This window comes from Saimiri boliviensis, chromosome 11, assembly GCF_048565385.1.
Source record: "Saimiri boliviensis isolate mSaiBol1 chromosome 11, mSaiBol1.pri, whole genome shotgun sequence".
Taxonomy (NCBI): domain Eukaryota; kingdom Metazoa; phylum Chordata; class Mammalia; order Primates; family Cebidae; genus Saimiri; species Saimiri boliviensis.
This window is the reverse complement of record NC_133459.1, coordinates 76,045,279-76,189,457: the sequence shown is the minus strand read 5'-3', so window position 1 is coordinate 76,189,457 and position 144,179 is coordinate 76,045,279. Positions and strand designations below refer to the sequence as shown.

Here is a 144,179-nt window from a genome sequence, read left to right as displayed (position 1 = left end):
TCTGGATCAGGTCTATATAATTATTCTTTCAGAAATTTCTATCCTATGAGAAAAGCCACAAATGGCAAATACTCAGAGAATAAGTAACTAGGGTACTTAAAGGGACATTTGAATGCATGGGCAAAGCAGTTAAGTGGTTGGAGCCACCTCTCCTTATGTGGTTGTAATTATACACAGAATGGGGCATGGAGATGCCACCACTTCACTTTTCACAAGGGAAAAAAAATGTATCGGAGAGAAATATTAGCAGCCACCTCAAGCCTTGCAATTTTCTCCGTTGTAGGTTTACTGTTTTTTAACTTGAGAAATATTTTTCAAATACCTACTGCACATGAGATGTGTTTCCTGTCTTTAATGGCTTATGGTATAAAAGAGAAATAACAGTTTCAATACAGTGACCTAGCATATGAGGTATAAGAATCATAAGCACAATAAGAAATGTTAGTTAAGTTCAGACACTCTGAATGTTCTGATCTTGGAAGCTAAGCAGGGTCAGACCTGGTTAGTACTTGGGTGGGGGAAATGTCAGTTAAATTACCATGGGAATTTTGAGGAACACAATTCCTGTTGCGAAATACTTCCCAGAGACACTTTTTCCAAACTCTATATAGTTTTGTCATTGGTAAATATCTGTGTTCCTTAGTAGACAGAAGCTCCTAACGGGCTACAGTGTGCCTTTCTTATGTTTGTGTTTGTGCTCCCCTTTGATGCCCAGCACAAAATCTTATCACAATACCCATCATAGCCTCTTAGTAAACACTGTAGATTTGATCTCACCAGAAACAAGATATGTTGTGCTGAATGTTGCTATTATCTGTGATTCCACAGAGTGGAAGCTTGCTGACCCTTGCTTTTTACCTGGCCTTGGAGTTCCCATGGTCCATCAGAGCAATGAAGGACACAATCCCCAACAATTCTATGTAGAAGGGAGCATGGTTGCCCTACACCTCTAACACTCCATGAAACTTTTTCTACCTTTCTCCCCTTTACTCACTTCTCCTCAGGAGATGTGGAAGAGCTTATCCAACTGATGGATTTGGTAATAATTGGGCATTCTCTCCATTTTCTTCTTCTCAGGAGCTAGTTGTTGGCATAGGTCTGTTCCGACGTAAGGAGGCCTGTCTTAGCCCAGCGTTACTGGGGAATAGATGGGAAAGTCTGATAAATCCAGAGATTCAATTTAAAGAGAATCTGAGTCTCACACTGACCTATTTCTTCCAACTAACCTTTGTTATTAATAAAGGTCATTCTTTGTATTCTATCTAATCTTAATAGAATTTAAATACCACATAACCAGGAATTTATGTCTGTTTTGCTCAATGATTATATCCCAGCTTCTAAAATAGTGTCTGCCGTATAATACACAGTTAATAAATATTTGATGATTTATTGAACAAATTTGTTCAGAACCTGGTCAAGAAAGAGGGTAATATTTATTGGTCTCCATCAGAAACTCCAAAACTAACTCAAATAGATGTATAATAAATGTTTACTAAGTGGGTGAATAAATGAATGATTCCCTCAGCCCAGTCACAACTTCTATATATTTTTCAAACTCTTATTGTGCTCATGATATTTGAAAAGATATGTGGGTTAAAAAAATACATTTTTTCTAGATTTTAACTCAGTTTTATTTAGCTAGAGAGAATGCTGAACTTTGCCTATTACAGTAAGTTCCTGTACAAGTGCTCAGTGCTAAATCTCTAATTAGCATTCAGGCCCAGATCCAATCTTTGATGTGTGGAATAGATTTTGCCACAGAATGTTGTTCTCCTGTTCAGCCAATCAACTGTATCTTCATGTGCTGCCAGAGTATAAGCTGTCCAGAGAAAAATAATGCATGTTTTTAAGTAATAGGGATCTTAAATCTATTAGGAGATTCTAATCTAAGGATTTCATTTTGAACATAGTAACAAGAAGACAGGAACGTGTACTTCTCGGACCTTCAGCAAAATAATGATGTAAAACAACCTTATTATCTTGCTATCTTTTTTCTTTTGTGTAACTTGTCATTTAAGGGGAAAAATGAGGAAAACAGAGAGAGAAAGAACATTATTCTTTCTTCTTTGGAAATGAATCATAAAATCTTTTTGATAAATTAAGACTGAAATAAGTATCAAAAAATGTACACATTATCAATGAAAAACCTCAAGATAATTAGTGTTTCAAAGGTTTTCTTAATATCTAGACTAACTGAAGATCAATTATCCTAATTTGATGTTAAGAGTAATTTAAGACCTCTATCCACATGCAATTAACTATCAATTAACTTTCATGTTCGTTAACATCTTCATAAATTTAAAACTGACAAAATATTCTAAGATGCAGATAAACAGCTGAAAGTATGTTTACTGTATCTAACTATTACAGTAGTATCAGGTTACCTGATAAAATAAATGATTTTAACAAGAACTGCTTTGGGCTCAAAGTGATAAGGTATTTCCATTTGGTTTTACCGTATAATAAAGCATTTGAAATCAACCATGTGTCTTCTCAATATGTTATTTGAGAATCAAATTAGGTAGCCAAAAATTTTCATCACATCTGTAATCTATTTAAATTACAGAGAAGTAGGTATAAGATAAGATAAAGAAAGAAAGGATACAGTTCACCATTTGGAATAAATGAACTGAGAAAATACAATACTCTGTTTAAGAAATGAGCACAGAGCAATAAATATAAGGGGACAAAATCAGAGTAGTAAATTGGATGGAACAAAATGGGATTCTAGAATTATCCCAAGAAAAAAGCACAGAAAGTTAAAAAAAAAAAAAAAGACAACTTCTAGTATAATGAGTCCACTAAAATTGACCTGACAAAAAAATTTACCATCATTTACATCTGCCTGTATATGCTTGTGATATGGTTTGGCTGTGCCCCCACCCAAATCTCATGTCAAACTGCCATTCCCAATGTTGGAGAAGTGCCCTCGTGGGACATATTGGATCATGCTGCTCCTGTAATAGTGAGTGAGATCTTATGAGATTTGACGGTTTAAAAGTGTGTGGCACTTCCCTCATCACGCTCTTTCTCTCCCTCCTTCTCTACCATGGTAAGATGTGGTTGCTTCTCCTTCACTTCCACCATGATTGTAAGTTTCCTGAGGCCTCCCAAGCCATGCTTCCTACTGTACAGCCTGTGGAACTGTGAGTCAATTAAACCTCTTTTCTTCATAAATTACCCAGGCTCAGGTAGGTTTTGGTTTTTGTTGATTGTTTTTTTGTTTTTTGCTTTCCAGATCCAAGCAATTCTCCTGCCTCAGGCTCCCGGGTAGCTGGAATTACAGGCACATACCACCACACCTAGCTAATTTTTGTATTTTTAGTAGAGACAAGGTTTCACCACGTTGTCCAGGCCAGTTTCAAACTCCTCACCTCAGGTGATCTGTCTGCCTCAGCCTCCCAAAGTGCTGAGATTACAGGCATGAGACACGGCACCTGGCCAGGTAGTTCTTTTTAGTGGTATGCAAACAGACTAATATACCCTGCAACCGCAGAAGTATTAGCATTCTTCGGGATGGGTAGAACTAATCAAACTGCAACAAAATCATTTATGGGAGCTGTAGGCTACGGTATCTGGGTTTATCCATCTAGCTCCTCTGTTTCTTAATGTGATATTCCTCTTCCTCTATATTTGGCCCCCATACTCTCATTGTGCTTAATAATGACAGAAATAGGCTTGAGCTTTGGCCTTGGCAGCAGATTAAAAATGTTCACAGTCTTTCAGATTCCTCCCATAGAGGTGAGGTCTATTGAATGCAGGTGAACTCTGTGTCTGCTTTGGCTGATAGATTATGGAAGTAATGCTATGACAGTTTCTAAGGTTGGTCTTAATGGACTGGCATGGTTTTCTGTTTTTTGTTTTTGTTTTTGTTTTCTAGCTCTTGGAATACTTGCTCTTGGAACTGAGTGACCATGTTTTGAGAAAACCCAAGCATTGTAATGGAGAGGCCCAAGTATCCTGATGGACAGCTCAAGGTCTCCAGCCTTATTTCCCAGCTGAGCTACCAGCAAACCATCAACACCAACTTGTTAGCCGTTGAACAAGCCATCTCAGAAGTGGATCCACCAACCACAGTCAAAGTGCCCCAACTGAAATCACATGAAAAAGAAAACAGTTGCCCCCACCAAACCTTGCTCAAATTGCAGATTTATAAGCAGAATGAACAATGTTATTTTAAGCCACTAAGTTTTCGTGTGGTTTATTACACAGTGATAAATAACCAGAACAGCCCTCTAGCAAAATGAGCACATTTCATGTTAGGAAAGAACTTCTGAAAGTAAGTAAATGCTGAAGGAGGAAGGAACTTTTAGCCTCTAGAAATTCTGTCTACTTTCAACCCAGAATTTTACATCCAGCCAAACTAAGATTCAAAAGTGAAGGAAAAATAAAATCTTTTGTGAACAAGCAAGCACTCAGAGATTTCATCACCACCAGGACTGCTTTATAAGAGCTTCTGAAAGAGGCACTACACATAGAAAGGAACAACCAGTATCAGCCTTTCTTAAAAATACCAAAAAATAAAGAGCATCAACATAATCAAGAATTTACATCAACTAATGGGCAAAACAGCCAGCTAACATTAAATACCAGTATCAAACTCATATATATTATTATTAATTCTAAATTTAAATTGACTAAATTCCCCAATCCAAAGACACAGACAGGCAAAAAAAGCCAAGACTCATCGGTATGCTGCATCCAGACCCATCTCACATGCAAAGATACACAAAGACTCAAAACATAGGGATGGAGAAAGATTTACCAATCAAATGGAGAGCAAAAATAAATAAAGAGAAAGCAGGAGTTGCAATTTTTGCTGATAAAATAGACTTTAAAGCAACAAAGATCAAGAGACGCAAAGAAGGATATTACATAATGATAAAAGGATCAATGTAACAAGAAGAGCTAAAGATCCTAAATATATACTCACCCAACACAGGAATACCCAGCTATATAAGACTTATAAAGAGACTTAGACTCCCACACAATAATAGTGGGAGACTTCAGCATCAATATTAGACAGATCAATGAGACAGAAAGTTAATAACTCAGATCTGGAATAAGTAGACTTAATTAACATTTATAGAACTCTCCACTTTAAATACACAAAATATACACTCTTATCACATCACACCTATTTACAGGTTTACTGGTTGGCTGCTTGTTATTTTTTTCCCTCATTTTTTTTATGTCTCTATTTTTCAGCAAATTATAGGCATACTCATTTTTAGACTGCATTCTAGCCCAGGCAATAAAGCAATACCCCCATTCTCTCTCCCTCTTCCTCTTCCTCTTTCTTCCTCTCCTTCATTCTTTTTTTTTATTCTTTTTTTCTTTCTCTCTTCTTTTAAAAAAAAAATTCTGTCTATCTATCTGTCTATCTATCTATCTATCTATTTGTCTCTGATCTTTAAGGTTCTGTCCTTCAATCTTTTGTTTTAATATTGTGAGAGAAAAGAAAACAAAATAGCCTTCAGCCAGAACCTTCTGTTCTTCGTTATATGTGGTTTGTTGACTCACATGGTTCTTTGAGACCACAAAACATTAGAAATAATGACTAAGCTAAGTAACTGAAGAGATGCTCACATGTACCAATCAGTTTATTCCCAGGATGCCTGTTTGCCATTTGTAGCTGAAGCCTTCTGAAAAGTCTTACCAACAGAGGTGTTTCCAGAGGATGTTTAAACTGACCTGATGTAATCTAGCTAATCAAAGACATTTGTATGAACAACTTCCTAGATGTTTGTGTATGGACCAGTTAGCTTCCTTTATTATTCATTTGAAAATGAATGACAAGATGACAAGAATCAAGCAAATCTGGTAAATTTATTCAGCAGCTTGTTTGGCTTGTGGCTGTAGAAACACTTGCCTCTCTGTCCCGCAGGCTTCCTCTCATGGCATTTCCTACACTGCCTGTGACTTGTAGATTTCTGTTTCCTGTACTGGTATGCCCATGCCTGAAAAGAACGGATCAGGTCTCTTAGTCTCTGTAGCCCAGTTCTTAACAGCGCTTGACATATCACAAGTGCTCAGTCAGAGCTTGTAGGTAAACTACTTAGAAAAAGGAATAATATGCATATTTCAACATAGCTTTACATTGTCCCCAGATGAGGAACAGACCCCTGGAGGAGAAATAGGAAAGTGGCTTTTTTATCAAAACTTTTCCATTGACTTTTTCTAAACACAAACATGAATTCTATCAATTAAGGTTGTGATTATGACCCAAGCAAGTATTTATTCTGAGTGATATTTAATTTTTTAAAAATTGGGGTCACTTCATTCCAACCAAATTGAGAGAATAAATTAGACACGTGAGAAGAAGTTTAGACAAGCGATCTGCATTTAATCGGTTCTTGGCTTCTGTTTAGATTACATCTTTTATAGATAATGTTTATTGACCAAAGTATGGGGATATTAAAACTTTAGAATACTTTTCAATTGAAGAAAATTTGTTTTCTCCTTGTGGAAACCAGTATGATAATTCCTCAAAGAGCTAAAAACTGAACTACCATTTGACCCAGCAATCCCATTGTTGGGTATATACCCAGAGGAATATAAATCATTCTACCATAAAAACACTCACACATGTATGTTCATTGCAGCACTATTCATGATAGCAAAGACATGGAGTCAATCTAAATGCCCATTAGTGACAGATTAAATAAAGAAAATGCAGTACATATACATCTTGGAATACTATGCAACCAGGAAAAAAGAACAAGATCCCATCATCTTTTGAGGAAACACGGATGGAGCTGGAGGCCGTTATTCTTGGCAAAGTAACTCTTAAGTAGAAAGCCAGATACCACATGTTCTTGCTTATAAGTGGAAGACAAATGATGATAATTTATGAACACAAAGAAGGGAACAGCAGACACTGGGGCCTACTTGAGGGCAAAGGGAGAGAGGAAGGAGAGGAGTAGAAAAAAATAACTACTGGGTACTAGACTTAGTACCTGGGTGACAAAATAATATGTACAACAGCCTCTGTGAAATGAGTTTACCTATATAAAAACCTGCACTCATGCCCCTGAACCTAAAAGTTAAAAAAAAAGAAAATTTGGTTTCTAAAAAGTTATTCCACCTTCTTTTTAAAATAGAAGTCTGAATTTTTAGACGTAATTTCCATGAAGTCTGAAAAACATTTCAAAAGACCAACCTTAGGTTCTGCAATAGTGATGTTATCTATAGGAGCAATTGGAAAAGTCACAAATTTTATTACCTCTGGCTACATAACTCCTAAGCAGTAAGAAATTATAGAAACTACACCTACATCTTAGCAGAATTCAGGCCCCTCTCATAATCCTAACTTTGTGAACTTTCATTAGTTTTACAAAGGTAGTTTAGTTTTGGCCAGGGCTATTATCATCCTTGTTTTAAGGTCAAACTATAAATTCCTCCCAAAGTTAGCGTGTCCTGTGCCCAGGAATGACCAAAGACAGCTTGGAGGCTAGAAGCAAGATGGAGTCAACTTTGGCAGATTTCTTCTACTGTCATAATTTTGGAAAGGTAGTCTCATCATCATTATCAATAACTTAGTTGCCACTGTATTGCATGTAATGAAATGTTTAAAAATACCTGTATAAAACACACTTGTAAAAGTACTCCTTGCCACATTGAACACTGTGTTATTTTAGTCAATGGATGTGATAAAAGAAAGGAAAAGAGGGGAGGGGAGGGAGAGGGAAGGGGATAGAGGGGGGAAGGGAGGAAGGAACAAAGGCAGGCCAGAAAGGAAGGAAGGGCAGGAGGGAGGGGAGGGAGGGAGGGAGGGAGGGAGGGAGGGAGGAAGGAAAGAAGGAAGGAAGGAAGGAAGGAAGGAAGGAAGGAAGGAAGGAAGGAAGGAAGGAAGAAAGGAAGGAAGGAAGGATGGGAGGGAGGAAGGAAAGGAGGGAGGGAGGGAGGGAGGAGGGGAGGAGGGAAGGAGGGAAGGAGAGTAGGAGGGAGGGAGGAAGGAAGGAAGGAGGGAGGGAGGGAAGGAAGGAGAGGGAAAGAAAAATGTACTGAACTACTGAGGTTCAGCAGCTAAGTTATTAATCAATACTTCATTATAAATTCTCTTTGAAAAATTAGACCAGTTAAGTATCTGTTTGTCACTTAAACAAGAACTTTTCATGGTATGACCACCTATTATATCCCTCTCTCATCCTGTAATTGTTTTATAGAGCTTTTTTCACATTGCTTTTAACATATAAAGTTATTTTCACGGTTGTTAATTAATTGCATTTATTCTCTGTTTTTAAGAAAATGTTATTCTCACTCTTGATTCTGGTATCCTATATTCTTTCTCTGGCTTCACTTTTCTATTAGTTAAGGTGTAAACAGTTTCCTTCATGACTGTGTGGGGGTAATACACATTCCTACATTGTCTTCACCCTCAAGGATAACTATGTCAGTATAAAATCCAGGTAGGCAGTTATTTTTTCTCACTTCCTTAGCGCTATTACTCCGTTGTCATCTAGAAATCTACTGTTGCTGAGGAGAAATCTTCCACTGAGTTACTTGCTGTTTTTTCTAAGTGTCCTTTCTCTTTGATGATTCTGACAGTTTTCTCTGTGTACTTAATGTTCTGCAGTTTCATCACAATACTTCCAAAAGTGAATTTATTCCTATTATCCAGTTTATTACTCAGAGTGCCATTTCAGTGTAAAGATTAGTATCTTTCTTCAAATCTCACAAATTTGTATTCATTATTTTTCTAATTTATGCTTTTCCACCATTCACTTTGTAATCTTTTGATTGTATGCTGAAGCCAGAAATCTAACTCTCATTTATCTTAAACTATTTCACATTTTTTAATGCATTGTTCTCTTTAATTCATCATTCCAGTTGAATTCCTTACTTTTGTATCCCAATAAACTGCTTTTTAACTAAGCCAATGTAGACATTATGTTTTCTATAGTTTTTAATTCAATAACTCCATGTTTTATTTTTGAGATTTCTAATTGTTTCTTTTTTATGTTTATATAGCCTATTTCTCATTACTGCCTGTTTTGTTTCAAAGTATCTTTTTAACACATTAATCCTATTTCCTCTATCTTTGTTATGTATTTGAAAGAAAGTCAAACTTCAAAGAACAAACTCAAAACACCATCTTGACCAAAAATCTAAAATAAGTCAAAGTACAAAGTATAAACAAAGTCAATCCAGAATGATTATATTCAAATAAATCCATTTGAATAATGATTCAAACACAATGTAAGGTTGTTTTTGCTTCTTGTTTGTTTTCTCATTCAAATTTAGAATGGACAGGTTGGCAGGGATCAGGGTGGTAAGTCTTCACCACCCAGTTATTCTGGGACCAAGGCTGCCAGATGCACTGGTATTTTCAACATAAGGTTTCCATAGTCATTCTGGATGTCCCCATGGGAAAAGCCACATGAAAGGTTCCACAGGCCCAGTCTGGAAGTATGACACCTTATTTCCTCTCATATCCCATTGAAGACAACATGATCATAGGATCATACCCAACCACAGACTGAAAAGGATGCTGGAAAACACAGGGTAGCTGTGCAATTCTGTCTTGGAATAGCTTTTGGTAGGCATTTAGTAATTTCTTCTATAGTAATTAAAGAGCCACTCCATTGAAAATTGTGCCAACTATTACAATGATGTCTTCTAACACTCCTCAGGACCTTAAAATATCAATAGTACCAAATATCTTTTTGTTTATACTGTGTTTTTATATTATCACATTTATATATACAGCTTCTCTACTTCTTTGAGAGTAAGAGAAGCATCCCTTCATGTCATTTTGTGCTCATTCTTCTGATCATGAGATGATTTATATCAAACCAGACGTGTTAGTGATATTGCCTAATTTTACCCTAATGTCGTTTTTCTAATACTTCCTCTATCAACCTTCGAATGTGATCCAGAAGAGTTATTCTAAAAGAAAGGCTCACTAAGGTACACGTTTTGAATTGAGGTCTCCTATTTATTTGCTTCTATATAGGTATTCACTATATGTTACCACTAGACTGATTTATAAAATCTTTTATTCCACTTGTGGTCTAATAGTCCCATTTTCTTTTGACTCCAAGGAAGAACTTCACTAGGAACTCATTTGAAATATAGTAATAATGCAACAATTTGTTAGGTGCCCATTATGGAGCAGGTTCAGCTGTGCTAAGAGCTATCACAGTCATTTTCTCATTGAATTCTCTCAACAATCCTGAAGATGTTCATTTTTATGTTCGTTGTGTACATTAAGAAACTAAGGCTCAGAGCGTTTAGGTAATTTTTTAATGTCCTGATTGTACTGTGACTGAATTGTAACTCCACATCAGGACTGAATAAATCTTGCACTTCTACTTTACAAACTGCTCAGGGATGTTCTAGGTAAATGTATGCCTATTTCAGCCAAGGTTTCAACTCCAAGTTTCTGTCAGCTCCTTTTCTTTAGTGAGCTAATCTGTGTCTTGCAAGCTTCAAGGACCCTCTGGCTCATTTAGCATAATAAGATCTAGACTAAACACAGGCCTTTAAATCCCTCATCTGCAAACCCTGTACCGTTAGCCATCTACTGTTAGTTCTTGAGTGTCAGGATCTTTCCATTCCGATGTTAAGAAAAGAATGAAAAAGAGAGACTATTCTTGTTCCTAAGGCTTCACTCTGATCATCCCAAGCAGGAGAAATACATAGACTCCCTAAACTCGAGGAACATGGAAAAGAAGAAAGGGAACAGAGTAATGCATGAAAAGAGGAAACTTTCACTCCACTGTATTGTACTGCCTTGTATTAAAAATGCATTCGTGACCCTGATGACTGCATTTTCTGCTTGACTAGACCAGAGCTTCTCCTTCTTGAGGGGTTGGGGTGGCTTTGAAGTGAAGGCAGGGAAAGAATACCTTACACTTCCCCTAGAGCAGAGCTGACTAAACGTTTTTGCCTCCAGCTCCAGAGGTTGGGTCATTGCCCCTCTCAGGAAAGAGTGTCCCAGTAGAGAATCACTGTGGCTTCTCTGTGTCCCTACCAATCAAGATGCTGTTGGATTTTATTTCTTTGGTATTTGTGTTATTAAATCAACAGGTTTCCTTTTCATCTTCGGTTATAAACTTATTTGATAATACTGAATGTATTTTTTCAATCAATGCATGTATTTGATATTATTTCTCCATAGTTGGGAATCACTGCTCAGAAAGGTAGAGTGAAGAATCAGCTGTTGTGCCTTTCAAGCATACTACTCTATGAATTTGCCAAAAAGTTGTAGAAATATGAGACTATAAAACAAAGTTGTGTAGAAAGTTTAGATTTTTCTCTAACCTGAAAATGGCCAAAACTACTATTGTTTACATGGGATCTAAGATCAAAGTATTGACTAAATAAACAAACCAAAAAAAGATAAAATTCTACTGTCAAAAACAGTATGCAGGCCGGGCACAGTGGCTCACACTTTGGGAGGCCAAGGCGGGAAGATCACAAGGACAGGAGATCAAGGCCATCCTGGCTAACATGGTGAAACCCCATCTCTGCTAAAACTTAGCTGGGTATGGTGATGCATGCCTGTAGTTTCAGCTACTCAGGAGGCTGAGGCAGAAGAATTGCTTGAACCCAGGAGGCAGAGGTTGCAGTGAGCTGAGATCACGCCACTGCACTCCAGCCTGGCAACAGAGCAAGACTCTGTCTAAAAAAAAAAAAGTATGTTCAAGGAAATAGATATTCCTGATAAATTCGTCAAGTTTATGATAAAACAACCACAGAGAAGATCACTATAGAAAACCAGAAACTAAAAATGCAAGAAATAAAGTGGTTTCACTTGCAGTTAGATATCAGTTGAAAACCATAATGTGAGATGAGCAGGTCTTCAATCTCCAAAGGGACACTCCAAAAAACTTTTCCTAAGCCTTCCTAAATTTTGGCAAACACACACATGAAGACCATATCCATTTGCACATCGAAAAACAACTATTTTTCAAACATAATGTTTCTCCTTACTTTCATAAAGAGCAGTTTCTAATCATCAGCTTATGTTGACAACAGCAATCATTAAGACAATGGGAAGGCACAGCAATTTTTTGTGTTACATATTTTCACATGAGAGTACTTTTTAATGTACTGGCTTTTTTTTTTTTACAATAGTCAAATATGTGTTTGAAAAAGATAATGAGCCTATAAAAATGTTTTAAGGTTATTTTTGTATATGGGGTCAGCCCTCCATAACCATAGATTCCACATCTGCAGATTCAACCAATGATGAATTTAAAATATCCCTCCCCTCAAAAAAATATTGTGTCTGTGATGGAATATATACAGATTTTTTCTTATAATTATTCTCTAAACAATAAAGTGTAATGACTCTTTATATAGCATTTACATTGTGTTAGGTATTATAAGTAATCTAGAGATGACTTAAAGTATCCAAGAGGACCTGTGTAAGTTATATGCAAGTACTATACCATTTTACATCAGGGACTTGAGTAACCTTGGATTCTTACATCCACAGGAGGTCCTGGAACCAATCGCCCACAGATACTGAGGAACAACTATATGTGCATTTGCATGTACGTGGGTGTGCATGTGTGTATTTAGGAGAAGAATCTTTGAATATAACTTTATTAGAAAGTGAATAGAGAATTAAAATGACTTGAGAACCACTGACTTATTCCTAAAGGAAAACTTCTCGGGAGTGAACAATTTAATTTAATGTAAAAGCTTTTGCAATGCTAACTTTAAAAAAAGAAAAACGTTTAGTGTAACAACTCACACAGTCTTTCTGATCCACAAAGAGGCAAAACAGCCTAGTGGGTGCCGTCAAGAACTGTGGAGCCTGCCTGGGCTCAAATTCTGGTGTCACCATTTATGGTCCCTAAGACGTTGGGCAAATTATTCAACCTCTCAAATCCTCAGTTCCATTATTCTTAAAACACAGTTTATATGTTATCTAGACATCAGATTCCATGGTTAAACGAAGCATTTGTATAGTGCCAAACTCATAACAAGTCCTCAATAAATTTTGTTATATTTCTTTGTTTTTTATCATTAAGAAAAGGCTGCATATCAGCCTACTTTGAAAATTTTATTATTTATAAAAGGAAATGATACATTTAAGAACATAAAAAATCAACTTCAGATCAATGAAAGTTAGACTGAGTGGCTTCAACATACATCCAATGGAAGTTTCAGAAGATAATATGGTGAATGGCAGAAAGGCATTAATTAGAAAAACTGTGTTTAAAAATGTTTGAGATTTGAAGGAAGACATGAGTCTTCACACTAAAAAGGCACAGATATGTCATCTCTGTGACTATCTGTGTCCAAACTTTCTAATTCCTATAAGGATATCAATCAGATTGGATTAGGACCCACCCCAATCTAGTATGACCTCATCTTTACCTGATGATATCTGTGAAGACCCTATTTCCAAATAAGGTCACATTCACAGGTACCAGGAGTTAAGACTTCAAATATCTTTGGGGGAAACATAACTTAGCCCGTAACGCTACCTCTTTCTCTATTTACATTTTTAAGGTAAACGTCACTGCATGAAAAATGCAAACAGCAAAGAAAGGGTTATTCTGTAATCAAGTTTAGGGAATCACCCATATGTCATCAGTGTATACAGCTTGCCTGTCTACTACCCTAGACTATAAGCTGCTAAAGGGTAGAGACTGGAAGAATTGAGGTGGAGGACTAATGGGAATTCATGAATCCTAACAGGACAACTGCCCCCAACTCTTTAGAAAATTAGTCAAGCTAGAGCTCTAATCTAGCCACTTTGTCTTATCTGAATAAGAATTTTTTTCCCCAAGCAGCTAAGTCATCCTAAGAGGCTGTGATCCCATACCATCAGGATAGAGAGTGACAATCATAATTCCAATTACAATCATTATTTTCTGAATGTTTACAATGTGACAAGCAATTAAATTTTATATGATCTACGTTATTTCATTCAATAATCCCAAATTATTCTTAGCCCTCAAGTTGTAATGACTCCTACCATTCCATCCTGAACAAAAACAGGAAAAAAAAATACACAGTTTGGGTGTTTTTCCTTCCCATACACAGTGATGTTGTCATCTTCTGTCCCCACTTCCCCCCCCACACACACACACACAATGGTGCCTGTATATGGGAAATAACCAAGAGAGACATGCCATGTTCCATCCAGCCTTCCCCACTGAGTACTCTTAGGAGGCCAATATGAACAAGCCACGACCTTCCTCATTCATTATGGATGCAGTTTTTAAAACGGAGGGCACCAAAGCAGATGATTTGGGGTTCATAAACTAAGTTTAATCAAAGGATTAAACAGATTAAATGCTAAAACTGTGGTAACAGAAATTAAGATTGTTTCAGGCTGCAGTTAATCCAAGTATTTCAGGATAAAAATTTATTACCTGGAGTTATTTTTCCAAACTTGTCATACTTGTTATACTTACCATATTCGCAAGGTTTGGCTTCTACTGGTCATATTTTCAAATGACTGTGGTTACAGAATCAGCAACAAAAAGCTAACGTTTATCTTGTGACCCAGAGATCTGGGCAGACTGGGCTGGTTCCAGGGACAGGTTTTGAATAGTTTCGTAAGAGTTTCCTACCCAAGGTGACCAGTCACATTTGCTATACGTACATGCAGCTTGCCTTTTTATTAGATGAAGGCAGCAGGCTTAAGGAATGTTTTTCAATGCTCTTGTATATCGGCAAAAGGTTTATGAAGTCGAGATCTCAGATTTGAAAAGATAAGCTAGGCAAACTATTCATCTTTCTGTAGCATTCCCAGCTAAGTAATTGCCCTATTCTTAAATACTTGCTTCTCCAATTCAGAGGAGCTCTGTAGAATGCTGTATCATGCTAAGCTGAAGCCTATTATCTTATAACTTCATTCTTTTGGACCTAATTTTACATTCACCATAAGACAGCTCTTCAAAGGTTTGAAAACGACTCTCACATTTCCCCTAAGTCTTCTTCAGCCATCTTTCTTTGGTATGGCTCCCCCATCCTGGTACTCTTTACTGTGCACCAATTTATCTTTTTGAGTGTTACTACTTGGCAGCAAAATGCTTCATGGACAATTTAACTGATAGTAAGTAAAGAATGACTACTATTTCCCTAATTCTGGACATGATAATCTTATATTGTAACAACCAATAGAGCTAGTGTTCTATACTGTGTTTTATATGCATTATCTTATTTAATATGTCTTCAAACATTCTCTTCTTCTATGGCTGAAATTTATATTATGAACCAAGAATTCTGGTTCACCAAGATCTGCTAAGATGACACAGTCCCTTTGTCATGCACTTCTTATTATTACCATTTTGTTAACCAGGTCATTTCTTATACCTACTGGGAAATAAAACTCAGCAATGCAAGTTGAACATTCTGTGTTAGAGGCTCTTGATTTAGCCTAAGAAGACTTGCAGCATATGTCTTGATAGTTGAAGTATTCATGACTATTAAAATCCAAGCTCATGTCAATCTAAAATTTTTAATTAGCACATTAATCACATTTTTTCTCTCTGTTCACATAGTCTCTTAATATGATGTCAAAATGGTAGCTCTATGGTTCTCTCATTTTTATCTTAATTATAATTTTCAACAATATGTGTCAACCTTACAGCAGATTTTCACATAAGTACTTTAGGTATAGGATAACTCCTCTTTCATCTTTGGCAAATCTGTGTCTTTTCTAACAGAGATTCCTAATGTTAGGTTCCAACTCAGTGGGTATCGTTTTCTCCTTTTTATTACTCTGCATCGTAACATCAACATACTTATGTAGATGACTATTTTAATAAATATGTTCTTACCAATTATTTTCTTAGAGAAATTACCATAAACAACCCCTACGGATATTTTTATTTTTATAGTAAACTGTTTCATAGCTCTACTGGAATGGTTTTCTCTCTCCCATTCCACATCCATCCTGAATTGTCCTTAGAATGAAGGAAATCATTCAGGAAAAAATCCCAAAGAGAGAAAGTTCAAGGAGAAAGATAAGATTCAAAAGTGAAAATCAAGGTGCAGGTGAGTGAAAAATTTTGTGCCAAGTTAAAAGAAGTAAAGAAACTCTGTAGTACTAGAATAATTAAATGAGTAAAATGTTTCCCATGGAATATTAATCAGGACCTTCCAAATAAGAAGCAGCAACTAGGTTCTACATGAAACATGAAGCAGACCTCACAAATAAGGAATAAGGGAAACATGCCATCAACATTCCGAGATGGAAGTAACAGGTCATGGTAGCTGATAATTTTCTACCAAAAAATACAGAAGTCAAAAATCACTGGAAGTAGATAATATGGCTAACAAAGGAGTATATTATCTTATCAGGATGGGTATCTATGTGAAAAATATCAGAGAAATAATACTAAATTTATATAGTATTTCACCATACACTTTTATATCAGTATATTACTTAATTTCTCAAAAACCAGGCAAGGCATAGTGTAATTATGTAGATAAGAGAACTCTCCTAAAGTTATTAGGTTGCTAAAGCTAAATCCTAAAGCTAGAACTCTAAGACAAGTCTAGCTAAACTAAATCTTATGTTTATGCTATTGTATTACTACACTAAATTTCCCTTTAAGAAAAATAAATATTGATAAATTGATAATTATTTTTGAGGAGTTTCACTTTGTTGCTCAGGCTGGTGTGCAATAGCATGATTTCGGCTCACTGTACCTCCACCTCCCGGGTTCAGGCTATTCTCCTACATCAGCCTTACAAGTAGCTAAGATTACAGGCATATGCCACCATGCCAGGCTAAACAATAATTTTATATTGTTAGTAGAGATGGATTTCACCATGTTGGTAAGGCTGGTTTTGAACTCCTGACCCTAGGTGATCCACCTGCCTCAGTCTCCCAAAGTGCTGGGATTATAGGCACAAGCCACCATGCCCGGCCCAATAAATAATTTTTTTTAATCTAGTCTCAAATTTCTCACCAGCCACCTCTCCCAATCTGTTGTATGTGCACAAGCAATACAGTCAGAATAAAAAGCTGACTCAAACAATAAAGTGGGGGTAGGTTTTGGATAAGTGATGTTTTTTACCTTAATTTTTTACTAAACAAATCAGTTATTTGACAAAATAATTAACTCCTCATTTGTTTTCCAGGGCTGAAGTTTCCAACATTCGTCTGTAATATTGAAGCCTTTGGTTAACCTGAGCTAAGCAGTTGTACTGTGAGTCTTTACTGTGGACTAAATCTATTGTCTAGATAATAGACATATGTGTACTTATATACTTAGAGTACTATCCCAAGATATCACATTGAGTAGGACCATGAAAAACATGTAATTCAGAGTTTACTTTTAAGGTCATTCAAGAAATTTAAAAATAACTAAATAAAATATACTTTATCCTAGAATAAGTGACATTGGCTCTAAATCAAGTACCCTATTCTTCACTAATTTCAGACAAGGGCCAGACTGTTTCTTTGGACTTTTTTTTTTTTTTTAAGTATTAAAGGGAAAAAAGTTAAGGGCTGGGCTAAACTAAAATTGTTTTTATAGCATAACTTGGCAAGCAATTTATGCTGTCTCCTTAGTAACACCTCAGAGCACCTTGTAGAGAAAGAACTCTTAAGTCTAGTGTTGAATGGGAAGTTCAAAACGAAGACTTGCGGTCTCACGGAGCCTGCTGGGACAGAGAAGACAGCCATGCCCTACTTTTCAAGCCCTTCCCTTTTCCTATCAATGCGTGCTGAGATTGTCAGCAGAGCACAGCTCTCTGGAACCTATACTCAAAACCCTAAATCTTCGTGGAGAAGCCCAGGCTTCAAACAAAATTTCTAATACTGTTGAGCTGAAGAGAAGCTGTTTCTAATCTAGTATATTTCACAAACAACATTCCTTTTATGTGGTGCTGATGAAGTGCCGAATTCTGTACTTCAGAGTACTGTTTTTGCGATGTACAAGACCAGAGTTTATAGAGGGGAAACTCCGTTTACTTTAGCTATCATTAAGATATTTGCCTTAACTAAATCTTCTAAATTCCTCATTCCTCTAGCAGCTTTCTGGTAACTCTGCTTTACCCACCTCCAATGTAATAAAGGGGAAAGAGTTGGGCTGGAAATCAGGAGTGCTGAATTCAGGTACCTGTTTTTCCACTGAGTAGCTGTGTGACCTCGGAAGTCACTAACTTCTCTGTACCTCTTTCACCTCCAGTGTAAACTAAGAGATCATGCTAGAGCCATTTTCAGTGGTTGTCTTTAAATTGTAGACATCATTGGCTGTGGAAACAGCAAAAGAATGGTCTACAAAAATAAGAGATACACAAGAAGAAGAAGAAGAAAAAGGGAAGGGGGAAGAAGAAAAGAGGAAGAGGAGAGAGAAGGAAAACAAGAAAAAAGGAAAGAAGGAGGATGAGCCTAACATTCTATGAATGTTCTAAAAAGAACTTTAAAATGTATCTATCTTAGCTCTTTTATTATATTAAAACATTAATGTGCCCAAAATTGCATAGCCAGTTAGTGACAGAATAAAGTGATCATTCTACACCACCCTGGTTCTATTGTATCTATTCGACATATTTGTATTATTTGGATATTTTCCTTTTATTAATTTACATGAAACTGATAGTGCAAATAAGACTTCTTTCTTAATTGATACTTTGAATAAATAATAAATGCTATTTTTATTCTTGAGACATTCTTTTGCTCCTATTCAAATAATACATGTTCTTGCCTACTTTCCTGCCCTTGACTATGATTTTTTATCTGCCTGAAGCATCATTAACCCAGTTCTCTGCATAGCCAATTTCCTTCTTCACAAAGACCCAGGTCACTTAACCCTTCTGTGAAGTCTTCCCTGGCTAGTTCCAGGAAGAGTCAGTCAATTGTGCTCCTTCTGCCCACTCTTTGTGTTCTGCACAGCCCCTCTTAGCAGTCCTCATGCATGGTGGTAAACATCTCATGCATCGATGTCCCCACTCAATTATGAACTCCCTGAAGTCTGGAATTATTGCTAAGAAGATTGAGATGGGAAGACTGTCCTGGGTTATCTGGGTGGACCCAAAGTGATCACAAAGGCACTCAAATTGAGAAGAACAAAGCAGAAGAGCAGAACAAGAGAAACACATCAGGAGAAATACCCCCACCAGCTAGATTTGAAGATGGAGGAATGGAGCCATAACTCAAGGAATGTGATGGCCTCTGGAAGCTGGAATGGCAAGAAAATGAATTCTCCTCTTGTGTCTTCAGAATGATTGCAATTCTGCTCACACCTTGATTTTAGCTCAGCAAGACCTATTTCAGATTTTGGACCTCCAGAACTATAAGATATCAAATTTGTATTGCTTAAGTATCTAAGTATGTAGTAATTTGTCTAATATCCCTAATAATCAAGTCCCTTCTCTGGGATTCCATGAGTTTTTTGCTAACATACTATTATAATATCACACTGAATTATAATTATTCTTCTATATATTAACTAATGAAATACAGAGGTTTTCATATTTATAATTTGTGCTGGTCTCCTTTTCACTGAGGCCAAAGGCCAAATAAATATTTTACATCTTCCTTCTAGTTGTGCAAAATTTACAGGGCATGTAATGAAATGCCCTAGTGAAGAGATGCCAAGCCAATAACTAAATTTCTGGAGATTTTTTGTTTCCCTTTCTCTTATTCTGCAAGGGACGTATCAGTTACAACTACACACACACAGTGTGTGTGTGTGTGTGTGTGTGTGTGTGTGTGTGTGTGTGTGTAAGTAAATCCATACAGGTCAAAAAGTCACCTTGAAATCACTGAAGGTAGCTTCCTTTGGTGGGCAGGCATAGATGAAATACAATAGCCCAGTAATATGGCAGAAAGAGTATCAGTTTCAAAGGGCTACTGTAACAGCTTACCACAAACCTGGTATCTTAAAAACCACAGAAATGTTTTCTGTCAAAGTTCTCTGCAATCCACTTTACTGAGCCAAAACCAAGGTTATGGTTAAGTGGCACTCCCTCGGGAAACTCTGAGGAAGAATTTGGGCCTTGCCTCCTCCAGTTTCTGGTGGCTTCCGGCATTCCTTGAGTGTGGCCACATCGCTCCAATCAATCTCCTTCTCTGTGGATACACTGCCTTCTCCTCTGTGGGTATCTTTTAAATCTTCCTGTGTTATCCTCTTACATAGGTACTTGTGATGGCATTTAAAGCCCTTCTGGAAAATTCAGGATATTCTTTTCTTGTCAAGATCATTCATGACATCTGGAAAGACGCTTTTTCCTTACAAGGCAAAATTTACATGGTCCAGGGATTAGAATCTTATATCTTTGAATGTCACTATTCAGCATAATGCAAGATATTTAAAAATATTCTGTTTAACAAAGAAAAGTAAAAATAGGTGTCATCACCAAAAGTGACAGGGAAGGAACTCCAATATTCCATCCCTCCACAAAAGTGAAGGATGTCATTTTTTGAATCACTTTGGAACTCTAGAATCTAGTAAAAATACACAATATCCAGTGAAATGCTCAATGAAGAAAGAAGCTGCTACATTTCAGCATTTAAGGAAATGTCGCAAATCACTAGCTGACAGAACAGATTCTTTAATGGCCACACACAACAAAGAATACACCTGTAATAAACTGTTACAAAAACTACAAAGCTCGTAAAAGAAAACTTAAGGGTAAATCTTTGGTACCTTCATTTTAGTAATGGTTTCTTAGATATAGCACCAAAAGCATGCACAACAAAAGCAGAAAATAAATTAGACTATCAAATGTAAAACATTTTTCATCACAGAATGAGAGAAAATATTCAAAATTATATAGCTAATAAAAGTCTAGTATCCAGAATATGTAAAGAACTCTTACAACTCAATGACAAAAAGGTAAAAAATCCGATTAAAAAATGGGCTAAGGACTTGAATAGATATTTCTCAAAAAAGACATTAATAGCCAAAAAGTACATTTAAGGGACCTGATATTACATTAGTCACTAAGCAAATGCAAAACAAAATTTCAATGAAATGCCACTTTAGACCCACTAGGACGAGACTATTACTTTTGTAAAATGAAAAATAACAAGTTTTGTCAAGGATGTGGAAAAAAATGGAATCTTCATATTGCTGCTGGGAATGTAAAATGGCACAACAACTGTGGAAAACAGTTTGTGGTTCCTCAAAAAAATTAATTGTAAAGTTATTATATGAGCCAAAAATTCCACTTGTAGGTGTACACCCAAAAGAACTGAAAACAGGTGTTCAGACAAAATTTGCACACAAATGTTCACAGCAGCATTACTCAGTGACCAAAAGATGTAAATAACCCAAATATCCATCAACTGTTGATGTACTGATATGTGCTATAACATGGCTCAATCTTGAAAATGCTACACGAAGTAAAAGAAGCCAGTTGCAAAATAACACATATTGTATCATTCCATTTATATGAAATATCCAGAATAAAGAAATTCATAGAGATGGAAATCAGATTAGTGATATCCAGGCACTGGAGGAAGCAGGGAAAATGAAGTGACTGCTTATTGGGTATGGATTCTCCTTTGAGGGTGAGGAAAATATTCTGGAACTAGATAGTGATAACTGTTGTAAACATTGTGAATATACTAAATGCCACTGAATTAAACCCTTTAAAATGGTTGAATGGTAGGTAATGCATGTTATGTGAACTTTACTTTCATAAGAAAAAAAGTAAATGATTTTTTGAAAGTAGAAAGTTTGCCTCCTCCCTTAACAACCTGATGCTGAAAGAGACTGGGAGGCCAATGCTTTGGGACCCATAAAGTGCTAGTTTTTAAAACCAGTCTTAGCCCAGCACTCCAGGGCTGGCTTGCCCCTTAGAAAGTGATTGAATTTGAACTGAAAAAGCTAACAGGCAGGGCCCTGGGCAGATGCCTGATAGAGCATGAGGGTTCCACAATGAAATATAGCATTAATACTAAAGGAATAGCTTTTCTCACTGGCCTCCATCCAACATTTATTATTTATCAACGGAAGTGAAGGATCTAATCATCTTAGCCATGTGCTCCTGGGCCAGACTTTATGACTGGCTTTAGAAGCAGTCTTCCTTGGCTCAATGTCGTTGGAGAGACTCAACTGCCACCACCATCCTGAGTAGCTTTGCATCTTTCACAGGAGAGATTTATCCACTGCCATGTTTCTGAGATGGCCAGAAAGTGGTGCCCCAGTGGCCCACTTCAAGCTTTAAAACTCTCTTGTTTTCATCCCCATAACACTGGGGATGTGGGAAACCCATCCTCTAAAAGATCAACTACAGCTGAATGAATGTGCTCGCACTCATGGCTAACTCCACAGTAAGCCAGGATTCCCCAAGACCAGTTTCTGCACAGCTACTACCAATCCCTCTGCCTAAAGCTACACATCAAAATTTAAAAGAGCAAGACTCAGTTTCTCCTTCAAGATATTCAAAAAGACACACGCTTCTTGGATTGTTTTATTTCATCTACTTTCCATTGTGTGAGGTAGTCAAGCTTTTGCACTTTGGAAATTGAAAGACATTGTTATGCTTAGCCTGTGTGTAGTAACACCAAGTGAAAGGAAAGTCGTCAAAGCCCTTTTTTCCTATCAGTTCTTCAACTGGTTGAGCCTGCTGCTTTGTGTAAGTAGGTACCTTTCTTTTTGCAGAAGCTGTTTATGAGAATACCACATCTTGTATGAATTGCTTTATGACATTTACAGTCACCAAGGTCAAATTGCCCTAATGTTAACCACAGCTACAGTAACAGAAACTCAGGAGTGGGTAAGATAAGCCAGCCTTCAGAGCCCTTTCCAAATAGTATTCAGTTCTGTAAAAATTGGTATAAACAGTAACCTCTCCCCACAAAAGATGGGGAAAATACTGCAGCAAAGGATTAAAAAAAAAGGTTCAGAATGCTCCTTTATCCACACTCATCCACCAGGGAAATCCAACTGAGATTAGGAGTCATACTCTCCTGAACTCAGAAAGACGCCCACACTGTTACTCAAATTGCTTCTCTTAGTGCTTCCCTTCCCTGGGGCAATTTAAGTGTGTTTTGTTTTATTTTCTTTTTCTTTGCTTTGCTATGTTGTTCTTGGTGGTGGTGGTAGCAATGATAAAAAGTAAACATAAAGGTAATTTGACAAAAATTTTAACTCTTTTCTCTGGATCTAATAAAAGGACTAACATTATTTCTAAAGCTGGGAGCATGGAGCACATACAGAAGAATTACCTGGAATACTTGCTAATACTGTAGACTCCAGGGCTGTCTCCCGTCCCTATTAGTAGGATCTCTATATATCAGACTTAACTCTGCACATTTGCTACTTCATATATTTCATACTAAAATTTGAAGCTAACACAGAAATCATAAAAAGCATTCTCAAAGACAGTTTTTTCTGTCTCCCAAACCATCTCTCTAACCCATTGGGGTATAACTTTCTAGAAAGCAGGGATCATGGATGTATTATTCAACTACCATTCATTCATCAATCTGTCATCCAATGTTCTTTTGCTAAGTAACTATTATTGTGCTTAACAATCTGCCAATCACGGGATTACATGCAGATTAAATAAAGCAGAATGTTCTCCTTGGAAGAGGTAACAGGAAAAGTCAAAAATAAAAGACAAATAAAATTAAAACAAATGAAAAAAATGACTAAATAAATAAATAAATAAGCAGAATGGACATAATAGATCAGGCATCCCCAAACTTTTTACACAGGGGACCAGTTCACTGTCCCTCAGACCGTTGGAGGGCCGACACATACTGTGCTCCTCTCACTGACCACCAATGAAAGAGGTGCCCCTTCCTGAAGTGCGGCGGGGGGCCGGATAAATGGCCTCAGGGGGCTGCATGCTGCCCGTGGGCCGTAGTTTGGGGACGCCTGTAATAGATATTCATTAAATGCTTGCTGAATGAATGAATGAACAACCTCAAGAAATACTTTACCTTATTGGTAAGAATCTTAAAAACATGTTTTCCTCCTCCTCTATTGAGAAACCAACACATTATTAATCTTCTGGTCAACCATTTATTTTATTATACATCACTCCAAATCATTATGCTGAATAAAAACAGTAATTGCATAAGAACATATATTACAAATCTCATCAATGCTTCAGTCTAAGTGCATATGTGAAATTGAGGATTGCTGCCATTTTTGAAATCAGTCAACATTCTATACACTTTATATGGATTATACTAACTAGCAATGTTCTTTATTCTATGAAAGGTAAATGTCACTCACCCAGAGACCTTTAGCTAGTATATGTGGACCAAAGACAGCTCACACATTCCCAAAAGCCATCACACTGGGAAGAAGTGCCCTCCTCCCCATCCTACTCCCATTGAGAACCACATGTCCCTGGGTTACATTTAATGAAAAATATTACTATTTCATATATGTTGTTTATCTTATCTAATATCTGAGTTCCTAGGAAGTTCCATGTAAATTGATACATTTAAGTGGAACAGAGCATTTGTGGGAAATCTGTGGCAAATCCTTCTATAACAAAGAATATTAATATTGATTTAACACTTAGTATTTGCCAGATATTACCCTAAATGCTTTAAATACATTATCTCATTGAATGCTCCAAACATCTCTTGAGGTAAATAATATTAGTAAATCCCATTTATTGCTGGGTAAATTTAGGCAAAGAAACATTTGATAACTAACTCAAAAGCCCAGCTAGAAAAAGAAGAGAGAAACCAAAATTAACCTCATATCTGTCTATTCTTGAACCATAGCTCTTAACCATTAGGATGTTTTCATAACCAATTTCTCTAAGTGAAGCATACACTATTAATCATTATCTATGTTTTACTCAACAGCTAAATCTTTAAAAATTAAATATGCTAGGCATAGATATTTAATTTTAATATCTATAGATTTTAGCCTATAAAAATTTATTCATAGGCTAAATAAATTTTAGTACCTTTTACCAGGCACTGTGGCACATGTCTACAGCTCCAGTTACTCGAAAAGTTGAAGCAGGAGGATCACTTGAGGCCAGGAGTTCAAGTACAGCCTGGGAATAATAGCAAGATTCCATTTCTTAAAAAATAAATACGTAAATAAATTGCACGGGTCTAATAAACATAAAAATGAAAAAAATATTGTGATGGGGGAGACCATTTTATAATAATTTTCATTAAGCCATCTCAAAGACATATTACTTAGTCACTGCAATAACTTTCTCATAAATGGCCATGGCTTTGTCACCACAATTACTGGAAATTTTGCTATGTGAGGAAAAAACCTAATCAGTACAATTGCCTTTCTGGGTGGAATTCACCTTCAGGCTCAATAAGCTTGTCATACATTACTCCTCAGTTATTTCAACCCAGATTGCTACTTGTTTCTAAAAGAACCTCCAAATATTGTATTGTCATCTACAGTCTAGACACCTACTTCTTAGGTGATTTACTGTTTGATCTTCTGGGAAAGTTTTACATTATAAGCACCAAAGAATAACACCAATTTCTATGAAGGAAATTCACAGGCAATAAAGCCTTGTTGCAGAGAAAAACTTTAATATACCAAATGATAATATTCCCTGACAACCATCTTTTTTTTTTTTTTTTTTTTTTTTTTTTTTGAGACAACGTCTCGGCCTGTTGCCCAGTCTAGAGTGCAATGGCGTGATCTCAGCTCACTGCAACCTCCGCCTCCTGGGTTCAAGCAATTCTCCTGCCTCAGCCTCCCAAGTAGCTGGAATTACAAACACATGCCACCATGCCCAGCTAATTTCTTGTATCTTTAGTAGAGACAGGGTTTCACCATGTTGGCCAGGCTGTTCTCAAACTCCTGACCTCATGATCTTATGACCTCATGACCTCACTTTGGCCTCCCAGAGTGCTGGGATTACATGCGTGAGCCACCAAACCCGGCCTTTGATGACCATCTTAAAAAATTTTTAGGATGTGACCACCTTCCCACTGTTATCCAAAAAAAAAAAAATTCTGAGGTGAGCCCTCTCCACCATCAGGTGATGACTTCTCAAAGAAGTACAGACAAATCTTCCTTTATTCATTCACTTTACAGCTACTGACTGAGCATGTACAATATGCCAGGCACTGTATTCGGTGCTGAGGATATAGTGGTGAATAAGATAAACATACATGCTACTTCTATTTCCAGAGAATCTGCCCATCTGAACAAGGTCACCTAGGCAAATAACTTCACCCAAGCTATCCAAGTGACAGCTCCATGCTTTTTGAAGGGTTTCTTCCCCAAGGTTTTTAATAATAAATTCATGGGTGCTATTATCAAGAACAAACTACCCCAAAAGTTAACTAAAACAGAAAAGGCAAGTCTCTTTTCACTGACCCTGAACTCCAAAGTCAGGCAAAACAATTGTCAGATGATCTGACAGGCTGCATAGATGAATCACTTAGTTTGACTCAGCCTACTGAGTCATTTTTACTGTAATAAGGCATTCTATAATATCATACTTCTTAGTTTACTCAGGACTTTATAATAATAATAATGCTATTCTTCCCATTTTAATGGTTTGAGGACACAGCATTGAGTCAAATTCTCCTCAAAAAGAACTGAGTTGCATACAGCAACTACTTCAATTTTTCCAGGTTGTAGGTTAGTCCATAATAACTCTGCTCTAACTCCTTTTTTTCTTTTCTCCTTATTTATCTTAGATATAAACACATAAACATTCCTCCCAAGATACTCTGTAGTTTCCTCTTCCTTTTCTTCACTTTGTCCTTGGACAACATCTTCCACACCTATAGTTTCAACAGTCACCCCTCAGAGACGACCCTTTCTTTGATGTCACCTTCTCTAGCTCTTCCTCCTGAGAATGGCTGTGGTTGCTGCAGAAGCAGCTTGAGCCAGAAAAGGTCTGAACCTGAACGGTCATCTAACAGCCTGGAGGTGAGGTGGTGACACAGCCCTGCGAGGCTAAACCAGAGGCATTTCTTAATGGATGCACGCTGAGGTCAAGCAAACCACAAACAGGAGTTAGTAAGAAACCAAGATGACCTGACAAGACAAATGACTCATTGAGCTGGCAAGATGGGCTAGGAATGGTCAGAACTGGAGGCAAAAACTGGAATTAGGTATGAATTCCAATGACAAATTTCAATCGCCAACTTCCCTTTCAGTTCCCTTCCCTTCCCGAACAATTCAGTTCTAAAGCCATTTGTGAGAGCATAGCCATATAGTATTTGCTGGAAGTAGGAGGCAGCCATGGTGGCCTTGAGCAGGCTATCAGAACTCCCAGGGTGAGGAGGAGATCCACCTAGAGGAAGAGGTTGCTGTGGGTAATAAAACCTGAGCAAGGTCGGGAGGAAAACCATGTGATGGGGAGATGGGACGAGAAAGGCATCTAGACTAGAGGGAGACCTAGAATGAGATCACAAATCACAAGCAAGACGAGCAGGGCATCAATAAAAAGAGGCAAACTGGCATACATTGTGGAATGGCCACATAAAGCAATTTAATATATGCATTACCTCATATTATTTTTTGAGGTGATAACACTTAAAAACTACTCATAGGCATTTTCAAGTATACAATGCATCGTTATTAAGTATAGTCACCATGACGTGTAATAACTCTCCTGAACTTATTCCTCCTGTCTAACTGAAATTTTGTATCCTTTGACCAAATCTCTCCAATCCCTCCACCCCACCTCACCCCCAGACTCTGGTAACAAAGGTAGATTGGTCTTGGGCCCAATCCTAGAGACCTTGCTTACCAAAATCCTTCAAGACATATCAACCTCTTGGGCAATTTGATGCAGCCTCGACTGTACCAGTGAATTACAGCAAGGCTCCATCACTTTGGATAATCTGACAAGCGAAGTTCAATTTCTACTTGGGCTCAGGAGATACAACTACACCACCAACTGAATGACATATAGGCAATAGCTATAAAATTTCCTGAAAATGATTCTTATGCCTAAACTCTCGCAGAAGTGTATTTATGTATTTTCATTGTCAGTCAATTTGATAAACTCAGTGATCGACCTTTGCTACATTACATTCCATCCTTTGAACTAAAGTCCTGAGTTCTAACCCTGGCTCTATTTTTAATTCCCAAGTCATTTAATGTTTTCAAGACTCCATTTCTTCAAGTATATTATGAATAGTTTGACTAGAAGGACTCTCCAGGGACTTTCAACTTGTCTACAGAGGAACTTCTATTACTTCATTTCTAATTTACCCCACAAGGATTTACAGAAATAGTTGTCACACAAACTCTTTTTAGTGATGAGGAGGAATCAATTCTACATTACATCTTTACTCATAGAGTCATAGCATCTTGTAGTCAGTGGATTTCAATGACCATCTCACCCAACCATGAATTCTGGGCCTGAGTTACAGTGTCAGTTCAGAAACTACTTACAGTTGCCAGCTTTATTTAATAATAGGAAGGACAAGAGTGAGAAAAGTTCACAATAAGGGTTAGAGTTAGATAAAAACTAAAGAGGTAGAGTGCAAGCACTGACCTTTTTAGGGTATGAGACCGTTAGAATTGCTCTTAAACTGAAGAGAAGATGGCATTGAAGAAGGATGGGAAATAATTATTGCTCAAAACCAATGAGGGAAGAAACCGAGTTTACTATGGGAACAGCAGAGCAATTTCTTACACTCTTAGGAACATTACTTCATTACTCCTCATCTCAAGCCTAGGTGGCAGATACCGTTTTGCCCCCATTTCACACAGAAGAAAACTAAGGTGCAGAACGAGAAAATAACCTGCCCGAAGTCACACACTAACAGATTGAAGAGCTGAGATGCTCAGTCTGACTACAGAACACCTGCTCTTGACCACTCTCCTTCCTGTAAGAAACGAATAAAAATGAGGAAGTATATTTAATTTCAAAAATGAACACAGATAATACTGAAGAAATGCTCTTCTGATGGCCTTGATGTTCTGAATCAAGAAGGAAATGCCATCTGCTCAGCTAAAGGTCAAGGATGAGGCTAGGGGTTAAGAAAAAAGGAGTGGTTTACAAAAGTCCTGTAAGCCTAGAAAAGGGACCTGCTACGGATGAATAAAAGAATTGCTAGCATCATCGACACAGTGAGTTTGGAACATTTGCACTAGTAATGACACCATCAGTATGGTTATGAAACTTTTCTGAGGACTTCTCAGAAACCCAGAAACAGAAACCAAGAAAACAGACTGTTTATCTACAGCTGGGGGCCTGAAAAGATAGTGATATGGACAGTCACTGTCTTAAAGGAATTAAGGATGTTGGTGGAGAATAGTTGAAGTAATTGATCATTGGGTCCAGGCCAAATTGGAAAGGAAGCAAAGCTAATGAATGTCTGTGAAATCAAATCGTAAGAATGAAAGACACTTTCTTTTCAGTGTATAAGAACTTTTGAAATTTATCGCAATAATTTTATTTTAAATCTTTAATTACATGAAGCAAGAATAAGCTATCTTACATTTTATTCTTTAGAAGAAAACTACATATATCTACTAAATACCAAGTAAACTGAATCAGAATCAAGAAAGTTACAACTTGTCCCAGATCTGTACTAGTGAAATATGTAACCAACTAAGGCACTCAGCCACTTTGTGCCTCAGTATGTATCTCAGTTAAAAAAAGAAAGAAAGGAAGGAAGGAAGAAAGAAAAAGGAAAATTTGATTTAATAATCTAATATTCTGTCCTTCATTTCTTCCTTTTATCCCATGATGAAAATAAATTGCTGAACTCTCCAAGCTAATTATCTAACTTTAACATAACTGAAATTTTCTTTCCTGAATATGTGTTCAATGTTTTTCAAAACAAAAATCTGCACATCCTTCAATATCAACTTCATAGTTTCAATAGCCAGACAGCAAAATAATGTACAAAATACAACAGAGCCATTAGCTACTCAACACCTCCATCTTCAGGGTTTTAATAATCTTAAAATAGGAAGATGATCCCCATGGTACACATAATAGCTTTTAAGACGCTATCTCAAAGTAGACTAAATTATGAATTATGTTGGCACCTCGCTCAATGAGTCTTCATTTTTCAATGATTTAATTTCAATTATTTTTCTTTCTTTTAATATCCTCTTGACTCCTTTATGTCATATCGTTTTTATCACCTAGAAGTATAGGCATTTACTAATCAATATTTACTAAATGTTTTCTGAATTCAGAATTATGTTAAGTTTTGAATTAATTGATTCCTTAAAGCTAGTAGTGCTCCTTGAGTCCAGAGCTTCCTGTCCGTGCCAGACTCAAGGAAGGAGAAACACAGTCCTGGAAGTACATTTAAGGCCCCTTCTCCATCCCTCATGGCTGTTTGGGTAGTGCCTGGTGTTACTGATGAAGCATGTGCTCTGGAGTGAGGAAGATCTGACTCCAAGTCTTAGTTTAGTTGCTTATGAGCTTTGGTGAGACCTGAGGCAACGTGGCAGAGCTTCGATTTTCTTATTTGTTTTAACTAAGAGGAGTTTTCATCTTTACAGTGTTGTCGTTAAGGACTAAAATAGGTAATGTCTACCAAATACCAAAAAATAAATATTTGCTCCCTCCCCAATCCTGCATAAAAGAGGCAATAGAATGTTATCTCTTATATGCATGAAGATTTACACACAGGGTGATGACAGATTTCTTTTTTTTTTTTTATTGCATTTTAGGTTTTGGGGTACATGTGATGAACATGCAAGATTGTTGCACAGGTACACACATGGCAGTGTGGTTTGCTGCCTTCTGTCCCCTCAACTGTATCTGTCATTTCTCCCCATGCTATCTATTCCCACCTCCCCACCCCCCGCCCCTCCCCCATTTCCCTCCAACGGACCCCAGCGTGTAGTGCTCCCCTCCCTGTGTCCATGTGTTCTCATTGTTCAACACCCGCCTATGAGTGAGAATATACGGTGTTTGATTTTCTGCTCTTGTGTCAATTTGCTGAGAATGATGGTTTCCAGGTTCATCCATGTCCCTACAAAGGACGTGAACTCATCGTTTTTGATGGATGCGTAATATTCCATGGTGTATATGTACCACATTTTCCCTATCCAGTCTATCATCGATGGGCATTTGGGTTGGTTCCAAGTCTTTGCGATTGTAAACAGTGCTGCAATGAACATTCGTGTGCACGTGTCCTTGTAGTAGAATGATTTATAATCCTTTGGATATACACCCAGTAATGGGATTGCTGGGTCAAATGGGATTTCTATTTTTAGGTCCTTGAGGAATCGCCACACTGTCTTCCACAATGGTTGAATTAATTTACATTCCCACCAACAGTGTAAAAGTGTTCCTATTTCTCCACATCCTCTCCAGCATCTGTTGTTTCCCGATTTTTTAATGATCGCCATTCTAACTGGTGTGAGATGGTATCTCAATGTGGTTTTGATTTGCATTTCTCTGATGACCAGTGATGATGAGCATTTTTTCATATGTTTGTTGGCCTCCTGTATGTCTTCTTTTGTAAAGTATCTGTTCATATCCTTCGCCCATTTTTGAATGGGCTTGTTTGTTTTTTTCTTGTAGATCTGCTTTAGTTCTTTGTAAATTCTGGATATCAGCCCCTTGTCAGATGGGTAGGCTGTAAAAATTTTTTCCCATTCTGTTGGTTGCCGATTCACTCTACTGACTGTTTCTTATGCCGTGCAGAAGCTGTGGAGTTTGATTAGGTCCCATTTGTCTATTTTGGCTTTTGTTGCCATTGCTTTTGGTGTTTTGGTCATGAAGTCCTTGCCTACACCTATGTCCTGAATGGTTTTGCCTAGATTTTCTTCTAAGGTTTTTATGGAATTAGGTCTGATGTTTAAGTCTTTAATCCATCTGGAGTTAATTTTGGTGTAAGGTGTCAGGAAGGGGTCCTGTTTCTGCTTTCTGCACATGGCTAGCCAGTTTTCCCAACACCATTTATCAAACAGGGAGTCCTTTCCCCATTGCTTGTTTTTGTCAGGTTTGTCGAAGATCAGATGGTTGTGGGTATGCTGTATTTCCTGTGAGGCCTCTGTTCTGTTCCATTGGTCTATATCTCTGTTTTGGTACCAGTACCATGCTGTTTTGATTACTGTAGCCTTGTAGTATAATTTGAATTCTGGTAGTGTGATGCCTCCTGCTTTGTTCTTTTTGCTTAGAATTGACTTGGCTATGCGGGCTCTCTTTTGGTTCCATATGAGGTTTAAGGTGTTTCTTTCCAGTTCTGTGAAGAAGGTCATTGGTAGTTTGATGGGAATAGCGTTGAATCTGTAAATTACTTTGGGCAGTATGGCCATTTTCACGATGTTGATTCTTCCTAACCATGAACATGGAATGTTTCTCCATCTGTTTGTATCCTCTCTTATTTCGTTGAGCAATGGCTTGTAGTTCTCCTTGAAGAGGTCCTTTACGTTCCTTGTTAGTTGTATTCCTAGGTACTTTATTCTCTTTGTAGCAATTGTGAATGGCAGTTCGTTCTTGATTTGGCTCTCTTGAAGTCTATTACTGGTGTATAGGAATGCTTGTGATTTTTGCACATTGATTTTGTATCCTGAGACTTTGCTGAAGTTGTTTATCAGTTTCAGGAGATTTTGGGCTGAGATGATGGGGTCTTCCAGATATACAATCATGTCATCTGCAAATAGAGACAATTTGATTTCCTCCTTTCCAATTTGGATACCCTTTATTTCTTTTTCTTGCCTGATTGCTCTGGCTAGAACTTCCAGTACTATAATGAATAGGAGTGGTGAGAGAGGGCATCCTTGTCTAGTGCCAGATTTCAAAGGGAATGCTTCCAGTTTTTGCCCATTCAGTATGATATTGGCTGTTGGTTTGTCGTAAATAGCTTTTATTGTTTTGAGGTACGTTCCGTCAATACCTAGTTTATTGAGGGTTTTTAGCATAAAGGGTTGTTGAATTTTGTCGAAAGCCTTCTCTGCATCAATTGAGATAATCATGTGGTTTTTGTCTTTGGTTCTGTTTATGTGGTGAATTACGTTTATGGACCTGCGTATGTTGAACCAGCCTTGCATCCCCGGGATGAATCCTACTTGATCATGGTGGATGAGCTTTTTGATATGCTGTTGCAATCGGTTTGCCAGTATTTTATTGAAGATTTTTGCATCTATGTTCATCATGGATATTGGCCTGAAATTTTCTTTTCTTGTTGAGTCTCTGCCGGGTTTTGGTATCAGGATGATGTTTGTCTCCTAAAATGATTTGGGAAGGATTCCCTCTTTTTGGATTGTCTGGAATAGTTTCAGAAGGAATGGTATCAGCTCCTCTTTGTATGTCTGGTAGGATTCAGCTGTGAACCCATCTGGACCTGGGCTTTTTTTGGGTGGTAGGCTCTTTATTGCTGCCTCGACTTCAGACCATGTTATTGGTCTATTCAGGGTTTCGGCTTCTTCCAGGTTTAGGCTTGGGAGGATGCAGGTGTCCAGGAATTTATCCATTTCTTCCAGGTTTACTAGTTTATGTGCATAGAGTTGTTTGTAATAATCTCTGATGATGGTTTCGATTTCTGTGGAATCTGTGGTGATATTCCCTTTATTGTTTTTTATTGCATCAATTTGGTTATTCTCTCTTTTCTTTTTTATTAATCTGGCTAGTGGTCTGTCTATTTTGTTGATCTATTCAAAAAACCAGCTCCTAGATTTATTGATTTTTTGAAGAGTTTTTTGTGTCTCTATTTCCTTCAGTTCTGCTCTGATCTTAGTTATTTCCTGTCTTCTGCTAGGTTTTGAGTTTTTTTTGATCTTGCTCCTCTAGCTCTTTCAATTTTGATGATAGGGTGTCAATTTTAGATCTCTCCTTTCTTCTCATGTGCGCACTCATTGCTATATATTTTCCTCTAGAGACTGCTTTAAATGTGTCCCAGAGATTCTGGTATGTTGTGTCTTCGTTCTCATTGGTTTCGAAGAACATCTTTATTTCTGCCTTCATTTCATTGTTTATCCAGTCAACATTCAAGAGCAAGTTATTCAGTTTCCATGAAGCTGTGCGGTTCTGAGTTAGTTTCTGCATTCTGAGTTCTAACTCGATTGCACTGTGGTCTGAGAGACTGTTTGTTATGATTTCTGTTCTTTTGCATTTGCTGAGGAGTGATTTATTGCCAATTACGTGGTCAATTTTAGAGTAGGTTTGATGTGGTGCTGAGAAGAATGTATATTCTGTGGATTTGGGGTGGAGAGTTCTGTAAATGTCTATTAGGTTTGCTTGTTCCAGGTCTGAGTTCAGGTCCTGGATATCCTTGTTGATTTTCTGTCTGGTTGATCTGTCTAATATTGACAATGGGTTGTTAAAGTCTCCCACTATTATTGTGTGGGAGTCTAAGTCTCTTTGTAAGTCATTAAGAACTTGCCTTATGTATCTGGGTGCTCCTGTATTCGGTGTGTATATATTTAGTATCGTTAGTTCTTCTTGTTGCAGTGATCCTTTTACCATTATGTAATGTCCTTCTTTGTCTCTTTTGATCTTTGTTGCTTTAAAGTCTATTTTATCAGAGATGAGAATTGCAACTCCTGCCTTTTTTTGCTCTCCATTTGCTTGGTAGATCTTCCTCCATCCCTTTATTTTGAGCCTTTGTGTATCCTTGCATGTAAGATGGGTTTCCTGGATACAGCACACTGATGGGTTTTGGCTTTTTATCCAATTTGCCAGTCTGTGTCTTTTGATTGGGGCATTTAGTCCATTGACATTTAGGGATAGTATTGTTATGTGTGAATTTGATGCTGTCATTTTGATGCTACCTGGCTGTTTTGTTGGTTAGTTGATGCAGATTCTTGATTGTGTTGGTGCTCTTTTACCATTTGGTGTGTTTTTGGAGTGGCTGGTACTGGTTGTTCCTTTATATGTGTAGAGCCTCTTTCAGGAGTTCTTGTAGGGCAGGTTTGGTGGTGATGAAATCTCTGAGTGCTTGCTTGTTCACAAAGGATTTTATTTTTCCTTCACTTATGAAGCTTAGTTTGGCTGGATAGGAGATTCTGGGTTGAAAGTTCTTTTCTTTAAGGATGTTGAATATTGGCCCCCAATCTCTTCTGGCTTGTAGGGTTTCTGCTGAGAGATCTGCTGTGAGTCTAATGGGCTTCCCTTTGTGGGTAACCCGACCTTTCTCTCTGGCTGCCCTTAGCATTTTCTCTTTCATTTCAACCCTGGTGAATCTGACGATTATGTGCCTTGGGGTTGCTCTTCTTGAGGAATATCTTTGTGGTGTTCTCTGTATTTCCTGGATTTGAATATTGGTCTGCCTTGCTAGGTTGGGGAAGTTTTCCTGGATAATATCCTGAAGAGTATTTTCCAGCTTGGATTCATTCTGTTCATCACATTCAGGTACACCTATCAGACGTAGATTAGGTCTTTTCTCACAGTCCCACATTTCTTGAAGATTTTGTTCATTCCTTTTTGCGCTTTTTTCTCTGTTCTTGCCTTCTCTTTTTATTTCATTTAGTTGATCTTCGACCTCTGATATCCTTTCTTCTGCTTGGTCAATTCGGCTGTTGAAGCTTGTGCATGCTTCACGAAGTTCTCGTGTTGCGTTTTTCAGCTCCATCAATTCACTTATACTCCTCTCTATGCTGTCCATTCTCGTCAGCAGTTCATCCAATCTTTTTTCAAGGTTCCTATTTTCTTTGCGTTCGGTTAGAACATGTTCTTTTAGCTCACTGTAGTTTCTTACTACCCACCTTCTGAAGTCTGATTCTGTCATTTCATCACCCTCCTCCATCCGGTCTGGTTCCCTTGCTGGTGAGGAGTTGTGATCCCATTTAGGAGGAGAGGTGTTCTGGTTTCGGGAGTTTTCATCCTTTTTGCGCTGGTTTCTTCCCATTTTTGTGGGTTTATCCACCTGTTGTCTGTCTCTGTCCCAGGGAGTTGGAGCTTTATGAGTTTCTGTTGCACTACTGCCTTTTTTGATTTTTCTTTCAGGTCTGACCCGCCCAGCTAGCAGCAGGCCTAGCCACTGCCTGCCCGCAAGGGCTTTGCTGAGCTACTGTGGGCTCCGCCCAGCTGCCCTGAGCTCTTCCCTGTAGTCCTTTTTATATGGGAGTAGTTAGAACTGTCTGGGCAATGGTGGCCCCGCCTCTGTTATGGCGGACTCTCTCTGTTGTGGCAGGTTGCCTTGGCAATGGCGGGTTGCCTCGGCAACGGCAGCCTGCCTCTGTAGCGGTGGAGAGTCTCAGTGGTGGCGGAAGCCCCTCCCCCACCGAGCCGGACCGTCCCGGTTCAGCTGTGCTTGGTTTGAAGGGCTCAACCCAGAGGGTTTCCAATTACTGTTTTTGTTTTCGTTGTTGTTGGGGGTGGAGGAGTGGGACCAACCGAGCCTGATCACCTGGCTCCCTGACTCAGAGTCTTTTCTTTTAAGTTGAACGACCCCGCGTTCCGGTCGCTTATTGAAAAGGCTCCGGGATCTCCCGTGCTGCGACTCACGGAGTCGGCTCGAACTGCGGCGCGGGCTCCTGTCGGGTTTTTTGCCTAGGAATCTCCTGGCCTGACTCGCTATTTCAGATGAATGGGCAACTCTGCCGTCTCAGGGCTCTGCTCGCCAGCTAAGAGGGCTCCCAGACCAGTGGCTTTTGTACGGAGAACCGCATCAACAGGGAGTGGTCACAGTAGCAGCGGGGGCGGAATCAGCCCTGCGGGGGCCAAAACAACCACACCAGCTGGGACTGCGACGCTGGCGACCCCTCTGCCTGGGTATCTCCTGGTCTGTGGGCAATAAGAGTTCATCTGGAAATGCGGCGTCCACTCACCCTCTGCACTTTCACTGGGAGCTGAAGTCCTGAGCTGTTCTTAGGCGGCCATCTTCCCAGCATTCGACAGATTTCTTAAAGCATGTGCTGGGAGCCCAAACAGGCAAAGCGTCCACATGCACAGTGCTGCCCCTAGTGGACTGTCTATGGAAGTACTTCACAATTACACCGTGGTTTAAAAAGTTTGAAGCAAAATAGATTTTATAATAAGGAACAAAGCATCTCTAGGAGGAAAGGATCATAAATTGATTTATTTAATCAAAAAGTGTTTAAGCAGTGCCAGAAACTATGCTTAGCATTTAGGATAGAAGACATAGTTCTGCTCTCAAAGAGATCTCAAGAAAATCATTTTAGCATTCTCATTTATACAGGTGTTTCTAGAGTCTCAAGAACTCAAGTTATATTGATTTTAAGATTCAGATGTGTTTAGAATGCAGTTGTTTGGGAAGATTAGGTGGCCCCAGCAGAAGTCTATGTATATTAGGAAATCAAGGTGCCTTCTGGAAGAAGGAAACTCATCCTGCGTTTGTACCAAGTTGGATCCAGGAACACGGATTCACAGCTGGGGGAGGTGTGATTATGAATATATAGTTGAGCTTGTCCTTTGTCCCAAAAGCACATAAACTAAAAAGGAGGCTGTAAGAAAGAGCAATTAATAAGTAGATGGGCTATTTCACTGAAACTTTCACTGGTATTTTGAGGGAAAGGTAGCACCATTGAAGTCAACAGTTTTGAGGGGAAAAAAATTGTCTCTTTAATTCCTCTTTAATTCCTCATATAAATGAAGATTCAGCACCCAGTTCAGCTTCTACCACATAGTAAGTGCTCCATAAATACATGTGACCATATGAACATTGAGTTCCTTCTTTATGTGTTATCAACTCTAGAAAAAATAAATAAGACTCATCTTTGAGGAACTAATCACAATTAGCACTGCAAAAAAAATATGAAAGTATATGTAAATAGTTCCAGAATCGCAAAGCCAAAAGAAATGTGTTTATCTGTTGGGGTTACTGTGGATTTCAAGAGATGAATTTATAGCTCAACAATGAAAGATGAGAAGATCACATGGGCAGAGGGGCCTTCCAGGTAAGTAAAGAATATAAGCAAGAGACTTGAAAATGTTAATGAATTAGGGGCCGTAACACCTCACAATGGATGCTGAGGATTGGGGCTTCTTTAATGGTTAAAAAAAAAAAAAAAGGGGGTTGGGGAAACAGTAGAAATGAAAACTCATTTTTTGATGTTTTCTCCCACTGTTCTGAAATAGTTCATGTCCTTCCATTTCTATCTATTCTGAATTTTGATGTTCTTAGCTTACAGCCCTCTGTAAATATGAGTTATGTACAATGAACAAAAAGTGTCTCGATTCTCTTTTCTTTGGAAAAAAGTTTTTTTTTTCCAGAAGGCATCTTTATCTCTCAGGAAAGTAAACCCCTGCTAAGCCCACTTTGCAGGGTTTCCAGATAAACCTCTGCAAATAGGTAGATCAGAGTCACCTGTTTCCTTATACAGTAGGGTCCTAATAACGTTGTCAAGCACAACTAACTTAAAGACCAAAGAGAACTGGTGGAAAAAGAAAAGAAAGATCAGGAGGAAGAGAGAGTGGGAAAGAGAGACGGGAAGATGGTGAGAGAAAGATTTGAAAAGAAAATATCAGAAGGAGAATGAAAGGAAGACAGAACACTAGAAAAGATAGAGGAAGAGATAACAAGTGAAACAGAGAGATACAGATAGTGTCTTTTATTTAAAATCTGCTCTCTCATTAAATTTCAAGTAAATAATACAGATTATTAACTATATTCACCATGCCGTACCTTAGATCCCCAGAACTTATTCACCTTGTAACTGAAAGTTTGTACTTCATGGCCAACATCTCCTCATTTCCCCTGACCCCTCAGACCCTGGCAATCACTGTTCTACTCCCTGCTTCTATGAGTTTGGCTTTTCTAGATTCCACATATGAGTGAAATCATAGAGTATTTGTTTTTCTGTGTCTGGCTTATTTCACTTAACATAATGTCCTCCAAGTTTACCCATGTTTTCACATTTTCACAAATGGTAAGGTTTTCTTATTTTTTAGAGCTGAATAATATTACATTATATAAATATGTATATATATATCACATATAATATATATCATGTTAATTATATATCACATATATCACATGATATATAATGTAATATTATATTCTATATATTACAATAATGTAATAAATAATGCAATATTATTACATTATTTATTATTAATTACTACATTATTATATAATGTAATATTACATTATATATAATTAATTATAATTTACATATAATTAATTATAATTATATATGTATATAATTATATATAATTAATTATATATAATGTAATATTATATTATATATGATATATAATGTAATATTATATTATATATTACTATAATAATGTAATATTATTACATTATATATTGTTATATATACCACACATATCTCACACATATGTAATGTTATATATAAATGTATATAAACATTATATATATACATTATATGTATGTATGTGTGTATATATATATATATCACATTTTCTTTGTCCTTTCATCAATCTTGGTAATAACTCTTTTGGATATGACACCAAAAACATAGGCAACAAAAACAAAAATAAACAAGTGAAACTACATCAAACTAAAAAGCTCTACGCAGCAAAAGAAACAATCAACAAAAGGAAAAGGCAGCCTACAGAATGGGAGAACACATTTGCAAACTATATATCTGATAAAGATTTATTATCCAAAATATATAAGAAACACACACAACTCAATAGCAAAAACAGCCTGATTTTAGAAATGAGGAAAGGACCTGAATAGACATTTTTTCAAAAAAGAAATGCAAATGGCCAATAGGTATTATATATGAAAAGGTACTGAACATCACTGATCATCAGGGAAATGCAAATTAAAACCATAATTAGATATTACCCCACACCTGCTGGGATGGGTATTATCAAAAATACAATTGCTAACAAGTATTGCTGAGAGTGTAGAGAAAAAGGGAACCCCAGTACACTCTTTGGTGGCAATGTAAATTGGTATAAACATTATTGAAAACAGTATAGAGTTTCCTCCAAAAATTAAAAATAGAACCTCATATGATCCAGCAATCCCACTTCTGCATATATATTCAAAGGAAGTAAAATCAGTATCATGAAGGAAGAACTTCATTTTTTACACAAATATTAAATGACTAAAATCTCCTAAATACTACTTCAGCTGCATCCCAAAAATGTTCATGGGTTGTGATTTTATTATTATTGGTACAAAATATTCTATAATTTTCTGTGCAATTCATCAATAAGGATGTACAGTGAACCCAGTAGATTTCCAAACCCACACTACGGCTATTTTCCCAGTTTCTGAAATGCATTTTTGTCATAGATATGAGCAGAAACTTACAAAATCCCACCCTTGGTTCTCTGTATCATGAAGTGAATGTGATCATGGTAGAAAAAAAAAAAAACTAAGAAAACCTGAAAGATAATACTGTATTACTGGAGGAATTGCAAAGATTAATTTCACTGAAAAGGATGGGAAGAATGCACAGGTGGTGATTACCATCACATCCCTATTCAGCTCACCTAATTTTGTCTATACAGAAGAGATATGGATCTTGGGAAATGACAGTAGATTTTCATAAACTTAAGTTGGTTGGCAGTGATTCCAAACCCAACTGCCATTCCAGATATTGTGTCATGACTGAAGCTAATCTCACATTCTCTTGTATTCGGCTACTGATCTACAAATATTTTTATCTCTATACTTGTTAGTGAAGACCATTAGAAGTTTTCTTTCAATTAGCAGGGCTATCAATACACTTTTACATCCTACCTTCAAAGAAACACAATTGGAAAACTGGTTAATGGGAAATACAGAGGGTTTGAAAAAAGATGTCTCCAAACGGGCACAGAATGTGCCAATATTTGTGTCCCCTGTGAATGTTTGCCAAAGAGCAGCCTCACCAGAGGAGAATCTTAATATTTAGATGAGCGTAGTGACCCATTATGTGGTCTCAGGCAATTTCTATCCCCCAAAAGGCATGTAAACAAAGGAATGAAGATTTCACATGAGTTCAACGACATGGACGTTCACTCGCTGATGCCTATTTAGCTATAACAACTGCAGAAATGCCATGCTTGCCAACAACAAAGACAAACACTGAGTTCCCAGTACATCACCACTCCTCAGGGAAACCAGCCAGATACCTGGTGGCAGGCTGATTATCTTTGAACCAATTCTATCAAGGAAAGGTCAGAACTTTGTTCTCACTGGAATAGTCTCTCTGAATTTGAATTTGCCTTTCCAGTCCTCAGTGATTTTGCCAATCCATGGACTTACAGAATAACTTATTAACCATCATCATTTTCCACACTGCACAGCTTCTGATCAGGTAACTCATTTTACAGTAAATGCAGTAAGCCAATAGGTTCACGCTCATAGAATTCAATATTCCTACCTTTTTCCCCATCACTCTGAAGCTGCTAGCCTGATGGAGCTATGGGATGGTCTTCTGAAGACTCGGTTATTGCGGAAATTAGATGGCAGCACTTAGTGTCTCTAAAGTGATTCAGGATGCAGTATTTTCTCTGAATCAGTAACCGCCATATGGTTCTGTTTCTCCTATAGCCATGATTCACAAGTCCAAAAATCAAGGGATAGAAATGGAAATAACTTTTCTCACTGTTATCCCTATGATCCACTTAGAAAAGTGTTTTTCATTTCTGCATCTTTGCCAGCTTAGAGATCTGAGTTCCCAAAAGAGAAGCACTTCTACAAAGTGATACATCAACGATACCATTAATGTGTGAGCTGAAACTGTCACCTGATGACTCTGGGTTCCTCATACCAATAAACTGACAAAATAGAGATAATTGGAATGACTTATCCTGGTTTTACCACTGCATGATGGGAGCAGGAAGGAGTAAAGTGGAAGAATTCCTTTGGGGGACATCTTAGTAGTTCCACGTCCTATGATTAAAGTCAGCAGAAAAGTACAACTCATTGCAGGCAGGGCTACTGACCTCCAGACCTTTCCATTATAAACATTTGAGTTACTTCAACAAATAAAGAACTAAGATGAGCCGAAGTTTATCAACTATTTTTCTTCCTATTTTTCCCCTTTTTCACTTCCCTAATACTGAACATAAGATGTGTTAACAGTTAATTTTAGTATTCAATACACAGGATATCAAAGTAGAAATATGACTCTGATATAAGGGGAGTGAACACCAAAGATGGATAAAGTCAGACTTTGTATATACTCTGCTAGGGAAACGGTTAGCAAGCGTTTCGTTGCATGAGGAATGACTGCATTATGTTAACTGGAAGAATAATTTTGATATTGAATTTGTTTGAATGTTAACTATGGTGAAAAAAGGTTTGTATAAATAGCAATATATTTATTTATTTAGAGACAGAGTTTCACTCTTGTTGCCCAGGCTAGAGTGCAATGGCACAATCTCAGCTCACTGCAACCTCTGTCTCCCAGGTTCAAGTGATTCTCCAGCCTCAGTCTCTCAAGTAACTGAAATCACAGGCATGTGCCACCACGCCCAGCTAATTTTGTATTTTTAGTAGAGACAGGGTTTCTCCATGTTAGTCAGGCAGGTCTTGAACTCCCAACCTCAGGTGATCCACCCCCCTTGGCCTCCCAAAGTGCTGGGATTACAGGCGTGAGCTACCGTGCCCAGCCATAAATAGCAATTTAATAAGAGGTAGACTGCACTGGATTCTGCTGCTATCAGTTTGGTTAAACTAAAAATTTCATTTCCCCGATTTATATTCCAGTATGGTATGGGAAAGAGAACTTGAATAAGAATTGCAAGGTAGAAATGAAGTAGGAGCCATTATTTTTAGAAGTACATTATACTCAACACAGTGAGGGATGGATACAGAGGTGCCCAGCTTGTAATTCACCTTTATCTACTCTTCATCCAGTTTTTTTCCCAAACTACTGGCCCCAATAGCCATCCCAAGCCTAACACCACAGTCTTGGCTGTAGATCTACAAAGACAACCGATGGACCCTTTCACAAGCTCCCACTTTGAGATCCCACCATGACAGCTGGGTAGGAGACCTTTCAGATTTTCCTTCAGGCTGTGACTTCTCTACTCATTCCAATGCTTCAGAAGGACTAAACTATGCCCTGGTTCTGTTTTTGGGGGTTTTTTTAATTGCATTTTAGGTTTGGGGGTACATGTGAAGAACATGCAAGATTGTTGCATAGGTACACACATGGCAGTGTGGTTTGCTGCCTTCCTTCCCCTCACCTGTACCTGTCATTTGTCATTTCTCCCCATGCTATCTCTTCCCACCTCCCAACCCCCCCGTCCCTCCCCCATTTCCTCCCAACGGACCCCAGTGTGTAGTGCTCCCCTCCCTGTATCCATGTGTTCTCAATGTTCAACACCCGCCTATGAGTGAGAACATGCAGTGTTTGATTTTCTGCTCTTGTGTCAGTTTGCTGAGAATTATGGTTTCCAGGTTCATCCATGTCCCTACAAAGGACGCAAACTCATCGTTTTTGATGGCTGCATAATATTCCATGGTGTATATGTACCACATTTTCCCTATCTAGTCTATCATCGATGGGCATTTGAGTTGGTTCCAGGTCTTTGCTATTGTAAACAGTGCTGCAATGAACATTCGTGTGCATATGTCCTTATAGTAGAATGATTTATAATCCTTTGGATATATACCCAGTAATGGGATTGCTGGGTCAAATGGGATTTCTATTTTTAGGTCCTTGAGGAATCGCCACACTGTCTTCCACAATGGTTGAATTAATTTACACTCCCACCAACAGTGTAAAAGTGTTCCTATTTGTCCACATCCTCTCCAGCATCTGTTGTCTCCAGATTTTTTAATGATCACCATTCTAACTGGTGTGAGATGGTATCTCAATGTGGTTTTTATTTGCATTTCTCTGATGACCAGTGATGATGAGCATTTTTTCATATGTTTGTTGGCCTCCTGTATGCCTTCTTTTGTAAAGTGTCTGTTCATATTCTTCGTCCATTTTTGAATGGGCTTGTTTGTTTTTTTCTTGTAGATCTGTTTTAGTTCTTTGTCAATTCTGGATATCAGCCCCTTGTCAGATGGGTAGACTGCAAAAATTTTTTACAAATTCAACGCTATTCCCATCAAGCTACCAATGACCTTCTTCACAGAACTGGAAAAGAACACCTTAAACTTCATATGGAACCAAAAGAGAGCCCACATAGCCAAGTCAATTCTAAGCAAAAAGAACAAAGCAGGAGGCATCACACTACCGGACTTCAAATTATACTACAAGGCTACAGTAATCAAAACAGCATGGTACTGGTACCAAAACAGAGATATAGACCAATGGAACAGAACAGAGGCCTCACAGGAAATACAACATATCTATAACCATCCGATCTTCGACAAACCTGACAAAAACAAGCAATGGGGAAAGGATTCCCTATTTAATAAATGGCGTTGGGAAAACTGGCTAGCCATGTGCAGAAAGCAGAAACAGGACCCCTTCCTGACACCTTACACCAAAATTAACTCCAGATGGATTAAAGACTTAAACATCAGACCTAACACCATAAAAACCCTAGAAGAAAATCTAGGTAAAACCATTCAGGACATAGGCATAGGCAAGGACTTCATGACCAAAACGCCAAAAGCAATGGCAACAAAAGCCAAAATAGACAAATGGGACCTAATCAAACTCCACAGCTTCTGCACGGCAAAAGAAACAGTCATTAGAGTGAATCAGCAACCAATAGAAAGGGAAAAAATTTTTGATTCTGTTTTTAACTGCACATGCCTAATTGCTCACTAGTAATTCTAGGAATTACATTTGGTGGAAAAGGGACATGTCTTTGTGTTGCTGCAACTTTTATAAGTCACATTTGCCACCACTCCCATAAGAAAATATCTCCTCAATTCAATGTAATCTCTTTATGAGAGAGAATGTTTTTTTGCTCAGTACCACATGCCACCAAATGAGTCATGTCTAGAATGTCTTATGAGGTAAGCATGGAAGCCCTGTTTGATTGACCTGTCATTAAAATTCTGTATTCAGGGCATTAGGGTGATTCACTGGTTTAAATCTATGTATCAACTCCAGTTAGATGCTTCTGTGAAGGTGCCCCTCTAAAAAGTTTAGAAGCCATTAATCTTAAGACAGATATAAATTTTATGAATCATATTTTAAGTACCAAAGCCACTATCACCTGAAGAATTGAATAATTGTAATAAATGTATTATGTATTATACTTGACATTTTCAAGCATTAAAATCCAAACTCATTTTTGAGGGTCTCTAAATTATCTTGTATCAAGGTGGTGACAGGTTTTACGACTTGGAATAAATATTCATTAGTTGTTAAAGAGCTTATCCCGTTTTGTCTCATTTATTTAAAAATAAAGTCATGAACCCGAAACCATAAATATTAATAGATGAAACCCCTGACACAAAATCTGTATAAAACAAATAGCTCCTACATGACTAATAGAAGTTTTTGTATCCTCACAAGTCAATATGCTAAAAGTTCTTTTCTCTTCTTGAGACTTGCAGCAGCCATGTGACTTTATGGAGGTTAAGATAAGGAAAAATAGACTTAATTTTTATCTTTCTGGCATTCAAGAAACTGAGAAACAATGAAGCTAAAAGGTGTGGGTAGACAGCCGTGCCACCTGCTTAGCTACAGACAAATTGGATTGACTGGATGGACAATCCTTTCCATTAAAAGCAGACCCAGGTACTAGGGTAATGTTGTCAAACTTCCCCTAAAAAGGGGAAAAATTCTGAGGAAAATCTGGAGGAGAGGGTCATGGAGAAGCTGAGTTCAGTGGGCATCACTTTTTTGCTCTCCTCCTAACCCTAAGAACAAATAATAATCTATAAAATTGTAGCTTTCCTTCCTGGCTTTTTACGTCATCCCACAGCTGAAGATACAAAGATACGAAGAAACCTAAAAGGACTAAATTAGAAAATAAATGTCCCTCTCTAGGAGAAAAAACACCTCAAGTTGCTTTTATTCTTGCTAAGAGCCAGGAAAAAGAGGAATATGCCATAGATCTCAAGAATAAGGAAAAAAATCACAATGCTAACTCACAGTGAACCAACCCTCTAGGCTAGAATGTGACTTGCTTTGTTCAAGGCCAAGTTAGAAGTGTTAGGCCAGCAGAATCTTGAAGACTGCTTGCACAACGGGGCTTATCCTTTTCAAACATTCTGTATTGAAGCTCAGCTGCCATTAAATAAGATCGAGAGGCCATATTGAGGAGGTCTGGAAAATGAAACATCATGTAAATATAATGGTCATATAGAGAGAAACATGAAGGCCCCAGAAATAGGAGAGAGGCCAGCTATTTGGGAATTTCCAGCCCAGCCCAGTTACCAGGTAAATTAAGCCACATAAGTGATTTCAATCAATATCATGTGGAGCAGAACCGCCTCATCTACCAGCAGCATGATTAATATGTATGTGAAGCCACTGCTTGGGATGAGTTTGTTACACAGCAATAGATAACTGATAGACCCGCTGAACTTTTAACAAACTTAATTGCACATACAGCTGTGATATTAGAATCACAAGGCTAGCTACAGAACAAGTCTGAATCCAGCTACCCACTGTATTCCAAAGACATTCACCAAGTGCATAGAAGTGACATGCTGGTGGCTAGAGGCAGGATAGAAAAGCTAAAGAGCTCTCCCTGAAGCACTTGTGCCCTGGCTGAAGTGCAACAGCAGAGTGGGAAGCCTGAGACTGTAACTGTGATGAAGCTTGAACTTTCACTGAGTGTGAGGCGGTGACTAGCTAAGGTTTTTCAGGGCAGAAGAGCTATCTTAAAACAGAAGAAAAAGTCTGACATCAATGACTTAAGATTCTGTAGAAGCTAGAATAAGAAGAGTAAAGTAAACCCAGAATATGGCAAAGTAAGAAAATAATAAAGATAAGGGCAGAAGTCAATAAAATAGAAGACAAAAGAGAAAAAAGTTAACAATGTCATATGCTGGGTCTTTGAAATGATGAACAGAATTGATAAGGTCTGAGTTATTCTAATTTAGACATAGGAGATACTGAGAGAAAAAGAAATAGAAAAAGAGCCTAATACAATCTGCCGCTATCAGGAATGAACAAGTGGTTATCATGGCAAATCCTACAGACATTAAAACAATAATAGGAGAATATTATAAGCAATTCGATGCCAAAAAGTTTATTGGCATGTAGGACTATTTTTCCTCGGGGATCTAGTGTCTGTTGATGTTTTGTTTTGTTTTCTGGGCTGGTGAACAAGAGGGTATTAGCTATTATTCTGTCCAGAATTGTGTAATGAGAATGGCTTGAAGGCCAGGCTCTAGTCAGTCAGTCCTAGTGCGTTAAAGGAGGAGAGAGAACAGCAACGAGGGTAGCGAGCCCTGGGCACAGGAAACCACCACTAATACTCTCCTTTGCCGCCACTCCACCAGGCAGCCATCTCTGAGCAGTTCCACCCTTATGTACTTAGGAAGAAGCACCATCGGCAGAAGGCAGCCTTCCCACGCTGTCACTCCATCGTCACTGGGCCATCGGAGGGGAAGGAATGGAAGAGTGAAAGTCCAACAGCAACTTGGCTTCGCTCCGGCTACTTTCAGTCATCTCACCCCAGCAGCGCTTTTCTGCTGTTCCGTTATTACCGGTGGGCTGTTGCCAACAATCTCTCTGATGAAGAAGTGCGTTACTGTTGCCCAAAGAGGTATGGAGGAGGCAAGAGCAGAGCTTCAAAACTGCCCTCCCTCCTCGCACTGCCTTACAGCCCTGCCCGCTTGCTTCACAGTTTATTCAGGTTGATTTCTCCATCTTGACGGGAACCAAAAACATTTTTAATTGTTGCTGGAAGCCCTGTGGTTTACACTGATATTATTCTTGACCATCAGCCAATATTTAATTCCATCTTGTCAGCTTTCCTCCCACAGTCTCATTCCCATTTTCCTTTGGGCTTCTTTCCTCTAACCCAATCATACTGCTCCCTTCCCACTAAAGCCTATTTATTGTGTCCTAGAGAACCTCCTCTCAGAATAAAAATATCTCTATTACATCCTCCATCTCTCCCAACTCCTTGCCTTAACTGACTCCTGGGTGCACGCCAAGTACACAGCCTCCACTGCGTGCCGCTCAGGGGCTGATTCCTGTTCTCCCATGTATATTGGACTTAAGTACTAGGATCAGCTTTTTCCTTGTTCTCTGGTGCTGCTGTCCAGATTTTTTCTCTGCCTCCTTCAGGTAAAAATATCTGCTCCTTTAAGGATTATGCGTCTCTTATTCCTCATCATTCTTGCTGACCAGCCTTCAGCCACCCCTCTTTCTGATTATTCAAAGACTTTAGCAAACACAATCTTTCTACCCACCTCATGTCATTATCCTCTGTGACTTCAGCATTGTGTTGTCAGCCCATTTATTACACTGTCCTTTAAATACCTTCCTCTCCTCAATTCCAATGCCTTCAACTCCATGCCATCTCAGCTATTATTTCAGTTTAAATAGCAACAAAAATCATGTTCATTAATTAAGTGCTATTTGCCTGGAAATACATTTAGTATTTTATATGACTGCCACATATAACCCTGACAGCATCATTTTGGATTATATTCATTTTCCAAACAAGAAAACTGAGGTTTTGAGAGTTTAGGTAACTTGTCCAGGCCAGTCACATAGTTCACAATTAAAAGAGCCAAGATTCAGAAAGATTCAATCAGGAAGGGAAGAAAGAACACTTAAAAACTTTCAAGTCAAAAATATATGAATATTTTATTTTATCTACACTCCTCTCTCCTCCTTATGGCACTAAAGAAAAAGGTCAAGAATTTAATCCATTTCTTCCAGATTTACTGGTTTATGTGCATAGAGCTGTTTGTAGTAATCTCTGACGGTAGTTTGCATTTCCCAGGAATCGGTGGTGATCTCCCTTTACCGTTTTTTATTGCAGCTACTCAATTCTTCTTTCTTTTCTTTTTTATTAGTCTAGCTAGTGGTCTGTCTATTTTGTTGATCTTTTCAAAAAACTAGCTCCTGGATTTATTGATTTTTGAAGGGTTTTTTGGTGTCTCTATCTCCTTCAGTTCTCCTCTGAGCTTAGTTATTTTCTGTCTTCTGCTTGCTTTTGAGTTTTTTTTTTTATCTTGCTACTCTAGCTCTTTGAATTTTGACAATAGGGTGTCGATTTTTCTCACGTGGGCATTTATTGCTGGAAATTTCCCTCTAGACACTGCTTTAAATGTGTCCCATAGGATCTGGCACATTGTGTCTTCATTCTCGTTGGTTTCAAAGAACATTTTTATTTCTGCCTTCATTTCATTGTTTATCCATTCATCATTCAGAGGCAAGTTGTTCGGGTTCCATGTGATTGGGTGGTTTTGAGTGATTTTCTTAATCCTGAGTTCTAATTTGATTGTGTTGTGGTCTGAGAGACTGTTTGTTATGATTTCTGTTCTTTTGCATTTGCTGAGGACTGATTTACTTCCAATTATGTGGTCAGTTTTGGAGTAAGTGCAATGTGGTGCTGAGAAGAATGTGTATTCTGTGGATTTGGGGTGGAGTGTCCTGTAAACGTCTATTAGGTCCACTTGATCCAAATCTGCGTTCAAGTCCTGGATACCCTTGCTGACTTTCTCTCTCATTGATCTGTCAAATATTGTCAGTGGAGTGTTAAAGTCTCCCCCATTATTGTGCGGGAGTCTAAGTCTCTTTGTATCACATTGAGATACCATCTCATGCCAGTTAGAATGGTGATCATTAAAAAGTCTGGAGACAACAGATGCTGGAGAGGATGTGGAGAAAAAGGAACACTTCTACAATGTTGGTGGGAGTGTAAATTAGTTCAACCATTATGGAAGACAGTGGGTGATTCCTCAAGGATCTAGAAATAGAAATTCCATTTGACCCAGCAATCCCATTACTAAGCATATACCCAAAGGATCATAAATTGTTCTATCATAAAGACACATGCATACGTATGTTCATTGCAGCACTGTTTATGATGGCAAAGACCTGGAACCAACCCAAATGCTGATCGATGATAGACTAGACCAAAAAAATATGGTACATATACACCATGGCATACTATGCAGCCATAAAAAATGATGAGTTCGTGTCCTCTGTAGAGACATGGGTGAACCTAGAAACTATCATTCTCAGCAAATTGACACAAGAACAGAAAACCTAATACCACATATTTTCACTCATAGGCAGGTGATGAACAATGAGAACACTTGGGCACAGGGAAGGGAACAACACTCACAGGGCTAGGTGGAGGGGCGAAGGGGAGGGGAGGGGAGGGGAGAGAAGGACAACAGCAGTGGGGGCCAGGAGGATGGGGAGGGATAACACTGGGAGGAATGCCTTACATAGGCAATGGAGGTGGGGTGGGGGGGGATGGAGACAGCAAACCACCATGGCATGTATGTACCTGTGCAACAATCCTGCAGGATGCAGGACGTGCACATGTATCCTAGAGCCCAAATACAATAATTAAAAAAAAACAGAATTGATCCACCAATGACTTGGAATCTTCTGTATAAAAGCAGCCGGATAAGTTAAGTTGGCAAGAGAAGTGAATCATTTTTCAAAAGTATGAAACATAATAAATCAATCTGTTTTCATCTTTGTTAGAAAATAAAGATATTTTGCTAGATATTCCTGGTGCTGACATAGTTATTACCAGAATATTTATGAAAGTTGAACAAAATTGGTCCCAAGATAGTCAAAAACCATCTAATATGCTGAAAAAGAAAATAAATATCTTGCAAATCCTGATTCATGAGAGGAATCTAAAATACCTCCTACTTATTCTTTTTCAAAAATAATGATGTCTAATTTTATTGACCTTTTATTAGTTTTCAAGCATCATTTAATGACCATGTCTACATAATATTTATACCCATAGATATGAAGAAATAGAACAAGGAAATCATTAGTATGATTTTACAGCATATATTATATATCTACATATCATACAAATACATATGTATTTTATATATGTATATCTAAAATCTCCTATTCTGTTCTGAAAAACTCTGACTAATACACACATCATACAACATATATATTTATTAAGCTGGATGTTAAGTATATGGATGTTTGCTTTATAATTATTCTTTGCATATTATTATTTCTACATGTTAAATATGTATTAAAACCAATTGATTTTAAAGAGCAACACAGGTTTGGCTCTTGTCTTGCAATGGCTTTCCCTGATTCTCAAGCCACTGGGAGGAAATAACATGCTGCTGGGCAAGAGCCTGCTGCAAAACCATCAGGCAAGCAGCCCCTAGGGATAAATTTAGGGACAGAAAGTAGCAAGCCTCAGTTCAGCATGAGACCTAAGCCTTGTTTTCCAACACAGTCCATGGAAAAGCCCTATCTTTGTAGATAATGAAGTGATGCTTTGATATATTATCAAATCAGTTCTCAAAGACACAACTTCACAAAGAATAAGCCGATCAAATTCCACTATTGTGACTACATATAAATGCTTATAGAGAAGTATTCATAGGTATTAAAAGTCATAATGACTACCAAAAATGACAAGTCATGAATCTACTCTGTTTGTGAGCCATGACAGGATTTTTCATCGGATAACATGAACAATCATTTCTTTCAAAAATACAAATCTTTTCAGCACCATTTCACACCTAAGGCATCTAACTTCCAGCAGACCACCCAAAGTCACCCAAGTCACTGTGACTGAACTACCCATTGTACATGCCTTAGAGGTACATTGATTCCATGGCATATGCTTTACTGAACTTTCAAAGCAAAGTAATTCCTGATGAATGCTATCAAATGAGTGCACTTAAGTCTCACATTCTTGCAAAATGTTGCCACCTTAATTTTAATGTTATAATATTGTAATAAATATAAACTAATGTCATCCATTAGAGGAGTCCCATCACTTAACAAATGTTGATCATTCTAGATTTAACTTTTGTAGAGTATTCTGAATATTTGTATTTTTGTATACATCATTTTTGATGATATACTTGGCATGGGCACTATGTCCAAAAGTTCTTCAGTCACATCTAAATTTTTATCAATACCAAGATAATATAGAATATTGGGTGGAATTATTTATATCTGTGCTCTCTTCTGCTACAATTGAAAGGATTCTATAAATGCTCCTATGCATACCTTCAACAAACCAAGAAATGGTATTTCTAAAGAAGCTTCTATCTGCAAGTGCTTACCTCTGTTAAGACAGTTTCTGCTACATTCCATAGTTATAAATTCACCATCTATAAATGCTTTGATGCTTGGTCAATTTTTTCAATTAACCCATAATTACATTTTACAGCATCTGCACCTACATTCCAAAGGAAACCCTATTAAAATTTTAGTTTCTTTATCCAAGTCTCAGGTTTTTCTTTTTTATCAATTGCCTGACATCTGTCACACTCCTAGAATGGTTTGTTTCCTAATGATCTTCTTAAGTCGCATTCTTTCAAAACAAATGTCCTTTTAATATTAAAGGCATAGAATATTTTTCTCTTACATGCACACACACAAAATACTCTGTGCTGCTCTCTCCCATTTTTCTTGCCTTGTCTATCTTGCCTTCTTGGTCTATCTTTTATTGTGCCACTATTGCTACAGACCAGGATACAGGACATGTTTCACTTCTGTGTTAGTAAATGGTGACCCACATTCAGTCCCAGTGGAAAAGAGACCACATGAAGAGGCAGAGTCTGGAGTAATTCCAGGATTCACCTCCTGTCAATAATGTGGCCCAAAAATGTGGGTTCATTACTATCAAATGGCCTAATGTTTCAAGAGATGCCAGATATACACACTTGAGGTTAAAAACACACACATAATTTTTAATATCGGCAAATAATTCCATTTTTCCTAACACTGTACAGCTCAGTAAAACACATTGCTGGCCAGGTGTAGTCGACAGTGGATCTATCTGAGACTCCAGAAAACACTTTGGTATTTCAGTTGTAGACATGATCTTACCAAATGCAAAGGTAATTTAAGATACATAAACTTAAGCAATTCCCAAGGAAACATAGAACTCCAGTGGCAGGTAATTAAATTCTGGGTTCCTAAGCTCTGCTGAAAAATATCTGTACTTCTGATTGAATGGCAAAACAGCAGATATCTGGCCCATTGTCATGCAAGCTCATTCTGGACAGCATTTGAATGGAAAGCTGAAGGAGAAGTTGTTACCATTTTCCCTTAAATCTTTACGCATGGTGAATGGAAAGATAAATGGAAGAAGTTAAGTTACCTTTCTCCCTTCAATCGTTACACACAGTAAGACTACGATTTTTACCCTTTTATTAATCTTTTCTGTTTTATAAAATCCGGAAGTGTGAAAGTATGTCATTTAGTTCCATTTTGTGGCTTCCCAAGAGTAAAAGTACTGGAATATCTGCAATATCAGGTAAAAATAAATATCCTCCTACCTAAAGGAGATAAAGATGATGATTAACTCATATTTAAATTTAATAATTCAGGGCCCCGTGTGGTGGCTCATGCCTGTGATCCCAGCACTTCAGGAGGCCAAGAGGGCGGATCACTTGAGGTGAGGATCTTGAGACCAGCCTGGACAACATGATGAAGCCCGTCTCTATTAAAAATACAAAAATTAGCTGGGCATGGTGGCAGACATCTGTAATCCTAGCTACTTGTGAGGCTAAGGCAGGAGAATTACTTGAACCCTAGAGGTGGAGGTTGCAGTGAGCTGAGATCACATCACCACATTCCAGCCTGGGCAACAGAGTGACTCCACTTCAAAAAAACAAAAAATTTAGTAGTTTAGTCACAAAGCTAAAAACATACTCTGTCCTATCTGAGAAAGCAACAGAATAAAATAATTTCTGAAAAACTTCCTGGTGACTAATCATCTAATTTCATATAGTTTTACAGAATGACTACCCTCTTAGGAGTTAATTAAGTCATTTAATGAAAAATTTATGACAGCAATTTCAGTTCTAACTTCTCAATGATTAATAAAATTTATCAATGTTTTTTAATCTTTAATTATTGCTACTCTTATAACACATTTCTATCACCTATTTTACCAAATTAACCTTTATGCAGCAATGAAAAAATACAAGGTCCAAGTCACAGATGGACTGCATTTGAGAACAGATACTGATGACAATATTAAGAACCTTTTAACATTGTTTTTTAGGTTAAAGCCCTTCATAAGTTTTTTAAAGTTCTTTTTTTTTTTTTTTTTTTTTTGAGACAGAGTCTCACTTTGTCACCAGGTGCCAGGCTGGAGTGCAATGGCGCCATCTTGGCTCACTGCAACCTCCACCTCCTGGGATCAAGCACTCTCCTGCCTCAGCCTCCTGAGTGGCTGGGACTACAGGCACACACCACCACACACAGCTAATTTTTTTGTATTTTTAGTAGAGGAGGGGTTTCACCATGTTGGCCAGGATGGTCTTGATCTCTTGACCTCGTGATCCACCTGCCTCAGCCTCCCAAAGTGCTGGGATTACAGGCATGAGCCACCGTGCCTGGCCAAGTTTTTAAAGCTCTTAATTGACTTATTATCATAGGCTAGACAGACTCAACAAAGTGTGTAAAACTAGTGGTAGTGCATGCAAATAATGTTTTAAAGATGGGACCAAGGAAGTACAATAATTCAGCCAATTTACTCATTGGTATATAACAGCAGTAATACTTATTCATCTCATAAATGTTAGTTTGGCACCTACTATGTGCCTGCTAAGCCCACTATACTAGGCTCTGGGGATAAAATGAACAAGCACCCAGAGAGATTATATAATTACTACTTATTGAGTGTTGTGTCATATATAATACAATTATAAGAAGATACATTCATTTGAATTGCAAAACTGAAGGATAGCCTACTATAAATATCCTTGTAGCCTTTCTACATTTTCTACTTAAACATTTTGAAGTTTCAAATATGCAGAAATGATACCTGTTAATAGTATTATGCACATATTAGAGGTAATTGTGCGTTGTGATACCAAGTATTTGAAAGCCTTGAGGATTCATTATTTAGTCAAGCGGTTCCAGAGTCAACTAGCATATTATTAACCAGCTTCTCTACTCTGCCTCATGCAAAATATTTGTGTACAGAAAATAAGCATTAAACCTGAAACATCCCTGTGACGAATTTTATTTCCATTAAAAATATATATCTGTGTATATATAAACAAACATGCACACACACACGCCTTGCATATGTATATCCTAAATATACACTGAAGAATCCTAGAAAATGATCAGCATAGTAGCAAAATCTCCATTAGTGCAATTAGATTCATTAAAATAAGCCAGCTTTTCTTGAAGAAACTGCTCACTTCAAGTCTGGGACAAGAAATGTACAAGAAGCACATGGACTATCTTGACATATCAAACAGTAAGCTATCAACATGAATCAAGGGCCAACTTGAAGAGATACTACTGGTCAAAGATGGAATAGTTTCAGGTTCAACAAAAAAAAGGAATTGTGATCAGTTCAAACTTATCAAATATATCTAAATTCATAAGCCTGTAATAGTTTTTTTTTTTAATTTATAAGATGATAGTGAACCAATTTTATTTTCTTGAATAATGACTAAAGGAGGAAGGGGATGAAGCCTTGATAAGAGAGCCTTATATATATATAGATAAGAGAACTTTAAATATATATAAATTTATATATATTTATAAATTATATAAATTATATAGATAAGAGCTTTATATATAAATATATATAATATATAGATAAGTTTTATATATAAATTTATATATATTATAAAGTATATAAATTTATATAATTTATAATTAATCACCATAAATTATAATTTATAATTACATAAATTACATAAATTTATAATTTATAAATATATATAAATTTATGTTTTTATATAAATTAAAATACTGAGCAAACAAATGGTTGAAGAGGTGAAAGGTTTCTTTATAAAATTATTCCAGTTATGAGATGAAAATGAGATTATAGAATATCTCCATCTGAATTCATAAATTAAGGTATCAACAGCTGCTAACATCAAAGAAAATCAAAACTAGATTTGTTGCATCTCCTGATAAAAATATAAATAAAAATAAACCAAGACCACCTATAGTCTTGCCAAAGTATTAGGATGTCAGTTTGATCCCTTCTCTGTATCCAGCTGCCAATTTGCAGGAAATATGGAAAACAAAGGAACAAGCTCAGCTGCACCATGAGTGTGCAATCAGTAAACTCCAGATGGTGGGAAACTGTAGAGGTCAAACAAAACAGCCCCAGTTCTTCAAAAAGTCATTTGTGAGGGAAATATAGGAATGAAGGAGACTAAAAAACATATCATTTTTTTTATTTGGCAAGACTAAACTATTATATCTAGGAATGCACCTTAGAAGAAAGAACTACAAAGAAACACAGTGAAATGACTACTATAAAAGTCAGTGGTTGCTTTAGGAGAGGGAAGGAAGCTGCGATTGTGATGTGGCACATAGAGGGACTTCTGAGGTGCTGTCAAAGTTCTATTTCCTAACCTGAGTGGTGGTTATAAGGGTCTTCGCTCACTCATGTGTACATGTTTTGTGTGATTTTCTGCATTACTTTTTTCTGCATTTCTCACAGTAGACAGCAGAGAACAAGTAGCACCATGTTGATGTAGAATTCATCGTGGATTTAAACAGTTCACATTTTGTTCAGTGCTCACTTTCTGAGGCTAAGCACCAAGTGAAGTTATTCATCAAATCAGGCAACTAGGAAATATCTATAAAAACTAGTGTATTCCAGGCATTATTTTAAGCTTTTTTCTAAATTTACATTAAAATAAACTATCTTGGCATAACTAAATCATGAATTCCTGCTTTATTTATTTAATAACTATTGTGTGCCCCCTGGGTACTGGGCATTGTGCCAAACATAGAAGGAGAAAGAAGGTAAACTTCATGAAGTTAATATAATCTCCATTTATAAATTAAGCAGTATACTATAACTGGTTCTTAATAAGATGCTTGATATAGATGATCTCATTTCTATTACCCAGAATCTCTATTTTATACAAAAAGAAACTAAGATTTTAGGAGATGATATAGAATGCCCTTTTAGGTCAGTCTAATTTCTTAATCAGTGTTCTCAAGCGCTTGCTAAAGCTATTTAAACTGGGATTCCAATTTTCATGGGGACACTTGATGATATGCCAGGGCTACAAAAAAAAAAAAAAACAATAAACATGCAGCATTTTCCTGGAGTGATAATTGTACTAAATGGTAAATAATTTAAGACAGATTCGATACTAACATGTATATATTTTAGAGGGTTACATAAGGCTCAAATATATTTTTAAGATCAAGCCCAAGGTTACAACAGAGTCATTTCACTCTAGAAGGTAGGGATCAAATCTTTATGATTCATGGCAAGTGACATGTGCCTATGTCTGTAATTCTCTATCCCGCATTCTTTACTTAGATAACTCAATTCAATCAACTGTCCCAGGTGACTAGTGTTAATAATTTCCAGTCATTGCAAATTTATCCTTATGAGTTCCTTGATGATTTAATTCTCCAGATTGATTGTATTAGTTAGGAGGTCTTAAAAAATGAATAAGATTTCTATACTAGTGAATATTTTCACTGTTCTAATTAAATAGTTAAACATATGTAATGTTAAAAGAATGAATTCCAAATAAGATTGACCTTTGAATGGCATCTAATGGTTTGAAAGTGGTAGAGCTAAACTGACCAAAAGAAATTATGATATTGTGGATCATGAGTTGAGATTCCATTCCGCACTCTTGAGAGCCAAGTTGTGATGCCTTGGATAAATTTAATGGATATATAACCCAAAGCTTTTTATAAGTAGCAATGCAATTAAGAGCACGAGCAATACCGAAGTAAGTACCAAACTCCTTTTGGAAGAGAGAGGCTATAGGCATTTACCTGGTTCTGGCTATAGATCCCTCTAAGTACACAGCTACATTTCCTCATGGTTGTGCCAAAGACTGATGGTAGCTGGGGTGGGGGAATGATTCACACTAACAGGACAGTCATCCAAAGAAAATTCTGTGCCAGGAGTGAGGAAATCGTTGACTGGGAAGTGATGCAGGAGATTCAAGAGCCAAAAGAATTTAACTGAGCTAGGGATCAAACTAGAAAAGCCAAGCAGACAAAAAGTTGGAAAAATAGATTGTAGGTCAAAACTGGGTGATCAGAGATGATATCAGGATACAAGAAAGCAAAAGCCAGTAGAGAAACTGAATTTCCCAGCAGACTATACAGCACAATAGGCAAGGAGACCTAGTATCTTTAAAACAAAGAAACAAACAAAAAGTTGTTATATAATCCATCTTTTATTTGAACCCTAAAAGTAACCCTAGATTTTTAACAAGCATGGCTAATGGAAAAAATTGTGCCTTTTTAGGACGTCCAAAAAGAGTCAAGTTTAGTGGTGGTACATGAAAACAGAACTTTGAAGATCAATATTTATCATATGATGAATTACCTCCTGTCCCACTGTCTTAGTCCATTTTTGGCTGCTGTAACAGAATACTATCGACTGGGTAATTTAAAAAGAATAGAAGGTTATTTGGCTCATAGCTCTAGAGGCTGGGAAGTCCAAGAGCATGGTGCCAATAGCAAGGCTACCTAGCAAAGGCCTTGTGCTGCATGATCCCATGAACGAAGTCATCTCATGGCAACAGAACACAAGAGACAGAGAGAAATGGGGCCAAACTTCATCCTTTTATCAAGACCACTTGAAAATAGATAACCATTCCCCAAAAATAGTATTAAACCATTCATGAGAGCAGAATCCTCATAATCTCATCACCTCTTAAAGACTTTATCTCTCAATACTATTATACTCACAACTAAATTTCAGCATGATTTATGGAGGTGACATTCAAACCATAGCACCCACATGGTTCTATAAATTAAGGGGAAAATAAGATGTACTGTTTAATATTAAATAAATATCTCAAAATGCAATAAAATTTAAAACTGGCACTTCTCTTTGAGAAAGTAAGGTTGGTTGGTTTGTTTTCATTTCCCAGTCTTAGCACTGTGCCTCACACATAGTGGACCCTCACCATGCATTTGACAAATAAATGAAGGATGGTTCTGTATCTGGTCAATATAGCATTTCTTTGTCATGATTCCTCAGTGAAATTCCAATCTCTTTCTTGCCTTGGGTTTCTTCCAAACTATTTTATTTGTAATCATTTTACTCTGAAATTTCTGTATAAAAATAACCAGAGCAGAAGGGTTGAATTCCATTTAATTTGTTTATAAAATGGTGCAATTTTTTAAACTTTTACATGGATAATTCTTTAGATTTCAACTTTTAGAGATGTTTTATTCCAGTTTCAAAACACGTGTCTGCAGTGTTTGCACTTGGACAGGGATTGCTGTTTTAGAACTTCTTATTCTGTTGTTCCTTATCCTAAAGTTAACAAGAGGCAGAATCACTTGTACAAATAACAGTGACAGTGGTACAACAGTGATTTGAAAGCTGCTGGTTTGTAATTTACAGTTCATTTCAGAACTTTCATAGTTAGTGAACACATAAAATAAAAATGATTCCACATTTGGCTGGATAAGTTGCCGGTTTTTAATAGATTACAATAACACAGGAGGGCAATATCTGGATAAACTAAAAGACATATGAAAGGCCTGCATTTGTTCATCAATGCATTTTATAGCCAATGTAGATCTTGCAGGGAAAAAAAATACTCTGCAGTGAAAACTAATTAATCAGATATTTCTTTTAAGAAGTTAAGGTTTATCATAACTGAATACTTACTCTTTTAATCTACCTTCCTGCAGATCCTTCTGAAAACTGCCTCATTTTTTTAAAAAATCATTTATAATAAGGAGAAAAATATTTCACTGTGGGAGGTTTAGATCTGGAAAGAAGTAGAAAATAAGTTATTTTCATGGCATAGAATTTATATGTTTAAGAAACAAGAAATTCTAAGAATACTTGTGGAGAAACATATTACTTTCAGCCCTCAATCAGAAATCAGCACGTCAGGAACTTTCACTTCCAGCCAAAATTGATTAACAAAGACTGGTTTATTGCCCCCACCTTAAACAGCTAGAAGACCAAACAAAACATAAGCGATAAAAGTAATTTTCAGACATTGGTCAACAGGCATTGTGAGACTTGAACCCTGAGAAAATGGAAACAATTGGGGTGAGTTCTACTTACTGCCTAGAAGAATTTCCATGCAGCAGCACAGAGAGGGTATGACCCTAACAGAGACTGATGGTATTGCTGGTTTGAAGAGAGAGAGTTCAGAGTATAGGGACACCAAGGAAGCTAGAATGTGTGGGAAAGAACACTTAAAGAGAAGGGAGCCGCACAGAGACCATGTCCAGTCTTAACCATTGTGCTATGACAGTCTTGGCATGCCAAAGAGAAAACTGCCGCAGGCCAGGCACAAATTCAGTAGACCAAACAATTCCCTGAACTCACACAGGGCTAGGAATATTTTGTTTTCCCACCAGTCAGAATGGAAAGATGTCCCAATACCCAGGGCATTGGGTAGAGTCCTCAGAAGGGTATCGCCTTAGAGTGAGACTAAATTAGCCCTAGACTAAATATTGCACTCGATCTGCCCAATAAAACTTAAAAGCAAGCCTCTGAAGGATCAAACTGATTTCATGTAACTTAACTGCATACTAGAGCAAAGCCCAAAAACATTTAAAGGACTATGGCAAAATCTAGCATGCAACAACATGAAATAAAAGTTGGCCCCCAATCAAAAACTGCCAGTAATGTACGACCTACAACCAAAAGCAGAATCAAACAATAGAAACTAATTTAGAAATTATAAAATGATGAAATTTGAAGGAAAAAAATAAAAATAACTATTAAACTACTACCTATTAAAACTATGATTTATATATTCAAGAGGGAGAGGAAAACATAACATGAGGTAGATAAAAATGGGAGCATTTTTTAAAGATCCAAATGAGACTTCCAGAGGTGAAAAATACAATATATAGGGGAGGGAGTCAACATGTTTCAAGTAAATTTGTTGTGGGACAAAAATCCACAAAAACTTGATATCACAAATTAATCAGTAGGGTCATTTATGTAGATAGCAGCTCTCAAGACTCTCTAATCAAATGAGACAATGGTCTTTATTGTAGTAGTATTGTTTCCCAAATTTTCTTAGGGCATTTCTCAATGGCAAGAAGCCAGATGAAGCTTCTTTCATCTTAAGACATCTAATCATATTTGCCATCAAAAAGCATGATCTTCCCTATTCCTGTAGATTTCAGGAGCTATTCTAGAAGGACTGGTAGAGGAGACACAAAATAATCAAATATTTACCCATGTACAATGAGGTCAGCCGTGGCCTTATATCTACGAAGATGCTTTGCAGTCCGTAACCTGCTTAGGTTCTGTGGAATATGCCACTACTTCTTTCTTAAAACTCTCTCCATCCTCAGTTCACCACCATTTCTCTTTCTGTTTCCTCTTTTCCTAATCCCTCCCTCTCTGTATTCTTTGCTGATGCTCAAGAAGATTATTAAAGCTAAGAACATTTAATTTTCAGAGCTCCTATCAATCTGTTCCAGAAGCAGACATTTTTATAAAATTTGTAAGAATTTATAAAGTAATATATGTTCCCTGACTTTTGAAATACAGCTACGAGAAAATTGAGTTGAGGGACATGTAGTGCAGGTTTAAAGGGATATGGGCATTTCTCAAAGATATTTCACTTTTGGTTCCATAATACCCTAATAAAACAATAAAGCAACTAATATAACAATAAAGCAAATCACATGAAATTTTTAATTACCCAGTGAATATAAAAGTTATGTTTACACTTTACTGTGGTCTCTTTAGTGTGTAATCGCGTTAAATTAATATCTTAAAATGTATATCTTAATTTTAAAATACGTTATTGCTGAAAAATGCTAGTGACCATCTGGGCTTTCAGCAAGTCATAGTCTTTTTGCTAGTGGAGAGCCTTGCCTCCATGATGACAGCTGCTGACTGATCTAGGGGGTGGTTCGTGAAGGTTGGAGTGGCTGTAGCAAGTTCTTAAAATAGGACAACAATGAATTTTGCCATATGGATTGACCCTTTCACAAGATTTCTCTGTAATCTGCAATGCTGTTTGATAGCATTTTACCCGCAGTAGAACCTCTTTCAAAATTAAAGTAAATCCTTTAAAACCCTGCCACTGCTTTATCAACTAAGTTTATGTAATATACTAAGTCCTTTGTTGTCGTCTCAACAATATTTACAAAATCTTCACCAGGAGTAGATACCATCTCAAGCAACCATTTTCTTTGCTTATCCATACAAAGCAACCCTTGGTTCATTCAAGTTTCATCATTAGATTGCAGTAATTTAGTGACATCTTCAGGCTCTATTTCTAACTCTAGTTTTTTTCTATGTCTACCACATCTGCAGTTACTTCTCCCACTGAAGTGTTGAACCCCTTATAGTCATCCATGAAAGCTGGAATCAACTTCTCTCAACCTCCTGTGAATGTTGATATATGACCTACTCACATGAATCACAAAATCCCTAAGGGCACCTAAAATCCTTAAGGGCACCTAAAATTGAATCCCTTCCAGAAGGTTTTTAATTTATTTTGCCCAGATTCATCAGAGGAATAACTATCTATGGCAGTGGTAGCCTTACAAAATGTATTCTTCAAATAATAGGACTCAAAAGTCAAAATTATTCCGTGACTCATGAACTGCAGAAAGGATGTTCTAGGAGGCATGAAGGCAACACTCACTTCCTTGTATATCTCCATCAGAGTTTTTGGGTGGCCAGGTGCATTAATAATATACACAACTATTTGGAAAGAAATCTTTTTCTCTGAACAGTAGGTTTCCACAGTGCTTTTAAAATATTCAGTAAACCATGCTCTAAACAGGTGTGCTGTCATCTAGGCTTTTATTCCATTTACAGAGCACAGGCAGAGTATATTTACATAATTCTTAAAAGCCCTAGGATTTGGGGAATGGTAAATGAGCACTGTCTTCAACTTTAAGTCACCAGCTGTATTTGCCCCTAACAAAAAAGTCAGCCTGTCCCTTGAAGCTTTGAAACCAGGCATTTACTTCTCTCCAGCTCAGAAAGTCCTAGATAGCATCTTCTTCCAATAGAAGGCCATTTTCTCTACGTTGAAAATCTGTCATTCGGTGTTGCTACCTTCATCAACAATCTTAGCTAACTTTTCTTGATAACTTGCTCTGCCTTCTATTGCTGCTTCACCTTGAACTGTTATATTTTGGAGATGGCTTCTTTCCTCAAACCTCATGAATCAACCTCTGCTAGCTTCAAACTTTTCTCTTGCAGCCGCCCCACCTCTCTCAGTTTTTGAAGAACTGAAGTGAGTTAGGGCCTTGCTCTGGATTAAGCTTTGGCTTACGGGAATGTTGTGGCTGGCTTGATCTTCTATCCAAAACCACTAACATTTTCTCCATGTCAGCAATAATGTTGTTTTGCTCTCTTATCATTCGTTGTGTTCACTGGAGCCACATTTTTTATTTCCTTCAGAACTTTTCCTTTGCTTTCACAACTTCACTGTTTGTTTGGCACAACAGGTCTAGCCTTCAACCTATCTTAGCTTTTGACATGCCTTCCTCGTTAAGCTTGATTATTTCTATCTTTTGATTTAAAGTAAGAAACAAGGCCAGGTGGGGTGGGTCATGCCTGTAATCTCAATTTTTTTTGGAGGCCAAGGCAGGAGGATTGCTTGAAGTCAGGAGTTCAAAACTAGCCCAGGAAACAAAGCAAGACCTCATCTCTACAAAAAAATTTAAAATTAGCCAGGCACGGTGGTGGACACCTGTAGTCATAGCTATTCAAGGGGCAGAAGCCAGGAATTCAAGGCTGCAATGAGCTATGATCACTACCGCACTTCAGCGTAGATGGCAGAGCAAGACCCTGTTTCTTAAAAAGTAAATAAATAAAGTGAGAAATAAAAGACTTTTCACTTGAATACTTAGAGGACACTAGGTTTTTAATTAGCTTCATTTCAATATTTTTGTGTCTCAGGGAATAGAGAGGCCTGAGGAGAAGAAGAGAGATGTGGAAAGGACCAGTTGTTGGAGCACTCAGAACATACACAACATTTATCAGTTAAGTTCACTGTCTCACATGGGCCCAATTCATGGCACTCCAAAAAAATTACACTAGTAACATCAAAGATCAATGATCAAATTGTGTGTGATCACAGATCATCATACAAATATAACAACAATGGGAAAAAATTGAAACATTGCAAGAATTACCCAAATGTGACACTGAAACACAACGTGAGCACATGAGCACATGCTGGAAGAAAAATGGTACCAAGGCCAGGCGCGGTGGCTCAAGCCTGTAATCCTAGCACTTTGGGAGGCCGAGGCGGGTGGATCACGAGGTCGAGAGATCGAGACCATCCTGGTCAACGTGGTGAAACCCCATCTCTACTAAAAATACAAAAAAAAAATTAGCTGGGCATGGTGGCACGTGCCTGTAGTCCCAGCTACTCAGGAGGCTGAGGCAGGAGAATTGCTTAAACCCAGGAGGCGGAGGTTGCGGTGAGCCAAGATCGCGCCATTGCACTCCAGCCTGGGTAACAAGAGCAACACTCTGTCTCAAAAAAAATAAAAAGAAAAAGAAAAGAAAAGAAAAATGGTACCAATAGACATGCTTGATGCAGGGTTGCCACAAACCTTCAATTTTTAAAAATTAAAAATTGCAATATCTGCAAAGTGCAATCAAGCAAACCGCAATAAACAAGGTATGCCTGTACAACTACGTGGTCTACAGTCACCTCCATATTTTGTTAAGTATTACTCATCATTGCAGAGCAGAACCCCTGCTGCCTACTGTGCCAACTCATTAAGCGCCACGACACTGACATGCAGGGCCAAAGCTCTCGTTGTAATGTGAACATATCCTACAACTCCAAGCACTAGAAGGATGTAGAGAATGGAAGAAAAATAATGCCTAAAATGTACTGATTCAGTCGTTTGCAAACATTTCTTCTAATCATCAACTGGGTAAAATTATAAATGGAGGCTTCAGTTATCAGCAACATCTAATCTAAAAGGAAATTCTTCTTCTGTCAGAAATATATTGAATAAGGCAATATGCACAATGATGACTATACATACAAAAGAAAATATATTAGAATCCTGTATTTATAGGACACAAATCCATGACACTATTAAAAACAGCAAATTATCTGTATTTGATGTCTCATGTGCTATGCATCCCAAAAAGTAAGTTTACATCTTAGCACACGTTTAGCCATGAGCTAATTTATCAGGTAAAGCTTTGCAACATAGGCTGGCACAGCTGGTATGGTTAATAGGGTCAGGGTCAAGGATCCAACAAGTTATGGCTAATATGAAAGGGGCAAGTCTAGAACCAGGGAGGCAGCCAATGTGGTTGAGGCCAGAGCAATCCGTGTGCCTAGCAAGGCCCATGTCACCAGAGTGGTTGATGGGGAAGGGGCAGTGAATGTGGCCAGCATAGCTGCCATGTTGATCAGGGCTAGGAATGAAGATCCAACAAGTACATTTGGCATGTTCAATGGGCCAGAACCAATAATTCAGCCAGCAGGGCTGATATGTTCAGCAGGTCAAGGATTTGGCAAGAGGATAGAAACCCAACTCTGTCATTTTTTTTTTCTGAAATACCATTGAAATATCCATCACAATATTTTTCATCTACTCAAGACTGCAGCGTGAGCAAGAAATAAATTTATTTTATGTTTGAGTCATTATATACATTGGGTGTATTCATTATAGCAGTTAACCTATTCTAGATCACACACACACACACACACACACACACACACACACACACCCCACCTCTTGTGTTACCTGCAGAATCAAAGAACTATTGTACTCAGTCTGGGAGACTCTAAATGAGAGGCAATGTTCCTGTGGGAAAGGTAGGTTTCTGTTAAAGCAAGAAATAGAGATAGGATACTGTAAAGATGTTGAGGGCAGAGCCAAGAATTTCTGAAAGAAAAGATATTTCTAAAAGATGCAATGGAAAAACTTGCCAGAGGTGGAAGCAGATATACATACAATGAGAGCAGAAAGCACATAATTGTATTTTAATAAACATTAACACCTCAGAGACAACTGGATTGACTTGAATTGAGGGTTTTGGCACAAGAGAAGAATGATGGCATGGTAGCATTAACTTCAAGGCTCTGATTAGAATTCTGACACATGACAACCATTGCAACCCTACTGAGCCCCTCACCTGCAGATCAGTGCCTAAGCAAAGTTGTCAAATAGCATACGCCCAAGAGCTTTAAATAATTAGTTTAAAGAAATTCCATTCTTTACTTACATCTCCTGAAGGAATCTGATACAAGATGCACAGCAATACCTCTCATATCCCTTTCTTCTTGGTCCTCTGGTTATTTCACATATGTCTTACACATGAGGAAAAATACTCAAAACTATTAAATGAGGGAAGGAGCCAGGCTTTGGGACAGATCATTCCAGACTTGAGTTGGATAGCTAGCATTTGATTTCTGGTCTGCCAGTTACAAACTGAAACAAGTCAGTTAAGTGCTCTGAGCCCCCTTTGCTGGAGGAGAGAGGGTGATATTTCCCTCACAGATCTGTTGTTAGGATTATATTCTTAATTGAAATAGATGTCAGGCAAACATGTCAAGAAAATACCCGCAAATGTCACTTTGGAGCAGGTTGGAAGACACAGGTTTCAGGGTCAGTGGAGTCTCAAGTTTTCCTTTCTTGCAGCCTCCTGTGACACTCATGGACTGGCACAGAACTAGATGTACCATAGAGCTATGCTCCTGCTGTGGGACCCCACCCATGTCTCCCTTTTTATGGGACAAGCATAAGCATATTCTTAACAGGGAAAATGAATGCCAAGGCTCTGGCAGCAGGCAGGATGAGCATACGTGCCAGCTGGTTGAAAGCTTGTGAGAAAACAGTAGCTGCCCAGAACACTTGGAAACCTGGGAGGACGTGTATTAATCCATTCTTGCACTGCTATAAATATACTACCTGAGATCGGTAATTTATAAGGAAAGGATGTTTCATTGATTCAGTTTTGCATGGATGGGAGGCCTCAGGAAACTTACAATCATGGCAGAAGGCAAAGGGGAAGCAAGCTATGTCTTCCATGGCAGCAGGAGTGGGAGAGAGCATGCACACAGGGGAAATTGCCACTTTTAAGCCATCAGATCTCATGAGAACTCTCTCACTATCATGAGAAGAACATGGGGAGCCACACCCATGATCCAATCACCTCCCGCCAGGTCCCTCCCTCAACAGATGGGGATTACAACTAAGATGAGGTTTGGGTGGGGACACAGAGCCAAACCAGATCAGATTGCTAAGGGAAGTGGAAGTCAGAAACAGCCACTGTCGATGAGGGAAAAAGGAGCTCCTGGCACAAATAATTCAAATCACGAAGCTCTAAATCAATCTCTAAAGCAACTCATGAGACTAATTGTATGCCTTTTCTCCACAACAGGATATAGGTAAAGACTCTGAAAACCATGTGTACTCTGCAAATGTTTGTAAATGTCATCATTGATGAGTTATATTGACTTTCTTCTACATTTAAAACTGGTACTTGGAACTAGCCACTAAAGATACAGAAAACAAATGAGGTTTGGAGATAAACATACCTTGTTACTTCCAAACTCTACTCTCTATACTCTGGGGCTTAGAATCTTGATAATATCAAGCTTATATCAATTATTGTTCACCTTTTTGGCTCATTAACTTCTTTGATAAAAAGACAAGCTATTCCCTCTCAACTCTGGAAACACTGATATATATGTGTGCAAATCCAAAAATCACATATAATTCCAAGGGATTCCAAGTAGACCCCCAAGTTAAAGTCCTGTGAAATAGATTACTAGCTCCATTCTGCTATGGGAAAACTGAGTCTTAAAGGAGCCAATGAATTTTCTTAAGGTAGGGAAATGTTTAACTGAAATGCAAATCCAGATCCTCTGAACCCAAATGCAATGCTTTTCTTATTATCTACACGGACTTATCTCAGTTGTGCTACAAACATACATTCACCTGTAGCTTGGGCTCTGATGCCTCACTTCTCAGGGTGCTTTGGAAAAGTGGGAGTCACTTATAGGCATCCACATTGCCCTTTTCATTTTCTATGATGGTACAATTACACAAATTCTTGGCATTGGTCTATTTCTTCCAAAAATATCTAAGTTTCTTTTATATGCTTGGCACTATAAGCTTCAGGGATAAGGAGCTGAAATCTGTATGGTCGCCGCAAGTATAAAGCTTGTAATCTAGTTTGCTACCTTTCCTATGAAAAGCAGAGAACCTTGCAATGATTATTTGTATATAGTCTAAATATTATAATAAGTGTATAAAATATTCACCACCACTTTTAATATGTATCTTACGTAAGATACATAAGATATATAACCAGCTTTGAGATGATTCACTGGCATATATACTTTACCTTAAAGGAGATTGTTGATAATTAATGGAAAGATGTGATTGGTGATTTATAGGATAGATATTTTTTTAACTCTCAAAAAATAAACTAGAGTTGACCCTTGAACAATGTAGAAGTTAGGGGCACCAACATCCGTGCAGTCAAAAATCCATGTATAACTTTTGACTTCCTGAAAATTTAACTATTCATAGCCTACTCTTGACCAGAAGCCTTATCAATAACAGTCAATTAATACATATTTTGTATATTATATACTGTATTAGTCCATTTTCACACTGATAAAGGCATACCTAAGACTGGGGAGAAAAAGAGGATTAATTGAACTTACAATTCTGCATGGCTGGTGAGGCCACAGAATCATGGCAGCAGGTGAAAGGCACTTCTTATATCACGGCAGCAAGAGAAAATGAGGAAGAAGCAAAAGTGGAAACTCCTGACAAACCCACCAGATCTCATGAGACTTATTCACTATAGCAAGAATAGCAGGGGAAAGCAGGCCCCCCATGATTCAATCAGCTCCCCCTGTGTCCCCTCACAACACATGGGAATTCTGGGAGACACAATTCAAGTTGAGATGAGGACACAGCCTAACCATATCATTCTGCTCCTGGCCCCTCCAAATCTCATGTCCTCACAACAGTCTCCCAACGTCTTAAATCATTTAGCATTAACCCAAAAGTCCACAGTCCAAAGTCTCATCTGAGACAAGGCAAGTCCCTTCTACCTATGAGTCTGTAAAATCAAAAGCAAGCTAGTTACTTCTTAGATACAATGGGGGTACAGGGATTGGGTAAATACAGTTGCTCCAAATTGGAGAAATTGGCCAAAATAAAAGGGTTACAGGGCCCATGCAAGTCCAAAATCCAGCGACACAGTAAAATTTTAAAACTCCAAGACGATCTTCTTTGACTCCAAGTCTTAGATCCAGGTCATGCTGATGCAAAAGGTGGGTTCCCATGGTCTTGGGGAGTTCCGCCCCTGTGGGTTTGCAGGGCATAGCCTCCCTCCCAGCTGTTTTCATGGGCTGGCATTGAGTGTCATTGGCTTTTCCAGGTGCACAGTGAAAGCTGTCAGTGGATCTACTATTCTAGGGTCTGGAGAGCAGTGGGTCTCTTCTCAGAGCTCCACTAGGCAGCGACCCAGTAGGAATTCTGTATGGGGCCTCTGAGCCCATATTTCCTTTCCGCACTGCCCCAGCAGAAGTTCTCCATGAGGGTCCTGCCCCTGCGGCAAACTTTTGTCTGAGCATCCAGGCATTTCCACACATTGTCTGACATCTAGACAGAGGTTCCCAAACTTCAATACTTGACTTCTGTGCATCTGCAGGCTCCACACCATGTGTAAGCTGTCAGGTTTTGGGGCTTCCACCCTCTGAAGCCACAGCCCGATCTGTACATTAGCCCCTTTCAGCCATGGCTGGAGTGGCTGGAGCACAGGGCATCAAGTCCCTAGGCTGCACACAGCACGGGAACCCTGGATCCAGCCCATGAAACCTTTTTCCTTCTGGGTATCCAAGCCTGTGATGGGAAGGACTACTCTAAAAATCTCTTACATGGCCTGGAGTCATTTTCTCCATAGTCTCAGAGATTAACATTAAACTCCTGGCTACTTATGCAAATTTCTGCAGCCAGCTTGAATTTCTCCTCAAAAAAACAGGTTTTTCTTTTCTACTGCATCATCAGACTGCAAATTTTCTGAAATTTTAGGCTCTGTTTCCCTTTTAAAATGGAATACTTTTAACAGTACCCAAGTCACCTCTTGAATACTTTTCTGCTTAGAAACTTCTTCCACTATATACTAAATTATCCTTCTCAAGTTCAAAGTTCCACAAATTTCTAGGGCAGGGACAAAATGCTGCCAGTCTCTTTGCTAAAACATAACAAGAATCATCTTTGCTTTAGTTCCCAGTAAGTTCCCCATCTCCATCTGAGACCATCTCGGCCTGGACCTTATTGTTCATATCACTATCAGCATTTTTGTCACATTCAACAAGTCTCTGGGAAGTTCCAAGCTTTCCCACTTTTTCCTGTCTTCTTCTGAGCCCTCCAAACTCCTTCAACCTCTGCCTTTACCCAGTTCCAAAGTGGCTTCCACATTTTTGGGTATCTTTTCAGCAATGCCCCACTCTACTAGTACCAATTTACTGTGTTAGTCCGTTTTCACACTGCTGATAAAGGCATACCCAAGACTGGAAAGAAAAAGAGGTTTAATTAGACTTACAATTCCACATGGCTGGGAAGGCCTCAGAATCATGGTGGGAGGTGAAAGGTACATCTTACATCACAGCAGGAAAAGAAAATGAGGAAGAAGCAAAAGTGGAAACCCATAATAAACCCACCAGATCTCGTGAGATTTATTCACTGTCATGAGAATAGCAGGGGAAAGCCAGCCCCCATGATTCAATCACCTACCCCTGGGTCCATCCCGTAACACACAGGAATTCTGGGAGACACAGTTCAAGTTGAGATTTGAATGGGAACACAATCAAACCATATCATGTATGTATTACTCACTGTATGCTTAGAATAAAATAGAGAAAATAAAATGTTATTTTATAACATTGTTATTTTATGTTATTGATATGTTATTTTACTCCTTATGATATTAAGGAAGAGAAAATATTCTTAATAACATTTTATTTTCTCTTCCTTAATATCATTAAGGTTTCCACTGGGCCATGTAATGCTATTATCCCCCCATCTTTTTTTAGCATGCAGTTTTCCTCCTGCAGCACCCCCAAAATCTAAGTGGAAGTGAATCACTAAGTGGAAGTGAATCATTATAAAGGTCTTCATCCTCATCATCTTCATCTTGGATACGCTGAGGAGGAAGAGGAAAAGGAAGGACTGGCCATACTGTCTCAGAGGTCGCAGAGGCAGAAGAAAATCCATGTATAGATGGGCCCACACAGTTCAAACCTGTGTAGTTCAAAAATCAACTGCAATTGGATTTACCTTATTGAAAGAATAATTTAAAAGGGATTTTGAACAACTTCAAGATTCCAGAATCTCTGCAAATTTGTTACTCAATAACTCTGATACTATGGTCACGTTATTCAAAAATATTGACTTTGGGGGTGCTGCAGGAGGAAAACAGCATGCTAAAAAAAGGTGGAGGGATAATAGCATGCCATGGCCCAGTGGAAACCTTTCAGAAATTAAATAAGCTATGTTAACTCAATATATGCAGTTTCATCTTGAATTGGTCGGTTTAGATAGGTTGCTACAGTAACAAATAATTCCAAGATTGCAGAAATGTAAAAAACAGAAGTGTGTTTTTTGCTCAAGCAGAGTCATCACCGGCCCAGGATGCTCTCCAGGGCAGCTGTCCTCCATATGTTGGCTGGGCATTCTCAGCTGCTTCAGTTTAATGGCATCTCTGTCTCAACACGTATCTCCATCACTGCCAAAGCCAAAGAAAGAGAGTATGGAGAAACACACTCGTCTCCTAAATGTTTCCACCCAGATGTCCCTTCTCCTCCTGTTTCACTGGCAACACAGGTCACATGGCCAAACCTAACTTCAGTGGAGCATAGAACTGTTCCTTCTGTAAGATCAGAGGTAGAGGGTAAGAATCAGATGCCATAATGTCTAACATGGGTATCTTCAAACTTCATATCAACAACATGACTCAACAAATAGTTTTCAATGTGGAAAGTTTTAACTGAAATTATTTTTCTTTGCTTTAAGAAAACAAGATGCTATATCAGCTTTTCTTTATTGTAACTTTTAGTAATATATTAAGCAACTGTCCATAATAGGAATGCAATATTTTAGCTATTTCAATTGTTTTCATTAGATTAGACTAGAGAAGTAACCATTTCATATTCATTCTAAAATAGAATAGACAATACACAGCATATACACAGAAAGCCATAATCTAGCAGTCACATTTGAGTGTCAGTCCTGTCTGGTTTCTAGCTCTGATTTCACTTGCAGTAGCCAAGTGATTGAATTAACCCTTGGGGGCTGCTGTTTCAGAGAACCCAGGGGCAATGTCTCTCAAAGTTTGGCCTGATAGGCAAATTAAATAATAAAAATGAAAATTATGTTAAATCTATAAATCAGAATGACAAATAATATACTGCTGAAAATATGTATAATTTGAAAGGTAAGCCTTCGTTAAAAAAATAATCTGACCTAAAATTTAAATTCCAGATATTAATCAAAACATATGATTAGCTCTTATCATAATATCCAATGATATGAAAAAGAGATTTGGCAGAGTTTTTGATCGTGTTTAATTATTGCTTATTTTATAGTCATTAGCAACTGGAAAGATCCACTTGAGTTCTTAAATAACCCTAAAGAGTAGCATTTATGCAATCTCTTCTATGAGATCACTGTCATTGTTGGCTCCCAGGAAAAATCACGAGGTGGTCCAAAGCGAAAAGTTACTCAAATTAAACCCATCTGCAGATACTAACATAATAGAGCTAACTTGGATGTAAAAGGGAAAAACAATCAGGGTTTTACGTAATAAATCTTGTTCCAGAAATAGGAAGGGCATATAGTCAAGTTAACTGAACTATTTGGCTTTGCATTTAATGTCCACACTATGTGAATTGTCTAGCTATATTAAAATCTCATTTTAAAAGTAAACATTCATCTAATGTTTCTATTTTTCATCACAGACTCAAGCAAAAAGAGAGGAAGAAGAGGAAGAGAAAGAATGAGGGAACGAAAAGAGGACGTAAAGAAGAAAACGTGGAAGAAAAAGAAGTAAAAATGATTTGAAATACGGTGCGTGAATCAGTTTTACAGATAAACTCCCATTTGAAGTGTATGTATTTGTAATCTTATGATTAGAAATGCATAGAAATGTCTTTCCTGAGCAATAAAACTCAAAGTGTTTTCTTCTCAGAAACATTTACAACTACAAACTAATTTACTATCACAAACCAATACAACGAGCCAAAGAAAAAAGATCAGACCAACAGACAACCTTATATATAACTCCTTGGAATAACTTTTGTTAATTTTATTTAAGCTAAGAAAGTAATTTCTTTCCATAAAATGTCCTCTCTACGTTTCCCCAATTTTTTTCCTCTGACTGGACAAGACAATGTTCCAGAATAAATTTTCTTTTCTGGTACAGCCCTTCTGTACTCTTGCTTCTTAACCAACTGTGTTCTTCCAAAGGCTGTATTTTCATTCAGCCTTATGATAAGAAAATTCATTCTGTATTAACTTTTTTTAAATTCTCTAATATTATATTATATTACTCTTCAAGGTTTCATTGGGAGACATTCTTAACAGTTGATTATCATTGAAAAAGAGTAAAAATTTGCGATCTACAAATTCAATACAATCCCCATCAAAATACCACCATGATTCTTCACAGAATTAGAAAAAAACAATTATAAAATTCATATGGAACCAAAAAAGAGCCTGCATAGCCAAAGCAATAATAAGCAAAAAGAATCAATCTGCAGGCATCACACTACCTGATTTCAAACTATGTTATAAAGCCAGTCACTAAAATAGCATGGTACTGGTATAAAAATAGGCACATAGACAAATGGAACAGAATAGGGAACCCCAGAAATAAACCCAAATACTTATAGCCAACTGATCTTCACAAAACAAACAAAAATATAAAGTGGGAAAAAGACACCCTTTTCAACAAATGGCACTGGGATAATTAGCAAGCCACATGCAGGAAATGAAACTGGATTCTCATCTCTCACTTTCTACAAAAATCAAGTCAAGATGGATTAAGGACCTGAAACTATAAAAATTCTAGAAGAAAATATTGGAAAAACCCTTCTAGACATTGACTTAGGCAAGGATTTCATGCCCAAGAACCCAAAAGCAAACACAATAAAAACAAAGATAAATAGCTGGGAACTAATTAAACCAAAGAGAGTGGGAGAAAATCTGTACATCTGACAAAGGACTAATATCCAGAATCTACAACAAACTCAAACAAATCAGAAAAAAAAAAAAAAAAAAATCTCATCAAGAATAAAAATTTAAGAAAAAAAGTAACAAAATAGTTCAGACTGACCTTGGAATCTTGAAAAAGCAATGGAACATTTCTTAAATATGTTTCTAATTTTGGTCACTAAACAAGAGCATCTTACTAATGAGGTACATTTTCTCTGTACCCTATATGTGGAAATTCAGTTTTGTGAAATACTTTGACTCATCAATTGTTTTTCCCCTTTGCATTTTTTTGTAAAAGAAACACTACACATATTCACATACATACTGAGCAGCCAAAAGTTTGTTCTGGTTCTGCCAGATAATAGCATGTTTCCCATTAAAAGAGTTGGCATAAGACAGCAAACATATGGAGCATACTGACAGCCTATCACCTACCAATTAAACTGATACAATTTCTCCTATGGCTACAAAGGTTTGAGGCAATCTGTGGATCCTGAAATTGAACAACGTTATCAAGCGGGCTCACCAAACAGCTTTTGCTGGCAAATAAAGCTGTAAAAAATAAACTGTAAGGACGATTTGGAACTTGAACCTGAGATGCAGCCACCCAGCACCAGGATGGTAATCCAGCTTGCTACTTAGAGACACGCTTCCCATGAGAGGTATGACAATCCTGGGAAATGAAGTCCTAAAGTTGTCTCACGATGCAGATCATCACTAGACAATGTATAAAATCCTGTTCTTTCATGAAATAAATCTGATCGCTCATGAAAGATGAAAACATTGCTGACTTTTCACACCACTTTGAACTTAGCAGAACTTAGAATGATGTAGTTGTTGTCCTATTTGTTTTTAGTATTAAATCTCTTTCAATTGACTGTTTTCTTATTTAGGAACAAGGTGGGCTCCCACATAATGAATATAATTTGTGGCTGACTGGGAAAATTTCTTCTGCCTCAAAATGATCTTCCCTCTAACATTTTGCTGATTCCACAGACTCCACTACAAGCCGCTTTGGTTCCTGCTAAGAGAAGCCTACGCCCTCAAGATCTCCTTAAATGTCAATTACTGCAAGAAAGGTGTCACCCTGTGCTCTAATTCTAACTAATTTGGAGTCGATTTGTGAAGGAGCTTTTATTCTTTCTAGCAGGGGTTAGCAAACCATGGACTGTGAGCCAGAGATGTTGGAACACAGCCACGCTCATGCCTTGACTTCAGCCTATGGCTGCTTTTATGCAGCGATAGCCAAGTAGAGCTGAGTAGTTGAGGCAGAGACAGCATGGCCCACAGAACCTAAAAGACTTACACCTGGCCCTTTACAGAAAAAGTGTACCAGTTTCTGATACAGAGCAATAGGCCTCTTCAGCACCTACAGGCGTGGACAAAATAAAGAGGAAATGGGGAGTATGAAGTAAGAAGTAAGAATGCTTTACCCTTGCAGGGAACTCTGTTTAAACACACACACACACACACACACACACACACTCACTCACTCACGTCTGACCAACACTCTGATTTTTAAAAAGGATCTTTTGTAGGTCGGGTGCGATGGCTCATGCCTGAATCCCAGCACTCTGGGAGGCTAAAGTGGATGGATCATGAGGTCAGGAGTTCGAGACCAGCCTGGTCAACATGGTGAAATCCCATCTCTACTAAAAACACACAAAAATTAGCCGGGTGTGGTGGCATGCTCCTGTAATCCCAGGTACTCAGGAGGCTGAAGCAGGAGAATCACTTGAACCTAGAAGGCGGAGTTGCAGTAAACCGAGATTGCACCACCACACTCCAGGCTAGGTGACATAGCAAAACTCCGTCTCAAAAAAATAAAAATAAAAAAAAGGAAAGGACCTTTGCATAACTAATTCTCACAAAGTTACCTGCAGAGATTGATATCACAGACTCTGGTACAAGTAGGTGCTCAAGAAGTATCTGTTGGATGCACACATTCACTCATCCAGCAAATAATGTATCAAGACATTATACGCAAGGCACTATTATAGGAGAATGTGAAAAGAGCAGTAAGTCAGGAAATAGTAAATTCTACTCTTATAAGTTTTCATTCTGGTGTGGGGAGACAAAAATAAACATGTAATTATACAAAGGATTAAATAATAATATGTTAGTACAAAAAACAGTGGAGAGGTACAATTTTATAGAGAAGTCACAGAAGGCCTCCCTGATCCCAAGACATTTGAGCAGAAACCTGTAGGAAGTCAGGGAAGCTACAGCCTACCTGAGGGAATTGCAAAGGCCCTGAAGTGCTAAGGAGCTTGGTGGATCCCAAGAGGCCACTGTGGCTAAAACACATTGAGGCAAGGGTTATGGCAGGTCAGAAGTCAGACAGGGAACCGAAGCAGCAGCAGTTAGGGCCCTGAAGGCCACATAAGGAACTTGGAATTTTACTCGGAGCTATGATAAGTTGTAAGAAAAGGAGGAGACACACCTCATGTGCACTGAGGATAATCCCTCTGCCTACTGTGTGGAGCACGGACTGTGGGAAGATGAAGGCAAATATCCTCACAGAGTAGACCAATTGCTATGAAATCAAACCAACAACAACAAAACACTTCTTCAACATAGTAGGCTCTTTCTCCTTTGGGAAAACACATTAACAAACTTGTCTAGTTATTAAATGTAAACCCCACGTGGCACCCTCACTTTGAACACATCCTAGAAGGCAGAGGTATAAAAAGAGAAAAGTTAAATTGGCCTTTACAATGAATTGGCAAACTTATTTTGTATTCCTTACAAGGCAGGGAAGACACAGATTTGGGATACTCTGATGTGGGATAAAGAAAAAGATTCTGGGAGAAAGAAGTAACCTGAGCCACAGAGCTGCCGGCAGGGACCTAAGAAGGCACCTGGGGTGGAGCTGGCCAGAGACTTTGAGCATAATGATGTGCAATATTCTATTTTAAGCTCTTTACTTCTCTCTGTGTTGAAATGAAACAACCCCACTCACACTCTCCATTAATCTCAAACCTTCATGAAATATATCTGCTATGCACGACTATTTGGCACTAGTGATGTTTTAGAAAATTTTGAAAGAGGAGGAAGAGAGAAGGAGGCTTCATCATAACCTGCATCAGGAGAAACGTATATTCTCCCATTCTCTCCACCAAGAAAAAAAAAGTGCTCAAAAATACTGGTGACGGCATGTCATTGTGTGAGTTAGGAAATCAAGATACTTCATTTAGAAGTTTTTTAAGGGTTATTCCAGAATACTAGAGGATTTGTGGCCCATCATTTTAGAGCCAAAACTTTGGTTACATATGCAAGTTTAAATTAAGGATATCAAGGCACTAATAAGATAAGTTGCCTTGCATAGAGGTCAGGTGGAAGTCATAAACTGGTTCCCTGGTAAAGCGAGGGCTCAAGCCTAGTCTTCTAACTCCGTGTCAAGTCCACGCCACCATAGCTGCCTTGCCAACACAACCTTTCCTAAGCCCAAATGTGTTGCTGTGCATTGCACCATATTTCCAGAGACTCAAGTCACTTCCTGGAAGAAATTACTCATATAGGAAAGCAGATTAGCAGTTATTGCAAATAACTCTAAGACTCTCATCTGAAGAGCAGCTATGCCTTCCTGAAGGGCATGCTCCAAGGTAAATAAATCCTTTGGATCTAAGTCTGTCTTTCAGCACATGCAACAACACTTTCAGCTCATTGATCCACAAGTGATAAAGGAAATGAAAAGTTCAGGCAACCAAAATGGGGTGCTCAAAGGTATTCTTTTAAGGTCTAGGCGCACAGGATAGTTCTGCTCACCCCCACCAAAGTTAGCCTCTGCCAAAGAAATACTCCCAACTCTGGTTACCACACATGGCTACAACCCCCCAGAGTAGAAGGCCTGGGAAAGAATCACATGCTCAGAAAGGCTCCATAATTAGGCACATTCACTGGGAATGGTGTTTATCAACCATCATGTACAAGAAGAATTAACAAAATTCTGTATATTTTTAAAACTTTTTATAGAATCTTACATTACTAATATTTCAAATACAAGAATGAAACTGACCAAGTTTTAAACTGACTTAATTTTAAGACTTGCATAAGTTAATTAACCTCTGAGGCCATTACCAATAAAATGGAGATCACAATGTCTACTTTATATGATAGTTCTCATAATTGGAGGTAATGTATACATAGTGTGTAGCATTATGCCTGGCATCGAGGTGGGGTTCAATAAGTAGCACCCATTATTATTAATTAATAGTAATAGCAATATTAATTACTTAAAGTAAGCAGAGCTGATCTCATGCTGAGGTCATGCTGAGAGCCACCCACCTGATTTGTGGAGCACCCTTGAGTACTTGCTGACAACAGTCAAGTTTCAACTTAAGCTTGCTATATACTTCCATAGGTAACTTCTCCTTTCCAGAATACAAAATTCCAAGAGGCACAGCATGGTCAAGGTAACAATAGGGCTTCACATTTCTACAAGCAGCATAAATGCCTCTCAGAACTATAATCTGTTTCTGTCCCCAAACTAAGACATTGTATAAATATCATAACCTTGGCTATGGCCAGGAAACCTCTCAAAATGACCAGATTTGAAAAATAAAAATGGTAATTTACTTACTTCTTACCTGGACAAACCCGTGCAATCTTTATTTAAATGACTAATGGTAACAAAGTCAAAACTGAATGCAGTAAGTGATCCTGGAAATGTTTGGGTCAGGATGGCCAGGCAATAGAAGGCCCTGGGCAACTCAGCCTGAGCAACTGTCCTGGGAAATGTTTCAAAAGACAGGTTGGCACAGAAGACCACACAGATCTCAAGCCAGGAGATCTCAAGTCAATTCTGCTCCATACACAGTAAAGGAAATAAGCTTCTCGTTTATGATTATCCAGTAAACTGACAATTAAATATGCAATTATTTTCAGTTTTATCGTTTGTTTATTTATTTCAAGAATTAACTTGTTCCTTCTTTTCACAAGTTCCCAATACAGACAGTAAATGAGGCAGTTGGGACTCCCATAGACTACCAAGTGACCTGCATTCAGTAAGTTTTCACTGCACTCATGATCTCATTACAGACAAGCTTTGCTACGGACAGAATGAATAGGGATCCCTATGTGAAACCTTAAAGCTTGATTAGTCTTTAGCAACCCCTCCTCTCCTCTTCAGTTGTCTTTCTTTCAGTAATACCCTAAACTTCTCCAGTGCTCAGGATTCTCATATTTTTCCCTGGTCACCAACTCTACCAGCAGCCCACTCCAGCCTGGCATCCTGAGGGAGGATCCCTAGTTTGGGCCCTTATAGTCTCCCATCCTCACCTCTCACAACAAATTGTCCCGTTCTAAGTTGCATTGTTCTTTACAAGACCTACCCTCTGCTGACCTGCTAATTAATAAAAGACAGCAATGTCTCTCCCACATAAGGGATTTTCATTTGGGTCTAATCTAATGCTTAGATTTCAAAGGAGAGATTACAGTGGCAGAAAATTTGAAAACTGGCACCAGAGGTATTTGAGGTATTCACACATACCCTCACTTATTCATTCATAAAGCATGTATTCAACACCCACAGTGGATTAAGAATCAATCGGGGAGAGAACGGTTACAAAGACCATGAATGCAGTGTGTGATGAGGGACTAGCTCAGGGCTAATTTGCCTGGACACATAAAGCAGGGGAAAGGCTGCACTCAGCCAGAGCCCAGAATCTCTAACTAGGTCAACACATACCCATTGCATCACAATGCTACCCAGCAACAGAGTCCCAACTGCAATAAAGCATTTCTAGTTGCAGATAAAAATTAATTGAAAAATGCAGAAGATATCATTCTTGCCCTCAAAAATATCACAATCAAATGGGAAAGACAAAAAAAACAGTTTATTACAATACAAACAGATATAGCATATTATTGGTCTAATCAAATACCTCTAAAACCAGACAAATATCAGGAATTTAAAAGAATTTTATCCCCTAGCAACAGAATGCAAGTACCATATCAGGCTAATAGCCCGTAGCAGTAATGGCAGTTACCCTGTGCCCATCAGAAGCAAAATTTTAAAGATGTTCTCCAGTTGGAAACTAACAAACACTTAATCCTTGTCCTGTTACATAGAAGCTCACAATCTAGCAGGGGAAACAGATAATATTTATAACAATGTGATAATTGGCATGAGAGAACTGACAAGCTACTGTTTCCAAGAGATGGCAACAACCTAAGTGTCTGTTGATGGATAAATGAATAAAAGAGCCATGGCTAGTGGTTCTTTAAAAAAAAAGATCTTGTCATTTGCCACCAGATGGATGAGCCTAGAGGACATGCTAAGTGAAACAAGCCAGACATAGAAAAATGTTACATGATCTCACTTATATGTGGAATCTTTTTAAAAAGTCAAACAGAGAGAGTTAGAGAATTAAACAGTGGTCATGGAAGGCGTAATTGAAGAGATGTAGGTCAGAGGATACAACGTATCATACCAAGCAGGTCAAATGAATAAGTCTAGAGATCCAACACGCAACATCAGAAGGCTAGGCAACAACATTGTACTGTATTTGGAATTCTTGCAAAATGAGATTTTAGCCACTCTCTTCACAAAAACAAACATAATGGGTAATGAGATGATGGATATGTTAATTTACTTCATGATAGTAACCATTTTGCAATCTATATGCATTCCCTAATATCATATTGTATACTTTAAATATATACAATAAAATTTATTTTTAAAAATACCATTCAGTACATAGGCATGGGCAAGGACTTCATGACTAAAATACCAAAAGCAATGGCAACAAAAGCCAAAATAGACAAAAGGGATCTAATTAAACTTAAGAGACTCTGCACAGCAAAAGAAACTATCAATAGAGTGAACTGGTAACCAACAGAAGGGGAAAAAAAATTTTTGCAATCTACCAATTTGACAAAGGGCTACTATCCAGAATCTATGGAGAACTAAAACAAATTTACAAGAATAAAACAACCCCATCAAAAAGTGGGCAAAGAATATGAACAGACATTTCTCGAAAGAAGACATGCAGCCAACAAACATATGGAAAAAAAGCTCATCATCCCTGTCATTAGAGAAATGCAAATCAAAACCACATTGAGATACCATCTGATGCCAGTTAGAATGGAGCTCATTAAAAAATCTGGAGACAACAGATGCTGGAGAAGATGTGGAGAAATAGCAACACTTTTACACTGTTGGTGAGAATGTAAATTAGTTCAACCATTGTGGAAGACAGTGTGGCAATTCCTCAGGATCTAGAAATAGAAAGTCCCTTTGACCCAGGTATATACCCAAAGGATCATAAATCATTCTATTATAAAGACATATGCACACATATGTTCATTGCAGCACTGTTTACAATAGCAAATACCTGGAACCAACCCAAATGCTCATCAATGATAGACTGAATAAAGAAAATTTGGCACATATACACCAGGGAATACTATGCAGCCATAAAAAAGGATGAGTTCGTGTCTTTTGCCAGGATATGGATGAAGCTGGAAATCATCATCCTCAGCAAACTGACACAAGAACAGAAAACCAAATACTGTATGTTCTCACTCACAAGTGGGTGTTAAACAATGAGAACACATGGACACAGGAAGGGGAATATCACACACTGGGATCCAGGGGGTGGGGGAGCTAGGGGAGGAATAGCAGAGGGTGGGGGCATTGGGGAGAGATAGCATTAGGAGAAATAGCTAATGTAGATGATGGGGCGATGGATGCAGCAAACCACCACCATGGCACATGTATAGCTATGTAACAAACCTGCACATGTACCCCAGAACTTAAAGTACAGTTAAGAAAAGAAAGTTAAAAAAATTTTTTTAAATAAAGACTCGGAGAAGATGGCCATCTACAAGCCAAGGAAAGAGGCCTCAGAAAAAATCCAACTACTTAACTGTGAGAAAATAAGTTTCTGTTGAAGCCACAGTGGTACTTTCTTATGGCAGCCCCAGCAAACTAACAGAGTAAGTAAAATCCAAACTTTTTATTATGTCTCACAAAGCCGTATGATTAGGTCCTGCCAAAATTTCTCTTGTTCTTTAAATGCCAACCATCATGACCTTCTAGAGATTTCTTGATGATAGAACTTGTTGTGATGTTTCAGAGTTTTTATACACATTATTCTCTGTGTCTGATAGGATAGTTCTATTTTTATTTTCTTAGAAATCTCAGTACTGTTTTTCAGTTCTATTTTTATTTTCTTAGAAATCTCAGTACTGTTTTTCATAATGACTGCAGCAATCTGCATTTCCGCTAACAGTGTACAGGGTTCCTTTGTCTCCACACACTCGCCAACATTTATTATCTTTTGAATTTTTGAAAATAGCAATCCAAGAGGTGTGAGGTGACATCTTGTGATTCTTGATTTGCATTTCCCTGATGATTAATGATGTTGAGCACCCTTTCATCTATTGGACATTTTTAATCTTCTTTGGAGAAATGTCTACGCGGGTCCTTTGCCCAATTAATTGGGTTTTTTGATACTATTGAGTTGTATGTGCTATGCATAAATTTTGGATATTAACCACCCATCAGATAAATGGTTTACAAATGTTTTTTCCCATTGGGAATTGGAGTGGGGGAGCTACTTTTTACTTTGTTGATTATTTTCTTTGTAGTGCCTTCCTGTGCCTTTATATTATCTTCCCTCTGTACCCATCTGTGTCCTAACTCTCCTTACAAGGACACCAGTCATATTGGATTAGAGTCCACACTAATGAATTCATTTTAATTTAATTACCTCTTTTAAGAATGTATTTCCAAGTGCAGCTACATTCTGAGGTACTGGGGGTCAGGACTTCAACATAAGGATTTGGTGGGGACACAATGGAACCCATAGCACTTATGCAAATAAAGCCATTAAGAAGATTTAAGCAAGAAAATGGCATAATCCAATATGTATTTTAAGAATAGTAAGGCAGAAAAAAGTAAAGAAGAGGAGAAGTGGTGATGGGAAGATGAGTTTGAAGATTATTTCAGTAATCTAGACCCCAAAAGACACATTCTTAACCTGGAACCCACAGGTAGGCTAGGATACACTGTATTTGTTGAATCACATGAGGATGCATACGTACCCATAATGTAATTTAGTCTGAAAGCGCCATCATATCCCAGAAGCACAGCGCAATAGCCAAAATAAATAAAACCTAATTAACAAATCCCATGGTTTACTCATATTACTCAAAGGAATTCCAACAGAAAACGCATAAAAGCACTTGCTAAAATCTTTTGCTCTCCTGCTCACTTTACTCCTTTCCTAGAGGTATTCAGCATCTCTCTCCTCAAAACCCTCAGGGAGAAATACTCCTCCATCACTCCTCTACTGCCGCCTTCTTCCATCAGAAGAACAGCCCTATCTTTTCTCTCTGAGGACTTTATCAGGTACATCAAATTTACTTTAGTTCTGCAAAAAGAAATATTTGGAGAGAGATAAAAATCACTTCACTTAAACTGAGGATTCTGTTTATTAGACAGGGAAGCTGTGGGGAAAATCTCTGAACATTCCCACATTAATCACTTTTGTCCAATTTCATGCATTCTTTCTTCTTAAAAAGTCTTGATTTTTTTCAGTTTCTCAAAGTGTTTAGTAAATATGTTTGATGGGTGGTAAATAATTATCAAAAGAAAAAGAATGTGGTAGGGGGAAATGGGGAGAAATTGTGACTGTCTGGGAACTGAATAAGGCCATCTACAATTCTCTAACAGTCAGACTGGTCCTAAGTAGACCACCACATCTGTGGTTATGCATCCTGCCCACATTGCATTCCAAAGCTAACCGTGTACTGAAGAGACTTCAATCAAAGCGAATACAGTGACAAGATATTGCCTCAAAGGACAAGGTTCTTAACAAATAAATGTATTTTGCTCTGAACATGATTCACTAAGAAACCTTGAGTAGACTGCTGATTTGGGTCATCAAATCTAGTACTAAGTGATCTTTTCATTCCACTTAAATAAGAAGTTAATGAAGGTATGTAAAAGATTATTCTCTCGGACCACAAATCTACTATGTATAGACCATTAGGAGACGCTGCGATAAGAAAGGCTACAAGAGAAGGAAATAAAATGTGCCTTAACCTCATCTTTTTTTCCCAGCTAACTTCTTCCCAACCACCTCATTGAGGGATTATTTCTTTGTGAGCCCACAATCTAGGCTTAGCCAAATGTCTCATCTCCTGTCCCAACAGGATCTTATCAGTTCTCCCATTTCAGTTACCACATTGTTATAAATATTATCTGTTTCCCCTACTAGATTGTGAGCTTCTATAGAGCAGGACCAGGATCCTTTTTCATTGTTGTTTTTGTTGTTGTTGCTTTCTGAGTACCTAGCAATTTAATACTTCAAATATTTACAAAGTAGGTAAATACTCACTGACAAGCCTGACTTCAAATTTCATGCCATTTCTTTTATATTACCCTGGATCTTAGAATAAAAAGATCTAAGTACATTGCCAATGATTTAGAATCTGGGGAGTTTTTCAGAGAAGCTAATTCTAAACAAGAACTGTGGGTATCCTCAGCTCAATCCTGCCTAAGGATGAAGTAGCTGAGCCCATTTTCTTGGAAAGCATTAGGGGTCAGAGGCAGTAAGTTGATGGGAGCTGGTAGAGGAACTAAAGAAAAGAAGTTTCACCCATTCTTCAGTCATCTATGGAAGCATGTTCTCATATTACTCGACCTTTCAAAGGGAACTTCCCAAACTGCTTTTAATATAGCCCATCCAAAGTTTCCCTCTGAATCAGTCAAGAGCCATCTAGTTGTGGGTAGAACAACACTAAGTTATTGCAATACTGTTTTTCTTAAGTATCATGAATATTACAACATCTCAATGAAGCTATTCATGGTTTGAGCCTCCTGAATCATGTTACATAGAAGTCCAACATCTGAGATTCATTTTGTGGAAGCAAAAAAAATTGAACCCTTCTATGAATCCACATGCATCAGAATTACCTACTAGGTAGGCTTCTGAAATGCAGATATTTAGGTCTACCTGAGACCTAGGCAATAAGATTCTCTGAGGTTGAGGGCTAACAAGATCTTGGGTAATCCCATCTATTTAGACTCAGTTCAGAGATTTTTTTTTTTTTTTTTTTTGACTGGAATCTCACTCTGTCACTCAGGCTGGAGTACAGTGGTGCAAACTCAGCTCACTGCAACCTCCACTTCCTGGGTTCAAGCAATTCTCGTGACTTAGCCTCCTGTGCAGATATTATATCTTCAAAGAAATCTTTTTGGACGTTCAGCCTGGATAGTGAGCTACCCCTAATGCTTCCTCTCACTGTGATTACCATGTGATTACCATTGTGATTACTCATGTTATCTGTCTCCTGTGACACACTGGGTTCCAAGAGGAAAGCAGCTTTGTCTTGTTCACATCTGACCTCCAGGGTTTTGAACCGTGCTGATGAGTTTCATGAATAAATCTTATGCACTATGAGATTCATTCAACATGCAAGATAATCTGAGGTCTGACCCTGTCTACCTCTCCGTCTTCTCCCTACAACTCTTTTTCACACTCCCTTATTTCCTGTGCTTTTGCTTGTTTTGTCCCCTCTTGTGAACTCCCATCACTTGTGTCATCTCCTTCATGCACACCATCCCCCACGCCCCATGCCCCACTCCCTGCCACTGGATAATTCCTATTCATTCTTTCTAAGTTTCAAATCAGCCATCTACTCCTTTCAGGAAGTTTCCCCCACTCACACTACCCAAGAATATCTTCTCTTCCCTAGGATCAGGAACAGACTATTCATATTTTCATCTTTTCTTTTACTAAGTGCCTCTCTTTATGTTGGTCTCCTACATTAGACTATGAACTACTTGCAGACCATATCTTATTCACCTATCCATCCCTAGTTTCTACCCCAGTTCTTGCACAGAGTAGCTGTTCAGAAAGTTACTATTAAAGAATGAATGGACAGGCAAACAGAGCCAAACATTCAGGCACACCTGAAAACCAAAGCAGGAACAAATGTATCTGAACACTGCCCAAACAAGAGTTGAGGGCCTGTTTGTGTAAGTCAGCATCTTATCACACTGGCCAGGAAACGGTAAGCCAAAAAGGACTGACATGGGCATCACTTCAAACCAGGTAGAGGAGAAGCTGAGGAGTCTAAGGCTCATTAACTAAATCAAAGTGAGAAACTAGCTCATAAGCCTGGGTACAGGTCAGTGACCAGGCATGGTGGCCAGAGAACATGGAGGAAAGTAGAGAAGGCAGGGAGGGAGGGACCCAAGACCAAATCCGTAAGACAGTGAGTCAATCCTTGTGGGTTTCGAGTTAGCAAACCCCCAGCTGCTTTTAATCATAGCTTCTTAAAGTGACAATGCTCCCAGGACAGGACCTGTCACTTAAGTTTTAGGTTAAAAGAATGAAATCATATTGTGTTTTTTACTAAAACTTCAAGCATTTTAGTTTTCTATTGCTGCTTTAACAAATTATCACAAACTCAGTGGCTTAAAATATCACAAATGTATAATCTCGTAATTCTAGAGAAGTCTAAAAATGGTTCTTAACAGGGCTAAAGTCAAGGTATCTGCAGGGCTGTGCTCCTCCTGGAGGATTTCAGAGTGAATCTGTTCCTTGCTTCTCCAGCTTCCAGAGCCTGCTTCGATGGTTTGGTTCTTGGCTCCTTCTAGCAGTGGCATCATTCTGACCTCGCTTCCAACATCACGTCTCCTTCTCTGACTCGCTCTCACTCTGAGCTACCGGCTCCCCTTTCATAAAAACCTTTGCGATTACATTGGACCCACCCAGGTAACCCAGGATAATCTCCCATCCAGATCTTATCTTAACCACATTTGCAAAGTACCTTTGCCATGTAAGGTAACAAACAGATTCACAGGCTCCAAGATTAGGGCATAAACTTCTTTTGAGAGCCATTATTCTGTCTATCACACTCAGCCATAGGAAAAAAAAAATGTTTTTAACTGAATTAAACTTTGATAGAAACAATAAGTATATAATTCTAAACTTTCTATCACTGGTGAGAAATAACATGACACAAGAATCTGAAAAACAACAAATGAGGAAAGGAAAATCAGAATTGCATTATAATTTATAGTTGCCATTGGTTTTCTTCAATTAAAATTCTAATGTAAGTATAATACTGTCAGTCCTGAAAGATTAAATCTGTGCACTGCTACCTTTGTTTTCACTGCTTATGCATCTTTCCTCTCCAAGCCTCTGCCTTTGTGGGCAAGTCTACATGTCTCAAAACTATAGGTGGTACCCTCTGGAATGCATCACTGCCAGCAGTTCATGTTGCACAGGAATTCAACTGAGAAGCATGAAAAGGAAAAGGGTCGGAAAGAATTCAATCCAAGACATGCAAAGGAGAAAAGTCCATTGTCTTCCAAGGAAAAAATAGCAAATGCATAAAAATGAAGCTCTGTATTTTACTACAAGTAAATACCCTAGGATTCCCATCTATACATTATTGAAGATAAAAATGAAAAAGCATGAGTTTGTAACTTGTCTTTGTCCAAGCTGGTCAGAAAATGTGGATTTTTGCTTTATATAGCAGCCAACTATGTCAGGAAGGGCCAATGTTGAGTAACTCAGCCTGGCAGGGCTTGGGGATTGTCACTAAGAGATATGTAATTTACCCTTCCTTCCAGCCAGGGGAGAAGAAAAATCATTATCAGCAAGCAGCTGGCAACACTGGCAGACTTTCAGAACGTTCTTCTAATTTGTCTATTTTCCTCCTTGATTAAAATGGAAGAGAGAGAAAAAGAAAAGCTCAGAACTCTTTTCAAAGACAATTGATGGTGCATTATTTTTTAAGACAGCTTGGTTTATCTCTACAAAATTGTTCTCGTTTTAACAGGTCGGTTCACATAATTTTAAAAGTGTTGAGTACTTGGTATTGTTCAAAACGAAAAAGATGTCAGCATGCTTATCAGCACTGGGAATGGAGCCCATAGAAGGAGCTAAAAATATAATAGAAGAGGAAATAATAAATTGAGTCCTTAAGAACATGGTCAGAAAAAGTCACCAGTACAGAAGGAATGAGGGGGATGTGTCTTTCTCAGAAACTGGAAGACAGCTGAGGTGAGGCTATAAAACTTGGTGGAGCTGGGGACAGTAATCTGAGGACTTTTATCCCTGAGAACCTTGAAGTTTGTCCTATTAAGGACAAGGAAGGGAGCAGCATGAAACAAAGTGGAAGAGCTTAGAAGGCAATGATGAAGGTTTGGAAGAGTCATTGGGGACAATTAGGAGAGGGAGCTGACGAGATTTTTGGACCCTTTTGAAGACTCACCTGAGATTGGGGACTATAAATGCATAGAGGCAAGAAAATCCACACAATTATATCAATTTTCCAAATAGCCTAAATGTAGAAGTAGAGAAAGTATATGGTGCAATTGATCCATGTTTTAGGGTTTGTAGGACCAATGGAGTGACAAAAAAAAATGGGTCAAAGCTTCCAGGATAAACAAGCATTGAAGCTGCAGGAGGAGAGAGAGCATATTATAGGTGGAAGGAATTGGACAGATTTAAACATGGAAGTGACAGGGCCAAATTGAGGTTTGACTATAACTACTCTGGGTGCGGAATAGAACATGTAACATAAGACGGCTTAGACTGGAGACAAAGAAACCACTATGCAGCTCTCTCACTAATCCAAGACAAGGATGATAAGTTTCTGAACTGGCAAAGGGAGTGCATTTGATTCCTCTGGCTGCAATAACAAATTACCACAAACTACGCGGCTCAAAGCAAGGGACATATATTCTCTCACAATCTCACATTTCTAGAAACTAGAAATGAAAATCAAGCTGCTGGCAGGGCACTCACTCTGAAGCCCACACTGGAGAATCCTTCCTTTCCTCTTTCACCTTCTAGAGGCTGTCATCATCCCTTGGCATCCTCAGTGTATGACCACATCACTCCAGTCACTGCCTCTGTCTGCACCTCCACATTGCTTTCTCCTCTGTGTGTCTGTATCTTCCCTTCTTCTCTATGCCATGGTTCTCCCTCTGCCTTTCTCTTGTATGGATACTTGTCATTGGATTTAAGATCTACACAGAAAATCCAGTATAATCTCATCTCAAAATCCTTAACAATGACATCTGTAAAGACCTTTATTCCATATAAGGAATGCAAGTTCCAGGGATATGGTGTGGACCTATCTTTTAAGGACTATCATCCAACCCATTATAAGTAATAAGCAAAAAGAGAGAGGGACAAAACTCAGAACTATTTGAGAGATATAGCCAGCAGATTATTGGTTGTGGAGAGTGATGGAGAGGGAAAAGGCAAGAGTAACTTATAACTCAAGTATCTAGATGATGCCATCAGCTGTGATAGAGAACATGAACAGGGTTGATGTTCAATGAAGATGATGACCTTTTGAATATATTGAGTTTGAGATGCACCTGGGACACCTAGATAGAGGTGTTCAGCAGATAATGGGACCTATGCATCTGAATATCAGGAGAAAGAACTAGGCTTAGATATTTGGGAATTTGTGAGCATATAAGTGATCATTTAAAAAAAAAACCTCAGAGAAGATAATATTGCTTGAGAAAATAAAAAGCTGGCAAGAATTCCAGAGGACTGAAAGTGGACAACTGGCAGCTAAGGGATGGACAGAGGAAGACAAGCTCATGAAAGAGATCAAGAGAGAATGGTCAAAACTACAAGTTCCAAAATTGAAACAGTAACTTTAAAAAAATCTGCCAAGCAAAAGAAAGCCCTGGGTTGGATGAATTTACAAGTGAATTCTAACAGACATACAAAGAACAGCTGGCACCAATCCTACTAAAACTATTCCAAAATATAGAGGAAGAGAGACTCCTCCTCAATTTGTTCTATGAAGCCAGCATCATACTGATACCAAAATCTGGCAAAACACAATGAAAACAGAAAAATATAGGCCAATATCCTTGATGAACGTAGACACGAGAATCCTCAATAGAATACTAGCAAACTGGATACAGCAGCACATCAAAAAGTTAACTCACTATCATCAGGTAGGCTTTACTCCTGGGGCTGTAAAAGTTAGTTCACCATACACTTACCAATAAATGAGATTCACCACATAACAGAATTAAAAACAAAAACCATATGAATATCTCAATGGATGCAGAAAGATCTTCTGATAAAATTCAATATTCCTTCATGATAAAAACCCTCAACACTTAGTATCAAAGGAACATACCTCAAAATAATGAGAGCCATCTAAGCAAACCCACACCCAACATCATACTGAACAAGCAGAAGCTGGGAATATTCTCCTTAAGAATTAGAGCTGGGCGTGGTGGCTCAAGCCTGTAATCCCAGCACTTTGGGAGGCCGATGTCGGTGGATCACGAGGTCGAGAGATCGAGACCATCCTGGTCAACAAGGTGAAACCCCGTCTCTACTAAAAATACAAAAAATTAGCTGGGCATGGTGGTGTGTGCCTGTAATCCCAGCTACTCAGGAGGCTGAGACAGGAGAATTGCTTGAACCCAGGAGGCGGAGGTTGCGGTGAGCCGAGATCGCGCCATTGCACTCCAGCCTGGGTAACAAGAGTGAAACTCCGTCTCCAAAAAAAAAAAAAAAAAAAGAATTAGAAAAAAACAGGGATGCACACTCTCACCACTTCTACGCAACATAGTACTAGAAGTCCTAGGCAGAGAAGTCAGTCAAGAGAAAGAAAAGGCATCCAAATAGGAAAATAAGCCAAATTATCTCTCTTCGCTAACAATATGACTCTATATCTAGAAAGTTTTAAAAACTCCACCAAAAGTTTCCTAGATCTGATAAATGAAAAGAAGTCAAATTATCTCTCTTCACTGACAATATGATTCTATTTCTAGAAAACCTTAAAGACTCAATCAAAAGCTTCCCAAACATGATAAATTACTTCAGTAAAGTTTCATGTACAAAATTATGTGAAAAAATCTGTAGCATTTCTATACACCAATAATGTTAAAGCTGAGAGCCAAATCAAGAACACAATCCCATTTAAAATAGTCATGAAAAAATAAATTACCTAGGAATACATCTAACCAAAAGAGTGAAAGATTTCTGCAAGGAGAACTATAAACCACTGCTGAAAGAAACCAAAGACGGTACAAACAAATGAAAAATTATTTCATACCCATGGATTGGAAGACTCAATATCATTAAAATATCCATAATCCCCAAAGCAATCTACAGATTCAGTGCTATTCCTATCAAAATACCAATGTCATTTTTCACAGAATTAGAAAAAAACTATCCAGAAATTCATGTGGAAACAAAAAAGGGCCCAAGTGGCCAAAGCAATCCTAAACAAACAAACAAAAAGAAAGCCAGAAGCATCACACTAGCCAACTTCAAACTGCTATAAGGCTACAGTAACCAAAACAGCATGATACTGGTACTAAAAACAGACACACAGACCAATGGAACAAAACAGAAAACCCAAAATAAAGTTGCACACCTACAATCAACTGATTTTCAATGAAATTTACAAAAATAAGCAATGGGAAAAGACTCCCTATTCAATAAATAATTCTGGGTTAACTAGCTATCCACACACAGTGGAAGAATGAAACTGGATCCTTACCTAACACCAGATATGACAATTAACTCAGGATGGATTAAAGACTTAAATGTAAGACCACAAACTACAAAAATTCTAAAATAATAATTTACGACTAAGTCTTCAAAAGCAATTGAAACACAAACAAAAATGGACAAATGAGACCTAATTATACGAAAAAGCTTCTGCATAGCAAAAGAAAAAATCAACAGAATAAACAGATAACCTAAAAAATGGGAGAAAATATTTACAAACTACACATCCAACAAAGGTCTAATATCTACACTCTATAAAGAATTTAAATCGGCGAGAGATCCAAGATGGCTGATCACTAGCAGCTCAGGATTGTAGCTCCCAGTGAAAGCGCAGAGAACGAGAGGACGCCACACTTTCAGACGAATTTTTGTTACTCACAGACCAGGAGATTCCCAGTGAGGAGCCCCATGGGTCGCCACCGCGACTCTTGTGGCCAGCACCCCAGAGCAGCAGTTCTTCATGCAGAGTAAACGGGACTGGGTCCCCTTTTGGCTGACGCTTGGAGCTCCGGGAAGGCAGAGTCGCCCATTCAGCTGATTGAAAAAAGGAACTCAAGAAGGAAGCCAGACCGGGATTCCCGGGCAGAAAAGCACCACGAATCTTAACGCCGCTGTTTTGGCTGGTGCAGTGGGTTGCTCAGATTCTGGTGCTGGGAATCAGCAAGTTGGAGGTCCACTCAGAGACCTAATTGGAAAGTCAGTAATTACAAAGATGACAGGTGGATAAATTTACAATGATGGGAAGAAACCAATGTAAAAAGGCTGAGAATACTCAAAATCAGAATGCCTCTCCCTCTACAGGGAATCACAGTTCCTCATCAACGAAGGAACAAGGCCTGATGGAGAACGAGTGTATTCCAATAACAGATTCAGGCTTCAGAAGGTGGATAATAAGAAACTTCTGTGAGTTAAAAGAACATGTTCTAGCCCAATGTAAAGAAACTAAGAACCTTGAAAAAAGGTTTGACTAAATCCTAATGAGAATAGACAATCTAGAGAGAAATATAAGCGAATTAATGGAACTGAAGCATACAATGCAAGAACGCCGCAAAGTATGCACAGGTTTTAACAGTTGAATTCATCAAGCAGAAGAAAGGGTATCAGATGTCGAAGACCAACCTAATGAAATAAAATGAGAAGACAAGATTACAGAAGAAAGAGTCAAAAGAAATGAGCAAAATCTCCAAGAAATATGGGACTATGTGAGAAGACCTAATTTACGTTTGATAGGTGTACCTGTATGTCATGAAAGAATGAATCCAAGCTGGAAAATATTCTTCAGGATATTATTCAGGAAAATTTTCCTAACCTAGTAAGGCAGGAAAATACTCAACTTCAAGTAATACAGGGAACACCACAAAGATATTCCTCAAGTAGATCAACCCCAAGACACATAATCATTAGATTCACCAGGGTTGAAATAAAGGAGAAAATTCTAAGGGCAGCTAGAAAGGTCAGGTTACCCATAAAGGGAAGCCTATCAGACTCACAGCAGATCTCTCAGCTGAAACCCTACAAACTAGAACAGAGTGGGGGTCAATATTCAACAGCCTCAAAGAAAAGAATTTCAACCCAGAATCTCATATCTAGCCAAATTAAATTTCATAAATGAAGGAAAAATAAAATTTTTCACGAACAAGCAAGCACTCAGAGATTTCATCACCACCTGGCCTGCTTTACAAGAGCTTCTGAAGGAAGCACTATACACAGAAAGGAACAACCAGTATCAATCATCCCAAAAACTTACCAAAAGGTAAAGAGTATCTCCATAATGAAGAATCTGTATCAACTAATGGGCAAAATAGCCAGCTAGCATTAAACGACAACATTAAACTCACGAATATCAATATTAATCCTAAATTTAAATGGATTAAATGCCCCAATCGAAGACACAGACAGGCAAATTGAATAAAAAGTCAAAACCCATCTGTTTGCTGTATCCAGATCCATCTCATAAGCAAGGACACACAAAGACTCAAAACATAGGGTTGGTGGAAGACTTACCAATCAAATGCAGAGGAAAAAAAAAAACAGGAGCTGCAACTTTCATCTCTGACAAAATAGACTTTAATAGTAACAAAGACTAAAAGAAACAAAGAAGGACATTACATAATGGTAAAAGGATCAATGCAACAACAGGAGTCAATGATCATAAATATACATGCACCCAACATAGGAGCACCCAGATACATAAGACAAGTTCTTAATGACTTATAAAGAGACTTGGACTCCCGCACAATAATAGTGGGAGACTTTGACACCACATTGTTAATATTCAATGCATCACCAAGAGAGAAAATTAACAGGGACATCTAGGATTTGAACTCAGACCTGGAACAAGTAAACTCAGTGAATATTTATAGAATTCTTCACCCCAGGTCCACAGAACATACATTTTTTTTCAGGATCATATTACACCTATTCTGAAAGTGACCACATAATTAGAAGTAAATCATTCTTCAGCATTTGCATAGCATTTCACAGACTTAAATGAAATATTGGTTGGCTGTTTGTTATTTTCTTCCCTTATTCCTTCCTGTCTCCACTGTTAAGCACAATTATTGGCATAAAACAGGTTTTTAATGCCTATTTTTAGATTGCATTCCAGCCTGGGCAATAGAGCAAGATTCCTGTTCTCTCTCCCCCTTTCTTGTTCTCTTTCTTTCAAAAAAAAAAAAATCTCCCTCTTTCTCTTCCTCTTTCTCTTTCATTCTTTTTCTTTCTTGCTTTCTCTCTTTCTTTTTTCTTTTTCTTTCAAAAAAAAAATTTTAATCAACAAGCAAAAAACAACCCCGTAAAAAGTGGGCAAAGGACATGATCAAACACTTTTCAATAAAAGACATACAACCAGCCAACAAACATATGAAAAAATGTTCACCATCACTAATTGTCAGAGAAATGCAAATCAAAACTGTGAGATACCATGATCCATCAGTAAGAATAGCTATTATTAAAAAGTCAAAAAACAACAGATGTTGACAAGGCTTTGGAGAAAAGGGGACACTTATATACTGTTGGTGGGAATGTAAATTAATTCAGCTACTGTAGAAAACAGTTTCGAGATTTCTCAAAGCACTAAAACAAGAACTACTAGTTGACTCAGCAATCCCATTACTGGATATACCCAAAGGAAAATAAATTATTCTACCAAAAAGACACATGCATTCATACATTCATTGCAGCACTATTCACAATAGTAAAGATATGGAATCAACAAGTGCCCATCAGTGGTGAATTGGAAAAAGAAAATGTGGCACATGTACACCATGGAATACTCTAAAGCCATAAAAAAATGAAATCATAACCTTTGCAGCAATGTGGACACAGCTGGAAGCCATTATCCTAAGTGAATTAACACAGAATGGAAAACCAAAGACCACATTTTCTCACTCACGAGTGGGAGTGAGAAAGATTAAGTACTCATACACAGAAGATGGGAACAATCAACACTGGGGCCTACGAGATGGAGGAGAGAAAGGGAGACAAGGGTTAAAAAAAAAATCATTGGGTTCTATGCTCACTACCTGAGTGACAGGGTCAGTCATACCCCAAACCTCAGCATCAAGTCGTAAACCCTTGTAACAAACCTGCACATGTACCCCTGAGTCTAGAATAAAAATTGAATGTTTTTTAAAAAGGAATGAATGGTCAAACAGTTACAAATAATTACAAGAGTATGTGGTGTCCAGAAGCAAAAAAAGTCATTTCTAGAAGTGAGTGACCATGAGCAGTATTACAGGGCACAGAGGGCAAGTGAGATTAGTAAAGTGTTGAAGCAGATGATAGAGTTGAAGGAGAACCAAAAGAATACCCAGATGAAAAGCTGTCCAAATAAAGAGAAAGCATATGCAAAGGCCATGAACATTTCAGTCACGCTCAAAGAACAGCAAGAAGGCCAATGTGGTTGGAACAGAGTGAGCAAGGGAGGTAGGAAGCAGTTGAGAAGTCACAGAAGTCCTGAGAGTATAAGGCCTTTCCAGCCATTTTCAGAGGTACAGCTTTTGAATAAGAATGGGAATTTCTCTGATTGTTTTCTGCAGAGGAATTACATAATCTGATTCTTTTTTAACAGGATCACTCCAACGATTGTGAGAACAAGAGATGAAGCTCAAAAGACATGTTGGAAACAGACTGTATGAGGGAGGTGTACCTAGGGAAATTAGGAAGGTGATTGCAACAATCTCAGCAACAGATGATGGCAGCTTAGACCGAGGTGCTCTCTGAAGGTTAGAAGAGACGTGATTATGAATAGATTTGAAGGTAGACCCCACAAAATAGCTGAAGGATTAAACACAGAGTGAGAAAAAGATGAGTCAAGGCTGATCCCAAGGATCTTGATTTACACTACTAGAAGACTAGAGTCACCATGAGGGAGCACATCTTCTGTGTACAAACAGTGGGCTCGCTATTCAAATGAAACTTCAAGGTAAGGATCTAGTCCTTTATTCCAACAAGATCACCTACCCTATGCCCTATGTAATAATTTTGCTGCAGTCACTATATATGATGTTTCAAGGATCACGTACAATGTCATTAAAGTTCAAAGTGCAAAAGCAAAAACAAATAATAAATCTGACAATAAATGTTGAAGACAGATTGTAAAGGATTAGTAAAGACTATTCACCAGTTAAGCTCACGTCTAAAATTTCAACACTTGGTGGGGGCCAAGGCAGAAGTAGTGCTTGAGGTCAGGAGTTTGAGACCAGCCTGGGCAACATAGCAAGATCACTGTCTCTACAAAAATAAATAAATAAAAATTAATAATAAATGTAATTAATTAAAATGTTTTTTAATTAACAGGTCTGGTGGCATGTACCTATAGTCTTAGCAACTGCGGAGCCTGATGCAGAAGGATAACTTGAACCCAGTAATTTGAGGCTGCAGTGAGCCATCCATGATCATACCTACCACTACACTCCAGCCTGGAAAACAGAGCAACAGAGCAAGACCCTGACTCAAAAAAAAAAAAAAAAACCTGTGGCTGAAAAAGCTCACTTGATTGACTTACAATATGTTTCATTGCATACCACAAACTTGAAAGTGCACAGATGTTCCTCCCATAATACACCAAAAAACCTGGTGATTCACTCTTTAGCAAGAAAGATCCTGGAAAACTTTGATTAAATTGAACCCACCAGTGCTACACCATTACTGAAAAATTCATACTTAAGGGGAAAGAAAAATAAGGATGTTCTTCATAAGAAAAATGTGTCAACTACGCATTCTCAATATCCCCCCTACATTGGAGAATCATGACCTATAAATATTGTGAAATGATACTAGTAAATTGAATAGTTTTCTTCCCAAAATCTTTGGGTGTTGTTTGAGACATTTAAAGGGTCAGAGCTTGGCAACAAGTCAGTACTGTGTGGAAATGATTGAGAGATGTATTCTACCTTTGGAGCCTCTCAGGCACTCAGGGAACTAAATTACGGGAACAGGCTATTGCATATACAAATTGTATTCACTCTGAAATTTATTAGTGTTGCTCCAACATCTTCTATTCAAAGGCAGCCAGATTCTCTCCCTTGGGCACATGACTTCCACTGAATCCAAGAGGAATTATGCAGATCTGAGAAGAGCACAATGGATCCTTCAGAATCTGGGAGCAGAAGTAACATTTTCTGCTGAAAATAAGCATGAATATCCCAGAATTCTTTCACCTAGAAACATGCTGTAACTGGAACTTAGATTCCCAGGTCAGCCCACAAACATCTGTTTAATCCGTACTTTTCCTACAATACTCTGTAAACATTACTCCAGGACCTATCAACATGAGAACCTTGTTTCCATGGACTTAATGAGAAATTATTTTTGGAACACTGGTTATGACAGTGCTTGTCCTGGAGTTACAGAGTTGCGGAACACAGAGAACGCAGTCCTCACCCTCAAGGAGCTCACAGGGGTGGCACAGACAAGGAGAACATGAAATCCAGCAGAGAGCAGTCGGTGTCCTGACAGAAACAGGGGCCAGGTGTTGAGAAGGCACAGGAAGCAGTGAGGGGAGGGGAATATCTAGTGCTGACACCTGAAGGAAGAACTGGTCTTGAAGGCAGATAAAATGGCTGTGCAAAGTACACTCAAAGCTAAAGCTTATGTCATACAAACACTCTCTGACAGTTATAACTCTCTACAGCCCACATAATCTGTAGCCCACCAGACTGTAAGCTTCCAGTGGGCAAGACCTTCAGCAGAAGAGAAAGCAATGAAGAGGGTGAGGAGCCAGAGAAAGTGCCATGGGCCTTAGAGTAAGCATGGGAGGTCTCAGAGAAGGGAGCAACATCTCTAGGATACAGGAATGAGGCATTTTGAGAGTGGGAGTCCCATAGATCAACCCCTATGAAGAATCTATCCTATTGCTATGCAAATGCTGAAGATATAAGGATATATTAAAAATGTTCCCCAGCATCAATTTGTGAGAAACATAAAATATGTTATTCAACATCTTGAGATCTACCAGGGGGACCAAGTGCAGTCACATGTTGTAAAATGGTGAATATAATAGTATCTAACCTCAGATGGTCATTATAAGGAAACCATCCCTGCTTCCCATCCCCAACAGCCATTTTCAAGAAAGAGATGCTGCTACAAATCAGCTAAGTTTAATGATATTTATTAAATGACAACAGTAACAATAACCACAATTGCCATTATTATTATATTACAAATACTTACTGTGTCCAAGATATATTGTTAAAATCTTGATAGACAATCATGTCAGTTAATGCTCACAGTCAGGATATCGGTATGGTCCCATTTTACAGGTAAGAGATTATTTTCAAGAGCCATACTCTTAACACTACTCTGTATCCCCTATGATATAAGGGAAGCATGAGAGTCCCGTGTGCCTATTTTCAAATTACAGCTCTTAAGTTAGGGACTTTCTGTATAGTGCAATATTCATTTCCAGATTTTTTTAAAGGTGTTGGAGGGGAAAAACCATCATTCTCAGCAAACTGACGTAAGAACAGAAAACCAAGCACCACATTTTCTCACTCATAGGCAGGTGTTGAACAATAAGAACACATGGGCACAGGGAGGGGAACATCACACACTGGGGTCTGTTGGGGGTTGGGGAGCAAGGGGAGGGACAGTTGGGGGTGGGGATGTTGGGGAGGGGTAACACTGGGAGAAATGACTGATCTTGATGATGGGGGGATGGAGACAGCAAACCACCATGCTGTGTGTGTACCTATGCAACAATCCTGCAAGATCTGCACACGTACCCCAGAATTTAAAGTACAATTTTAAAAAATAAAATAAAAACTTCCTGGAGCTAGAGAGTTCTTTTAAGCTTTCAGATATCAGTCATTCTTCTGCTATTTATAGTGTTCTAGAGTTACAGAAGATGAGAGAAATTTTATTAATTTATTTATGAAGCTAGCTCATTCCTGAGGGAGATATCCTAACAAATAAGGCATAAAAATACAGCAGTAGAATAAAACTTATTTAAAATATTAGCCGTTTAAATTCTTTAGTAATTTGAATAATAATAGACCACAACCAAGTAAGAACTATTTCCACAGATAAAGAATAGCTCAACAAAAGTCTCCATTAACTGTGTATATATAACCTATCATTTACCATCTTAAGTATCCTAAGTCTTTTGCCTACTAAATTGTGGATTTGTTGTTTTCTCATCAAATTAAATCAGTATTTATATTTTATATTGTGAAGCTATTAGTGCATAAATATTCATAATTGTCAAATCTCTTTTGGTGTCTTATATTTAATCAGTATCCCATACTTTATCATCTTCATCCCATGCATGATTTTGCCTTTATCCTGTTTTAAACTTCATTAATACAAGTCAGTAAGCCTTTTATCACATTAGACTTCCATTCCCCATTTTGAATAACTTTAGAAACCTAAAACAAAGAATGGCCACCCAACAAGAAACACATTCTACCTAAAAGAAAATAAAGACATTTCCATCTTAATATCAGCAATAAGAAAAAGATAACCTGTTGTCACCATTACTTTTTGATTCTGGAAATACTAACCACTCATTGAAAAATAGCTAAATATTGGAAAGAGTGATATGAAATTACAATTATTGGCAAATGATATTACATTGGCAAATCGAATCCAGTTGTATATTTGAAGAAATTACTACATCATAATCAACATTTTTCTTGCTCCCAATGTAGAAAAAAAAGTTTAACTATTCTAAGAATGGAACACTAAAGATATAATGAGAAAAATATTACACTCACTAAAAGACTAACAGTTTGGGATTATAGGGTGTTTTATCTTTGTGTTTTTGTCTATGTTTTCCAAATTTCTGTGACCAAAATGTGCCTCTTTGTGTGTGTTTGTTGTGTGGGACAGAATCTCACTCTGTCCCCCAGGCTAGAGTGCAGTGGTACAATCATAGCTCACTGCTGCCTTGCACTCCCAGGCTGAAATGATCCACCCACCTCAGCCCCCCAATGTAGCTAAGACTACAGGCTTGTGCCACAGCACCCAGTTAATTTTTTTTAGGTTTTTTTGTTCTTTTCGTTTTGTGAGACATAGAGCCTCATTATGTTGCCAAGGCTAGATGTGCTGCTTTTAAATAAAAATATTTTCATTGTTCAACACCTTCTCACAAAAACCTACTGAAAAGAAACTTTCTGCCATGTGATAGGTACTTTGAATAGACATCTCTGAAACTTAAGATATCCTAACAAAGTGGTTATTATCTCTGCATTTTAAGGATGAAAACTGAGGTAGAAAGTAGTAGTAACTTTCCAAAAGTTGCTTGGATACTAAGGAACAAAGCCAGGTTTCAGCCCAGAACTGCTTAACAACACTCATTCCTTTCAGTACATCCAGCTGCCTTTAAGATTACAGAATTCCTGACCAGGAGTGGTGGCTCACGCCTGTAATCCCAACATTTCAGAAGGCTGAGGGAATCAGATCACCTGAGGTCAAGAGTTCAAGACCAGCCTGGCCAACATAGTAAAACCCCATCTCTACTAGAAATACAAAAATTAAATGCGCATGGTGGTAAGCACTTGTACCTCCAACTACTCAGGAGGCTGAGGCAGAAGTATCACTTGAACCGGGAGGTAGAGATTACAATGAGCCGAGATCATACCACTGTACTCCAGCCTGGGCAACAGAGTGAGACTCCATCTCAAAAGAAAAAAAAAAAAAGATTTGAGAATACCTGTAACCAAATACCAAGTTTGTTGTACAGATTATTTCATCATCCAGGTATTAACCCATCTACAGCTGTGAGAGCATTGACTCCTAACAACCGTTGGTGTCCAAAATCAAAAAGTGACTGAAGCAAAGCAAGAAATCAGTAAGATTTTAGAAATATTTGTATTAAAAATAAGCTCTTATCAAATGATTTTTTTGGAGTCACTATAAGCTGCACAGAACCAAGAACCAGACTGGATTACTCTCCTCTGAAAATTTCATTAACAGTCAGTGAGAGATGGAGAAAAATCCAACAAAATCTCAAGATTTCAAAAAGCCTGACACGCAATGAAGAATTGTACCACATGTTCAACTTTAAAAATGCTGATATAATTGCAAGCATTCTATCTTTCTGGTCTCATTTTCACCCTACAGTAAGCAGCACAGAAGCATCACGAGTCCTAATGAGGGAATGTAATTAACTTCTCTTTCTAGGTCCACAAGGGGCACGGTTTCAAAGGCAAGAACTTCCTAGTGACACGCCCAACCTGCCTTCTTTCACATCTCCATCCGGGAGCTTAGAGGTCTTTGTTTAACTTTCACAAGCGCAGGAGAATAGACTGCCCAGGTGAGCCTACTTTGTTTAGAAAAGCCCACAAAAAGCTATGGGAGGACTGTGGGCCAAACAACAAATCAGATGTCAGAAATCAAAGATCAATCACTCCAGTGGAAGTTTAAAGGAACTCCTTTCACAGGACAAAAAATTTAAATGGGGTGGGAATAACTCCCAGGTTAAAAGTTCCCTTCTCTCTCATCTGTGTGGACTCCATCTCTGGATCCCTTCCTACAACAGCGTGGGAGCTTGCTTACTGTCTCTCTTTCTTTTTCTCTCTCTCTCTGCCTAAATAAATCACTTTCTGCAAAACTCTTTGGGGTCCGATATTTAACAAGCACACCCTACCTGGTGGGGTCCTTGCCTCCATTCTTGGGTGAGTGAAGGGCCAAGGGCCTGGAAGAACACATCCTATCGGGGAGCAACCTGAGCCCATTGTCCACAATTCGGTCACATTAGCATTGCCATTTTTTCAGTATGTCAAAGAAATATCTGCACCCCCATGTTTATTGCAGCACTATTCACAATAGCCAAGACACAAAATCAATGTAAGTGTCCATTAATAGATGAATGGATAAAGATAATGTAATATATACACATCATGAAATACTATTCATCTTTTTTCTTCAGCTTTCATTTTAAGTTCAGGGGTACATATGCAAGTTCATTATATAGGTGAACTCCTTTCACGGAAGTTTGCTGTACAGATTATTTCATCATTCAGGTATTAAGTCTTGTACTCATTAGTTAATTTTCCTGATCCACTCCCTCCTCCCACCCACCACCCTCTGATAGGCCCCAGTGTCTGTTGTTTTGCTCTGTGTCCATGTTCTCATCACTTAGCTCCCATTTATAAGTGAGAACATGTGGTATTTAGTTTTCTGTTCCTATGTTAGTTTGTTAAAGATAATGGTCTCCAGCTCCCTCCATGTCCCTGCAAAGAACATGATCTCATTCTTTGTTATGGTTGGATAGTATTTTATAGTGTATATGTACTGCATTTTCTTTATCCAGTCTACCACTGATGGTCATTTAGGTTCGCCACATGTCCCTGCTATTGTGAATAGTGCTGCAAATAATATGTGAGCACATGTGTCTTTATGATACAATGATTTACATTCCTTTGTGTATATACCCAATAATGGGATTGGTAGGTCAAACGGCAGTTCTGTTTTTAGCTCTTTGAGGAATGACCACCCTGCTTTCCACAATGATTGAACCAATTTACACTCCCATCAACAATGTATAAGTATTCCTTTTCTTTGCAACCTTGCCAGCATCTGTTATTTTTTGACTTTTTAATAATACCCATTCTACCCACCGCTGGATATATATCCAAGAGAAAGGAAACCCATTTGTCAAAGAGATATCTGCAGTCCTGAGTTTGTTGCAGAACTGTTCGCAATAGCTAAGATTTGGAAGCAACCTACGTGTCCATCAATAGATGAATGGATAAAGAAATGTGTACATATGCACAGTGGAGTACTATTCAACCATCTAAAAAAAATGAGACCCAGCCATGTCCATCAACATGAAAAGAACTGGAGATTATTGCTAAGTGAAATAAGCCAGACACAGGAAGACAAACACTGCATGTTCTTGTTTGTAAAATTTAAAAATCAAATCGATTGACTTATGGACATAGAGAATAGAAGGATGGTTATCAGAGGTTGGGAAGGATAGTTGGGGATGGGGTTGAGCAGGAGGTGGGGATGGTTAATGGGTGCAAAAAATAGAATGAATAAGACCTACTGTTTGGTATCACAATGGGGTGACTAGGGTGACTACAGTCAATAATAAATATTAAAACTACTTAAAAATGTAATTGCATTATTTGTAACTCAAAGGATAAATGTTTACAAGGATGGATACCCCATTCTCTATTATGTGCTTATTTCACATTGTATGCCTGTATCAAACATCTCATATACCCCATAAATACATACACCTACTATGTATCTACAAAACAAACTTTTAATAAAATTTTAAATTTTTTAATAATAGTAACAATAACTGGGCTGGGCGTGGTGGCTCAAGCTTGTAATCCCAGCACTTTGGGAGGCCGAGGCAGGTAGATCATGAGGTCAAGCAATCAAGACCATCCTGGTCAACATGGTGAAACTCCATCTCTACTAAAAAATACAAAATATTAGCTGGGCATGGTGGCGCGTGCCTGTAATCCCAGCTACTCAGGAGGCTGAGGCAGAAGAATTGCCTGAACCTAGGAGGCAGAGGTTGCGGTGAGCTGAGATCATGTCATTGCACTCCAGCCTGGGTAACAAGAGCGAAACTCCATCTCAAAAAAAAACAAACAAACAAACAAAAAATAATAACAATAACCATTCTGACTGGTGTGAGATAGTAGTATCTCACTGTGGTTTTGATTTGCATTGCTCTAGTAATTGGTGATAAGCTTTTTTGTGTGTACTTGTTGGTTTCACGTATGTCTTCTTCTGGAAAGGGTCTGTCTGTTCATGTCCTTTACCTACTTTTTAAAGGGGTTGTTTGGGTTTTTTCTTGTAAATTTGTTTAAGTTCTTTATAGATACTAAATATTAGACCTTTGTCAGATGTATAGTTTGGAAAAATTTTCTCCCATTCTGTAGGCCATGTTTATTCTGCTGATAGTTTCTTTTGCTATGCAGAAGCTCCTTAATTAGATTCCATTTGTCAATTTTTGCTTTTGCTGTGATTGCTTTTGGCATCTTAATCATGACATCTTCCAGGGTTTTTATAGTTTGGGGTTTTAAATCTAAGTCTCTGATCCATCTTGAGTTGATTTTTGTATATGGTTTAAGGAAGGGGTGTAGTTTCAATCTTCTGCATATGGTTAGCCAGTTATTCCAGCACCATTTGTTGAATATGGAATCCTTTCATCATTCCTTGTTTTTGTCAGCTTTGTCAAACATCAGATGGCTGTAGGTGTGTGGCTCTATTTCTGGGTTCTCTTTTCTGTTCCATTGGTCTATGTGCCTGTTTTTGTACCAGTACCCTGTTGCTTTGGCTACTGTAGCCCTGGAGTACAGTTTGAAGTCAGGCAGCATGCCTCCAGCTTTGTTATTTTTCCTCAGGATTACCTTGGCTATCAGGCTCTTTTTTGGTTCTGTGAAGACTGTCATTAGTAGTTTGACAGGAATAGCATTGAATCTATAAATGGTTTTGGGCAGTGTGGCCATTTTAAAAAATAACAATTCTTCCTATCCATAAGCATGGAATGTGTTTCCATTTGTTTGTGTCATGTCTGATTTCTTTGAGCAGTGTTTTATAATTCTCCTTTTAAAGATCTTTCACCTTTCTGGTTAACTGTATTCCTCCTAGGTATTTTATTCTTTTTATGGCAATTATGAATGGGATTATGTTCCTGATTTGACTCTCAGCTTGACTGGTGTTGGTGTATAGGAATGCTAGTAATTTTTGTATGTTATTTTGTATCCTGAGACTTTGCTGAAGTTGTTTAGCAGCTTAAAGGGCATTTGGGTCAAGACTATGGGGTTGTCTAGACAGAGAATCATGTTGTCTGCAAACAGGAAGCTCCACTTCCTCTCTTCCTCTTGCAATGCTGCTTATTTCCTTCTAATGTTTGATTGCTCTGGTCAAGACTTCCAATTCCATGTTGAGTAAGAGTGGTGAGAGAGGGCATCCTTTTCTTGTGTCAGTTTTCTAAGGGAATGCTTCCAATTTTTTATCATGATATTGACCGAAGGTTTGTCATTATTATTTTGAGGTACGTTCCTTTAACATCTAGTTTATTGAGAGTTTTTAATACACATCTATTGAGATAAACATGTGGTTTTTGTCTTTGTTCTGTTTATGTGATTAGCATGTTAATTGATTTGCATATATTAAACCAACCTTGTACATCAGGAATAAAGCCTACTTCATCACAGTGGATTAGCTTGTTGATGTGCTGCTGGATTACGCTTGCCCGTATTTTGTTGAGGATTTTTGCATCAATGTTCATCAAAGATACTGGTCTGAAATTTTCTTTTTTGTGTGTGTCTCTGCCAGGTTTTCGTATCAGGATGATGCTGGCCTCATAGAATGAGTTAGGAAGGAGTCACTCCTCCTCAATTTTTTTGAATGGTTTGAGTAAAAATAGTACCAGCTCCTTTCTGTAAATCTGGTTGAATTTGGCTGTGAATCAGTCTGGTGCTGAGCTTTTTGTTGTTGTTGTCAGTAGGCTATTTGTTAGTCATTCAATTTTGGAGCTCACTATTGGTCTGTTCAAGAATTGAATTTTTTCCTGGTTCAGTCTTGGGAAGTTGTATATGTCCAGAAATGTATCCATTTCTTCTTCTAGATTTTCTTTTTTTTTTTTTTTTGTTTTGTTTTGTTTTATAATATTTTATTTTGTTTTCTTTTTTTTTTTTTTTCTTTTTTTTTTATTGCATTTTAGGTTTTGGGGTACATGTGATGAACATGCAAGATTGTTGCATAGGTACACACATGGCAGTGTGCTTTGCTGCCTTCCGTCCCCTCACCTGTATCTGTCATTTCTCCCCATGCTATCTCTTCCCACCTCCCCACCCCCCGCCCCTCCCCCATTTCCCCCCAACAGACCCCAGTGTGTAGTGCTCCCCTCCCTGTGTCCATGTGTTCTCATTGTTCAACACCCGCCTATGAGCGAGAATATACGGTGTTTGATTTTCTGCTCTTGTGTCAGTTTGCTGAGAATGATGGTTTCCAGGTTCATCCATGTCCCTATAAAGGACGTGAACTCATCGTTTTTGATGGCTGCATAATATTCCATGGTGTATATGTACCACATTTTCCCTATCCAGTCTATCATCGTTGGGCATTTGGGTTGGTTCCAGGTCTTTGCTATTGTAAACAGTGCTGCAATGAACATTCGTGTGCACGTGTCCTTGTAGTAGAATGATTTATAATCCTTTGGATATATACCCAGTAATGGGATTGCTGGGTCAAATGGGATTTCTATTTTTAGGTCCTTGAGGAATCGCCACACTGTCTTCCACAATGGTTGAATTAATTTACATTCCCACCAACAGTGTAAAAGTGTTCCTATTTCTCCACATCCTCTCCAGCATCTGTTGTTTCCCGATTTTTTAATGATCGCCATTCTAACTGGTGTGAGATGGTATCTCAATGTGGTTTTGATTTGCATTTCTCTGATGACCAGTGATGATGAGCATTTTTTCATATGTTTGTTGGCCTCCTGTATGTCTTCTTTTGTAAAGTATCTGTTCATATCCTTTGCCCATTTTTGAATGGGCTTGTTGGTTTTTTTCTTGTAGATCTGCTTTAGTTCTTTGTAAATTCTGGATATCAGCCCCTTGTCAGATGGGTAGGCTGCAAAAATTTTTTCCCATTCTGTTGGTTGCCGATTCACTCTACTGACTGTTTCTTTTGCCGTGCAGAAGCTGTGGAGTTTGATTAGGTCCCATTTGTCTATTTTGGCTTTTGTTGCCATTGCTTTTGGCGTTTTGGTCATGAAGTCCTTGCCTACACCTATGTCCTGAATGGTTTTGCCTAGATTTTCTTCTAAGGTTTTTATGGTATTAGGTCTGATGTTTAAGTCTTTAATCCATCTGGAGTTAATTTTGGTATAAGGTGTCAGGAAGGGGTCCTGTTTCTGCTTTCTGCACATGGCTAGCCAGTTTTCCCAACACCATTTATTAAACAGGGAGTCCTTTCCCCATTGCTTGTTTTTGTCAGGTTTGTCGAAGATCAGATGGTTGTGGGTATGTTGTATTTCCTGTGAGGCCTCTGTTCTGTTCCATTGGTCTATATCTCTGTTTTGGTACCAGTACCATGCTGTTTTGATTACTGTAGCCTTGTAGTATAGTTTGAAGTCCGGTAGTGTGATGCCTCCCGCTTTGTTCTTTTTGCTTAGAATTGACTTGGCTATGCGGGCTCTCTTTTGGTTCCATATGAAGTTTAAGGTGTTTTTTTCCAGTTCTGTGAAGAAGGTCATTGGTAGCTTGATGGGAATAGCATTGAATCTGTAAATTACTTTGGGCAGTATGGCCATTTTCACGATGTTGATTCTTCCTAACCATGAACATGGAATGTTTCTCCATCTGTTTGTATCCTCTCTTATTTCGTTGAGCAATGGCTTGTAGTTCTCCTTGAAGAGGTCCTTTACGTTCCTTGTTAGTTGTATTCCTAGGTACTTTATTCTCTTTGTAGCAATTGTGAATGGCAGTTCGTTCTTGATTTGGCTCTCTTGAAGTCTATTACTGGTGTATAGGAATGCTTGTGATTTTTGCACGTTGATTTTGTATCCTGAGACTTTGCTGAAGTTGTTTATCAGTTTCAGGAGATTTTGGGCTGAGATGATGGGGTCTTCCGGATATACAATCATGTCATCTGCAAATAGAGACAATTTGATTTCCTCCTTTCCAATTTGGATACCCTTTATTTCTTTTTCTTGCCTGATTGCTCTGGCTTCTTCTTCTAGATTTTCTAGTTTGGTTGCATACAAGTGTTCCTAATATTCTCCCATGGTTATTTGTATTTCTTGGGGGTCAGTAATACTATCACCTTTGTTGTTTCTGATCATGTTTATTTGGATCTTCTCTCTTCTTTATCAGTCTAGCTAGTGATTTTCAAAATCGCACCTCCTAGATTCATTGATATTTTGAATGGTTTTTTGTGTCTCAATCTCCTTCAGTTCAGCTCTGATTTTGGTTATTTCTTGTCTTCTGCTACTTTTGGGGTTAGTTTGCTCCTGCTGTTCTGGTTCCTCAAGTTGTAATGTTCGGTTGATAATTTGAGATCTTTCTTCTTTTTGATGTGGGCATTTAATGCTATAAACTTCCCTCTTAATGCTGCCTTACTTGTGTCCCAGAGATTCTGGCATATTGTATGGCTGTTCTCATTAGTTTCAAATAATTTCTTGATTTCTGCCTTAATTTTATAGTTTACTCAGAAGTAATTCAAGAAGCAGGCTATTTAATTTCTATGTAATTGTATAGTTTTGAGTGATTTTCTTAGTCTTGAGTTCTAATTTTATTGCACTGTGGTCTGAGACCATGGCTGTTGTTATTTTGGTCTTTTGCATTTGCTGAGGATTGTTTCATGTCTGATTGTGTGATTAACTTTAGAGTATGGGCCATGTGCAGATGAGAAGAATACACATTCTGTTCTTTTGGGGTGGAAAGTTCTGTAGATGTATATCAGGTCCACTTTATCCAGTGATGAGTTCAGGTCCTGAATATCTTTATTAATTTTCTGTCTTGATGGTCTAATACCATAAGTGGGGTGTTAAGGTCTCTCACTATTATTGTGTGGTAGTCTAACTCTCCTCATGGTTTCTAAGAACTTTTGTGAATCTGAATCTTCTTGTTGAATTGAACCCTTTACTATTATATAATGCCCTTCTTTGTCTTTTTTTATCTTTGTTGGTTTAAAGTCTTTTTTCTTTGAAATAAGGATTGTAAGCACTGCTTTCTTCTATTTTTCATTCGTTTTGTAGATTTTTCTCCATCCCTTTATTTTCAGCCTATAGGTGCATAGCTTGCAGGGTTGCAGGGGGCCCCCACGAGTGACTGTGGGTGTAGTCACACCAGTGGTGATGTTAGCACAGGGGTTGGGTGCTGACTGGCACAGATCAGTGTGCACCCTCTATGCGTGTTCATGCTGGCACGTGTGGTCACTCAGGGCAAGGGAGGGTCTCCTGTTCTCCTTGCCTAGTTTGTATAGTTGCTCCAAGTCTTTTTTTTTTTTTAATTGTAAGTTCCAGGATACATGTGTGGGATGTGTATGTTTATTACATAGGTAAATGTGCGCCGTGGTGGTTTGCTGCACTTAACAACCCATCACCTATTTATCCTGATGCTTTCCCACCCCACACACACCCCTGCCACAACAGTCCCCAGGGTGTGTCATTCCGGTCCCTGTGTCCATGTGTTCTTATTGTTCAGCTCCTACTTCTAAATGACAACATGCAGTGTTTGGTTTTCTGTTCTTGCATTAGTTTGCTCAGAATAATGGCCAGCAGCTCCATCCATGACCATGCAAAGGACATGAGCTCTTTCCTTTTTATTATTGCATAGTATTCTGTGGTGTATATGTACCTCATTTTGTTTGTCCAACCTGTCATTGATGGGTATTTGAGTTAATTCCATGTTTTAACTATTGTGAATAGTGCTGCAATGAACCTTATGTATGCAAATATCTTTATAATAGAGTGATTTATATTCTTTTGGGTATATACCCAGTAATGGGATTGCTGGGGCCAATTTTCTGGTTCTAGGTCTTTGGGAATTACCACACTGTCTTCCACAATGGTTGAACTAATTTACATTCCCACCAACAATGTAAACATGTTCCTATTTCCTCATGGCCTGGTCAACATCTGTTGTTTCTTGACTTCTTAATAATTGCCATTCTGACAGGCATGAGATGGTATCTCACTGTGGTTTTGATTTGCATATATCTCTAATGATCAGTGATGTTGAGCTTTTCCATGTTTGTTGGGTGCATAAATGTTTTCTTTTGAGAAGTGTCTGTTCATGTCCTTTGCCCACTTTTTAATGTGGTCATTTGGTTTTATTCTTGTAAGTTTAAGTTTCTTTTAGATTCTGTATATTAGACCTTTGTCAGATGAACAGACTGCAAAAATTTTCTCCCATTCTGTAGGTTGTCTGTTCACTCTGATGATAGTTTCTTTTGCTGTGCAGAGGCTCTTTAGTTTAGTTAGATCCCCTTTGTCATGTTTTGCTTTTGTGGCAATTGCTTTTAACATTTTCATTATTAAATTTTCATCCATACCTATGTCCTAAATTGAAGGGAGATAAAGTCACAAAGATGAGAATCAATGAAAGAACACCAAAAACTCAAAAAGCCAGAATGCCTTTTCTCCTCCAAATGATTAAAACACCTCTGCAGCAAGGGCACAGAACTGGGCTGGGGCTGAGATGGATGAACTGACAAAAGTAGGCTTCAGAAGGTGGGTAGTAATGAACTTCACTGAGCTAAAGGATTATGTTTTAACCCAATGCAAACAAGCTAAGAACCATGATAAAACACCAGAGTGTCTGTTAATCAGAATAACTAGTTTAGAGAGGAACATAAATGAGCTGAAAAACACAACATGAGAACTTCACAATATAACCGCAAATATCAATAACCAAGTAGGTCAAGAGGGGGAAAGAATTTCAGAGCTTCTAGAGAATCTTGTTGAAATAAGACAGGCAGACAAGATTAGGGGAAAAAGAATGAAAAGGAATGAACAAAACCTCTGAGAACTATGGGATTATGTAAAGAGACTGAACCTATAATTGGTTGGGGTAACTGAATGAGAAAGGGAAAATGGAACCAAGTTGGAAACATACTTCAGAATGTCATCCAGGAGAACTTCCACAATCTAACAAGACAGACCAACATTTAAATTCAGGAAATCCAGAGAACTGCTGTAAGATACCCCATGAGGAGATCAATCCCAAGATGCATAATCATCAGATTCTCCAAGGTCAAAATGAAAGAAAAAGTGTTAAGGATAGCCAGAGAGAAAGGCCAGGCCACCTACAAAGGGAAGCTCACAGACTAACAGCAGATGTCTCAGCAGAAACCCTATAACCCATATTCAACATTCTTGAAGAATTTCTAACTCACAATTTCATATCTGGCAAAACTAAACTTCGTTCCCAATGAGAGAACCTGGATATCTCAGTTTCCAGTACAGAATTCACTCACCATTTCATTCTTCTCAGCCGGAGCCTCCAACCACAGGTGTTCTAAATCTTTCCAAAAGCCTTTCTCAAAAATGTCTACCAACTTTCTCTGTAATAAACTCTTAATTTGAGCACTAGATAAAGACCTTTTACTCTCATTCTAACTTGATGCAAAGAGAGTGAAGAAATTAGAAAGATAAAAACTGCCAGCTATACTAGGATCCTGAATTATATGAGGCGAATGCTTTCAGACTGCTTACTAGAGTCTCCGTTTGCTCAATTGACTTAGTGTTTAGAAAGCTTTATACAGTAAGGAGTATGATTATCTCATTTATTCTTGATGAGATACGGTAATTTCCATCTGATACTGGAAACCTGGCAACATAGAAATGCTGAATTCCAGGTACTTGTCAACCAGTAAGTTTGAAACCTGGATTTCTTTTTTTATTATATGTCTGCCATGGACAAGTTACCCCCATTAAAAACCTCAAGTTTTTCGTTTGAAAAATGGGCATAGCAGCTACCTTGCAAGCTGTCTGTGAGGCTTGGAGATGAGGTATATAAAGCGCCCCTCTACTTCATAATCTCTCCTTCATCTGTTTTTGCTCCCTTATTTCTTTCCATTGTCAAGGGGCTCACCCTCTTCTCTCTATAGTACAACAAGAATGATATTTTATTATTTCAATGTTCATTCCCATTTGACCATGACAGCAATCTGTTTTAGCAATATCAGCAATACCAGTTCTACATTCACTGTTTCCTCTCCCTCAGCTTATGGGAGTTAACTAGTTTCTCTTCAAAGACAATAGATTCTAATGCGAAAACAAAATGATTCCACCCCTGTGGAAACTCTCATGAAGAAAAAAGTTAAAGAACTTTCCAAAAAGTGTAAAAGATACCCGCAGCTGCTCTGTTACATAATGATACAATATTCTTGTGAAAAACCTGGGTGAGAGTCCAGGAAACATCTAAAGTGATCGTCTTTCTGAAGTAAACATCTGTGTTGATGGGAAATTGAGATATAAACACACATTCAGAATTCAAACACAATTCCCAAGTGTCACATTAGAATTCCATCAGTTTTTATGGAAAAAACAATAGATCTCCTAAGCTTTGTAAAATTTCAAGTAACAGCAACCAAAGTAAACCACACAGGATTTTCATCTGTGTGTTTCAGGAAACAATTGGAAAAATTAAAACTGATTTTTTTTTATGGATTTTTAATAACTTGGGCATCTTCAACAGTGCCTGCATCAGGTCTATGGTCCTTCTGTGCAACTGACACCGGCTATGGTATTTGTCCATAATGACAGCTTCCTTCCCAGGCTAGTCATTGATTTTTCCATCCAACAAGACACTTAGTCATGAATGTTGTGTTTATATGCTCTGTTGCAGAAACATCCTGTACACCACAGGCAGCAAAGACTGTCGCTCATGTGCCACTACCTTGAAAAAAATCCACATTTCTTCCTCCCATTCCCATTCTCTCATCCCAGGATAGGTCACAGTGGAAACATTACTTCACTGGTCTTATAAAATACACTGGAGCAATCCCACTTCCTAAAGGAACCACACCCTTGTAATCAGAAAAAGAGAATACTGAGGCAACACAAAAATAAAAAGATAGTTACATGAAGCCATCCCGGCTCCTTCAGAATGTCTGCCCGCTTTGGACAGGAAACGGTTCTCCTCAGTGTTTGTTATGGTACCAAGTATAGCTTTATAGACAAGTGAATTCACCAAAGAAATTGATGATAAACCTGAAAGGCTTTTCTTAATTTTTTTTCCTTTGCTTATTCTTAGTATCTTTCTGTAAAATCACACCTTAAAAAGAAACGGATAAAGAAGCAAGGAAAGATGAAGGCGAGGGTATGAAGAAGCAGAGCGGCACTTTGTACACCCCCTCTCCAAGCCTCACAGACCGCTTGCAAGGTAGGCACTACCATGCCCATTTTACAAATGAAAACTTCAGGTTTTTAACTTGTCCACGGCCTACATATAGTAATAAGCAAAGCCAGGTTTCAAACTCACTGGCTGACAAGTACATAGAGGTCAGCATTTCTCTATTTCCAGGTAAATGCAGAGCTCTTGACAATCTATTGAGCTAATAGTCAGGCTTAGAGAAGAAATTAAAAACTGCTATGTTGGAATCATTTGTTCTTGAAATCTGGTATAGATTAAAGGTCATCTTGGCCATAAATCAGTCTTAAGAAAGCATCTACAAAATGCCTTGTTTTAAGCAACATAACTTCCTGATGAGTTCTCTGTAATAAAGTAGCTGTAAAATGTTTATATAATGAGGCAACTTGTTTTATGAGATTACTACCCAAAACTGGTCAGGAGTTGAGGTCCTGTATTACTTTTCTATTGATGAGTAACAATTACCACAAATTTAGGAGCTTTAAAAAATCCCACTTATGGGAGTTGAACAATGAGAACACATGGACACAGGGAGGGGAATATCACACACCAGGGCCTGTCAGTGGGTAGGGGGCAAGAGAAGGAGAGCATTAGGACAACTACCTAATGCATGTAGAGCTTAAAACCTAGATGATGGGTTGATAAGTGCAGCAAACCACCATGGCACATGTATACCTATGTAACAAACATGCACGTTCTGCACATGTATCCCAGAACTTAAACTAAAATTAATCCATACTTATTAGTGCATAGTTTTTGTAGGCCATAAGTCCATCATGGCATGGCTAGGTTCTCTTTAGCATCTGGAAGGCAATGAGTGTGTCCTGTTGAATGAGTACTTCCCTTTCATGTATTCTTTCCCTCCTTGACCCTACCGGTCATTACTGTCTTGATTTCTGAAAGCATTGATTAAGCTTGTCTGTTTTTATTCAACATAACATGTGTACTATTTTCAATGTATGTCACTTTGTACCAGAATTCTAGGATTATCCCCAAGATTTCCCTCTTCTTCCTCTGGTTTACATGCTACCCCTAATCTCCCAGACTGGGAGTTTGATGGATTTGCCTCCCAGGATTAGGTTACGTTATACGGCAGAGTTGACTTTAGAAAGGGAGATTATCCAGGTGGTCCCGACCTAATTGCATGGTGCCTTTAAAGGCAGAGTCTCCTCTGACTGGCAGTAACTACTAAAAAAAAGTGGGGATGTCAGTACTACAAATGCAAAGGACTGGATTCTGCCAATAACAAAACTGAGCTTGGAACTGGATTTTTCCTCCAGAAAAAAAAAAACTTTCCTTCAGGGAAAGATTCATCCAGGCTGACACCTTTAATTCAGCCTCATAAATGCTAGATAAGGGGGATTCCATGACAATCAAGACAAGCACTCTGTCCTCATGGAACTTAAAAAAACCTGTCAAGGAATAGCCAGGCATGGTGGCAGTCACCTGTAATCCCAGCTACTTGGGAGGCTGAGGCAGGAGAGTCTCTCGAACCCAGGAAGTGGAGGTTGTAGTGAGCTGAGATCACGCCACTGCACTCCAACCTGAGGGACAGAGCAAGACTCCATTTCATCTCAGATGAGCCTTGGCAACGGAGCGAGACTTCACTCCATCCCATTTCAGCTGTCCATGCTCTCAAAACACTTCTGAATAACTCCAAAGTAACCTATATCATATTGTCCCGAAATTGCTTATTTATACATTCATCTCCTCACTGTTTTGAGCTTCTTGAGGAAAGACACCAGGCATAGCACTTAGCACATGGTAGGAGGCATCAACAATGTTCACTGAGTGAACTGAATGAATAAATACTAATGCCGTAAGAGGCAACAAACTCCTGCCTCACAGATATTTAAACAAAGACTAGAGAATCATTTAGTGGGAGATGCAGAGAGAATTGAAGCATCTGATTCCTGGACCACTGAATAGGACCCTCCAAATCTGAGTTTCCTTGGGACTAGATGAAGAAAGCTAGCAAACGAAAAGTCACATGGAAGATAAAGTGCTATGTTCGAGGAATAGCAAGTGGCCCTTTTGCTTGGAAAAGAGGACAGGATGGAGGCAAAGCAAGAAAGAGGTGACACATCCAAGAAAGTGAAGGGAAAGTACTGAATACACTATTCTTTAAGAGGAATGGGCAAGGTAAAGTATCCACCCTGGGATGCCAAAGCCAACAGAGACGAGCAACAGCAGGCAGCCATTTCCAGCCATGGATCTGAAGGGGCAGAAGAAGCAGAGTTACCAGAACCCTGTGAAAGAGGTGTGGCTTGATGGAAGTTATGGACTGGATAGAGAAACAAGAGAAACAAAATCAAGGACTGACAGGAAGAGAAGGGAGGAATTAATATCCAGACATCCACCTCCCTGTCAACGGCCAAACCCAATGCAGAGCTAGAGCGTGAGGAAGCCCAGGTGAGGCACGTAGAAGCTAGGCCCCCAAATCCCAGAGCAGGGCGGAGAATGCACCTGGAGAGTCCGACAAAGCGTAAGCAGCACAGATGGGGAAAGGGAAGCAGAGCATGCCTGTACCAGGTCTCAAGGGGTAGGCGAGGGGCTTGAGCATCACGCAGTGAGCCCTCAGGAGCCCCTGCAGAGTTTGAGGCATGATCCAGGCTCTGCCTGAAGATGACTAATTTAGTGGCTGTCATCAGAATGAACTTGGAATGAAAAGAGGCAATAGAAGGGAGGGAAACAAACTAAAAAACCACCAAAATGGTTGAAGCAGAAGGGGAGGTGTCTGTCTACAGGAGGGGATGTGCTCATCACTGCTCTCAGCCACTCACAGGCTCCTCGTGTTCCAGCAGCTTGCTTATCTTCCAGTTGAACAGTGCATAAAGTCCAGGGGTGGAGAAGCAAGGTCTTCTCTACACTGGGAAAACGCATCTGTTGTTTACCTTTGAGGCTCCCACTGATGTTCACTTCACCTCCTTTCCTCTGTGGCTGAAATTTCACTGAGCATTGCCAGCAGAAAGGAGCAGCAGAGACTGAAGGTCACATCCAGAGCAGAGGGCGGTCACTGAGTTGCTTAGCACAAGAAGCTACTAAGTGGATAGAGACCCGCAGGGAGAAAGCTCTGATTGATTGTCAGTAGCCACTTCCTAAAGATTCTGATGTTCTGATGTTTTTCTACCCTTTTCTTCCTTATAGTGACCAAACCATCCTGCCTGCCTTGCCCCTTCCAAACACTGTCTTCCCTGGGTCTCATGTCAGTGGACTTCCTTGGAATCCAAAGTCAATCTGACAACTCTATGGTCCGCTAGACTGGCACAGAGATGACCAGAAGATTAATATTGCTCCACGAAGCTTTCTCTTTCTGCATGAGTACATCCAGACTTTCTTCTTCCGTTACCATTGCTCTTATCTCCATGGAAGCTACATAGCACCAAGTGGGCACAAGCATCGATGGACAGAGCCAGAGTGACTGCCTGGTAGTGTCCTTCATCAGGTGGATAGGAAATCGCTCCAGCTGTGTTTCTTGTTAACTGTTCAGAAAAATAATCTTTGTTTTATTGGTATTATTATAGAAAGTTTCCTGAAAAAGAAAAAGCAGCTGCTGTTTGAGTTCTCAGCTATTTTCTGATGCACTATGCATCAGGCCTCATTTGATTGGGATTTATGCCTTATTTTCTTCACTGCTTCATTAAAAGCTTAGCACTACTAAGAGGATTATTTACAACATGGTATCTCTGAGACCTGGAGAGTCTTTAAAGATGTGTCTCTGAACAAACTCCTTGCCAGGCTTTTCATGATCAAGGTGTGGAGGGAAAGAGCATCCAAAAAAAAAGAAAAAGACTGAATTACCACACACTTAGAAGTTCTTCCATACTTGCGACACTGCCACGTATCATCAGCAACATGAATCAACAAATCCCAATAAATAAGTTTCTATTTCACACTAAAGGGTGAAATCATACAAAACAGCAATACCAAGCATGTGACACACACACACACTCTCTCTCTCTCTCTCTCTCTCTCTCTCTCTTTCTCTCTCTATCTCTCTCTCACCTCTTCTAAAGCAGTCCTTCTCTCATGATTGGAAGCTACATCCCAACTGGAATTCTTACAACAAATAAAGTGTTTATGAGCATCTTCCCCGCTCCCCCAACATCTGCCAGTCTGCCCACTCCCAGGGACAACAGGAACACAGGGCAACCGACCCATGGGCTTTTGCTTAGACTCAGGGTTGTGGTGGAGACAATCAGACACCCCGCAATGGAAAATAGCAAGGCCAGCTGAAGGCCAAAGTGGCAAGAGACCACTTGGAAACCACGAGTATATGCCCTGAAACAGTAAATAACATTGTGTGAATTCGGCCATCCATTCTGTTGATGAAGTCAGCACACAAGTATTTATCTCACTACAGATGTGTTTTCGTTTTGTGACATGTTTTTAAAAACCAACTTTGATGACAAAAGAAAAAGCCACTTTCTTTAACCCTCTCAATTTGTGTTTTTAAATCTGTTTTCTGTACTAAGAACTGCACAAACAAATGATTTGCATTGTTATTCTGATGTAATCTAAATCTCATTTCTATAACTAGGTTGGTTTCTTGTCTTTGAAACAGACACGAGACAGCTGCCTTCCCAATAGAGCCCTGTGCAAAAAGGGGAGGTACACCCCAAAGAGGGCTGGCAGCCGGAATTTCCCCAGTGTGGGCAGGAGACCTGGCAAGCTGCAGGAGGCCGGGGAGGACTGCGTGGACAGACAGGACCCATGTGTCGCTGTGACCATCACTCACGCAGCTGCTCGTTCTTTTATCTTCTGAAGGGTGGTTCTTGGCTGCTGACTTCACTTTCAGAAAGCACCCACCTTCGCAAGCCTCGAGGATCATCTTCTACTTTGTATCCTATTTCTTGAGCAAAAAAGAAATGAATCAGTTTAGAACACTCCGAGAACAGGGAAAAGTGAGTAAACAAGCTTATTTTTACCCCCTGGATGGAACATAAGTTCTTCAAGGGTAGACGCACAGTACAGGTGGTTCATTGTGAACTATCGATGTACTATTAAAATAAGTCAGTTAGGGGAGTGGTGGGCTTCTTTTCAAATCAGACCCTCCCTGAACTGGGAAGGAAGAGAATACCAGGGTCTGGGCTTTTTTGTTTTTTCAAGAAAACATTGTTTTGGGTTTTTTATTTTTGTCATACAAATCGTTTTCAACTGTGAAATTTTAAAAAGCTCTATTTTTTCAGGCTGCACTAAGCAGTTCAGCTTATGAATATAAACGGTCCCTGGTTTTGTCACTAGAATGAGTTGTTTAAGTGTACAGTACTCAAAGACAATATTCTCAAACTATTATAAGCAGGATTCTTGCATTGTTCATTCAAGTAAACATGTCTCAACATGTCTATGGGTCTGGCATTGAGAAGGGATATTCTTTGAGAATCGTTTTCCAGGTAGAAGTTGACAATGAACCCTCCTTTTACCCCACCAATTAATAATGACATGTGCTTGAAATGCAGCTGTCCAGGGTCCCACCTACATGATCTGCACGTGCAGAACAGGGAACGCTAACTGGCCCTAAGTTACGTGGGAGAAAACATGCAGCACAGCTCTTATGCACACTGACTCCGAAGCTAGCTGGGTTCGGTTCCCACCTCTGCCACTTGCTCCATCAACTAGAAAAACAATTTCTCATTCAAGTAATAATGAAAACGATTTAGATAAGGACTCAGCACACAGTAAGTACTAAGTGTTAGTTAGTACTGCGAGCCTGGTTTAACGGGGCTGTAAGCCACCACACAGGGGAATCACTGAGGACCCAAGACCTAGCCTTCCTGCAACTGAAGAGGCCGGAGTCATTCCCCTCACTCGCCACCAGCCCTGCTGATGCTGCCCTGTCTTGCTAGTGATACCACCCTAATAACATGAACGCCTTCGCTGCCGCCTTCTCCAGCCTCTCAGTGCTGCCCTTCAGTCTCCTGAGCTGATCCTGGCGCTCTGTCAAACAGAAGGCAGGATTCTCTTTCCATCGCTGTTGCATCTTTTTACCAGACGTCGAAGTGTGACCTTGATCTCCCTGTTTTTTAATACATCTCTCATAAAGGGCAGCTTACTCTTTTCGTTTCCTTCAGAACTATCTTCCAAATAACTCAAGAAAAGCACCCCACTGGGCAAAGTCAGAAAACATTTGAGTGGCAGCATAAATAACCTGCTCAGCCAGTCCCTTCCCAGTGATTACGTTACTGTTCACCGAGGTAGGTTGGCATCTTGAGCTCACCCTATACGTGAGTATCATTATACTTTTTGTACAGTAGTACCCACTTACCTGCAGTTTCACCTGCCATGGTTTCAGTTACCTGTGGTCCAAAGATAGATGACTATGGGCAAACCTCACTTTCTTGTGCGTCACAGATACTGCATTTTTTACACATTGGAAGTTTGCAGCAACCCTGCATTGAGCAAGTCTATGGGCACATTTTTCCAACAGCATGTGCTCACTTCAAGTCTGTCAGCATTTTTAAGAATAAGCTTGTTTTTTGTTTTTTGTTTTTTGTTTTTTGTTTTTGAGACGGAGTCTTACTCTTATCTTCCAGGCTGGAACGCGTGATATAGGCTCACTGCAACCTCTGCCTCTCGAGTTCAAGAGATTCTCTCGCCTCAGCCTTCTGATCCACCACCACACCTGGCTAATTTTTTTATTTTTAATAGAGACAGGGTTTCACCATGTTGGCCAGGCTGGTCATGAACTCCTGACCTCAGATGATCTGCCCATCTCGGCCTCCCAAAGTGCTAGGATTACAAGCTTGAGCTACCACACCTGGCCAAGAATAAGCTATTTTTTATTTAAGTTATATACATTGTTTTTCTAGACACAATGTCATTGCACACTTCATAAGCTACAGTGTCATGTAAACATAACTTCTGTATGCACTGGGAAGCTAAAAAAAAAAAAATGTGTGACTCACTTTACTGAGATATTTGCTTTATTGTGATAGTCTAGAACCAAACCTACACTATCTCCAAACATGCCCTTACAGAAAAATAAGATTTTAAAAGAGAGATCACATTCACATAACTCTCATTATGGTATGTTGTTATAATTGTTCTATTTTAGTATTAGTTATTGTTGTTAATCTCTTACGGTACCTAATTTACATGTTAAACTTTATCATAGGTATTTATGTATAGAAGAAAACATACTTGGATACCTAGATAGTGTGATCTCCAAAGCACCACGGAGCAAAGCAGCATGAGTCCAAATAGCCAGATAGCTACCAGGCAACTCCAGTCCCAGAGAAGAGTCTAAGGAAAGGGGGGCAAAAACCAAAGAATAAACTATCTTCAAAGGTGGGACAGATTCACTCAGTGGATATTTATAGGGCACCTGTACTGAGCACTGCGTGGTGTTGGGAATACAGCTCAGAACAGACTCTCTTCCCTTGTGGAGCTTATAACCCAGTGCAGGGAAGCAGTTCATAAACAAGTAAATTAGCAAAATATAAAATATACAATATTGTCTGATGGTTAAATGTGCTATAGAGAAATAGAAAGCAAGGTTGGGGAAAAAAGAGAGCCAGGGTGAGTAATAGTCAACATGAAGCAGAAAAATCTATTATAAGAGATAAGGGAGAAGGAATTGCTTTTCCCTACTCTCTATCATCCACTCAACACAACACTTCTGATATCAGATATGCGGGGGTTTTCCACACACGACAAGCAAGCAATTCCATAGCAGATATAAGCTGAGTATCCTCTAATTCAATTCAATTCTGATACTGTCCACCGGTACATAGCATCAGATCCCACAGGTTGAAGGCTTAGTCCCACAAGACTGCCTGTCACTTCAGATTCCAGTGGCAAGTAGCAGGTTGTCACCATGGTCTGACTGGCTGGCTATAAACCAGGGTTCCCACAGTCCTTACCTTGGGTGCAACTGATTTGCTAGAGTGCCTCACACAACTCAGGAAAACACTTTACCCATTTATTATAAAAATGAAAAGGGCAAGGTATGGACCAAGTGGCACACCATCCTCCAGGAACCCCCACAAGTTCAGCTATTAGGAAGCCCCTCCAAACCCAGTACTTTTGGCCTTTTATGGAGGCTTTATTTTTAATTTGATTTATTTATTTATTACTTTTTAATTTTTTTATTGTACTTTAGGTTCTGGGGTACATGAGCAGATCGTGCAGGATTATTGCATAGGTACATACATGGCAAGGTGGTTTGTAGCCTCCATCCCTCAGTCACCTATATCTGGCATTTCTCCCCACATTATCCCTCCCCAACCTCCCCATTCCCTGCTGTGCCTCCCCTGGCCACCCCCAAGAGACCCCAGTATGTGATGGTCCCCTGTGTCTGTGTGTTCTCATTGTTAACACCCACCTATGAGTGAGAACATGCAGTGTTTGATTTTCTGTTTTTGTGTCAGTTTGCCGAGAATGATGGCTGCCCTTAGCAGTTTTTCCTTCATTTCAACCCTGGTGAATCTGACGATTATGCGCCTTGGGGTTGCTCTTCTTGAGATTCTTTGCGGTGTTCTCTGAACTTCCTGGACTTGAATGGTGGCCTGCCTTGCTAGGTTGGGGAAGTTCTCCTAGATAATATCCTGAAGAGTGTTTTCCAGCTTGAATTCATTCTCTCCGTCACATTCAGGTACACCTATCAAACGTAGATTAGGTTTTCACATAATCCCATATTTCTTGGAGGCGTTGTTCATTTCTTTTCACTCTTTTTTCTCTACATCTTACCTTCTCATTTTATTTCATAGAATTGATCTTCAATCTCTGATATCCTTTCTTCTGCTTGGTCGATTTGGCTATTGAAACTTATGTATGCCTCGCGAAGTTCTCATGTTGTGTTTTTCAGCTCCATCAAGTCATTTATGTTCTCTAAGCTGTTTATTCTAGTTAGCATTTCATCATATCTTTTTTCAAGGTTCTTAGTTTCTTTGCATTGGGTTAGCATGTGTTCTTTTAGCTCTGAGAAGTCTGTTATTACCCACCTTCTGAAGCTTCTTTCTGTCAATTCATCAGATTCATTCTCCATCCAGCTTTGTTCCCTAGCTGGTCAAGAGTTGTGATCCCTTGGAAGAGGAGAGGTGTTCTGATTTTTGGTGTTTTCATCCTTTTTGTGCTGGTTTCTTCCCATCTCCATGGCTTTATCTACCCATGGTCTTTGTAGTTGGTGACTTTTGAATGGGGTCTCTGAATGGACGTCCTTTTTGTTGATGTTGAAACTATTTACTTCTGTTTTAGTTTTCCTTCTAACAGTTAGGCCCCTCTGCTGCAGGATTGCTGGAGGTCCACTCTGGACCTTGCTTGCCTGGGGATCACCTGCAGGGGCTGCAGAACAGTAAGTGTTGCTGGCTGTTTCTTCTTCTGTTATCTTTGTCCCAGAAGGGTACCCGCCAGGTGTCAGCCTGAGCTCTCCTTTATGAGGTGTCTCTTTGGGTATATGGGGGTCAGGAAGCTGCTTGAGGACATAGTCTGTCCCTTATTGGAGCTCAAGTGCTGTGCTGGGAGCTCCATTGTTCCCTGCAGAGCTGCTGGGCATGTATGTTTAAGCCTGCTGCAGCAGAACTCATAACTGCCTCTTTTCCCAAGTGCTCTGTCCTAGGAAGATGAGGCTTTATTTATAAGTTCCTGATGTGCTGCTGCCTTTTTTCATAGATGCCCTGCCCCACAAGGAGATAATCTCTTCACAGTCTGTCAGAAGAGGTGTTACTGAGCTGCCACAAGTTCTGCCCAGGTGCTGTGTGAACTTCCTTGAGGCAGTTAGAACTGCCTCGGTATTGGCAGACTGCCTCCATAGTGGCAGATGCCCTTCCCCGCACCAAGCTGAACCATCCTGGTTGCAGCTGCACTTGCTGCAAAACTCTCAATCCAGAATGTTTCAGATGGCTTGCTTTGTGGGGTGGTACCTGCTGAGCCAGATCACCAGATCACCCCTGTTCCCTGTCTCAGCCCCCTCCCTTCAGTTGAATAGGCAACTCTGTCTCCCAGGTGTTCCAGGCGCCAGTTGAAACAGCCACCCAGATTTGTGTGAGTTTCTGTGCGCCAACCCACAGCACTGGCTGAAGTAGCCATGCTGGAAACTCATGGCACTTTTCGGCCTGAGAATCTCCTGGTCTGTAGGCAGTGAAAACTCATTGCAGTGATCACTCACCCTCTGCACTGGTCTTTCTGGGAACTGAACTCCAGAGCTGTTCCTATTCAGCCATTTTGGATCAAGTGATCGACTCAGAACTTTTTAATCTCTCTGCCCTTTCAGTCATTCTACTGGTGTTATCCAGCCCTCACTGTGCCCAGGGGTCTCTGTGGAAGAAGCAGCTAGAGCCCTGGCCCCTCCAGGAGTGTACAAGCAGACCCAGAAAGAAGATTCAACCCTTTAGAGTGAAAGAAAGCAAAAGAATGGGCCTGCTCGGGGGTGCAACCAACAAGTGCCAAAGGGAGCACTTGTTGGACTTCAAGTGATCCTGAGCTAAATTTGATTTCCATTATGGAGGACCTTTGGAGGGAGGGAGGACAGAGGTATCTGCAAGTCAGTATGTGCAGCTCCTCACTGTGGGGATAAGTGCTAGGTGAGACTGTGCTGTGACTGCACAAAACAAGACCATAAAGAAAGGCCACAGCATGAGCCCCACTGGCAGATGCTTGCCAGAGGGAAGCCAGTCACAGACAAAGTTATCAGAGCTCCCACCTCCACTGCTGGATCCCTTTTTTAAGATTGAAAGGCTGAAAATTAGTGCTATTTACAGGTCAGAGCTACCGAAAACTCAAATCATAATTAAGAAAGGGCAAATTCTATTTACCAAGAAAAACAAATTGCCACAAAGGGAGTGTTGGAACAACTACTAGGAACACACAGTGCCCATTTCATTCTTTTCTTCAGTGTAAGGGTGTTTGAAAAGCAAAGAGGCAGCAGTTAGACAGGAAGCTGAGGGAACAGTGCAGACACACAGAGGAACAAACCTGGAGTGGGGGCCTGATGACCCTGAGCAGGCATAGTCCAAATTGTGTGTGGATCTGATCATGTTGCTCCTCTGCTTAAAACCCTGCAGAGGTCAACCACTCTGCTTTAAATGAAGCAAAAAAACTCCTTCACGTGGCCCACAAAGACAGGCAGAATCTGGTTCCTTCCCTGGCTGTATCTCACCATTCACCAGAAAGGGATATACTGGTTGGTTTAAGCCAGGCAGGATTTACCACTGGAGCCAGATGTGGTATCCATTCCATGCCAGATGCTTAGCTGAGCAAGGCAGAACCCAACCTTAAAGACAAAAATCCAAGTCTGTTGAAGAAATGAAGAAATAGACACCAAGGAAGCAATCAACAAATACCGATTTTAAAGGTTAATCAATTTTCCAAAGCAGTGTTCAAGTTTTTCCACCATGTAAAAAGTAAGTATTCTATCACTCTTGCATTGCTTAGCGAAGCTGTGATTCTTAGACTCAGACTCAGACAGAACTGTGGAGGTAGAGCTCAGTCTAACTCCCTCTTGTTACAGCAACTAGGCACAGAAAAGTGACGTAATCTTCCCCAGGATACACATCGGTTAGTGCCCTTGGAAAGAATAATACCCAATTATTCTTATTTCTGATTTAACATACTCCTCTAGTATGTCATTACTATACAACCAGGACAGAACCAAACCATGGGATTTATCAATTCTGTTATTCTAAAACACACAGTTTATTGGCAGAGAGAATGTTTGTTGGGTTTCTAAGGAAGGGAGTAGGTAGAAATGAATGAAAGAATGAAAAAAAAGAGAGCAGTTTTAACTTTGTTTTAATTCATGAGCTTTCTTTTTTATATTTTATTTTATATTTTTTATTATACTTTAGGTTCTGGGGAACATGTGAAGGTCATGCATGATTGTTGCATAGGTACATACATGGCAATGTGGTTTGTTGCCTCCATCCCCCTGTCACCTATATCTGGCATTTCTCCCCATGTTATCCCTCCCCAACCTCCCCACCCCCTACTGTCCCTTCCCTAGCCACCCCGCAACAGACCCAGTGTGTGATCCTCCCCTCCCTGTGTCCATGTGTTCTCACTGCTCAACACCCACCTGTGAGTGAGAACATGCAGTGTTTGATTTTCTGTTCCTGTGTCAGTTTGCTGAGAATGGTGGTTTCCAGATTCATCCATGTCCCTACAAAGGACACGAACTCATCGATTTTTATGGATGCATAGTATTCCATGGTGTATATGTGCCACATTTTCCTTGTCCAGTCTATCATTAGTGGGCATCTGGATTTATTCCAGGTCTTTGCTATTGTAAACAGTGCCTCAATGCACATACGTGCACATGTGTCTTTATAATAGAACGATTTACAATCCTTTGGGTATATACCCAGTAATGAGATTGCTGGATCAAATGGAATTTCTATTTCTAGGTCCTTGAGGAATCACCACACTGTCTTCCACAATGGTTGAACTAATTTACACCCCCATCAACATTGTAAAAGCATTCATTCCTATTTCTCCACAACCTCTCCAGCATCTGTTGTCTCCAGATTTTTTAATGATCATCAATCTAACTGGCATGAGGTAGTATCTCAATGTGGTTTTGATTTGCATTTCTCTAATGACCAGTGATGATGAACACTTTTATATGTATGTTGGCCTCATATATGTCTTCTTTTGAAAAGTGTCTGTGCATATCTTTCCATGTGCAGAAAGCAGAAACTGGACCCCTTCCTGTCACCTTACACTAAAATTAACTCCAGATGGATTAAAGATGTAAACATGAGACCTAACACTATAAAAACCCTAGAAGAAAACCTATGCAATATCATTCAGGACACAGGCATAGGCAAGGACTTCATGACTGAAACACCAAAAGCATTGACAACAAAAGCCAAAATAGACAAATAGGACCTAATCAAACTCCACAGCTTCTGTACAGCAAAAGAAACAATCATTACAGCAACTGACAACCAACAGAATGGGAAAAAATAGTTGCCATCTACTTATCTGACAAAGGGCTAATATCTAGAATCTACAAAGAACCAAAACAGGTTTACAAGAAAAAAAACAAACAAACAAACGCATGCAAAAGTGGGCGAAGGATTTTATTTTATATTTTTATTTCAGACTCAGGAGTGAGATCTGCAGGTTACATGAATATATTACATGATGCTGAGCTTTGTGTTTCAGTTGAATCTGTCACCCAAATCCCAAACATAGTACCCTATAGGTAATTTTTCAACCCTTGGCCTCCTCCCTCTCTTTGAGATCCTGATTACAACTCTTTTGGATAAATACTCAGAAGTGGGATTGCTGAATCATTTAGTAGTTCTATTTAAGGACAAATACGGCATGATTCCACTCATATGAGGTATCTAAAATAGTGAAACTCATAGAAGGAGAGGATATAATGGTGGTTATCAGGGGTTTGAGAGAAGGAGAAATGGGGAGTTGCTAGTCAACAGGCATAAAGTTTCAGCTGTGCAGCATGAAGAAGCTCTAAAGATTCGCAGTACAACATTGCACCTATGGTTAATGATCCTGTATTACACACTTTAAAATGTGTTCCAAGGACAGATCTCATGTTAAGTGTTCTTATCACATTGTGAGAGTGTGTGTGTGTGTGTGCGTGTGTGTAAATCATAAAGCAACCTGGGATCTAGGGTGTGTGAACTCGCAGCAAGGTCACGAAACTGCATTTCATATTCAGGGCTGAACAGCTTGTAGGAGTCAGCTATGGGTGAGGAAAGAACAAACCAAAAAGTGGCAAGTCTTCCCATAGCCTGGCAAATCTATCCACTAGAAGTCGAACCTCCTCTAGGTAAGGAGGGGCCAATTCAAAGGTAAACAGCTCACTCAGAGGGAGTTTGTCTTAAGCCATTATTTACTTTGGTATCTCAGCAGGAATTAGTTTAGCTGAAGTATGGCTCAGATTGCTCCCCTGCCCAGTTCCTCCTTCTGGCCTTCCTCTCAGGTGGCCTTCTTTCACCATATGGCCCAAATTCTCTTTCTAATGTAAGTTGAATTGTGTTGAATCTTCTGCTTAAAACAAACACTTTGTCAAATTCAAATGTTCGTAGAATAAACCTTCTCTCCCTTGTTAACATGACCTTTGAGGTCCAGACCCTCTACCCACAATTCATCCTGTGCTCTCATCCACCAAACCACGAGGGCACGCCTACCTTCACTTCCACGCCTACCTACTCTTATTCTGGCTGTTTTCTCCACTGCAAGTCCTTCCCTGCCTTAACTGTAGAGCAAAGCTTGACCAGTTTTTAAGGCCCAGGTAAATGTTATCCCTTCTCTCAATTTTCCTCTATAATTTCCCTTTTCATATCCCATACCTCATTATACAAATATAATATTATATTTCAGTCATTTCTTTGTCTTTTAGTCTCCTACAAGGCAAGAATTGTATTTTACTCACCATTGGGTTACCAGCCATTGTGCAGAGTAGATGCCCAGCTAATGTCCATTGAGATGGATTGAATTATTTAATACCTGTCTTGCCTTCAAGCCAGATTCAAATCACACCTTCTTTTAGAAGTCACCCTAAACTATCCTAACTGTAGCCGCAGCCTATGTCTTGAATCAGTCTGATTCCTCCCTCTCTTAACTCCAAATACAAGTACAGCTCCAGATCCAAATCCCAGGTATGGACTGATCCAAATCCCAGGTATGGACCAAGTACAGCTCCAGATCCAAATCCCAGATATGGACCAAGTACAGCTCCAGATCCAAATCCCAGGGATGGACCGATCCAAATCCCAGGTATGGACAAAGTACAGCTCCAGATCCAAATCCCAGGTATGGACTGATCCAAATCCCAGGTATGGACCAAGTATGAACTGAGTCACTCAGACCTTCAAGTAACTCCAGTCCACATTCCTGAGCTTAGCATCAAATCACCCTTACCAATCTCACATTTACTTATTAACTTATTTTAAAACCATATGAAAGCCTACTTTGCACCAGGCCCTATATCAGGTGCAAAAGAAATAAGGATGAGGAAGTTAAGAGCACTGCTGTCAGGGAGCCCACAGTCTAGTTGGGGAGGGTAAGAAGTAGACAAGCAACTCTGTTGCAAATCCGCTATCATATCTTGCCCAATTCCCAGTCTCTTCGCTCCATTTCTTGTTCTTGGGATTCTTTTTGACTTGATTCCTTGTTTCAGAAACCCCAACTTTCTTTTCAGACAGATCTTGCAATCTTATTACCAGGACAAAAGACTTGTCCCCAAATTTTTCTTCAGTACAACCAGACTTTCTACAAACTACTCTTCATGGAGTAAGGAAAAGCCAATTTCTTTACAGGATTTTTTGTTTCAGGACTCTCCAGCAAATGGCCCTGAAGTCTGGAATCTAATATGAATTATCCAGTGTTCTTTAACTTTAATACACAAAAGATTCTCTAAAATCTTATTTAAAACAGATATCCTCAGAGTCTATCCCAGATATTCTAGTAATCAGTATTTATTACAAGCCTCCCAGGTGATTTTGAAGCAGGTGGTCCAGGGACAAAACACTATCTTAAGATCCACTGGTGCACTGAGTCTTGGAATAATCCATACTGTATCTTACCCTTCCCGGCCACCACCACCATAGACTTGGACCCTAAAAGCCTTCACTGGCTGGGCTAACCCTCCAAGTCCCCTGTCAAAGGAAGTGTAATTTAGAGAGTGAAGACCTACTGTGTGTGATTGCATCAACTTTTGAATATTACCATTCCAAAGTCCCCACCATTGGTCACTGTCTGATGCTTAATCTTGACCTTTTGCAAGTTACTTGCTAGGGCTCTGATCTATTTCCATTACCACTGAGAAACCATGTTTTGCAAACTAATACCTAAAATTCTTTTATTCTTTCATACCCCTGTCCGCCATCCCTATCTAAGTAGGTTTTCTTCCAGTTCCAGCCTTTCCCAACTGGTCCATCCAAGTGTAAATTATCAGCTGTGTCTGCTCAAATCCTCAAAAACCCCAGCCCATGCTCATATCTTACTCACCTGAAATACTATGGCACCAACCGTCTATGTCATTCAATGACACTTGTTATACCTGGTCCTGTTACCTATATCCTATCTCTCCAGCTAGACTGTAAATTAGTGTTTGTAGCTTAAATGATCATAAATGCCATAGCTGGGGGAAAAAAATAAGAAATATTTAATAAAGGTAAAGGTCTAGAGGAACTAGTGTGGCTGGAAAGATCAGGCTTAGAGGTATTTTAACCATCATGATAATTATTTCCCATTTACTGAGGGCCAATTATGTGCCAGGCTGTGCCTGCTGTATTACCTGTCTTTCTTCTAATCCTCACAGCCATCCTTTGAAGAAACTGAGTTCCAAGGAAGTTTCGTATTTCCCAAATGGATACAGCCAAACAGTGAAAGCCCTGAAATAATAACTCAGCCCATGTTATTGCTGCATGGTCCAAAGTCCCAAAGTTCCATGGTCTTTTCTACTACACTACAAATCAAGGAAACAAGTGTCACCAGCTCCCCAATTTTGCCAGAGCTTACTATTAAAAACGCTCTCATGTCACTTGGAAATTTCCAACAAGTTCAAAAATGTATAAGAAAGAAAAAGTGTTTTCCTAGAATAATTAAGGAAGAGTATGCAGTTAGGTAAACAAAGCAAGAAGGGAAGCTTTTCTACCCAACAACATCGTTCATTCCTCTGCTCAACTTGGTGGTACTAAACATAAAGCAAAACAAACTCTGGACATTTTAATGTTGTTTTCTTATTGGAGAATCTGACTTCTACCTCATAGGACAGGAAGACAGACCACTGAGCAGACTGAATCATGAGGGCTCCTCCTAATAAGACTTTATGACTGAGCTTCTGCAGGTTCTGTATCAGCCTGAAAGATCCATTGGCCCCTCTCCTAATTGCAGAGGCTGCTCCCAGCATGAATACAGGATAAGCTGCCCATAGCTTAGAGTCATGCTAGCCAGAACACCCTCATGGCTTCCAGGGTGCTTCACTGGATGCCCATAGTTAATTAATTGATGCCAATGGGAGTTATTATATAAGCTTAGGGCGAGAGCATCTTAAAGAAAGGAAGCAGATGCAGCAGAGCCACAGGCCTCACACTCCCTGGCACTCCAGCTGCTGTGTGGACTATTGGTGAGTATATTGGGTTTGGAGTCAAAAGCCCAAGTCTGGGTCTTTGGGGACTTTTTATCTTGCTAACCTTTCTGAGCCTAATTCCTCATCTGTAAATGAGAAGAATAATCCCTGCACTACTCGTTACACATGGCTTAATGAAGCGCACATGAGGTATTTGTATGTGAAGGCTCTATAAAGACTGTATAACTACTTTAAATGTTCCCTTGACTGCTCCCATGGCAATCCGTGCTTCCCTAACAAGCATTTATCACGTTTTGCAGCTATTACTTTTTTGTCTGTCTTTATCTTCTAGGCTATACATACCATAAGGACAAAGCCTATATCAATATTTCTCACCACTGTCTCCCAGTAACTACCACAGTACTGGGCACTTGGTTGGTGCTCAGTAAATAATTGCAAGATGAATGAATGCAGTCCTCTCCAGTGTTCACTTCTTTCGTGAAATCTCTTGCCATGGTAAGAACAAATCCCATGTCATCATCACCATCTTAATTTATTTCAGTTACTTCCAACTTTATTTCACTTCATAACTAAAACTATTCATCAGACACAGCTGTGGTACTCAAGAGGTGTATGATCCACAGGTAATAAAACATGTGCAAACAAAAAATCAAATAATAGCAAACATAGTAAATGCCATTTCTAACATGATCCCCGTTTTATTTCAACTTTTTTCAAAGACAATTTCTGGGATAACTGCCAACATCCTAAGACTCTAAGTTTCCTTATTTATAGGCCATGGACCTGCTATAACCAGGCGGACTATTTTAAATATAAATTTAATTGTGTAGAAATTCCAGACTTTTCTTTGTGAAGGAATGACTTCCTCAAAGCTCTGAGAACAAAAAATAGACCGCATATGAGGGAAGTAGACAGCATGTTGAGGTGGGAAGTGTTGGAGGGTGTTGAGGTTGCTTCTATAGATTCCAGTGAAACATTTTATGGAAATGAAGTCAGACTCAAACTAAAAGGTAGGCTCTATCATCTACTAAGATTTGCATGCAATAAGAATTGGAAAGCAAACACACAGCATAAGTTCAATGCCCCAATATTTTTAGTACTCTAAAATTACTTTAAAATGTTCTTTTATCTGCTTTTAGGTGGAACAAATATGCAAACTAACCTAATAACTTGAGCAAGCCACTGGGGGTTCTTTTGAGGAATATTTTTCTCTGGGTCTACAGGGGAGCTAAGAGCAAAGATGTCACATAACACAGGGAAGTTTGGAGACACTTCTAGCAGGGAAGAGTTGAGTGATGTCTTTACCACTATGGAGAAGGGTGAACAGGAGAAGGTGAAATGATGAAAACAGCAAGCTGGGTGGTCTAATAGAAAAGCCTTCTCTTTTTGACATGGTAGAAGCAATTGATCAACTATTGAACCCTGCATAGTTAAGTCTGAAAGATAGATTTTAGAATTTCTTAATCATTTCTAACACCTTCATTAAAGACAAGCAAATATATGATGAATAAAATTTCCAGTGTATTTGTTTTTCAACAAATAATTGTAAGAATGAAGCTCAGTATTACTTATTTGCTGAAAGTTAATTTTAATCAATTACCTGGAATAAGTGCCTGTGATAAACACTTTGGGGAGTGTAACAGAGACTAAAAGTTGTCACCCAATATCTATTATCCCCTTTGTCCACAGCTGAGCACAAGACCACTACAAATAAAGACTGCATTTCCCAACCTCCCCAAAGCTAGGTATGCATATGTGACTAAGTTCTATCAACAGAATATCAATAGAAGTGTCAAATCAGCAGCTTCCACAACTTGCCTTTGGAGAGAGCTGGTGCATACAATTAGCTCCCTTATTGTCTCTCCCTCCTTTCTTACTCATGGAACAAAAACGTTGCTACCTTGTAGCTGAGGAAAACCATACTCTTGGGATGGAGGAACAGTGAGATGGAAGAAGTCTGCACCCTGAGGACTTTTAGAGCAAGAGTCATTACCAACCCTCTCCTGCCTACCTTCTGACTTTTACATGAGAAACAACACACTTCTATATAGGTGAAACCACTGTTATTTGGAGATTTTCTGTTACCGCTGAACCCAAGATTCACTGATACAGAAAAGACACCATATTCAGAGGAAATAGGAAATAGTCCTCAACTTTAAGAAATATCATAAACTTGAGAAGAATATGAGTAGTATACTTTTTACAAAGAATAAAATTATGAGTTTCACGAGAGATCAAACAAAATATCATTGAAGATGGAGAAAATAAAAGGGAAACAAATCACTTCTGTTAGAAGAAAGTAAGAAAAGGAATCATGGCACAGGTAATATTTGAGACAAGCCCTGAAAAAAAGGATAGAATTGTGATAGATGAAAATGAGGAGGCATTGAAATAGGAGATGAAAGGCAAACCCGGCAGAAGGAACAACACTACAAAGGCATGAAAATGGAAAAGCACGAATTGTGTTCTGGGAATGTTCGATGATTCAATTTAACAAGAGCACAGGTTGTAGCTAGCGATTGTTTCTGACCACCAAATGGACCTATTTCTTTATTCTGCTGCATTTTATTTCATGACCTTTGTCACTATCTGACAGTATGTTATTATGTTGACATACTGACATATTGTCTGTTTATTTTCTAGATTTACTAAAATACAAGTTATCAAACTTTCTGGTCATTATCAAAAATTATTAAGAATCCCAAAGAGCTTTGGTTTATGTAAGCTATATCTATAAATACTTACTGTATCAGACATTTGAATTGAGAAAATTTTAAATATTTAAATATTGATTCATTTTTAAAATAAATCCATTACATGTTAGCATAAATAACATATTGTATGGGTCAGAGTTCTCTGGTGAAACAGAACCCAGTGTGTGTCTCTGTGTGTGTGTGGGGGGGGTGTAATAGGAAATTTATTATGGGAATTGGCTCACATGATTATGGAGCCCAACAAGTCCCGTATTCTGTCATCTGCAAGCTGGAAAACCAGGGAAGCTGGTGGTGTGATTCATTCTAAGTAAAATGGCCCAAGAACCAAGGGAGCAGAAGGTATAAGTCCCAAAGTCCCAAAGTCCCAAAGTCCCAAGGCCCAGACACCTGTGGCTTTGATGTCCAAGGGCAGAAAAAGACGGATGCCTCAGCTCCAAAAGGGAAATTTGCATTTCCTCTGCCCTTTTGTTCTATCTGGGCCCTCAGTGAATTGGATGATACCTGCCCACATTTGGTGAGGGCAGATCTTTCTTACTCAGCTCATTGATTCAAATGCCAATCACTTCCAGAAACACCCTCACAGACATACCCAAAAATAATGTTTTACCAGCTATTTGGACATCCCTTAACCTAGTCAAATTGACACCTAACATTAACCATCACACATATATTCATGGGAAAAAAAAAAAAAAAAACGCTATCTTTCGAACAAAAAAACTGAGAAGACTGGAATTGCTTTGCATTTTTTGATGTTCCTTAATGTCTGACTTCATAGAAGACAACTTGTTTCCTACATCTGCTTCTATATTCAGTCTGTTTGTGATATCACGTCAGGTAGCCTCTGGAAAACTTCATTGTACATATATTTTTTAAAATGAGAAAATGACAAACAACATCATAACACATCATTTTGACCTGGCAGACACACTGACAGGGTCTCAGAGACCCTCAGGGACTAGAAGAACTGCTGAACTAGAATATAAGCTCAGTAATGGCAGAGACTATATATAGTCTATTATATCTCAGCACCCAAACCAGAGTCTGGCACACAGTAGGCACCCAATCAGTACTCGTTAAATGTATAAATCTGAGGCTAAATGTATGAACCTGAGGCTATAGTGTGAAAGACATTGAGTGCCAGGCTAATGAGTTTGGAATTGATGTGGTAGACACTGGGTAACCAGTAGAGGCTTCTGAGCATGTAAATGTAACAGCCTGATTAATCTGACCACACCAAGGAGGACAAGCAGGAGAGAAAAACAACTTGGATCAGAGATACCAATTAGGATGCTTTTGATGTAGTCCAAGTGAGTAACAGTGAGGTTTTGAAGGAGGATGAAGACCATGCAAACTGAAAGAAGAGGACAGAAGGGAGAAACCACTAGATACAGTGCATCAGCCCTCAACTGGAAATCAATGAATCTAATTAGGCTTGCCTTTAAGTGTATGGTCTTGAGCAAGTCAATCAACAACTTGTTCAATAACACTTTCCTCTTAGTAAAATAAAATATTGTATTAAACATGGATTGTCAGTTTCTTTGCAACTACTCAAAGTAATTTGCAGATAATAGAGTTATATCACTAAAATATTAATTTTAAATGTCACAAAATCTTAATTTCTGATTGCTAAATTTTCCTGCATTTACTTACACTAATACTGGTTATTAACCATGCTCTTTAAAAGTAAGATTAGGGAATCAGTATTAAACTTCAATGTTAGTTGAAGTGTTTGCTTGGGGAAAAACCATGTATCACTTATTAAGAAGGCCTTTTAACTTATTTAAATCTCAAGTGATTCCTAGGATGTAGTTATTTTTCACATTTTCCAATTGATATTAAGAAATGTACCCAAAACTTCACACCTTGTGTTAACAAAGATAGGATTCAAAGAGATACGTATGATTCTAAAACATGTAGTCTTCCTGTAACACTACTCTAAAGAAATTGAGATACCATTCAAATTTTGATATGTTGTTATTAATTTAGATATCTTCATTAATAAGAATAAAGATATAGCACATTTGGAATCAAACTGATTACCACCTTACCACCTTAATTATCTAGAACTATTAGAGAAAATCCAACTCTACAAGGTTCAACATGGCAGGAAAATGACTATATCCAGATAATTAAAATGTATAGGAAATCACAGGCAAAGGTGAAAGAAAGAGTTAAGACCTTGCGGAAACTTGAGGGAAACAGAAAAAACAATCATCTCATCTTATTTTCAAACCTGAGCACATCACTGAGAAAGAAACAGGCTCTGTTCTTCATCATGATTTCTTTGTTCATTTTTGGCTGAAGTGGATTTAGGTCCACACTGGAAATAAATAGGATGTGCTCTGAGGTGGTTACCAAATCAGCAATGGCACAAGCAGTACTACTCATGAAAATTATTCCAACTGTCTGACTCAGATGTCAGCTCAGATTTCAACTCCCTGAAGCCATTTGGTAGAAAGGATTTCATAATTTTCAAGGCAGCATTTAAAGTTTGAATTTCATCTCAAGGAAAGTAAAGGACATATTTGTTCTCTGCCTCAGATCAGAAATGTGCTTGATTTTGTAAAGATTGCATAGAGAGAGAACGCTCACCTGTAACGTCTTTAAAATTATTTCTCATTGCATCCCTTTTCTGTCCAACTTCCCAGCAATTGTTTGAACACCAATGCAGTCACCTTTCTTCATCTACTTCTGCAGTAGCGTATTCCAAAATTATAACATCAGAGCTAATTACTGTCCTACAGTACACTGAGATACATCTATAAACTCCTGATTATTATTCACTTTTTCAGTAAACTGCTTGAGAATCTATTATATTCCAAGCATTATGTTAGGCACTAGGGATCTAAAAATGAATAAAACAGGTCCTTACCTTCAAAGTGGTTATGTCTAGTGGGGAGAGAGTCAGTCAAGTAAATAGATATGTCTTTCTTTGATGAGTTCATATTAAACAAATATTTTAGCAACTACTATTTTCCAGATGTTAGGGATACAAAGATAAAAATTTACTCCTCAACAGTAAGGTAATACTATCCAGGTAAAGCAAAGAAAAATTCAGAAGAGAAAAACAAAGTAACTTAAAAATCAGAAAGATGAGGCTTCCAAAATGAGCCACATAGAAATGAGATAGACTTTTCCTGGGATAAACCTATACTTTTAGAAATGGGATGGAAGAACATGAAGAAGGTACTCAGGAGGGCAGAAAAATGGGAAAGAAAAAAGAGCAATGGCCTGGAAGCTCTGCCTGGTGAGCCAACAGCCTGAGAATGTTCCTATCTGGCTTTGAGAAAACAAGCCGACTGAGTTTAGAATGTGCTCCTTTGAGATTTTTCCATGACTTCCATCATAGCTATAGATTAGCAGGTTGTTTATGTGGCAATCAAGCCTGGGTATTGAGGATAGGGGTGGAGAGAAGTGCTGGTTAGTAGCTAAGTGCAAAATTGTCCTAACCTAACTATTCCGGTGAAAAAACACCAGCTGCTCTTTGGACATATTCTTTTACCCAACACCGTTCTCTATATTTACTAAGCTCTGGGGTTTCTTTTGATTTCCACTTATTTCACTTGAGTAATACTCTTAATTAGTAGAAGCATGAGTCCTTTATCGTCTCTGAGACACTGCCAAGCTTTGTACTCCTCTCAACAAGGGAAAACTTAATTAACATTTTGTTAATTTCTAGAAGTATTTCAATTTGCCCTTCTCTGGGGTTTCCACTTGCTCTGGGAAAGGGAAAAAAATGTTCATAGATAAAGAATATAGTGGATGAGGCATAAACATTTACATGGAACTAATCCAATACTCAATATGATTTAGACAACCTAGACTGTTTTCGAAACTGTTGCGGCAGGTTGTTTATGAAGTATTAACCCACAAACATCAGGGAAGGGGGAGACATGAGATAGCCTTGCAATCCCTTTGTTTACCCTGTAGTTCCCACCCCCACTTTAAATTAATCCTGGCCTCTGCTGCCCCCAGAACAGTTAGACCATAGTTGAAATGCAAATTGAGGCAAAAGAAGTTAATTTTTAGCTTTTAAGCCTCCAGACCTGAAGACTTGGCATAAGCAATACATTTCAAAGACTATTTAACTAGCCATGCCTTCTGTCCCTCCCCATCCCCCAACAGGAAGAGCAAATAAAATCTTTAAGGATTAGAGGAGGTGGCAAGAGTGTGGAGACAAAGCAAAAGATGAGTCCTGTTCTTTGCCCACCCCACCCAGGGACTTGTGGGATGAAGAGGAAGTGGTTCTCCCTGTAAGCCTGGGATATGAGATGAACCTCAGTGAAAAGGCCTTCAGCCCTGCTGGTCTCTCAGCTACAGACAGGAAAGGTAGACTGCAGAACAGAGGTATAAAGAGCCCTGAGTTTCCTCCCAGTTCCTGAGTGTCACAGTAGAATATCTGAAATTCCCATGTTCCAGAGCCAAGGGAGATATAAAAGCTAGCAGAAAAACTATAACTTCCAGGGTCCAGCAGTGGGGTCAGCAGAGTTCTGAAATAGTCCCAAGTTTTCTAGCCCCTGGTGTCAGCCTTTGAATATGGGTAGAACTTGTGAATCTGACAAGATCTTACAAGTGTGATTAGCTTATCTTATATGGCAAAAGTGAAGGGAATTTGAAGCTGTAATTAAGGGGCCTAATCAGTTGACTTTAAGTTAATTTTTAAAAGGAGATTATCTTGGTAGGGGGGGTGTGACATAATCAGATGAGCCCTGAGGTTGAAGGTAAGCGACATTCTGACATTCTTCTGCTGGCCTTGAACAAGCCGATAGTGATGTGTGAGGAAGCCTGTGAGGGCTACAAGTAAGGCCCTGAAGCCCATCCTAAAGCTGAGAGGTGTTCCCGACCAGCTGCTAGCAAGAAGACAAGAAGCCCAGTCATATAACCACAAGGGAATGAATTCTGCCAACAGCCTGAATGAGCTTAGAAGCCGATTCTTCCCCAGAGCCTCTGAGTGAGAACACAGCGTGGCTGACCCCTTGATTTCAGCCTTGTGAGACATTAAGCAGATGGCTCAGCTCAACAGTTCCCAGAATTCCGACCTGTAGAAATTGTGAGATAATATTGGGGTGTTGCTTTAAACCACTAGGTTTACAGTCACTTATTATGCAGTAATAGAAAACTAAAATACACACTAGGAATGAGAATGCAGAGATGGGGCCGTGGGGCTAAGTATTGGATGGGAAATGGGCAGCAACTGCATGGCTGCCAGCTTGGGTGAGCCACTCAAGGCTCAGCAACACAGCACGTTCCCGGAAGACAGCAACAAAGCCCTGGATGCTCTCAAAGGAGGCATGGAAATCTCCTCCCACCTATCTGAGATGGCATTTGCACCCCTCCCCAAGCCAAGCTTACCAGCAACCCCAGAAGCAAGAAAACTGAGGACAGGAGTGTTAAAATCCTAAAGTTAACTAAGTTTAAACCTGAAATATGTAAGAAAAAATGTCAGAAGTGCTTGACACTATTGTTAAGTTGTTGGATTAAGATTTCTGTCTCAGACAGAATAGGAATTCAGGCTAGAAATTTTTAGTCAGCGAGGTAAGGAGACGTTTCATTTTTACACAGTCAAGTTTATGGTACGTGAAGTTCATCTCCACCCCAACATCTTCTAGCGGGGTCTTGCAGTCACTGCCAGGGCCATTCTATAGAAACACAGAGCCAAAGGTAAAAGAAATCTCTTCTCTCCAATGTTGTTACCCTGAGAATGTCCATTTAAAATTAACATCAAGGGCAACCTCCAAAGTAGTCCTGGAGACTTCCAGGGTCAAACGGAAGAAGAAAACCAGAACACAGGCCATTGCCAACTCAAACCAAACAAAATGAATACCAAATACATGTTAAAAAACCAAATACATGTAAAAAAAAACAAAAAACACTCAAAAGAAGAGACACAACTTCAAGGCAACATTTGAAACAATGACTAGACAGAGAGAAATAGAAAGATTCCAGAAATCAAGCTGTGTTGCCTCTTGCTACAGTCTCCTCCCAACCTCACCAATCCACCAAACCCCAATTCTCAAGGAATACATGGCGCAAAAGGTGAGGTAACAAAGCCCTGGGAAATTTCACTAATCTCAGTGAAACAATAAGCAGACAGAAAAGGGAAGTAGCAGCCAGGAGAATACGGTAGATCCCTTGACAAGGGAATCTTCTTCACTGTAGCTCACCATTTATTTCTTCTAGTCAAGAGAAAGTAAGCAAACGTGGATTCTACCCAAAATATATAAATGACATCAAAAAGCTACAAGAAAGATGACCAATTCGATAGAAAGAGGGGGTAAAATTCATAAGCAGATGTTTCCAACAAGAAGGAACAAAACTGCCAATAAAAATGTAAAAAAAAAAAAAGAGGTTCAACCTCATTAGTAACCAGCAAAATGCATTAACAACACAAGGAGATTTTATGTGACACCCAAGAGATTGGCAAACATTAAAAGATACCACAATAACAAGCATGTGTAAGGATGTGAAGGGCTGGGGGTTCTCACAAACTGCCAGTGAGATAATTAATTATAAGCCCTGGAAAGCAATTCAGCATTGTTTTGGGTATTGGAGGCAATTGATCTCACATGTGGATATGGTGCTCTGACTCATTTACTGAATAGCCCTAAGGCTGCTAGTTTTGAGTGGGGCCAGTACGGGAGAAACCTCTGCAGGAGGTCCAAGCTTGGATGTGCTTCATCCTGCCACCCACTCCTCATGACCAGGAAATCCAGGGAAACTCCAAGTGCCTGTGGTAAAGAAAGACGTAGCAAGGAGTCTCTGGCAAGCCCTAATAAAGGAATCACAGCAAAGACTCCTGGGGTTCTCCTCTGCTGGTAATTTCAGTTTTGCCTTTTAAGAAATAGTTCCCGGCTTGCTACTGGGCATAGTTGAAATAAAATCCTTAAATGAGACCCCAGCTACCCATCATGAACCAGGTGCAATTGGATCCAGTGTTTCAGTTATCTGTTGTTGCATGACAAATTACCCTAAAACTTGGTGGCTTAAAAACAAGCCAGATAACAGAGTTCTCTATGCAATAATCAGAAAGGAGCGACGTGCTGAAATGGTGACTTTTAGAGCCCCTAATAGTTTTTAAATTACATTTACAGATTTTAATAATTCAACTAGTGAGTACCTGTGCCTCATCTCTCAAATAATTCAGATTTTTACTGACTTAAATAGTTGTGTCTATAAAACATAAGAATGGAGAACCATAGGAACTATAGGAATAGACTGTAGTAAAAAGTAGATCAAGTATGTTCTATATAAATCCTCTCTTTCCCAGAATTATGATACTGAGAACATTTTGGAATGCAATTATTCTGAAATTCATAATGTAAACACAAGTTAGTCTTCCCGCTTATTCTCAAGTGAATCTTTCCTAGGAAATCAACCTGACAAACCCTGACTGCAGAGAAAGATGGCAAATGTCTCTAGTTTCTGGTAAATACATTACTCTGTCAGCTGCACCTTTCCTCAGGCAATCAGAGATGGGTCTACTGAGAGTGCATTTTAAAGAAAAGATAAATAGAGTGACAATAACCAGCACTGAACTAACAACTGATCTTCCATTCCCACTGAAGAGCTATGTATTCTCTTGTACATCAACATCTGGAGGGCACATTCACACTACATCTGTGCAGCCAGACATTGCCGGGCAAGGTGAACAGAAATAAACTAATTTAATCCATTTCTGAATCTCCCACAACCACCGAAAAAAATCCTTAATGAGGAGATTCCAGTTAGGATTTAGAATACTTAACCAAGATTCAAAAACGTTCCCAAATACACCAATGTACTGTCATTTCCAGAGTAGGAAGTTCACTGCCACTTCTCCTATCCTGTAAAATCAATATCAATTTTTATTACCCTGTAAGTAAATATTATCCTTCTTTCAGCTACATCCAACAGAGCTTACATACGAACTATTTCAGTTCACTAGCACTGTTTAAATAATCTCTGCTTCAAGTCCATGAAGGAAAGATCAAGGTTACATTCACCAGTGGCTGAGGCAGCATCTCTCTATTCTTTGAGCAAGGTCTGGCCCTCCAGAGAGCATCCCATAGCTGCTATCAGAATCAATCTCATTACCTTGCTTGCTTTACTTCTTGCCTTCTTTAAGGACCAGAAACCAGAGTGGCTCAGAACCCATTCTTCACCAAGTGACCCACAATTTACCTTCTTATTATTCAACTTTTCACTTTATTCTTGGCCCAGGTATGGCTTTCTTGAGCCCTTTCACTCAGCCCTCTCCTAAAAATGTAAAATGGCTATCTCTCCTTCAAATTCTTTGATCCCTGCCATCTCCCTGCTTTGCATCACTATGATAGCCAGTGTTGTGATTACTGGGCTCCTCTCTACATCATAAACTCTCCGGCGCCCTGTGCCCAACTTGGTAAACTCAGTGCTTAGCATATACTGCCTGACACGTGGAAGTTTCCCAATCAATTTTTTTAATGAATAACCTGGCTTCTTGGCTATAGCCCTGGATTTTGCTTTTTAAACTGACTTCTAATCACACTTTCTTCCCCTAAGATTGAGGAACACTTTTGCTTAAACACTAGCCTGGACTTCCCATAGCAGCCAACCCCAGGTGTAACGCCTTCTGAAACAATCTAATGTGACATTCCGCTGTCCCTCCTGGCCGCAGCCAGCCTCGTGTTCCACCCAGTAACCCTTTCCTCTTTCCCAAGTGAGAAATAAGTACGTGTGCTTGGACATAAAGGAAAAGACAAAAGAATACAGAAGAATCACTGCAGATCTATTTCTTCTACTTGAAATATAATTCTAAGAAATTCTATCTTATCTGCCAAAGACTACACACACAGTCGAGCACCGGCCAAGTGGTAGGCACTGTGCTGTGCTTTATGTCTCTCTCCTGCCAATCCTAAAAGAAACAGATTATTGTCTTCATTTTAAAGAAGAAAAAAGTAAGATTCAAAATGTATATAACTAAACAAATATGGGACAGCTAAGTAAATAGAGGAGTTGGAATTCACAGCCAGGCCTGCCTAACTTCAATGCCAATGCTGTTTCCACTATACCATTAACCCTACTACATGGTCCTCAGATTAGGCTCTACCACATATACCTAATGAATACACCTGAAAGAATGAAAAACATATCTTCAAAACACAAGATAGCAAGACTAAGAAAAAGGTAAGCCTTGGAAAATGCAGGGGAAAATCCTTTATCCAGAGGAATTTGATGACAGTTAAGATAGACAGAGCAATGCAAAATATTGTAACTCTGGTTGAATGATCGTGCTATTTTTTAATGAATCATAGATTCAAAATAATTAGGAACATCAAACAGGCCTTCATAAATAAAAATCTCTGGTAAATTTGTAAAATACATATAACACTATTTAAACTAAGAGAATCCTACACATCCTACACAAAGACTATACTTTCAGGGATCGTTTCCATAGTTCATTCGAGAAGGCTACCCAACAGCCAAGTTCATTATAACATTTTCACATTTTTCCCACCTACTTTTTTCAAGCACACAAACTGACTCATTCTTTTCTGTGAATATTAAATAACCCAGTCTGAAGGTGACCAGCATCCAAAGAACTGTGCAACACAAAATGTTCTCCTACAATCAGATAACTGAACAAGATTAATCAGAGAAAGCATTTTGACTGCAGATAATCTTTGAATACTTACCTACAGAAAGTATTTAACTATTTTCCTTGATCAAATGACAGATAGTAACACAAATAAAATTTATATGCAGGGGGAAAATTATGTGTGAGAAAGAGCTGGAGTTTTAATATATAACTCTGTACTTCTTAATCTAGCTTCGAGCTACCTATGATTTGCCTCTTCTCCTCCAACTCCCCTCCCCAACCACCTGACTACCTTGATTTATTGAAAGTCATTTAAAAAAAAAAAAAGAAAAAAAAATGCCTCTCACTCCAACATCCCAGCTGCAGTTTCCTTATTTTGGTTCCTCAAATGTGCCAGTTTTTTCTCAGGTCAAACCCTTCACTCCATCTGCCTCAGTCTCCCCAGCACATTGCTGCTCAGCTGCCTCCTCATCCTTCTGGTCCCCACCTACGAATGTTACTTCCCTGGAGAGGCCTTCCCTGACCACTAATGCCAAGCCCATCTCCCAAGCTATGCTCTCCTGCTGTACTCTTTGCCTTCAAAGCACTGGCCACTCTTTATAAAGATTATCTCCCAAATGAATTTATTTGCTTAACTCACTTCCACACTATCCCCTGAGGCTAGTAAGTACCTTACTATTTTGTTCATCATCATTTATGCAAGATCTAGCATAGTGTCTAGCAGTTAGTAAGAGCTCAAAAATAATTGCTAAATGAATCAAAATACACAATGTCCCTCTATCCTTTACCAAGTCAGTCCTCTACCACACTCAGTTTTTTAATAAGAAAACGTTTAATGTAGAGAAATGGAGATGCCACCATTGGAAGGCTGGGGGTCAAAGGTCAGGAATGCCACTTCTGGACAACTCCAAATGCAAGGATTCCAGGGACATTTGCAACAACAAAACAGGTAAACTTCCGGAAGTCACTAGAGCTGCATGAGAGCTGCTCTACAACCCTGGGTACATGCTACTCCTGTATTTTCTCTAATTAAACCTGCTTTTTCTAAAGGATAGAAACTTAAGATTTTTTTTGAGTTATTTTTTAAATATTTATATTTTCCTATTTATTCAATCTACAAATTTTACATACTTTTTAGAAACCTAATATTGTATTAGAATTCAGAGATACGATAGCACTAATAAAGATATTATAAGACAGCAGAAGATTCTAACGTAAGTGTGTTCAGAGCCTTGCAGAACTTCAGAGGAAGAAGTAATGGTGTCCCTTAAGAGGAACAGTGTCACACTAATAAAAGAGGTGATAGCTGAGCTCAACCTTGAAGTATAGTTTACAACACAGCAGAGAAAAGATAAAAATCATTCCAGATGGAGGAGGCACTACATGCAAAAACTCAGACATTCCCTCATATGTGGCTCTATCAGGGAGGCATAATCACTATGACAGGTGTGGAATAAGAAGTTTATCATGGAAATTAAAGCTAACACAGTTTTGGTAGAAGCTAGAAATGTAAAAGCCTGGAAGAGGAAGAATGAAGGATCAGGGAAAAGTCACTGATCAGTCTGGTTCCTTCTTATTTGGGTAGGCTCTGTCAGAGAGAAGGTCTAGGGCTGAAGGCTGTCGTTCAGATTCTTTCATCCCATGGGGTATTCCCTTGATGTAGTACTCTCCCCCTTTTTCTAAAGATGTGGCTTCCTGTGAGCCGAACTGCAGTGATTCTTCTCTCTTTCTTGGTCTAGCCACCCAACAAGTCTACCTGGCTCTGGGCTGGCACTGAGGGTTGTCTGTACAGAAACTCATAGATGTGAACCATCTATGAGTCTCTCAGCCATGGATACCAGTGTCTGTTCCAGTGGAGGTGGTGGGGGGCGTGCAATGGACTCCTTGAAGGTTCTTAGTTTTGGTGGTTTAATGTTCTATTTTTGTGCCAGTTGGGCACTTTCCAGAGCGCATCAGCTGTGGTATTATGGGGAGGAACTGGAGGTGGACGGGGCCCTAGAACTCCAAAAATTATATGCCTTTTGTCTTCTGCTACCAGTGTGGGTAGGGAATGCCATCAGATGCGGGCAGGGATAGGTGTGCTGAGCTCAGACTCTCCTTGGCCATCTTGCTGCAGCTGCTGTGGGGGATGTGGGTAAGATTCCCAGGTCAATGGAGTTGTGTACCTAGGAGGATTATGGCTGTCTCTGTTGAGTCAGGTAGGTTGTCAGGGAAGTGGGGGAAAGCCAGAAGTCAC

The 144,179-nt window shown here is 38.8% G+C and overlaps 1 long non-coding RNA gene across 1 annotated transcript; it reads right to left on the bottom strand.

The window, feature by feature from the left end:
* Positions 1 to 23,826: 23,826 nt before the first annotated feature.
* On the bottom strand, positions 23,827 to 134,833 carry LOC101046371 (uncharacterized). Its single transcript, XR_012512614.1, has 4 exons — positions 134,624 to 134,833; positions 117,342 to 117,529; positions 115,846 to 116,209; positions 23,827 to 23,942 (listed from the first exon to the last, which is right to left on the bottom strand). It is a non-coding gene; the product is annotated as an uncharacterized LOC101046371 (long non-coding RNA).
* Positions 134,834 to 144,179: the final 9,346 nt, after the last annotated feature.